We start from the raw sequence: 144179 nt of genomic DNA, 5'->3' as shown, positions 1-144179 counted from the left end.
ATGTATAAATGCCTGGATAACATGGCTAACTGATTTAACTTAGACAAAACAGGACCTAGGGTATTCCACTCACCAGGTTTTTATTTAAGATATTAAAGAGAAGGCAGACAGTCATTTTGTTATCGTGAGAACTGAGTCTATTGTTTCGTCATTCACACAGCTGTCAGTTCCCTTGATTTTTGCGCTTTTCACTAGATACTTAAGGGTGCACTATCTCAGCTCCTCTTGGCTTCCTACCAAGCTTAAGTCAAATGAACTGTGCTGAGCTTTTATATAATGTTTTAGGAGAGCATAAAAACGAGGCAAAGTATGCAGATCTTATCTTACTATGATGTCTCCCTGTCATATGTTTCTTGTATCCCTGATGAAGACTTATTCGAAACACTGAGCCAATGTCAACATAAAGGGACAAACCTTCCAGGACATATGCTGTCTGAGATAAGGTTTCTTTTTTAAATGCATACAAAAAAAATTCTTTGAAAAGTTTGCTGATCACAAAAGTTTGATTTTGAAAAGGCGGACATTACAGTGTCTGATGATTATAACATTTGGTGTACATGAGATTCATCACACCTGACTTAGGTGTACACAACACTATATGATGGTCACTTTATAATCTTTATAGCGGTTTTTGCGGCTTCAAATAGAGGGGCATTTCTATTCTATATTGATTGGTCCCTCCATCTTAAGAATCTTCTCAGTGAAGTATTGTAGATAATAGTGTGCCAGGGAATGCCAGATTGAAGGTCCCTCAATGTTTGGTATTAGAAGGTGAGAGAAGGGAGGGGTAGAGTAGGGATGTTTACATGAAATAAAGTGTTCAGATTGGAAGTTCAAGGTTTGTGGGAGTATTAGGGATTGTACAAGGGGTGGTGCTTAGTAGGGGTGTGCATTCGTATTGAGCATAAATGTAAAACGCTACTTTTTTTTTTTTTAACTTAAAAAAGTGATAAGACATAAACGATCGGATTTCCAACTTATTCAACATAGCTATGTTGAATAAGTTGGAAATTGCGATTGTTGATCCAAAATAAAAATTTAAACCCCTCACCTTCCTTAATCCCCCCCCAAAGACTTACCACAACTCCCTGGTGATCCAGCGAGGAGTGAGGACGCCATTTCTGAAAGCCTTTCCGAGGAGCACGTGACGTCGGCGTCACGTGATTCCCCGCGGGTTCGCGCCGGAACGCTCTTTCGGCCCAAAAGGAACTTTTGGCCAGCTTGGGGGGGGGGGGGTCAGGAGGCCCCCCCAAGCTGGCCAAAAGTTCCTTTTGGGCCAAACGAGGGTGCCGGAGGGAACTCGCGGGGAATCACGTGACGCCACGTCACGCCGATGTCACGTGATTCCCCACGGGGTCGCTTCCGGGATCCTCGTTCGGCCCAAAAGGAACTTTTGGCCAGCTTGGGGGTGTCAGGAGGCCCCCCCAAGCTGGCCAAAAGTTCCTTTTGGGCCGAACGAGGATCCCGGAAGCGACCCCGCGGGGAATCACGTGACTTCGGCGCCACGTCGCAGTGACGCGGCGTCACGTGATTCCCCGCGAGTTCCCTCCGGCACCCTCGTTCGGCCCAAAAGGAACTTTTGGCCAGCTTGGGGGTGTCAGGAGGCCCCCCCAAGCTGGCCAAAAGTTCCTTTTGGGCCGAACGAGCATTCCGGCGCGAACCCGCGGGGAATCACGTGACGCCGCGTCACTCCGACGTGACGCCGACGTCACGTGCTCCTTGCAAAGTTGGTCAGAAATGGCGTCCTGACCCCGCTGGACCACCAGGGAGTTGTGGTAAGTCTTGGGGGGGGGGGGGTTAAGGAGGGTGAGGGGTTTAAATTTTTATTTGCACATATGGACATATACTCAACTCATTGAATTCTGTTTATGTCCATATTGACCGCAAATGGGACCCCCTTTGGACATATGGACATATGAACTTAAACTTTTGCTCTGCACATCCCTAGTGCTTAGTAAGAGAAAAGGTGATGTAACCATTTGTCTGTTTTTTCTCTCCTTGGATAGTTGCAGCAGAGCCTTTGCTTATAGTAAATGGTGAGCCCTGTGGTTTTTAATATAGTTGGAGGTATGTAACAGTGTGCAAAAAACAATTGTTTTTATCTGAAACTTGGTAATTTGAGCACTGCAGTGGCAAGAGCATATCGGGGAATCAGAACATATTGGTGCGCCATACTGAGGCAGTGGCAACAGTGGCAGTTCAGGGCAGATACGACAAGCTGAGTGCAGCAGTGGCAGTGACAATGCATCGTGTTGTAGTGTCTTCCTTTACCTCAGCAGATCAGTTAGAAGTACCAGTTCAGGAGACAGGACCTATTGGTGGGGTCAGCCCTCTGGTATCTAATGGAAATGGGGGAGTACATGGGTTGTGGCTCCAGTGTCACTGCAGGCTGGGGTGCAGACTCCCAGGATTATTAGTGGCATGTCAGTACAGGATGTTGAGCACATTCCCATGCGCTGAAGAAAGGAGGCGTGGTGTTTGCATGTAGTCTGGTTATAGATGCGAGTGGGTGAGTACACACTAAACAGTAGGGATGTGTGAAGCCCGAACCAATAGGTTCGGGCTTCATTTTCAGCCCACCACAGGAAATTTCATATTTCCCGCAGTTCAGGCCTTTAAAATTCGAGGAGACCCGAATTTCATTTTAGTGCGCACTAACATTTTTTTGTTAGCACGCACCAATCCCGTTAGTGCGCCCTAAACACGAAAACAATTTTTTCCCGAAAATCAGGAAAAATTCCTTTGGGTTTCGGGCTCCCTGAACCAGGACGAATGTACATCCCTACTAGCCAGTGGCTGCAAGCAGGGGAGGGAATGTGGGAGTTTGAATCAGAGCTGTCATCGGCTCAAGAAGGTCCGCATTAAGGAATACGGGATGTGCAGTGCAGACTGGGATATCCCAAACATGAGCAAAGTTGGAGAGCAGTAGGTATAGCCAGGCAGAAGTTGTGATTGGCAATCTGTTGGAAGCATGCAGCATTCGGAAGCCCACTGTGGAAGAAGGAAGGCATTCTCTCCCTGCTGTGGTTCAACGCTTGTCACAGGATAGTGAGTATAAAGAGCAAATGGCTATGGCGAATGATAGCAGAAGGTATGTCAGGATGAAGGGAATTTAGAGGGGAAAATAGTGGCTAGATCAGGGAGTTTAATATGTTAGGGGGTAAAGGCGCTCAGGCAGAGAAGAGGATTGAGAGACAAAGTAAGATGCAGGGTGCAGAAAGGGCCTCCGGTTATGGCCGTAGCAGAATATTATTTGGACAAAGGGGGATGAGTGGGCAGGGTGAATATTCTATCCAATAGGGTTTTTTAGAGACATGCAGAAGTAAATAGTGCGGGAGGGGGGGATACATGATGATGGGGGTTTATCTGTAGGCAATTTAGTTGGAAGTGAGGTTGAATATACAGAGGGTAGTTAGATGGGTAAGCAGTGAGTGGTGCATCTATTTTCCAGAATGAGCTAAGGCCAGAGGTATGACTGTGAGTGCTGTCTCCCATGGCACACAAGAATTGCAGCCAAAACATGTGGATGGAAGTTTGATGGATGCAGGGCAAGCCGGGACATTTACTGATAGAAGTCTAGGTATGAGTGCTAGTAGTGTGGATGTGGAAAGTGCAGGTGAGAGGAGTCAGAAGAGAAGGGGTAAGAAGAAGGGAAAGTAAAGAAAAATAGAATGAGGGATAGCTCTGACTCATCTTCTAGTTCTGATTTCAGTAATTATTCTTCTTCAAGAGGTGATAGATCTGTGGCATGCAACCAGCGGAGTCGGAGTCAAGGAGTTCAGAAAGGGGGCCTCCAGCGTTGGTCACATTAACTGAATTGTTGGAGTCCGTGCCACGATTAATACAGAAAAAGATTAGGAAGCCCAGGTTCATAGATATCTTTAAATTATTGGAAAGACATAAAGAAAAAGGGGAGACAAAGAAGATGAAAAAGAAGGAGGAAGATTTAGCAAAGAGATGAGAATACCAAGAAATATTAATTGAGTTAGGGCTTTCTTAAGTTTAGCTAATGTTTAGGGTAAGGCATATGATCAGGCATAATATGGATCTATGTTGGCTTATATTTATTTGTATTTATTTATTTATATTCTTTTTTTATACCGAAATATAGCTTAGTGCCTTCACCCCGGTTTACAGCGAAACAACAACATCATACAGAGAACGAGTTATACAACTTCATACAGAGAACGATTTATACAGCTTCGTACAGAGAACTAGTACGAGTTTTAAGTTAAGGATAATTATAGATAATAAATATAAAGAATCGGCGAAAAGCAGATTAGAACAAGTTATCAGTAGGCAACATATAACTTAAGTAAGTAGTAAAGTTTTGTTACAGAAATCAAGAAGTGGGATAACTCAGGATTTGTCATATCAGTCTGTGAATGATTGTCTAAATATATATATGGATATAACTTTGGAAGCTTATCAAAAATTTGACTCGCCTTGTTGAATTATGAAGACAAATTTAGAGACAAAAAGGAAGAGAATAAGCCTTTGTATTAGGGCATGCAAGATGTTAATTTGTGGTTGTTACATGTGACGCAGAGAAAGTTGCAGTTAGGTCAAATGGTGGGAAAGGTGCAAGGTACATTAAGGCCCTTCTCAGGACTGGGCTGGGACAGTAGCTGTTGGTCCAGCTCAACAGGATGCCGGGAGTTACGAAGTGTGCTGGATATTTAACAAATCCATCCGTCCTTTTCCAACTGCAAATTTCATCTCACCTGGGCAAACTGTTCTGCTCATCACCTAGCCTTTAAATGTGCAAAGCTGGGACAGGGCAATGGTGATCAGCCAAGTAAGTAATACACATAATTTTCAGCAAGCTCCCACAGTGATTAAGGTAGAAGCAATCAAGTCATGGTTACAAGAAACAGGAGAGAGGATTTCAGTTTGGTTTAATTATTCTATTTTTTATGAGCATTATCAATAATCAGGTGGCTAATTCATTATCGGCCCACTTGATGCTAGAGGTTGTTAAGAAAAATCTGGAAGGAGAGATAGCGCTGGGGTGAATCAGGGGGTCCTTTTCAGTCTAGGCCTTTCCCTACTATGTTTGTTTCTCAGTTGGCAATGATTCCTAAGAAAGAACCAGGAAAGTTTTGTTTGATATATAATTTATCATACCTGGCTGGAGGTTCAGTTAATGATTTTCTTCCAAGGAATCTTTGCATGGTATAGTATGCATCATTTGATACAGCAATTGAATTGGTAAGGCAGTGTGGACTGCTATCTTGGATAGCAAAAGTGGATATTGAATCAGCATTCTGTTTGTTGCTGGTACACCTGTCTTGCTTTCCTTTACTAAATGTTTGTTTTCAAGGATTGTATTATTTTGATGTGCTTACCAATGGGGTGTTCAATTTCTTGTTCTTATTTCAAAGCTTTTAGTTAATTTATATACTGGATAACTGCACAAGCATCTGGTTTTCAGAACATTGTTCATTATTTAGACGATTTTTTATTTGTAGGTCCTGATGGTACAGATATGTGCAAGAGATTGCTTTGGTGTTTCAAAATGCTGGCAGAGGAATTTGGTATTCCTTTGGCTCATAAGCTGGAAGGCCAGTGAGAATATTGACCTTTTAGGTATCATAGAAAAATAGAAATATGACAGCAGAAAAAGACTGCATGGCCCTTCAAATCTGCCTGTCCATCCAATTAATTTAGCATTATAAATCCCATCACTTTCTTAAAGATCACCTGGTATTATTCCATGCTTTCTTGAATTCAAATACTATTTTTGTCTCTAACACCTCTACTGGGAGGTTGTTCTATGTATCCACCACTCTCTCTGTGAAGAAATATTTTCTGAGTCTACCCCCTTTCAACATCTTATGACCCCCCTTGTTCTAGAGCCTCCTTTCTGTTGAAAGAGGTTCAGCAAGTATCGAGATTGATACAGTTCAGTTGATCTCTCATTTTCCAGCAGTTGTGTGAGTTATTGCAGAATTCTTACAGATTAAAGAAGGTGACAGTAAAGAATATGCAGTTGCTAGTAAGTAGTTTAAACTTTCTTGTAAGGTTATCCCTATGGGGAGGACCTTTTTAAGGAAATAATCTGCATCCATGGCAGGTGTACAGAAGTAGCATGATTTTATCAGAATTATAATGGCACTGAGAGAAGATTTGTTGGTGTGGAGAATATTTTTACAGGAATTCAATGGTGTGACAGTGTGTCAGGCTGAGGCAGTGTCTAATGATTTGGAACTGTATTCTGAGAGTGCAGATGGTTCCGGATTTGAAGTGTACTGTTCTAGGATGTGGTCTGCTGCATCTTGCCACAAAAAATGGAGGCATTCAGGGATTACATGGAATTTCACCTTTCTAGAATGATTCCCCATTGTGGTGGTTGTGGTGGTGTGGCCTCAACTGGTTAGGGATAGGATTCTGGTGTGATAACTGAGCTGTAGTGGATATCATCAATCAGGATTTGGTTAAGTGTTCTATAATGTTGTCTTTGATGAGGGAACTGGTATTATGTTTAAAAAGTAATGTTACTATTTGATTGAAGCATGTTCTGGTTATAACAACCAAATTGATGACTCTCTCATTTTAAGTGGTTTGCCTTCAGGAAGTGAGCCCCTGGAGCGGAATTGGAAGGTATAGTAATTCTGGATTATCTGTGGAGCTTTGGGCTCCAACAGTGTTGGAATTACTTTGCAGATCAGTAGCTACAGCAACATAGGGGGCTTACTGCAGTACAAGTCAGAAAATAACTGCATTTCTGCAACAGTTCAGCTGGCTGTTGGGCCCATAGTTGAGGACTGGATGATAAAATATGTGTTGTTTGCAATGAATTAGTGTTATTCAAAGGGGTGGTAACAAATCACATTGTGGGATTTAAATTTCTTGTCAACACTTGTGGTTGGGGTAACCCTGGATCAAGTTTTGCTCCACAGAAGATATTACAAGATTGGGCAAAATCCGGGGAGAAGACTAGAGGTTAGTGAAAGCCTATTACACAAGTTTTGCTCTACAGAAGATATTACAAGGTTGGGCAAAATCCGGGGAGAAGACTAGAGGTTAGTGAAAGTCTATTACACAAGTTTTGCTCTACAGAAGATATTACAAGGTTGGGCAAAATCTGGGGAGAAGACTAGAGGTTAGTGAAAGCCTATTACACATTTTGGGGCGGATTTTAAGAGCCCTGCTCGCCTAAATCCGCCCAAATCCGGGCGGATTTAGGCGAGCAGGGCCCTGCATGCTGGTGAGCCTATTTTACATAGGCTCACCGGCGCGCACAGACCCCGGGACTCGCGTAAGTCCCGGGGTTCTCCGAGGGGGGCGTGTCGGGGGGCGGGCCCGGTCGTCGCGGCATTTAGGGGGAGTGCCGGGAGCGTTTCGGGGGTGGGCACGGGGGCGTGGTTACGGCCCAGGGCGGCCCGGGGGCGTGGCCGCGCCCTCCGGACCCGCCCCCAGGTCGCGTCCCGGCGCGCTAGCGGCCCGCTGGCACGCGGGGGTTTAAGCCTCCCTCCGGGAGGCGTAAATCCCCCGACAAAGGTAAGGGGGGGCTTAGACAGGGCCGGGTGGGTGGGTTAGGTAGGGGAAGGGAGGGGAAGGTGAGGGGAGGGCAAAAGGAAGTTCCCTCCGAGGCCGCTCCGATTTCGGAGCTGCCTCGGAGGGAACAGGGGTAGGCTGCGCGGCTCGGCGCAGCTCGGCTATACAGAATTCATAGCCTTGCGCGCGCCGATCCAGGATTTTAGCGGATACACGCGGCTCCGCGCGTATCTACTAAAATCCAGCGTACTTTTGCTTGCGCCTGAAGCGCCAGCAAAAGTACGCCTATTCGCGTTTTTTGAAAATCTACCCCGATATATTGGAAAATGTATGGCATGTATTAAGAACAGTTTGTAGTAATGATTATGAGTTGCGTTTTCATTGCATTTCTTTGGAGCCTTTTAGATTAGTGAATTGGTAACCTCTTCTAAATGGGACGTAAAGGGACTGTGTTTGTTGTTCGAACCATAGTAGTGTTTGATAATCAAATGAGATTATGGGTACAAGGATAAAAGACTGATCAGGGAGAGGAGTTAATCTTATATAAAATTGTAGGGCTGATAATGAGTCCTAGTTGGAATGTCTGTGAATATTTGAGAGCGCCACCATTGCACAGAGGTAATTTTTTGCAACACTGTGATGGTACACTATTATCGCTCTACCAATTTATGGATATTCTTTTTTTCTTAAATTGAAATTAAAATTATACATCCAAGTAATCACTTGTTGAAAATAACAAAAAGAGCTATGATAAAACAAACAAAAATATTATAATCCATTTACATATCAGCATAAGAACATAAGATATGCCATACTGGGTCAGACTAATGGGCCATCAAGCTCAATATCCTGTCTCCAACAGTGGCCAATCCAAGTCACAAGTACCTGACAAGTACCCAAACATTAAATAGATCCCATGCTACTAATTCCGGCAATAAGCAGTGTCTGTTCCCTATTGATTAAGAACAGTTTATGGACTTCTCCAGGAACTTATCCAAACCTTTTATAAACTCGGCTACACTTTTGTCTTAACCACCTCCTTTGACAATGAATTCCAGAGTTTGATTTGCAGTGTGAAAAATCATTTTCTCTGATTTATTTTAAATGTGTTACTTGCTAACTTCATGGTGTGCGCCCTAGTTCTAGTATTATCTACAAGAGTAAATATCCATTTCACATTTACCCATTCAAGTCCTTTCATGATTTTGTAGATCTCTATTATATCCCCCCTCAGCTGTCTCTTCTCCAAGCTGAACAGCCCTAACCTCTTTAGCCTTTCTTCATAGGGGAGCCATTCCATCCCCTTTATCATTTTGGTCGCCCTTCTCTGTACTTTCTCCAGTACAACTATATCTTTTTTAAATGCGGTGACCAGAACTGCACACAGTATTCAAGGTACAGTCTAACCATTGAGCAAATCAAAGGCATTATAACATCCTCCGTTTTATTTGCCATTCCCTTCCTAATAATTCCTAAGATTCTGTTTGCTTTTTTGACTGCCACAGCACAGTGAGCCAACTATTTAAATGTAAGATCAACTATGATGCCCAGATCTTTTTCCTGGGTGGTAACTCCTAAAAAGGAACCTAACATCTGTAGCTACAGCATGGGTTATTTTTCTGTATATGTATCACCTTGCACTTGTCCACATTATATTTTATCTGCTATATGGATGCCCAGTCTTCCAATCTCAGAAGGTCCTCCTGCAATTTATCACAATCCATTTATGATTTAACTATTCTTAATAATTTTGTGTCATCTGCAAATCTGATCACCTCACCCATCATACCTCTTTCCAGATCATTTATAAATATATTAAAAAGCACTGGTCCAAGTACAAATCTCTGAGGCACTCCATTGTTTACCTTTTTCCACTGTGAAAACAGACCATTTAATCCTACTCTCTGTTTCCTGACTTTTAACCAGTTTGCAATCCATAAAAGGATATCTCCTCTTACCCATGACTTTTTACTTTTCCTAGACCCTCTCATGAGGGACTTTGTCAAATGCCTTCTGAAAATTCAAATACACCACATCTAACGGTTCACCTTTATCCTTTATCTCCAATGCCCTTTCAATCCACAAAAAGGGAAGAATCCAATCACAATATCAAGAAAAACTATCTTAAGAAGTTAGGAGCGAAAGCTGCATGTTTTGGAAGTCATTCCTTTCGCATAGGGGTGGCTACTTGTGCTGCATGGCCTGGATTAATGGTTCCAGCAATTATATGTATTGGGAGACAGCGTTCTGGAATGTTTATGTCTTATATTCACTAATTTAAAAAAACAAAACAAAACAAAAAAAAATAACAGTATTTGCTGTGTTGGTTAATTTTCTATTTCTTTTGCAGATATAAGGCAAACATCCTATGTGCTTTGGGCAAGGTGGAGAGTGGTTCATGAACCACTCAGCATCTACTTGGATCTTGTATCATGAGGAGTGTCACTTCACTGGCTAAGAAATTGAGGGATACACTAGTTCCAATTATTGACAGTATTAAGACACCATACAGCCCGAAGACAGTGTCCAGATATTATGTTGGTACATTTGGATGGGAATGACCTGAGCCAATGTTTGTTTCTTAAAATGTCTTAATCGTCTATGCAGTAGGCCCTAGGCGATAGGGATGTGAATCGTTTTTTGACGATTTAAAATATCGTCCGATATATTTTAAATCGTCAAAAAATCGTTAGGGCCATGATACAATACCAATTCCCCCGATTTATCGTTAAAAAATCGTAAATCGGGGGAAGGGGGAGGGCAGGAAAACCGGCACACTAAAACCCCCTAAAACCCACCCCCGACCCTTTAAATTAAATCCCCCACCCTCCCGAACCCCCCCCCCCAATGCTTTAAATTACCTGGGGATCCGGCGGTGGTCCAGAACGGCGGCGGTCCGGAACAGCCCCCTCAATAGAATTGTGTTGTCTTCAGCCGGCGCCATTTTTCAAAATGGCCGCCGCAAAATGGCGGCGGCCATAGACAAAAACGATTCGACAGAGGAGGTTGTTCCGGACCCCCGCTGGACTTTTGGCAAGTCTTGTGGGGGTCAGGAGGCCCCCCCAAGCTGGCCAAAAGTTTCCCGGGAGTCCAGCGGGGTTCCGGGAGCGATTTCTTGCCGCGAATCGTTTTCGTATGGAAAATGGCGCCGGCAGGAGATCGAGTGCAGGAGGTTGTTCAGCGGCGGTCCGGAACCCCCCGCTGAATGACCTCCTGCAGTCGATCTCCTGCCGGCGCCATTTTCCGTACGAAAACGATTCGCGGCAAGAAATCGCTCCCGGAACCCCGCTGGACTCCCAGGAAACTTTTGGCCAGCTTGGGGGGGCCTCCTGACCCCCACAAGACTTGCCAAAAGTCCAGCGGGGGTCCGGCACGACCTCCTCCGTCGAATCGTTTTTGTCTATGGCCGCCGCCATTTTGCGGCGGCCATTTTGAAAAATGGCGCCGGCTGAAGACAACACGATTCTATTGAGGGGACCGTTCCGGACCACCGCCGTTCTGGACCACCGCCGGATCCCCAGGTAATTTAAAGCATTTGGGGGGGGGGGGTTCGGGGGGGGGGGGGATTTAATTTAAAGGGTCGGGGTGGGTTTTAGGGGGGTTTAGTGTGCCGGCTCACGATTTTAACGATTTTTCACGATAGTTTACACACCCAAACGGCAACAATACGATTCCCTCCCCCTCCCAGCCGAAATCGATCGTTAAGACGATCGAGGACACGATTCACATCTCTACTAGGCGATATACAAAATCAAACATACATAACTCAGTAAAGCAAATTCATCATTAAAATATCATAAGATGAAAACAAAACAAAAATACAATATGATGCATTGAACTTATCAATCAGACATCACTGACTATTATAGAAACACTTATTTACAGCTTGGACTTATAAGCAATTAATTCAAACAATTAAAAAGGATTTTAGTATTACTTTAGAATCCATTTTAGACTTAGTGATTTGGTGGTCTGATGTAATTCCATGGTACTGTGACAGGGATCAAAAAATGTGGTCTAGGGGGCTAATTAAAGTGAATAGGCAAATTGGAAAATGAGTGGATTGATACTGACTGTGCAGATTTATACAGGGGGGATGGTATACATTTGTCTGATGTTGAGATTGGTGATATTCAAGAAACTTTGGAGCAGGTAATTTCCTTTTTTGGATATAGGTCAAAGCTTTAGTGAGTGGGCACACGGTAAATGTGTCTGTGGTAAGTATCCATTAGGGATGTGAATCGTTTTCCATATCGTCTTAACGATAGAAATCGTGTGGCAGGGCAAGAAAATCGTCTTAGGCACGATTTTTTAGTTAAAAAATCGTTAAAAATCGTTTTTTCCGATTAGTGTGCACTAACTCGAGTTAGTGCGCACTAACTGAAAATGATACAATTTGACACTTTTCAGGTCAGTTAAGGTCAGTTTAGGAATGAATATGTATTCCTATTGGCTGCCCTCTTATTTATTCATGTTACCAAGCTTCCTACTGACAGTATATGGGGGATGGGAAATGGAAACAGTTGGTAGCTTGACAAAACAAGTAATGTGATCAGTCAATGTGACTAGAACTTGTGCCCTAACCCTGATACCAGGGGTATTGTGATCTTCCTGCACACAGTGCCCTATCCCTATTAATACCAGGAGTGTTGTGATCTTCCTGCACACAGTGCCCTATCCCTAATACCAGGGGTGTTGTGATCTTCCTGCACACAGTGCCCTATTCCTGATACTGGGGGTGTTGTGATCTTCCTGCACACAGTGCCCTATTCCTGATACCGGGGGTGTTGTGATCTTCTTGCACACATCCCGGTATCAGGGATAGGGCACTGCATGCAGGAAGATCACAACACTCCTGGTATTAATAGGGATAGGGCACTGCATGCAGGAAGATCACAACACTCCTGATATTAATAGGGATAGGGCACTGCATGCAGGAAGATCACAACACCCCTGGTATCAGGGATAGGGCACTGTGTGCAGGAAGATCACAATACCCCGGAGGAGTGAGGGTCAGGCAGCTCCCCCCTGTCTGTGAAGCCAGCCTCTCACTAGTAATGCAGGGAGGGAGCTGTCTCAGACTTCACCATCCTCCCCCCCCCCCCTCACCCACACACCATTCACTAGCTGGGACATGGGGGAAGTCAGGAGTGAGGGTCAGGCAGCTCCCCCCTGTCTGTGAAGCCAGCCTCTCACTAGTAATGCAGGGAGGGAGCTGTCTCAGACTTCACCATCCTCCCCCCCCCCCTCACCCACACACCATTCACTAGCTGGGACATGGGGGAAGTCAGGAGTGAGGGTCAGGCAGCTCCCCCCTGTCTGTGAAGCCAGCCTCTCACTAGTAATGCAGGGAGGGAGCTGTCTCAGACTTCACCATCCTCCCCCCCCCCCCTCACCCACACACCCATTCACTAGCTGGGACATGGGGGAAGTCAGGAGTGAGGGTCAGGCAGCTCCCCCCTGTCTGTGAAGCCAGCCTCTCACTAGTAATGCAGGGAGGGAGCTGTCTCAGACTTCACCATCCTCCCCCCCCCCCTCACCCACACACCATTCACTAGCTGGGACATGGGGGAAGTCAGGAGTGAGGGTCAGGCAGCTCCCCCCTGTCTGTGAAGCCAGCCTCTCACTAGTAATGCAGGGAGGGAGCTGTCTCAGACTTCACCATCCTCCCCCCCCCCCTCACCCACACACCATTCACTAGCTGGGACATGGGGGAAGTCAGGAGTGAGGGTCAGGCAGCTCCCCCCTGTCTGTGAAGCCAGCCTCTCACTAGTAATGCAGGGAGGGAGCTGTCTCAGACTTCACCATCCTCCCCCCCCCTCACCCACACACCATTCACTAGCTGGGACATGGGGGAAGTCAGGAGTGAGGGTCAGGCAGCTCCCCCCTGTCTGTGAAGCCAGCCTCTCACTAGTAATGCAGGGAGGGAGCTGTCTCAGACTTCACCATCCTCCCCCCCTCCTCACCCACACACCATTCACTAGCTGGGACATGGGGGAAGTCAGGAGTGAGGGTCAGGCAGCTCCCCCCTGTCTGTGAAGCCAGCCTCTCACTAGTAATGCAGGGAGGGAGCTGTCTCAGACTTCACCATCCTCCCCCCCCCCCTCACCCACACACCATTCACTAGCTGGGACATGGGGGAAGTCAGGAGTGAGGGTCAGGCAGCTCCCCCCTGTCTGTGAAGCCAGCCTCTCACTAGTAATGCAGGGAGGGAGCTGTCTCAGACTGGTATCAGGGTTAGGGCACTGTGTGCAGGAAGATCACAACACTCCTGGTATTAATAGGGATAGGGCACTGTAAGAGATGACTGTAGTAGATTGAATAAAGATCTGATGTTTCTGCTCTCCTCACACCAAACAAAAACAACACACAAGCAGAGAAGCCCTTCTTACAAAGCTGAGCTAGTGAGTTAAGTAGGAGGAAAAGTAAACATACTTGTGCCAGTGTGGCTACTTAAAAAATACACTTACCAACAATCAATTACATATATTTGAACTGTGTACAGTTCCAGCCAGGACCACCTTTCTAAAATGCACAGTGATTGGCAAATTCAACATGCACTAGCATTTCAGGTGCCTGCTAACAAAAATAATAAACAAACAAGTTCTAGTCACGTGAGTGCTGATCATTACATTACTTTTTTTGTCAAGCTTCCAACTGTTTCCATTTCACATCCCCCCAACCATTACCTCAGTATTAGCCTTGGTAACATCAATAGATAAGAGCACAGCCAGCCAATAGGAATACATACATACATATTCATTCCTAAGTGACCTTTACTGACCTGGGAAGTGTGAACACTTTGTTTCATTTTCTGTTGGTGTTCGTTAGTTTCCAGTTCCATTTCCCATCCCCCCAACCATCACCTCATTGGTAACCTTGGTAACATCAATAGATAAGAGGGCAGCCAGCCAATAGGAACACATATTCATTCCTAACTGACCTTCAGTGACCTGGAAAGTGTTTATTTGTATCATTTTCAGTTAGTGCGCACTAAATCGAGTTAGTGCGCACTAACGGGGAGTTAGTGCGCACTAACTCGAGTTAGTGCGCTCTAACACGATTTAACGATTTTTAACGATAAATCGTTAGAATTTCTATTGTATCGTGTTCTATAACGATTTAAGACGATATAAACATTATCGGACGATAATTTTAATCGTTGAAAAACGATTCACATCCCTAGTATCCATACCATAAAATGCATCCAGGCAGTGCTTTGTTGCTCGTCAATTTGCAATCTGCCCAGCTGGTGGGCATCAGGGCAAGAATAGCAAAGTACCACAGGTGAGCTAATGTGGATTATTGCTGTGGGCTTCCCAGCTAGTGGTATGGAGGGGGCTCATAGCCCTCTAGTGGCACAGAGGAGTTTTAATTAGCTAGTTGGCTGTAAGAGCTGCTTAGCTAGCAATATGGCAAGTAGCTGATAGGGTGTTATTGGCTGGTGTGGAAAAGGATTTTCGCTTAGGTAAATTGTTGTATGCTTAATAAAATTGTGGCCTATAATTATTCCAAATGATGGTGTATGTGTCTTTTGTGGGAATTCGGTGTGAGGGACCTGAAGTATGGATATTCCTCTGGTTACAACTATTATATTCAGTTTTAGGAATCATTTATTTGTAAATCAAGCAATATTGTAATGGAAGTCCACCACACCAGGTTGCTAATTAACTCCAAAAAAAACCCAGTCATTTTAAAAGATATATACTACAGGCATATATAGCAATCAGTGTATTATAAGACATCTCTCTGTGCAAGATAGTTACCTTTATAGTTAGTTAAAAGAAAATCAGCAAAATAATTGGGAAGAAATGATACTTAAATAAGACTTAAAAAACATTCAAACATTCAAGTATTTGTGACTACTAAAGTCTCTTCCTCAAGCAATTTTAAACAAAATACCATAGAGCAGGAAAAGTCTATGTGATTAACAAATTAAATAAGTGTTTTTCATTAAATTTCCCCACCTGCGTTTTTCATCGATGCATCTGGTGTTCTCTCTTGAAAACAAATGGAAATGCATATTGAGGAGAGAGATTATTTAAACAGAATTAAAGAGAATGTCCATTTTTAGTCACTGTGTGGCTCGGCTAGTTAGACAGATAAACTTATCTGGCTAACTAGCAGAGTCTATTTAGCATCCATTCATACTACTGAATATACCTGGCTATCTTAAAGTTAGCCAGATAAGTTTATCCAGCTAACTATAGGACAGATCAGAGGCATAGCCAGAGTTAGCCGGATAATTTAGCCTCCCGCCTGCCCCCAATGTATCCAGTTAAATTCTAGCCCCGATAACTAGTCACTGAATATGCTGTTTTTGTCATTATTGTGTGTAAATCTTAGAGGAAAAAAGGGGCAGTTTGGGGCATTCCAGGATGGAATGTAGAATTATACAATCAAGTTGCTTTTTTGTAAGCAATGTACGTGCATACATTACCAAACTTGTCCAAACCCTTTTACACTTGCTAATTGACTTGCACTATTGAAATCAGATTTATCTTGTGTTTGCTGTTTTAGGGTGGGAGGCCTGGGTAAACTGGTGGGAGTTTAGGGTGATGTGCTGGAGGGTCTAGCTGAACTGGTGATAGTCTGGGTGAACTAGTAGAGCTCTCAGTGAACTGATGATTCCATAAGAATAAAAGAAATTGCCATGCCGGGTCAGACCAAGGGTCCATTAAGCCCAGCATCCTGTTTCCAACAGAGGCCAAACCAGGCCACAAGAAACTGGCAATTACTCAAACACTAAGAAGATCCCATGCTACTGATGCAATTAATAGCAGTGGCTATTCCCTAAGTAAACTTGATTAATAGCCGTTAATGGACTTCTCCTCCAAGAACTTATCCAAACCTTTTTTGAATCCAGCTACACTAACTGCACTAACCACATTCACTGGCAACAAATTCCAGAGCTCTATTGTTCGTTGAGTGAAAAAGAATTTTCTCCGATTAGTCTTAAATGTGCTACTTGCTAACTTCATGGAATGCCCCTAGTCCTTCTATTATTCGAAAGTATATAACCGAGTCACATCTATTCGTTCAAGACCTCTTATGATCTTAAAGACCTCTATCATATTCTAAGTACATGCACAATAAGTATTTTCAGAAGTAGAGCACATGCATACTTTATAAAATGCCTTCTTCCTCAATTAATTCTGGATTATTACACGCAAATTGTTACTATTATTACAGGTGTGAAATATATATGTGTATATTTTTTTTTAATGGTTAGAGAAAGAATGTGTCTTTCTGTTGTGGGCCGCCGGTGGGACTGAAGAGAGTTGCTGCAGGTCGCCGCAGGAACCTAGGCCAGCGAGGTTGAAGATGGGTTCTGCTCAGCTGAAGTCTGCCGGAAGGCCCCACTGCAGTTTTATGTATTTTTTCAGCTTCTCGAAGATCTCCTTATGTTTTGATTCACGTGGCGATGGCAGAGGTTAGTCAGCTACATGGGCCTGCTCTCACTTCTCTCTTTTCCTCCGTGGCAACGGGATGTTCTCCCACTGCTTCCCTCACATCTGCCTCACCTGGTTTGGAGTTTCCTCTGCTGGAGGCAGGAATGCACAAATCTCCTGGTGCTTCCTCACCAGGGACTGCGCACTTCCCGCTGCTCCCAGGCACGACTGCCTTCATGTTTGGTCTTCTACAAAAAACTAACAGTACCCCTCTGCTAGTATCTGGGCCTTCCCAGCCTGCCCTTACTGTTAGGAATCACAACCTGCTGGAGCAGCAACAGGGCGCCAATCTAGTCCCTATTCTTTTGGGATCCTGCCTGAAAACCCTCCTGACCACCAGGAGTGTATTTAGGCAGGGTAAGTAAGTAAAAGATTGTTTTTTTTAACTTATTTAGAGGCAGAGTGAGTTTGAATCATTGAGTATGTATGAGCCAATGTGAATGTTGAGAATGTGTGAGCCTGTGTGTCACTGAGCATATGTGAGTTCATGTGAGTGAGCACATGTAAGTGTGTGTGTGAGTCAGCAAGCATGTGTACAAGCGCATGTGAGTCAGTGAGCATGTGTGAGTCAGTGAGCAGGTTTGAGCATGAGAGCGCATTTATGAGGGTGCATATGACAGAGTATGTATGAGAATGAGCGTGTGTTAGAAAGTGTGTATATATAAGAGAGAAGAGAGTTTGTGTGCATCCATATGCCTGCCTGATCCATGACAATCTCAGGGTGATAGGAATCAAAATATCCCAGGTATAAAGAGTGTTGGATTTTTAATCCTTAGTAGTTTAAATTATTATATATTATTAAATGTCTTCTGTTTTTAAATATTTTATTGGTTCCCAATTATTGGATATTCTATTTGTCAGCTGTTTTGAAATATAATTTATTCTTTAGTATGGTTTTACTATTATGGTTGAAGTTTTATATTTTTTTATTTTATTGTTTGATATTTTATGATGAAAGATGGTGATTCCATTTTTCCATTGTTGCTTATTACGGTTTCCAGTTAAGTTTTTGTCAGCATATTTCTGTTTATACCTTATGGTCTTTTCATTCTGTGTTTGAGGGTCTGTTTGTGTTCTGCACGTGTAACCGAAGTGAAGTATTCTGCTAGTATGTAGTTTCTGTTTAGGGATCTATAACAGCCTGACTTGCTTTCTTTTCTCAATAGGAGGTGTATTGGTGTGTTAGAGTCTGTTGCCTTTTTACAGGTAGTGTTGTAACTCTTTGCATGTTGGCAGTTAGAGATGTTTTGATGTGGAGGTTTACTGTATTGTAATTATAATTCTGTTTATCCAAGGCTTTCTGAGGTCCAGGTCCACACCCATCAAATGTTACAATAGGCCTACTGCCATAAGAACATAAGTGTCATGCTGGCTCAGAACAAAGGTCCATCAAGCCCAGCATCTTGTCTCCAACAGTAGTGGTCCCTAAAAGTAGATTCAATTTCTGGCTGATACCTCCCTGTGACAAGTGGTGGGTCTCCCTGAGTCACCTGGTTAATAATCATGGACTTTTCTTCCATGAAAACCAAACATAAAACAAACATTAAAAAAAACAAAAAACATAAAAAAACAAAAAAAATAAAAAAACAAACATAAAACAAACCAACATAACCAACAACAACCAAAACATTAAACTGAACACTAAGATAACCTCATCATGGTCAAATTTTGATACCGCCTCCACTCTCGAAATTCAATCTATTATAAATAAAATGAACCCTGCCAGCCATCCAATAGACAACATCCCTATAACAACCCTCAAAACAATTGAACCCACCATATCTAAAACTATCACCAAAATCGTCAATTTATCCCTGACTGAAGGTAATTACCCCAAATGCCTCAAATCTGCAGTTATCAAACCTTTTCTAAAAAAGATCCTGAAATCCTCGCTAACTATTGCCCCATCTCAAACCTATCGTTCATAGCCAAAACCATTGAAAAATTCATACATACCCAACTTGACGACTATCTTGAAACAAACAATATCCTACCTCCAACTCAATATGGATTCGGAAAAAAACCTAAACACAGACTCTCTCCTCTCACTAGATGACATAATACTAAGAGGCTTCGACAAAGGTGAAAAATACCTACTCATCCTCCTTGACCTCTCAGCTGCTTTCAGCACAGTAAACCACAATATACTGTTAGAATAACTGACTCAAATCGTCTTAATTGACACCACCCTGCCATGGTTCTCTTCCTATTTATCTGACAGAATGACCTATCCAAAAAGATCAACCTCAACACTGGAGTTCCCCAGGGATCAGCGTTATCTGCCACCCTATTTAACATATACCCTCTCCCCATCTGCCAATTACTAAAACATAATGGAATCACCCATTTCCTCTACACCGACGACATTCAACTTCTAATTCCCATCCAAAATTTGATTGAAGACACCTATAAGAAAATCTCAAGTCTACTTATCTCAATTAAGCATCTCCTAAATTCTCTGAAGCTCATAATCAACATAGACAAAACTAAAATAATACTCATGGACAAAAAACCCAATCCAACTTTGCCACCCCTGCCTTTACTTGACAAACAAATGAACTCTATACTCCCCACCACCCACACCAGGAACCTTGGAATTATCATCGATAAAGAACTTTCATTTAAGAACCACATATCAAATAAAACTAAAGAAGGATATCACAGACTTCTAACCCTAAGACGCTTAAAACCGTTTCTTAACCCTTATGATTTCAGAACGGTCTTACAACTACTCATTTTTTCCACCTTCGACTACTGCAACTCCTTACTAATTGGAATACCTTATTCAAACCTCAAACCGCTCCAGATTCTGCAGAACTCAGCAGCCAGAGTTCTGACAGGAACAAAAAGAAATGAACACATAACGCCCATATTGATCTCACTTCATTGGCTCCCAAATTAAAGCATGCATCGAACACAAATCAATGACCATCATTCATAAAATTCTAAACAATGATCTTCAAGGAATAAATGGCTTAAACATTACCCCCCAGAATCCTCAAAGAAACCTACGTTCAAACAACTCAGGATGCTTAAACATCCCCCTATCAGAGATGCGCATCTAACAACAACAAGAGACAGAGCCTTTTCCATTGCCTCCCCTAAATTTAGGAACTCCCTACCTAAAGATCTGAGAACCCAACCCAACCTCAAAACGTTCAAAAAAGACCTAAAAACATTGCTGTTTCACAAATTCTACACTGACCTTCATACTTCTGAACATCCTAACTCCCAATCGAACTTTCATCCAAAAACCTCAAAATAACTTCTCTCCAACCAGAACAAACAATCCCTCCTCCTCCCACATAATGATACTTTCTGGACTTGAAATGTTTAACCTCTGTTTAATATGCACATTGTTATACTTTTTCCACAATTGTTAAGAGAGTTACAATTTAAATTTTGTAAACCGTTATGATGGCTTTACCGAATGACGGTATAAAAAACTCAATAAATAAATAAATGAACTTGTACAAACCCGTTTTAAATTCAGTTATGGTAGCTGTCTTGATCCCATCCTCGGTCAGTAAATTCCATAACTTGATTGAGCACTGAATGAAAAAAGAGATAGTTGAGGCAGGATATGATTGAGGACTACAATTCTCCAGTCTTGCAAAGTCCTTCTGTAGTTCCTTACAATCTGCCTGTGTTTTAATTATCCTAAATATTTGTGTGTAATCTAGAAATATGTTCACTTTACTCATTGCTCCCCTTTCTAGATCATTAATGAAGAAGTTGAACAGAACTGATCCCAGGACAGATTTTTGGGGCACTCCATGATTCACCATTTCTCCACTGGGAAAACTGACCATTTAGTCCTACTCTGATTCCTGTTTTTCTAACCAGTTACCAATCCATATCAAGACATCTCTTATCCCATGGCTTTTTAGTTTATTGAGGAGAAATGTGGGTTCTATGTCTTTTTTTTTTTTTTTTTTTTGGCAAGGTTTTCTGGTTGGCACTACAGCAGCACATGTAAATATAAAATACATGTTGTGATATTTTTACCTCTGAAGACTGATCTTTGAATGTCCTTCTTTACATAAAATTATTTATAAATGCATAAATATTAATTGTGTTTAGGGAGGGTGCTGCTGGAGAGGGTATAAGGCTATAAAGTTCATCGATGGTACCTAATACACTTACACCAGCCCTGGCTGCACTGGCTCCAAGTGGGAAAGCAGGATTCTATTGGAGCTGTGTGTTTTGCGCTGAAGGTGGACCCTTGGCCTGGTGCAGGATAGGTACGGCCCTCTAGTCGGACCCAGAGAGCACCTGCCACCAGGAGGCAGAGCACACAAGGAGACAGAGGCTAGCTGGAGCTTCACCAATAACAGTCCAGGGTTTCTGCAGGTTGAGCCCTTGGGTACCCAGATCACCTGGACTTAGGTGGGCCTCCGGTGGTCTCCCGAAGAGGTATCGGAGAGGTGTGCCCACCACGAGCAAGGGTGCACAGCTGATGCAGAGCGGAGGAGCTAGACCTGAACTGGAAGCTCCGGAGACCTCGGAAAGGCAACAGTTTAGAGAGGTCCTTTGAATGAGACAGGCAGCGCCTGCAGGTCTAGCCACGTGGAAGCCGCGGTTGTTATCCAAGTACATTGGCCTGAAGGTCACCGGGGGCCAGAAGAGTGTGTCCGAGTGAAGCGCAAGGGTCAGAGTCAGAGTATCAGTCCAAGAGAGGTCAAACAAAGCGAGGGTCAATACCATTATCAATCCATGCATAGTCAAGGCAAGCGAGGGTCGGTTCCAGGTGGTAGACAGTAGAATGGTCAGGCAGGCAGAGGTCAGTTCCAGGTGGCAGACAGTAGAATGGGCAGGCAGGCAGAGGTCAGTACCAAGAAGTCAGTCTGGATAGATACTACCTGGGAAGGACACAAGAATAAGGAGATGCTGGAACAGGAGACGCTGGAACAGGAGACACTTGGAACAGAAGCAAACTAGTACACTAATGGTGTCAACCCGATTACCAAGGCAAAGAGCTGTAGTCTGCACCCTGCTTATATACAGGGCTCAGGTGACGTCATCGGGGTGCGCCGTGAAAGTGTTTCCCGCACTTGGCCCTTTAAATGTCTGGGAGTTCCACCCGCGCGCGAGCACTAGGGGGCAGGGCCAACACCGTGGAGGACGCTGAGCCCCAGCGCAAGGAGCGCTGCGAGAGGGAAGCCCCCAATGGGCCTGGAGACTCCCAGGGGTGCTGCGGACGAGCAGCACTGGCGGAGGCCGCAAGTGAGGAGCTGGTAGGCAGGCACACCAGGTGAGCAGGCCTGGCCGCGGCACCAACATTGTTGGGAAGCGCATCAGTACCCCTCCTTCTAGGCTTCCCCCTTACCGGCCTGGGCTTCTCAGGATGACTCTGATGGAAGGCAGTAAGGAGATCTTTGTCATAGATGTGGTGGGAGGGCTCCCAGGAGTTCTTTTCTGGACCGAAGCCCTACCACAACAAAAGATATTCCCAATGGCCTCTATGACACCGAACATCTAAGACTTCTTTCACCTGTAGGGTGTTCTCGGGCTCAGAAGTGTGTTGAATAGGCAGAGGGGGCCTTCCGAAAGGCCAGGACAGAACCAATGGCTTTAGCAATGACACGTAGAACATGTTGTGGATTCTTATGGAGGCAGAGAGTTGTAGTTGATAGGTGACAGCACCGATGCATCGCAGAACTGGAAAAGGCCTTATGAATCTGGGGGCTAGTCATTGGGACGGTAGACGCAAACAAATATGTTTGGTGCTCAGCCAAACCTTCTGGCTGGGTCGGAACAGTGGTGCTGCCCTGCGATGAGTGTCGGTAAAGCGTTTGACCCGCTCAGTGGCCTGGTTTAATCTCTCCATTACCTGATCCCAGAGTGGATGTATAGTTTGCGCCGTAGATTGAGCTGCTGGTGAAGGTATCGTGAGTGGAACCGGTAGAGGTAGGCGTGGTTGGCAGCCAAAGACCAAAGCAAAAGATGAAACATCCATGGCAGAGACAACATGAGTATTGTGGGAAAGTTCCACCCAAGGCAGGAGGTCAGCCCAGTTATCCTGTTGGTCATTGGCATATGATCGTATAAATGACTTTAAGGAGCAGTTTGTCCTTTTGGCTTGGCCATTAGCTTGTGGGTGATAGGCAGGGGTTAAGTTTAATGTAATATTAAACTTCTTGCAAAGGGATTTCCAATATTTGGCAGCAAATTGAGGACCCCTGTCAGAGACGATTTCCTGGGGGAGTCCATGCAGACGAAATACATTGGACATAAAGAGTTTGGCTAGTTCTGGAGCTGAGGGGAGACCAGGCAGTGGGACAAAGTGGGCCATTTTAGAAAAACGGTCAATGATCACCCAGATGACAGTGTTTCCTTTTGAGGGAAGCAGGTCCACTATAAAATCAGTAGCGAGACTTGACCAAGGTTCAGTGGGTGCAGGCAGAGGTTGGAGGAGGCCCCATAGGCAGCCAGTCGGAAGTTTTTGTTGTACACAAATTGGACAGGAGTCCACATAGTTGCGGGAGTCCTTTATCATACTAGGCCACCAATAGTGCCTTTGAAGCATCTCGAGAGTCTGGGCTCAGCCAGGGTGACTAGCTAGTTTAGAGTCATGAGCCCAACGGAGCACACGGTCATGGAGATGGTGGGGAACCACCATCTTCCTGGCTGGTACCATGGTGGTGACTGCAATGGATATGCAGGCCGGGTCAGTGATGTGTCTAGGAGTCTCAGGTGTATCCTCTGGCTCAATGGAGTGAGAAAGAGCATCAGCCCTAAGGTTCTTTGCTGCAATAGCGGAGCTCGAAGTTGAAGCTTTCAAAAAAAGGGCCCAGCGGGCTTTTCTGGGATTGAGCAGTTGGGTCTCCTTTTGATGCTATAGATTCTTGTCGTCAGTAAATATTGTGAACTTGTGCTGTGCCCCTTCTAACCAGGGACACCATTCCTGGAGGGCTAGCTTCATGGCTAGGAGTTCACGGTCCCCTATAGTGTAATTTTGTTCCATGGGGGAGAATTTGTGTGAGTAGAAAGAGCATGGGACTAAAGTTCCTTTAATGGAGTATTGACTCAGGACTGCTCCAGCTCTGATGGTGGATGTGTCAACTTCAACAATGAAGGGACATTTAGGGTCCGGATAACATAAACATGGACCAGAGTAGAAGGCTTCCTTCAAGGCGTGGAATGCAGACTGAGCTTTGGGACTCCACACTCGGAGGTCACATCCCTTCCTAATCATGGCGGTAAGTGGAGCAGCTAGGGAGGAGTAGTTAGCAATAAAGTTCCGATAGTAGTTTGTAAATCCAAGGAAACATTGCAGGGCACGTAGGCCCACTGGTTGTGGCCAATCTCGAATACCCTGAAGTTTATGAGGATCCATGGTGAAGCCACGGTTGGAAATGATGTAGCCTAAAAATGGAAGACTGGGTTGTTAAAAAATACACTTCTCTAATTTCACAAAGAGATGATGGTCTCTGTGGCATTGAAGGACTGTTTGGATGCGGGAACAATGGGAATTTAGGTCCTTGGAGAATATTAGTATATCATTCAGATATACCACAACAAAGGAGTATAAAAGGTCCCGAAAGATCTCATTCATTAAGCGTTGAAACACTGCAGGGGCATTGCAAAGCCCGAAGGTCATTACTACGTACTCATAGTGGCCGTCTCTTGTGTTGAAGGCAGTCTTCCATATGTCTTCTGGTTGGATTCATACAAGGTTGTACGCCCCTCGGAGATCCAATTTCGTGAAGATTTGTGCACCCTGCAAATGGTCAAATAATTTGTTAATGAGCAGCAGTACATAGCAATCCTTCCTAGTCACTGCGTTCAAGCCTCTGTAGTCTATGCAGAGTCTCAAGCTGCCATCCTTCTTTTTTACGAAGAGCAATCCGGCTCCTGCTGGGGAATTATAGGGTCGGATGAAACCTTTCTCTAAGTTTTCCTTAATATATGTAGACATGGCTTTTGTTTCTGGAAGTGATAGGGGATAAGTTCTGCCTTTGGGAGGCATGGTTCCAGGTAGTAAGTCTATGGGACAATTAAATTCTCGAAGTGGTGGCAAGATATCTGCATTAGTCTTGGAGAAGACATCCTTGAAGTCAGAGTATTGAGCAGGCAACCCAGGAAGGGTTGTAGTGTTGAGTACGGTCTTGGATGGAGACACTTGCCGTAGATATCGGTTCTGACACTGAGAGCCCCACTGGGTTAGCTGTAGAGACTGCCAGTCAAAGTGGGGCACGTATAGCTGGAGCCAGGGAAGTCCAAGTATTACAGGGTGTGTAGACCGTCTCAGAATCAGAAGAGAGATTTCCTCATCATGGAGGGTTCCAACGGTGATGCGAATGGATGTGGTACGATGAGTAATACGACCAGGGAGATGATCTCCTTGGATCAAAGTGATACGGAGAGGTACTGCTAGAGGTTGTGTCCGTATCTGGAGAATTTTAACGATATCTTCCATGATAAAGTTTCCACTCTCCCCAGTGTCTATGAGGGCGGTAGCGGCAAAGGAACATGTCTCCCCTAGGAGGGAGATAGGGAGCAATAGTTGAGGGCCAGAAACAGTGGCACCCAAGCTCAGGACCCCCACCAGACTCAAGCTTTGAAGTTTTCCAGTTCTGATCGTAGACTGGCACCCCAATTTTTGCGAGGAGACAGAGCTTGGCTTAGTACTCATAATATCTATTTAAAGGTTCCATCCATGTGTCTGGCTCCCCAATACATTGGTCCTTTCACTGTGCTCATTTAGGACCAGTGACATATCAACTTCTATTAAAGATTCACAATTCCTTCCATGTTTCTCTTCTTAAACCACTCATACTCTCTCAGCCCACTTGAGGAATTCCTGACTCACCACAGTTTGCGACGGAGAGTGACACTATCTATCAAGTGCATGACATCCTGGATGTTCGACGACGTGAACGAAGATAGGAGTATCTTTTGTCCTTGGAAGGATATGGCCCAGAAGATAATTCTTGGGAACCAGCTTAAAACATTTTACACAAGAATCTAATTAAACAATTCCATGCGGATCATCCAGGAAAACCCAAACCTTCAGGAGGAGGCCCTAGAGTGAGGGATACTGTTGCGCTTCCACTTTTCTGTACAGCCCAGAACAGTATGTGTGTGCATGAGGGAGCCACTGACTCAAAGCAGCACAGTGTTGCGCTTCCCGGCCACATGGTGCCGCGGCTGGGCCTGCTCACTTGGCATGCCCATCTACCAGCTCCTCACTTGTGGCCTCTGCCAGTGCTGCTCATCCGCGGCATCCCCGGGCATCGCCTGGCCCATCGAGGCCTTCCCTCTGCAAGCGTTCCTTGCGCCGGGGTTTGGCGTCCTCCACAGTGTCGGCCCCACCCCCTAGCATGCCGCATGGAACTCCGGGAAATATAAAGGGCCAAGCACGGGAAACCCATCCACGGCATACCGCAATGACATTACCTGAGCCCTGTATATAAGCAGGGTGCAGACTACAGCTCTTTGCCTTGGCAATCGTGTTGACACCATTGGTGTACTAGTTTGCCTCTGTTCCAGTGTCCCCTGTTCCAGCGTCACCTGTTCCAGCGTATCCAGTCCCAGCATCTCCTTGTTCTTGTTTCCTTCCTAGGTAGTACCTATCCGGACTGATTTCTTGGTACTGACCTCTGCCTGCCTGACCATTCTGCCGCCTGGAACTGACCTCTGCCTGCCTGACCATTCTACTGTCTGCCGCCTGGAACCAACCCTTGCTTGCCTCGACTACGCACAGACTGATACTGCTATTGACCCTCACTTTGTTTGACCTCTCTTGGACTGATACTCTGGCTCTGACCCTTGCGCTTCACTCGGACACTCTCTTCTAGTCCCCGGTGACCTTCATACTTGGATAACAACTGCGGTTTCCATGTGGCTAGACCTGCAGGTGCTGCCTGTCTCATTCGGAGGACCTCTCTGAACTGTTGCCTTTCCGAGGTCTCCGGAGCTTCCGGTTCATGTCTAGCTCCTCCGCTCTGCATCAGCTGTGCACCCTTGCTCGTGGTGGGCACACATCTACGATACCTCTCCGGGAGACCACCAGAGGCCCACCTAAGTCCAGGCGGTCTGGGTAACCAAGAGCTCAACCTGCGGATACCCCAGACTGTTATTGGTGAAGCTCCAGCTAGCCTCTGTCTCCTTGTGTGCTCTGCCTCCTGGTGGCAGGCTCTCTCTGGGTCCGACCAGAGGGCCATACCAATCCTGCACCAGACCAAGGGTCCACCTTCAGCGCAACATGTTGCCAAGGCCATGGACTCATGCCTTGCAGGCCATTCCTGGCCTGGCTAATCGTGTCCGAGAACAACGGATCTAAGAAGTGCTGACTTCTTCCATGGTGAAGATGCGTACAGAATTGGAAGAATCTGTCATGGCCAACTCAGGGGGTCTTGCCCAAAGTCTATCCTCTTGTGCACCACTGGACCTCCCAGCTCCACCCCATTTCAATGGGGATCCATGCCTGTGTCGAGGCTTTATAAACCAATGCTATATGCAGTTTTCTTTACAACCCTTGCTGTTTCCTGATGAAGCTACTAAGATCACCTTTATCCTATCTCGCCTTGAGGGGAAGGCCCTGGCATGGGCTACCTCATTGAGAGAGTGTTCTGACACCATCCTTCGCCAGCTCCCTCAGTTCATCTCTGTCTTCTGACGGACCTTCAAGGATCCAGGCCAACAAGCGGTCGCTGGCCATCATCTACTCCACCTCCATCAAGGCACGCACCTACTGGCTGAGTACACAGTAGAGTTCCGAACATTAGCCACTGAGTTATGTTGGCAGGAAGATTGCTTAAGGGCACTCTACCTTGAGGGACTATCCCCAGCTCTTAAGGACGAGCTGGCCACCTGCGAGATTCCCATCTCTGGAAGAATTGATTTCTCTAATGGGTAGAATTGACCACCGTCTGCGAAGCGTCATCAGGAGGTGAGGTCCCTCCAAACTCCCACTCCATGACCACCAAGTGCAGCTAGTCCTTCACTGAAGACTTTATAAGTTCCTCAATTGCCCAAGGAACCCATGCAAGTCAATCGTGGCCGATTGACCCCTGAGGAAAGTCTTCGATCAGAAAATCTTTTGGCTGTTAAACCTGCTTGTTTAATCATCTGTTGGGTATGATTACACAATTGTTTCAATTTCTCAGCTGTCATTTGAGCCGCTGGGGATGGAACGGATAAAGGCAATGGCAAAGGTGAAAGTGGTTGTTTGCCATAAACAATTTGGAATGGTGAGGCTCCTGTGGCTGTGCAGGAATGTGAATTATGGGAAAATTCAGCCCAAGGTAGATTAACCCAATTATCCTGTTGAACACTGACATAGGTTCTGAGACATTGTTTTAGGGATCGATAAGTGCGTTCAGCCTGCCCATTAGTTTGAGGATGATATGCGGTTATGAAATCTAGAGATATCAAATTTTTTACAGAGATTTCACCAAAATTTTGCAGTGAACTGAGTACCATGATCAGAAGTAATGTGTCTAGGAAGTCCATGTAAACGAAAAATATGTTGCCCAAAAGGTTGAGCCAATTGAGGGGCTGAAGGAAGTCTAGGTAATGCAGTGAAATGGGCCATCTTAGAAAAGCAATCAATTACCACCCAAATGACAGTCTTATCTTGTGAGATAGGAAGGTCCATAATGAAATTGGTAGATATATGTGTCCAAGGTTCCTCTGGAACAAGTAATTTTTGTAATTCCCCCAAAAGGCGACCTACCAAAGTTTTCTGTTGGGCACAGACTGGGCATGAATCCACATATGAGTGAACATCTTTACACATATTTGGCCACCAATAAAATTGCTGAATTAAAGCCAGTGTCCATGCATGTCCTGGATGTCCCATAATGTGGGAATAGTGAGACCAGGATAATACCTGGTTTCGAAGTCTCTTGGAAACAATTGTTTTCCCCGGAGATACGGTTTCGGTGATGGAAAGAAGAATTTGAGCTGGATCAATGATATGTTGTATAGATTCATCAGGTTCCTCTGAACAGAAAGAATGGGAGAGAGCATCCGCATGAAAAGTTTTGAATGCGGGTCTATAACAGAGATTGAAGTCAAAACGCGTAAAGAAAAGATCCCAACATTGAACCTGTTGAAAATGTTCAAGATTTTTTTGTCCGTATAAACTGTAATATGATATTGGGCTCCTTCAAGCCATTGACACCATTCTTCGAATGCTAATTTAATTGCTAAAAGTCCTTTGTCACCAATGGTATAATTCCGCTCGGCTGAGGAAAACTTCTTGGAGAAAAAAGAGAATGAGAGCTCATGTTGACTGAGCACTGCTCCAACTCCATCGGATGATGCATCCACCTCCACCACAAAAGGGAGTCTCGGAATCGGGTGTCGAAGATACGATTCCTGGAGAAAAGCCTCCTTAAGAGTTCTAAAGGCTACTTTGGCTTCAATGGGCCATTGTTTGATGTTAGCTCCTTTGCGTGTTAATGCAGTAAGTGGTGCAGCCAATTTAAAATAATTCTGAATGAAGTTGCGGTAATAATTTGCGAAACCAAGGAATCTTTGGAGAGCCCGTAAGCCGTTGGGTTGAGGCCAATCTTGGATACTCTTAAGTTTTGCTGGATCCATACTGAAGCCTTGACTAGAAACTATATAACCTAGGAAAGGAAAGGCCTCTTTTTCGAAAATGCATTTTTCTAATTTCGCATATAAACAATTCTCCCTCAGTCATTGCAAAACTTTAGTGACATCCTGTTGATGAGAATGCAGATCCTTGGAAAATATCAAAATATTGTCTAAATATTCTACCACACAAACATAGAGAAGATCTCGAAAATTTTAATTCATTACATTTTGAAAAACAGCTGGAGCATTGCAAAGTCCGAATGGTATAACCAGATACTCATAATGGCCATCCCTGGAGTTGAATGCTGTTTTCCATTCATCCCCTTCACGTATCTGAACCAAGGAGATCTAGTTTAGTGAATATTTTAGCTCCTTGTAAGCGATCAAACAACTCCGCTATGTGCGGTAATGTATAGCGATCTTTTAAGGTGATTGCATTTAGGCCCTGATAGTCAATACATGGTCGAAGAGTACCATCTGTTTTTGCTCACAAAGAAGAAACCTGCTCTTGCTGGAGAGGAAGACTGTCAAATAAAACCCTTTTGTAGATTTTCCTTGATATATTCTGACATAGCACGAGTTTCTGGAAGAGACAATGGGTAGACACGACTTTGAGGGGGTGTAGAACCTGGCACCAGATTAATAGCACAATCATACTTTCGATGAGGGGGCAATAAGTCCACAGCCTTTTTAGAGAAGACATCTGCAAACTGGATATAATGTGAAGGTAAGCTGTCAGGAGATAAGATGGTGGAAGAACAAGGTAGAACAATAGAGTTCTTCAAACAAGTCTTTTGACAAGATGAACCCAATGAGTTAATTGAAGTCAAATTGTGGGTTATATATCTGTAGCCAGGGAATTCTGAGTACCACTGGATGAATAGCCTTCCAAATGACATAAAAAGCTAGATGTTCCTGATGTTGTGAATTTGTGCAAAACTTTACTGGAGTGGTGGTGTGTGTAATCTTCCCTGGAAGAGGATCTCCATGAATAGAAGAAAGAATCAGGGGTACTGGACAAGAATGAGTAGGAATAGCCAATAGCTCCACATGATCTTGCATTAAAAAATTTCCTCTGGCACCTGAATCTACTAAGGCTAAGGTGGAGAAATTTCAACCTCTAACGGAAAGAGTTACTGGCAAAGTTAATGGGGGAACAGGTGAAGCTAGACATAAGACCAATCCCCTGGTGAATCCTAGGGCCAGGAGTTTCCCAGTCGGACAAAGCAATGAGCAATTATATGACTGGATTCTTCACAGTACAAGCAGAGTCCAGCCCGTTGACATCACTGACATTCCTCAGGAGTTAAATGACCATGACCCAACTGCATAGGTTTATCCATCTGTTTGTCTGAAGAAGAAGGTGGATGTGAGGTTGGAGACAAATTTCAGATATGATTAACTGGTCCATGCCTCCTCAATCCTTGAAGTTCATGGGATCTCTCTTGAAGACGTCGGTCAATTCTGCCTGTTAAATCAATCAGAGCTTCCAGAGATGTCTGAAGTTCACGATGGGCCAACTCATCTTTGATCCTGGGAGCTAACCCATCTAAAAAGATAGTCCGAAGGCAGTCTTCTCCCCAGTGGAGTTCGGTAGCCAGAGTATGAAATTCAACCGTATAATCTGCCAGAGAACACCCACCTTCTCATATACATAGTAGTTCGTATCCAGAAGCCGCCAAAGGACCTGGTTCTTCAAAGACTGTTCGAAAAAGATCCAAAAAATCAAGGAAGATATTGGAGAATGGAATCCGAGCGTTCCCCTGGAGGAAAAGCCCAGGCTAGTGCTTTACCCTCAAGTAAGGATAAAATGAAGGTAGTCTTCATAAGATTGTCTGGAAACAAAGAATTCTGAGGCAAAAATGCATGTTGCACTGGCTAAGAAATCCTCAAAATCGCAACAGATCTCTGGCATAGCGAGGAGGAGCAGGTAGCGAAATAGCAGAACGGAAGGATGGTAGTGATGTTGGAAGTCTCAACATAGAAGGAATTGGAGGTATGTTTCCAGGCACCATGGAATCAAAACGAGCACTGAGCTGATTCATAGAAGCCGCTAATGACTCCAAAGCTCTTTGCTGTTCCAAAATCTTCTGAGCTAGGTCTGGAATAGCCTCCGCCGGATCCATGGCCTTGGCAAACTGTTCTGGTCTGTACAGAAGTGGACCCTTGGACTGAAAAAAGCTGATCCAGTTCATGAGATGGAATCCTTCCTTCAGGAGGCAAGACTGGACAAAACTGAAACCCCGCTAAACTTCACCAATACCAACCCATGTTCCCCTTAGGTTGAGCCCTCGGTTGCCGGGGTCAGCTAGACTTACATGGGGTATCAGATTGAGATCTGGGCACAGCACAAGAACAATGGTGAAATTCTTGGTAGTCAGTGAAGATCAAAGGATGTCAGCTGAATAATCAAAGTATTTATTATTAAAAAATCACTGGTATCTTAACATCTTGAATTAGAAAACACAGGAAAATATCAGATAACAAAAGAAAACCAAAGAAATCTCAGGAAAACCAAAACCTCTGGTGTCACAGGAGACTAAGAAACAAAAGAACCTGGCACTTTAAAAAAAACATTGCCAAGGCACTAGTGCAGTGCAGTGACTATCCTTATATAGTCCCTGCACTGTGATGTCATTCAATAGGCCTTGAGGGAAAAAACCACTGGCACTTTACATTTAAATGTAAACTAGCCATGCAATGGAGAACCAATGTCAAGGGAAACCCGAGCCCGAGGATTACAACCGAGCCTGAGCACTCGCGCCTCCCCGGTCGCGTGCCCAGCAGATCCCCAATAACGACCCAATCCCGGAAGCAAAGCCCCCCACCTCCGGCCTGAGGACTGGTACGTCCATCAAAGCTGCGCTGCGAACAAACCGCCAGTGAGTCTTGCGCGTGCTGGCACAAAAGCACCAAAACCAGGCCCAAACCAACCACCGCCGGTAAGCAAAAAAGTAGAAGCGCTACACACTCTTTGTGTCAGAGAGTGTATATGAGTGTAAGTCTTTCTGACAAAGACACACTCATTCTATCTTGCTCAAACACAGACACACCCACATACTGAGAGCAACAGAATGTGTATTTGTATTTGTTTCAGAGAGAGAGTGTGTGTGAGTGTATTCCTGACCCTGGCTGGCAGTATGGTTGTCTCATTATTTGGCAACTGATTCAGGAACTGATTGGTTTGCAAGTGACTAATACCAGACCAGGAATCTCAGACTTGTGGGGAGCCAAATCAATTGCCTTCATGGAAGGGGGACTGCAGCTTGGTTTGTTCTCTCCTGGTCTAGGGTACATTCTAAGAACACAAGAAATTGCCATGCTGGGTCAGACCAAGGGTCCATCAAGCCCAGCATCCTGTTTCCAACAGAGGCCAAACCAGGCCACAAGAAACTGGCAAGTACCGAAACATTAAGAAGATCCCATGCTACTGATGCAATTAATAGCAGTTGCTATTCCCTAAATCAACTTGATTATTTATTTATTTATTTAGAATTTTTATATACCGACATTCTCGATACAAATATCAAATCAGATTGGTTTCCATTAAACAAAACAGTCGCGGTTGAGGCGTTACATTGAACAGGATGTCTGAACATTAGAACGTAGATTATTAGATAGTCATAAATAATTTGTCGAACAGCGTTAAAAAACGTAACAAACTAAATAAAATAAAATTGAATGATACATGTAACAGCGAACAATGTTAATGGGCGTAACATAAGCTAATGAACTAATGCATCTACTAGATTAATACTAGATTACTAGATTACTAGATTAATTACTAGATTACTGATTAATAACAGTTAATGGACTTCTCCTCTAAGAACTTATCCAAACCTTTTTTGAACCCAGCTACACTAACTGCACTAACCACCTCCGGCAACAAATTCCAGAGCTTAATTGTGCATTGAGTGAAAAATAATTTTCTCTGATTAGTCTTAAATGTGCTACTTGCTAACTTCATGGAGTGCACCCTAGTCCTTCCACTACTTCGTTATTTAGGAAAAATGTGAAATCTATGACCTAGATTCATCAAAATGCTATAAATATAGTGAAAATAGCACCGTGACAAAAAGGGGATATGGTTAGGATAATTTCATGTTGATTAATCCACTATGGGGGGGGGGGGGGGGAGGGAGACAGAGAAAGCGAGAGCAAGGGAATGAGAGCGAGAGAGCGAGAGACCAAAACCAATATGTACGTTTACTATTTACACCACTGTAAGAGGGGGCACTTTTAACTTGGTGTGAGGTTTGGGGGGGTGGGGTAGGTTTTGGGGGTAATTTTACATACACAGAGGTAATAACAGCAAAATTGACATTGGTGAAGATTTTCTGTCATTTGTAGTGATGAAAGATAAAAGAGGAGTTGATGAGTACCACTGCAAATGAAAGGTAAAAGTGGAGTTGATTTGTACAATGTATTCTCTACCTAGCTTGATATCAATAAATTCTGTATTACAGACAGTAGTGGAGATTTCTTATAGCCATATAGAGCCTGGAAAGTACTGGAATATTTCATATCGTCATATCTTTCATTGATCCAATAAAACATTTAGTACCTGACTTTTAGAGACCACAGAAGGCCCTTCAAATCACATTGGGGCGGATTTTCAGAGCCCTGCTCGCGTAAATCCGCCCAAAACCGGGCGGATTTACGCGAGCAGGGCCCTGCGCGCCGGGAAGCCTATTTTACATAGGCCTCCCGGCGCGCGCAGAGCCCCGGGACTCGTGTAAGTCCCGGGGTTCTCGGAGGGGGGCGTGTCGGGGGCGGGCCCGGTCGTCGCGGCGTTCCGGGGGCGTGTCGGCAGCGTTTTGGGGGCGGGTACGGGGGCGTGGCTACGGCCCGGGGGTGTGACCGCGCCCTCCGTACCCGCCCCCAGGTCGCGGCCCGGCGCGCAGGAGGCCCGCTGGCGCGCGGGGATTTACGCCTCCCTCCGGGAGGCGTAAATCCCCCGACAAAGGTAGGATGGGGGTTTAGACAGGGCCGGGCGGGTGGGTTAGGTAGGGGAAGGGAGGGGAAGGTGAGGGGAGGGCAAAGGAAAGTTCCCTTCTAGGCCGCTCCGATTTCGGAGCGGCCTAGGAGGGAATGGGGGTAGGCTGCGCGGCTCGGCGCGCGCAGGCTATACGAAATCGATAGCCTTGCGCGCGCCGATCCAGGATTTTAGCCGATACGCGCGACTACGCGCGTATCTACTAAAATCCAGCGTACTTTTGTTTGCGCCTGGAGCGCAAACAAAAGTAGGATGTTCGCGCTCGTCTGAAAATCTACCCCATTATGTATAATTCATGTAGAAATACAAAAGACCAAAATCAAAAAGAGAATTTGTATGTATTTTGGATGAATACAGTCAACAAAAAAAGTGTTGTTGGTCTTATGTGGTTGTAAACCCTTAAAAAATCAAGGATTGGACATCTTTATTCTCTAGCTAATGCAGTAAAGCTAGAGTTGCCAACTGGCTTCAGATTTTTAGGACAGGTTGATCCAGTCCTGGTTTTACTCCCTTGCATGCAGAGACTTGTAGTCTTGCTTTTTCATAGGAAATGCACAAGGGAAAAGAGAACAAGTCCCTGCATGCAGGGGATTAAAACCAGGCCTGGATCAACTTCTCCTGAAAATCTGAAGCCAGTTGGCAACCCTAAGTAAAGCAGAGCTTTCCAAACCTGTCCTGTGGATCCCACAGCCAGTTGGGCTTTCAGGATATGGGTGAGTAATTTGCATACACTGGACATTCAGTGTATACATTTATCTCATGCATGCTCTTCATGGATATCCTGTAAACCAGTTGGCTGTAGGGGCTCCAAGAAAGGTTTGGGAAGCCCTGTAGTAAAGAATCATTTACACAATAGATAGTCATGATCTGAGCAGTCTTGTGCACATGCTATTCATCACCCCTACCCATCCACCCACCCAAGGACAAAATGACAGTTTTTATAGCATACTCTATAGTTCCCAGTTTTCTCTCCAAGTATGTGGGTGAAATAGGTAAGGGTACCCACTGCATTGAAGATTCAGTGCAATTAACTAGTACCCATTTGATAACCAGAATCAAATCATTCACCTCTAACGAGCCTCTTCATTCTTTCCCACTCATCCCATTTAAAAGCTACCTTGAAAGTGATCTCAACTTGAATATTGCCAGTAGAATGCCAAAGTAGTTAGTTGCAGCTGATAAACAATAAAGAAGGACAATTATAATTCCATATTTTTTTATTTTTTGCTTTTTTCTAAGATAAATCATTTTCATTTGATGAGCTTGAAAGAAGTCCTGCAACACTATTTTTGGGAACATAAATGTGTAACTGCAAACTTTAGGAACTAAATAGCGTAAATGTCTGAAAAATTACTAAAGACAGAAACATTTACAAATCAATAAACTGCTGTTTACGATGAAAGAAAGCTGTTTAAAAATAGTATTTGCTCGAATTTTAATGAGAACAAGCAGATATTTAAAATATTGTGCAGACTTGGCCTTTGAAGGTAATTTACAGGATTTTCCAAAATGACAACTTCTTTTTCTACAGCAGCTTGAACAGCAAGTCAGAACACTCTTCAGACTGCAAATATAGCAATTATACCGAGTTATGCTTTGACACTCTTACCACAGGCAAGTGGCCAAAGTGCATCAGCAGTCAAAATATCTAAGCAAGTTAACAAGCTCCTTTTACTCTCCACAGAGGAAGAGAAGAAAGGGAATCCAACCCCTGAGAAATGTTAAAATAAAGGCGAAAAAGGGCCGCTGGTGTTTGTTAAAGAAAATGATGTCACTGTCTTGGGCTGATCAAGGTGTAACGTCTGAGTTCCTGACAGATCTCCATGTCTGGATTTGACAGGGAGGCTTTTTACAGTTCAGAAGCTCTGCTGTCTGTTCCCGACTAATGACTAACTTCAGTACAGGGGCTTTGGTATTCAGCCTACACCTTGCCTGTGTGAACAGGACAAAGTGGCTTGGTGCACTGCTCTCTGTGTGTGCTCTTTCCCTTAACCCCATTTTTATGAGCACCATTTTGCAGAACACCCCTCGCCTACCCTACAAAAGCCATCAACACTCATTAAGTAAATTCCAATAGAACTATTAAGAAATCATTTCGCTTCAGCCGGAGATATCAGATTTAATTAGGTGTTCAGTGTTGATGGGGTGCAAAAACAAAAGCCATCTCCTTTCTGAAAAGGTTCAGGTCTCCCATAGGCTCTATTCTTCCCCTATGGCAATGCCAATAATTGAACATTTTTTAAGAAACGGGAATGAAAAGAGTTGAGTCTATGCTGCAGACAAAAGCTTTCAACTAAGACTTGTTTGCCTTTCTCACCAGGTGATTTTTTTTTTTTTTTTTTAAATCATACCAGATTTAAAGTAATGGCTAAAAACGACAAAGATCACAGTGACACAGAATATAAAATAGCTTTAACAAGCATAATTTTTGCCGATGATTAATCAAAATGTATTTAGTCAGTCTTTTACAATGATAATCAACAGACATGCTTAAAACATTACCCATTCTGCAATGAAAACAATTTTGCTCTGCTTGACACCTAAATAGCGTGGTTTTAAATAGGAATAGACTCTGATGCCAGAAACAAAATGCTTGTATTGTTGGAAAATACAGTGACTGAACTGACTAAATTTTAGCCTGTTTTTTAAGAATCCATAAGGACAGTAAATGTGGAAAATGTACTGTTTGCATGCCTAAGTTTTGAAACTGGGGTCAATCTTTGACCATGAGATTGTGGGTGCTGCACTGATAATCAGGGGCTTATAATAAGCTCTGGACACATATGTGATTCCCACCAACATGGACCTTTAAAAGAGCAATAAACCTCTGTATATTATTTGGGCAGTCTAAGAAAGGGGTCCATAACAAAATCAAAATGTCTTTCCCCCAAAAAAATATATTATTGAGGCTTCATTTAGCTAAATGATGCTCAGTGATCTCTTAGAATAATAGAATGTGAGTCAGGAGTTGTTTTATTGAGCAGCTCCAGTGAGACCACTTAGAGGTTTTCTTAAATTCATAAGTACTCCAAGTTAAAGTGAAGGCAGAGTTATTTCCATTTGCCACATTTGCAGAAGATTTAAGCTAACAATGAACCAAAAAGAAAGAACAGCCAAGTGCAGAACCATCAGGTGAAAGGTGAACCCCAAAACATAGCACCATACAAGCACTTCATATCTGGCCTTTGGTAATAGAAATGATTCACCATTTATCTTTCTGGCATGATGTGCTGAGTAAAAAGGTACAAAAGCCTATTAGTTGACTTTCAAAATTTTGAAATAGTGCATATTTTGACCAGTGATTACATTTCTTGCCACTTCAGGAAAGGGGAAAAAAATCCACAGAAAATATGTGCAGGTAAATTCTACAAAGAGAGCTGTGTCGCTTCCATTTCTAAGTGGTGCATTTAGAAACTGAGGAAAAAGTTCCAAAGAGCTTTGTACTAGGGATGTGAATCGTTTTAGGACGATTAAAATTATCGTCCGATAATTTTAATATCGTCTTAAACCGTTATGGAACACAATACAATAGAGATTCTAACGATTTATCGTTATAAATCGTTAGAATCGTGAGCCGGCACACTAAAACCCCCTAAAACCCACCCCCGACCCTTTAAATTAAATCCCCCACCCTCCCGAACCCCCCCCCAAATGACTTAAATAACCTGCGGGTCCAGCGGCGGTCCGGAACGGCAGCGGTCCGGAACGGGCTCCTGCTACTGAATCTTGTTGTCTTCGGCCGGCGCCATTTTCCAAAATGGCGCCGAAAAATGGCGGCGGCCATAGACGAACACGATTGGACGGCAGGAGGTCCTTCCGGACCCCTGCTGGACTTTTGCCAAGTCTTGTGGGGGTCAGGAGGCCCCCCCCAAGCTGGCCAAAAGTTCCTGGAGGTCCAGCGGGGGTCAGGGAGCGATTTCCCGCCGCAAATCGTTTTCGTACGGAAAATGGCGCCGGCAGGAGATCGACTGCAGGAGGTCGTTCAGCGAGGGTTCCGGCGCCTCGCTGAACGACCTCCTGCAGTCGATCTCCTGCCGGCGCCATTTTCCGTACGAAAATGATTCGCGGCGGGAAATCGCTCCCTGACCCCCGCTGGACCTCCAGGAACTTTTGGCCAGCTTGGGGGGGGCCTCCTGACCCCCACAAGACTTGCCAAAAGTCCAGCGGGGGTCCGGAAGGACCTCCTGCCGTCCAATCGTGTTCGTCTATGGCCGCCGCCATTTTTCGGCGCCATTTTGGAAAATGGCGCCGGCCGAAGACAACAAGATTCAGTAGCAGGAGCCCGTTCCGGACCGCTGCCGATCCGGACCGCCGCTGGACCCGCAGGTTATTTAAGTCATTTGGGGGGGGTTCGGGAGGGTGGGGGATTTAATTTAAAGGGTCGGGGGTGGGTTTTAGGGGGTTTTAATGTGCCGGTTTTGCGATTTTACGTTTTTTCGATTTTTTACGATTTTTCACGATTTTTCACGATATTTTACCCCCCCAAATGGCAACAATACGATTCCCTCCCCCTCCCAGCCGAAATCGATCGTTAAGACGATCGAGGACACGATTCACATCTCTACTTTGTACATTCATTTTTCAATGCATGATGTTTTCTGTTGAATTTTTTCTCTTCCCGGAATGATAGGAAATCAGTTCTTTTACATAAATTATATTGTTTTAAAATTATGCGAGTAAACCGTCTTGAATTTCCAAAAGAATTTTGTCATAGACACAAAATGGGATAAACTCTTTTGATCTTCTTGAAAAACTGTACCTAAGGAAATCAATTTTGAGATGCCTACTGACATTTTGAACTTTAGAAATGGTTTATTTCCTTATTTTCTCCCATACATAAATTCACTGAGCTCAGCTTTCTAAGGGCTACACGTTTTTTTAGCTGTGAACCTACTTTTTCTACTCAAGAAAACTGTTGCTAGAGTTTCAAAAATCATCCCCCGATATATTATGCTGCCTTTACCTCTGTCAACAAGATACCAAAGGCTATTTTTCCATATGCAGTGCATTCTTCACTTTCCTTTCTTAGGACTGTTCCTGGTTGTTGGTGCAGAGGCTTGAAAAATCCAGTGGGTCATATTTAATAAACTGTGCCACGTATTAATGTTCATTGTTTAACTACAGTCCCCCATTAATCCCACAAGGGCCTATTTACAAACAATTAACCTGATTCATTCAATTGTACTTCCATATTGCCACAAAATAACACATGCATAATAACATGCATTGTTAGTGAATAGGCTCCATTAGAAATAATGGGAAGCACAGTAAATAATAGTTTGTTGGGCTAAGATACAGAAACTATCTGCCTTAATATGCATTAGCATACATTAGCATATTTTAGTAAATATTAGGGATGTGAATCGTTTTTTGACGATTTAAAATATTGTCCGATATATATTTAATTCGTCAAAAAATCGTTAGGGCCACGATACAATACCAATTCCCCCGATTTATCGTTAAAAAATCGTAAATCGGGGGAAGGGGGAGGGCAGGAAAACCGGCACACTAAAACCCCCTAAACCCACCCCGACCCTTTAAATTAAATCCCCCACCCTCCCGAACCCCCCCCCCCCCCCACCAATGCTTTAAATTACCTGGGGATCCGGCGGTGGTCCAGAACGGCGGCGGTCCGGAACAGCCCCCTCAATAGAATCGTGTTGTCTTCAGCCGGCGCCATTTTTCAAAATGGCCGCCGCAAAATGGCGGCGGCCATAGACAAAAATGATTCGACGGAGGAGGTCGTTCCGGACCCCCGCTGGACTTTTGGCAAGTCTTGTGGGGGTCAGGAGGCCCCCCCAAGCTGGCCAAAAGTTTCCTGGGAGTCCAGCGGGGTTCCGGGAGCGATTTCTTGCCGCGAATCGTTTTCGTACGGAAAATGGCGCCGGCAGGAGATTGAGTGCAGGAGGTCGTTCAGCGGCGGTCCGGAACCCCCGCTGAACGACCTCCTGCAGTCGATCTCCTGCCGGCGCCATTTTCCGTACGAAAACGATTCGCGGCAAGAAATCGCTCCCGGAACCCCGCTGGACTCCCAGGAAAATTTTGGCCAGCTTGGGGGGGCCTCCTGACCCCCACAAGACTTGCCAAAAGTCCAGCGGGGGTCCGGAACGAACTCCTCCGTCGAATCATTTTTGTCTATGGCCGCCGCCATTTTGCAGCGTCCATTTTGAAAAATGGCGCCGGCTGAAGACAACACGATTCTATTGAGGGGGCCGTTCCGGACCACCGCTGTTCTGGACCACCGCCGGATCCCCAGGTAATTTAAAGCATTTGGGGAGGGTTCAGGAGGGTGGGGGATTTAATTTAAAGGGTCGGGGTGGGTTTTAGGGGGGTTTAGTGTGCCGGCTCACGATTTTAACGATTTTTCACGATAGTTTAAACACCCAAACGGCAACAATACGATTCCCTCCCCCTTCCAGCCGAAATCGATCGTTAAGACGATCGAGGACACGATTCACATCTCTAGTAAATATACCCTTTAGTTTTAAAACGACTTTGGCTAAGATTAATCGAATTGCTATAAATATGGCGGAAATAGCACCGACAATTAAAAAAAATGGGCATGGTTAGGATAATTTCCTATCTACTGCACCGCACAGGCAAATTTTGTGAAACACGATATGCTACAGCATCGCATGTTGCATCAGCACATTAGGCAACATTTTACACAAAACGCATTGATTTATGCATGGTGTGTAATTTTTCTGGTTTATATGTACCGGCTTCCTACAGCTGCCTCTTTGAGGCTGTGTCAGGTGTTTGGAGAGAGGAGAGGATAGTAGGTAAATGCTCTAATGGTTTAGTGGGTGTAGCTTTTTTCTGATTACCTGAGTGAGTTGTCTTGTTTTCTGTTGTCCTCTCTTTTCCTTTCCCTTGGTGTTTTGTCTTTGTTGGAGTGAAAGTTTGTCCTGTTTGTCTATCTGTCTTTGAATTTGGAGAAGGCATGGTGTTGAGATGGAGGATTGGTGAGGCATGATGTTGAGGTGATGGAGGAATGGCGAGGCATGGTGGTGTTGAGAAGTGGAGAGGATAGTGCATGAGAGGAATGGAGATAGAGGAGAGGACAGCCACCAGGAGTCAAGCCTCAGGGGCCAGCAGTGCAGCAGCATTTTTCCATGCCACCTTACTGATAGATGCACAGACTCAGTTCAGCAAAGAAGAGGAGAAGGAGGACAGCAGCACCAGCCTCCTGAGCACAAGCAGATGCTGAAATCCCTTGTCTAAGCAAGCCCATTCAATGTCAGCTTAAATACATCAGCCTTCATGGAGGAATACAGCTTGTTGGAGAAGGTACAGAGAAGGGCAACCAAAATGATAAAGGGGATGGAACAGCTCCCCTATGAAGAAAGGCTGAAGAGGTTAGGGCTGTACAGCTTGGAGAAGAGACGACTGAGGGGGATATGATAGAGGTCTTTAAGATCATGAGAGGTCTTGAATGAGTAGATGTGAATCGGTTATTTACACTTTCAAATAATAGAAGGACTAGGGGGCATTCCATGAAGTTAGCAAGTAACACATTTGAGACTAATTGGAGAAAAAATGTTTTCACTCAAAGTACAATAAAGCTCTGGAATTTGTTGCCAGAGGATGTGGTTAGTGCAGTTAGTGTAGCTGGGTTCAAAAAAGGTTTGGATAACTTCTTGGAGGAGAAGTCCATTAACTGCTATTAATCAATTTTACTTAGGGAATAGCCACTGCTATTAATTGCATCAGTAGCGTGGGATCTTCTTAGTGTTTGGGTAATTGCCAGGTTCTTGTGGCCTGGTTTGGCCTCTGTTGGAAACAGGATGCTGGGCTTGATGGACCCTTGGTCTGACCCAGCATGGCAATTTCTTATGTTCTTCTTATGTTCTTATGGGAGCCAGTTGAGCTATCACAATCTCTCTTGAGCATAGTACATCACCAGCATGAGACTGCAGGCCCTCAGCAGGAGCAGTCCATTAGCCCGCTCTTGCCACGTTTACCGCCACCAATACCAGCACCAACAGAGACCTTAATGCATGAGCAGTTGAACCAGCTGGAAAGGAAGCATGGGGTGTAACTCCACTACATATTTGTGCACCCCTTCGTGCAAACCTTTGTGTATATGTAAAAAATTATTTTTATGTTTCCTTTGTTAACTAAGCTGTTTCATTGTATTCGACTAAGGAATTTTTTCCTGCTTTTTCTGTTTCACTGTAAACCGGCATGATTTGCATTTAATGCAAGAATGTCGGTATATAAAAGTTAAAAATAAATAAATAAATAAATACATATGGGCAGAGCTAGTATGCCTGAAGAGGGCGGTCAACAATAAAACCCAGGCCCTGCATGATCAGACAGAAACACACTCACAAGCTCTAACAATAGTGGCAATATCATTCAACAACATGACCAATGTATTCACTCAGATCTTACAATGCATATCCAAGCCTTCACTTGTGCCTTTCTCAACATCCCAGGACTTCATGCCCCTCAGCAGTCCCTGGCCAAGAGACTACCCTCAAATACATGTTGATCCTAAGAGGTAAGCCACGCCATAGCTAAGGGTCATGAAGCAGCAGAACTGCTGGCATTTTATGCCAACTGAAAAGACTTGTCCAAAGAAGCCTGGCCAGGCCTCTGTACAGAGTTCCTGTGCCAGCAAGATGGAAGAAGCCTGCTGTGCCCATCCTGATGATAGAGTTCTTGTGCCAACTATATGAAAGACGCTTGCTGTGCCCATCCTAATGACATAGTTCCTGTGCCAATTAGATGGAAGAAACCTGCTTGGCCCATCCCAAAAACAGAGCTTCTGTGCTGGCTGGATGGAAGAAGCCTGATGGCCCAATCCTGATTATAGTGTTCCTGTGCCGGCTTGCTGAAGGGAATGGCCTACTGTCTGCCAGTGTTGTCCTGCTGTCTACTTCTAAATCCTTCATTGATGCTCTGCCTGTACTCCAGCCTCCTTGATGCAGTCTCCAATCATGGCCAAGCTGCTGCCTCTTCTCATTGTGTCTCCTGCTTCTGATACTGTTATCTATCTCATCTCATGTCATCCTGCTGCTGCTTCCATGCTGGTATTTCATCTCATGTCATCCTTCTCCTATCTCCATGCTGGTGTCTCATCTCATCTCATCTCATGTCATGTCATCCTGCTCCTGCTTCCATGCTGCTGTGGTGTCTCCTGGGGCTCCTGCCTCCATGCTGCTGTGTCTTCTCTAGTCTTCAACCTCTATGCTGCACTCTTTGCTCTTGGCCCTGATACCGCCTTGTTGAACTCTACTGTCTTGGCCCTTAGGCTGTTGCCTTGAGTGCACATTTTCAACATGGACTGTCTGGAGTCTTCCTCTTGAACTCTGCTGCCTTCACCTTTAGGCTGTCCCCATATGTACACTCTTTCAACATGGACTGTCTGGGGCCTTCCTCTTGAATTCTGCTTCTTTGGCCCTTAGGCTGTCCCTTTGATTGCACCATTTCAACATGGACTGTCTAGGGCCTTCCTCTTGAATTCTGCTGCCTTGGCCCTTAAGCTGTCCCCTTCAGAGCTCTTTTTCTACATGGACTTCCTGGGGCTTTCTTGTTAAAATCACATAGTTGTGCTGCTATCAGCTCTAACATTAGAACTGTACTGTAGCTATTGGGATGCCACGTCTGATTTCTATGTTCTTTGCTGTAATCATGATTGTGCAAAAGGATAATATGGTAAGACTGTATATGTAATGTTGTCATTTGGAACAATATATGTACAGGTCTACCCTCAATGTGCTGTTCATTTTAATTACAATGACATGTGCAATTTGATATCTTCTCCTTGCAGAATTGGATTCACATGCTTTCAATCTGCTGGCGAACTTTGTTGTATAATAAAGTAGTCATAGGTTGGAAAAAACACTTTCCAGTTGTCTGTTTTCATTGTGTGCTTTTTGTCTTAAGGGTTGATTAGATCAAAGATTTGGGATCTACATGACCTTACATGCTAGATTGCCATTGGTCATTACAACTAGGTATTTTTCTGGCAGGCAAGTCAATATGGCCTAGGGCCTACAACCAAAAGCTCATTATATGCTACCAAGGAAGAAAGCAAAAGCTAAACAGGAAGCTCCTTAATGTGGAGCTTCACAATTGGCTCCAGTTGCCTTCTCCAGAGAACATACCCTTAGCTTATTCTTGGGTACGTGGGCATGTATGTGAAATGGGCACTAGCTAGCTAGTGTTTATCTCCATACGCATTCTGGTGGAATAGGTATAGAAATGCTTGGCTAGAGGTGCACAATTCTGGTCGCCACATCTCAAAAAAGATATAGTTGCGATGGAGAAGGTACAGAGAAGGGCAACCAAAATGATAAAGGGAATGGAATAGCTTCCCTATGAGGAAAGGCTGAAGAGGTTAGGGCTGTTCAGCTTGGAGAAGAGACAACTGAGGGGGGATATGATAGAGGTCTTTAAGATCATGAGAGGTCTTGAACGAGTAGATGTGACTCGGTTATTTACACTTTCGAATAATAGAAGGACTAGGGGGCACTCCATGAAGTTAGCAAGTAGCACATTTAAGACTAATCGTAGAAAATTATTTTTCACTCAACGCACAATAAAGCTCTGGAATTTGTTGCCAGAGGATGTGGTTAGTGCAGTTAGTGTAGCTGGGTTCAAAAAAGGTTTGGATAAGTTCTTGGAGGAGAAGTCCATTAATGGCTATTAATCAATTTTACTTAGGGAATAGCCACTGCTATTAATTGCATCAGTAGCATGGGATCTTCTTAGTGTTTGGGTAATTGCCAGGTTCTTGTGGCTTGGTTTTGGCCTCTGTTAGAAACAGGATTCTGGGCTTGGTGGAACCTTGGTCTGACCCAGCATGGCAATTTCTTATGTTCTTATGTTCTTCATTCTTTAGGGTACCAATAGATTGTATAGCATTGTGAAGGTCATACTGCAGCTATAACAATCAATTGACCTCTTCCATTATGAAGATATATCACCTCTGACCAAACAATGGACCTTCTCTCTGGCTCTGGCACTGAATGCTATCATGACATAATTCTTTATTCAGAGGGCTACTTGAAAATTACATAAAGCCCTAAGTGTTTCATCTCTAGGGAGCATAAATGTTCAGCTGCAGGGTCCAGAGCTAGAGAGTACATAGTGTAGATGTAAAGCTTAAGTGGTGTTAAGGGGAAGTTACACTAATCACCCCACTAGACTTAACAATGGGCCCTTACTTGTGTCCTCATTCCACTTGAAAGGCAATGGGGATAAAACCCTTTTTAGGTTTCACACTAAATAAAATATTTTCTACTTGCAGGCTGCTCTAACACCATGTCTGCAGCTGTGTGACAACTGAGGAGGCATCAGGGAGTTGTGTAGGTTAGAGAATCCCACCAGCCCAAAAGTAGACAGCTATGGTCTGCTGTTGCTTGGGACCTGGCAGACCTCCACAGACTGGCTGCCATCCTTGTACTGCCTGGCATATGGATCTGGATAATACCTGTTTGCTAAGGATGATCATTAGTGAACAGGTATTATACAGGTCCACATGCCAGGCCAGTACAAGGGTGGCAGCAGGTCTATGGAGTTCTACTTGGTCCCAAGCAACAGCAGGCCTCAAACTTCTGCTCTTGGGCTCTGGGGGTTCTATAACTTCACAACTCCTTCACTCATCCTCAGTTCTCACACAGCTGCTGACATGGTGTTAGAGCAGGACATTTAGGCCCACTCCAGGTACTAGGTGGAAGAGCCTCAGGGTCTGGGGGGGAAGGTATATACTACAGGCAGATATCTACTCATCCAGAAATGTGACACATGATATCTGAGGTCTGACGCTGGAAAGTTTCACAAAACCCCCACCCCCGACATAAGGAATAAACTATGTGAGCCCTAAGTCGATAGTTATTTCACTAAGTATCAGGCCATTTTCTCTTCATCTGATAAAATTATATTTCTGAGGCACCACTGGTGTCCAAAGGCAGTGTGTGCTATGGGCTATGCATAGGTGTGGTAATGGAATGAACAATGGGGCCAACATTACCCCTAGACATAGATCTAGACAGAGGTTAACACATCACATCACTCACCCAAACGCACATACTGAGACAAATCTGTTGGCCAATAGTTGGGTAAAGACTACCTTCTGCACTTTGTGCACCTACACATGTGCCCTGTTCCTAATCAACCATCTCTGATGTCTGAGGCAGCCTGGTCCATAACTGCTAATGAGGGAGTCAGAGTCCTAGCTATGCACAGAAGAATATCTACACCTGCTAGCATTACACATATCTGTGAGAAGCATATATAATAAGCACTTTGTCAGAGGTACTGACATGGGCCCTGAAGCCCAAGACTAAATACTTGTCTTGCAAGAGACCAATACAGAATGCACATAAGCTGTCATGCCAACCACATGAGACTTTTGGGAACAGTCGGCCTATACATTCAGCATAGCAGCATTTTTCAGAATGAGGTAGGATGTAGGCTCCTGAGCTCATCAACTGGCAACAACTTCTGTAACCTTTATGCTATACAAGAGCTAATGACTGAGAATCTCTCAGCACATCTGCTTTGCTGACCACAAACTGTAAAAATGACAAACACCACATGAAAAACTGCCTATAGGACAGCAACTCTTTCATCTTGGCCACAAGTAATGGCAGCATTGTGGACCAGCAAGGGCCTCCAACCATAAACAACAGAAAGGTAGTGACTCACCTTGGAAACTGACCATTATGCAAGCTATTCAGCCCAGGAATTCTCAGCATATGTGCTTTAAGGATGGCCACAGATAGCATAAGGAGTATAAGTGCTACTAGCTATCGGAATAAAGAAACTACTCTGCATATTTTCTAGGTACATGCATACAGCAGCATCACATGACTAGCCCTGAGCTGCACCAGCCAAGGGCCTTGCAACACTGTGACATCTCCATATTTGACAAAGGCTACTCTGACATGTCAGGAAAGGCAAATAGATACTAACACACCTTTGTGTTGGGTTCAATGAGGTGAACCTTTTCTTAGGAGATATGTGGGTGCTATTAGAGTCATTAGAAAGTAGACTCTGATCTTGACATTTTACTGGTGACTTTCAAACACAAGTGAAGCCATGATACCATCTAATTCCCAATCCTGCCTCCACACAGTCTGACCAGCATACTTGCCTACCTTCCCGAGCTAACATAACCAACATGACATCCCAACAGCCAAGGCCCTCACCATATGTACATGATAACTATTTATTTTATTTATTTATTTATTTATTTATCTATCTATTTATTTATTTATTTATTTATTTATTTAGAAGTTTTTATATACTACTTATACAAAGGAGTTTGATCACAGCGGTTTATAAAGAGCAGACTCATAATAAAAACATTAAAATCACACATGGAATAAGAAATAAGAACAAGTGAAAAGACAAAAATCATAGCAGATATTGTTAGTGGCCGCAGCAGACCGGGACCGGGCCCGGGTGTCATGGCCGCCGGCCGCAGTCAGCCGCGACGTAGGCAGCATCAGGGGCAGCTAGCTTGATTCACCCGGGTCGCCGGGGTCCCATTGCAGTGCTCTACGGGGACATGCTGTTCTTCCTGCTCCTTCCTTGACTGCCGCCGACTCCGAGCCGGGAGCGAGGCTCCGCGGTCATCTGACTCCTCCCCCTGAGCCTCTTAGGGCCGCGCGCGCGGCTGAAGGATATTCTTAAAGGGGCCATGACAGGAAGTGTCATGGCTCCCTCTAAAGCTCCTCCTCCTGTTTCCTGTACTTAAGGCAAGAGCTGAGCAGCCAGCCCTTGCCTTGGTATTAAGGTTCCTGCCTTGAGTGTGTTCCTGGCTCCTGGTTCCTGTTTCTTCGTCCCGTCTCCTCTCCTGCTCCGTGGACTGATTCTTGGCTGCTGACTTGGACTGGTGTTCGTGGTTTCTCCTGGATTAACCCTGGTTTGGTTCTGGATTCTTCTTTGGCTTGACCCCGGTACGGATTTGGACCCTTCTCCTGTCTCGACCCTGGTACGGCTTCGGACCCTTCTCCTGCTTTAACCCTGGACTGGATTCGGACCCCGCTGGTATTTTGAACTTTGGACCAGACTTGGACTTCTCTTTGATTCCATCCTCAAGACTGTCACGACCTGCTGGAGGCGCCAGCCGTCTGGAACCCACGACCTGCAGGAGGCGCCTGCATCCAGACCTCTTACAGTCCTCAGAGGAATCGCCTAAGTCCCAGCGGCCGGACCCCTACGGGCTTCTCCTGGGGGGGTCGCGAGCTTCCAGGGTGAAGTCTTCTAGCAAGAGTCCTCGGTTCGCAAGGCCTCGCCCTTCGACGGTAGCTATTACCGCGAAACAAGGGTCCACATTCATAACAGATATCATAAGGACAGTAAGAGTATCATGCTTCAAAGATACACTAATTGGAGCCCAGTCCACTATTAACTGCTTGTAAGCAATGGAACATAAATAAGTTTTTTAGGTTTTCCTTAAATTCCTTGAAATGTGTTAATAGTTTAAGGGAAACTGGGATGGAATTCCAGAGAATGGGGCTAGCAACCTCAAAGCACATTTACTAGTAAGGTCAAGCCTAGCCATTTTGACTGAAGGGACCTCGAGGAGACTTTTATTCAGGGAGCGTAAATGTCTTTTGGGTTGATACAAAAGTAGAGAAGACATTTTGCCTAGGTAAGTGTAGCAGGGTGAATCTGTGTATGGGTGCATGCAACCCCCAAAGAGGTATGCTAGCTTCCAATTACCTGTGAGCATTGTGAGAATGCCACAATCTTTGACAGGTGCTTTACTAAAGCCTGTAACTGAAGGCTTGCTAGGTGTTACACACTGACCAGACAGAAAACCAGTGAGTAAAAGAAAGATGATAGAGAGGAGAGCAGCTGGAAAGACTCTACTGGGCTCCCTTCCATGGAAGGGGAATGGGTAGAGTATCATTGAATGAGGCTTTGTCAAAGCTGGCTGCCTGATGTCCTTGGCTTCTGCGGGTTCACATGGGGGAATCCTAGAGTAGATCAGGAAGTATCTCTATTGGTATCCCATGTTGGAGAGCAAGAATATGGAATACACAGCAGAGCAACATTATGTCTGCTACTCTGAGTGGGGCATATATTAAAGCTCCCCCCCCCCCCCCCCGTTATATCCAAACAATGAAATCTGCTTTGGAGAACTCTGAAGGTGCATTCTATGACACAGTGGGTAGAAAATAAGGCTTCGTTGTAACTCATATTGGCAGGCGTGTTGGGAATAGCAACAGGGATGAGAAGCCAGGTCCTGCAACCATATCCCGAATCCCCAGCGGCAAAGACAGAATAGGTGGATCATTCATACCACCATGACTTTGAGATATGGCTGGCAACACATAGCATGCTATAAGACAGTAAAAGCTTAGCATGAGCCTTTAAAGCCTATTTCCCTACTCTAAGTCTATGCCACCTTTTTCTGTGACACTATATGAACACTATAGCACTAGCTCAGTCTGTGTCAGATCTTCCAGACTAGGAAACTGTATCTAGGGTTTTCACCAAATATGTGGACTTTATCCGTATGATATCCAGCCACAATGAATTTAAGAAGATGCTAAAAACCTATTTGTTTAATGATGCCTATAAATACAATAACTGATACCAATTTCCTCTGCTATTTAACCTAATACTTTGATTTGATAATATGTTAATATTAATAAGCTTGTTTTGTTTTTATTATGTATGTAGGTTTGTAAACCGCCTAGACGGACATATAATTGCCCAAGTGTGTGGTATTTAAAAAACGTTTAAATAAAATAAATAAATAAAATAAATATGTGGCTGTCCCTCACAGCCAAACTAAGGCTACTCATTTGTAGCAGTCATAAAACCCTGAAGCAGTACATAAGAAAAGCCACACCTGTCCATTCAGAAAAACATGTACCTCATGGTATGAATATGCAAGTCCGTGGCTGCTCGTAGTATGTCCTCCAGGTTGCAGTTTCTGATTTATCTATGTAATGAGCAAGACAAACTATGCCTGCAGATCCTGGCTGACCCATCACTAACAAAGCACAACTGATCTGAAAGTGCCAGTAGTGTGGCCACTAAAAGGTTGTGATTAACCAGTGAGATTTCAACTGCTCCAAATGGGAAGATTGGAAAAGGCAAATGTTTAAAGTGAACCTGTAGAAAATGTGTAGTGGCTACTTACACACAAAGCTTTATGGCAAGTGCATTGTTCGGCCTCACAACATTAGCAGGCCTTTCAGTCATGGGCAGAGAAAGCTAGGCCCTGGTGCAATAGTATGTAGACCGAACTGTACAAGCCGCTTGTCATGTCTGCAGTGCTGTTACATCCCCCACAGCTCTCACAGCTCCCCAATGCCTGTTCCGTTTGCTGCAAACACATAGTCAGAGAGGGAATTGAGAAAGAAGCATCTCTCTTACCTACAAGCCAACCATCACCTCAAAATTTGTATACAGGCCTGATTGCCTAAGTATAAAGGAATAGTGCACAGATCCCGGGCACCTGGCTACAACGTTGAGCATCACAGACCGCTTGCACATCGATGGAGTAGAAGAGCTTTCTGTTGCGGAAAATCTCCTCCCTGTTACGGGTGGATGTTGGCTACATGAGTACAGTCGATAGCTCTCAGAACATTGGGAAATTTTGCAATGGCATAAAAACCTCTCTTCAATTCTATCAAGTTCTGCCTGCCCTGTTGAAATGCTATACAGCGATTAATGCGCTCAGATACAGCTTTAATGAGCTGGCCCAGACAGCAGGAAAAAGTGGTTTTGGCCATTCCCCCAATGACTCCTACTGTCGTCTGGAAGGAGGATGCTATGAAATGCAGGTTGGCCAATAGTTTGGTGAGTCCCAGTATAGAGTGGGACCTTTCTGTGACCGGATCCAGAGCCTCTTGGATTTCTTCATATAATTCCAGGATAGCCTGAGAGCTGAGGCAATACCTGTTAACCACATAATCTTCTGGCATGCCCAGCAATGAGGCTCGGGGAGGAAAGATGTGCTCCCTGTATCTCTTCTGCCATGCCCACCTGCATGCCAAGTGCTGCCATGGGCCCTGACCCTCTCCCTGTGGGGCCAGTGGCTCAGGTTCTGGTGCAGGGACTTCCTTAGGAGGGGGTTGGAACTTCCCTTGCTTATTGTTGTTGTTGTTGTTGTTGTTGTTGGCTTCGAGCACTCTGAAGCAATCAGTAACCCTCAACAAGTAAATTTGTCACAAACATAATAGGTTTAGGAAGACAGGCTAGGTAAGATAAGGTGTTTTTATTGGCCCAGGAGTGATAGGTGTTTCTGATAGAAAGCTTCATTTTATTGTGCGTGATAATAGCCGCAATCCATGATAATGACCGCAATTGCATGATAAAACGTTTTTCCCCTCTAACACAAAAAAAGATGTAACTATTTCTGACGTTAAATCCCGCATTATTGTGCATTAATCAATCACGGAATGTGGTAGAAAACCCTAATTTGCATTTTTTCCTCCCACTTGCATGTTCAAATTAAAATTTGCATGCTAGTTTCTGTTGCGATATTTATCGCAGGTGCAACGTGCATTAGACCCCATTTAACAGTCATTATTCACCTTTATATAACCGTTTACTGCAGACCATAGTCGCTACTAAAGTTCCTTGTAAAAAGGTGAACACAACACACACATACTATTCAATACATGAATAAGGTTATTTGTTATTTGTTAAATTTGTTAAATATTATTGTTACTTTCAATGTTCCTTGTAATAATGTTCAATGGTTGATTGTTATTGTTCAATGTTCAATGTTCTATGTAAAAAAACCCAGGTCTAACCTCCCAGACCAGGGCAACCTTTTCGTTACTTGTAAACCGGATTGATTTGTATTGCATACAGGAATTCTGGTATATAAAAGAATTAAAATAAATAAATAAATAAATTTAACATACATTAGGGCCATAACGCATTTTGATAAATGACCCTGTTTATTTGCATTCCATAAGACTGGATACAATTCATTTAGCTACTTCATTCATTTCATTAATGGATTTCTCTTGTTGAGTATGGAAGATAAATGAAGAGAGTGTTGTAACATTGTAACGTGGCTCAGGAACTTTGCTGAAGTTAGTTTAGAAATGGAGATCCTCCAGGAACTACACCAATCTTGCTGAATACAGAAATGAAAAGGAAACCCTTTAGAAAAAGGGCAGTGTAGGGGCTCTAAATCCAGGCACATAGCATGTGCAGCATTTTACCAGCTTTCATGTTGCTTTTGGAATATGATCCATTTGTTTCTAGGAAACAGAAGTCCGTAATTCTCTTTTACAAATGTTTGCTGACTTGCATTACAGGCAGGCACAGCGTCCTGCTACTGGGTCCACTGCACCCCATCAGTGTGTCCACTTTATACAGGTGGCTGGTAGACTATGGTAAGCTTTGATTTTGCCATCAAAGTGTTTAAGAATGGTCCTTACTACCGAGCAGTGCACTCTGCTCGCTATCAGTATCTAGTCCCACCAGCTTTGCAGTCTAGCAGTATGAAATAAATAGCAATGAACACATTCATTAGAATAATTTAAAAAACCCAAAAACTTCCAAGAGGTGTTATTCTGTTCCAACAGTTCTAGTTCTGTCAAGCAGATTCTCCATGACACCTTTCTAATTATTCTTTGTCCCAAAAGACCACTGTCCTGATTATTATCCATAGTTGGAGCTCGATGTTTGTCAAAGTTGTCAGCATTTTTGGCATTTTCTTACATTTTGCACAATTTTCCATATTTTATATATTTACTATGATTCTTGAACTGTTAATGGTTTTTCCATAATTCCTGTTCTTTCTTGTACTTTTTCTAATGTTTTTACTGCTGGCAGTAATCAGCAATTCATCTGTTGATTTCTTACCATCATTTTGCTTTCTCTATAGCATAAGAATTCAAGGATTTTTAAATATACTGTGCTTTTTAAATGCATCTATATTGAGGGGGAAAGAAGGAGAACCAACTGCTAGCTGGGACCCCGAGACGAGTGCTTTACAAGCGGTGAGAGTGAGAAAAAACTTTAACTCCTCGTGGAGGGAGAAGGGAGGTGTGGCCTGAGAGTATGCCCCCTTGGTGACGTCATCCACAGGAACCCCGGGACAACATAAAGAACGAGCCCTGTGGCGTGCTAGTCGGGGAAAGGAGGAGAACCGACTGCTAGCTGGGACCCTGAGACGAGTGCTTTACAAGCGGTGAGAGTGAGAAAAAACTTTAACTCCTCGTCGAGGGAGAAGGGAGGTGTGGCCTGAGAGCATGCCCCCTTGGTGATGTCATCCACAGGAGCCCCGGGACACCATAAAGAATGAGCCCTGTGGTGTGCTAGTTGGGGAAAGGAGGAGAACCGACTGCTAGCCTGGACCCCGAGACGAGTGCTTTACAAGCGGTGAGAGTGAGAAAAAACTTTAACTCCTCGTCAAGGGAGAAGGGAAGTGTGGCCTAAGAGCACGCCCCCTTGGTGACATCACCCACAGGAACCCCGGGACAACATAAAGAACGAGCCCTGCAGCGTGCTAGTCGGGGAAAGGAGGAGAACCGATTGCTAGCTGGGACCCCGAGATGAGTGCTTTACAAGCAGTGAGAGTGAGAAAAAACTTTAACTCCTCTTTGAGGGAGAAGGGAGGTGTGGCCTGAGAGCACGCCCCCTTGGTGATGTCATCCACAGGAGCCCTGGGACACCATAAAGAACAGGCCCTGCGGTGTGCTAGTTGGGGAAAGGAGGAGAACTGACAGCTAGCTGGGACCCCGAGATGAGTGCTTTACAAGCAGTGAGAGTGAGAAAAAACTTTAACTCCTTGTCGAGGGAGAAGGGAGGTGTGGCCTGAGAGCACAACCCCTTGGTGACATCATCCACAGGAGCCCCGGGACACCATAAAGAACGGGCCCTGCAGCGCACAGCCACCGGCGCGCAGCCAAAGCCGTGCGCCAAAGGGGCGTGCCCCTGGTAAATTTTTTTCTCCTTTTTTTACTTTTTTATTGTTTTCTTTGCAGTATATTATGGGAAGAAAATGCAAATCTAAGCCCTGGACCTCCTCACCTACAACTCCTGCGTCAAGGAAATTTGGACCCATGGGCAACCATATAATACATATGGGTGAGTCCACGGTTAGGGACGATTTAGAAGAAAACTCCCAGTTGGGGGTTTCCCTAAGTCCCAGGTCCACCCCTTGCAACCTTCCAAGGAAGGAATTAGTGTGATAAATGCAACTGAAAACCCCGTGTTAGTGACCGAAGATCGTTTAGGAAATGGGTGCCCTGCAGCAGGGAATAGGCTGTTGATTAATGAAACAGAAGGGGAAAGAATAACTGTTAGTAATAATTTAGTCCCATGTCCAATGATATTACCAGACATAACTGTTGAGGGTGCTGAATGTAATGTTGAACCAGAAAGTGTTATCCTTCTAGATGTATGAAGGTTATCTGCAGGAATTGATTAAAAAAAACTATCTAAGTCTGTTTCACAAGTGCATGATTTATCTCTCCAAGTAAGATCAAAATTTGAAGACCTAGAAAGTAGGGCTATAAAGGTAGAACAAGCGGTTGCAGTATTAAGTCTACAAGTTAACGTTATGTATGCCACCAGTACCACATTTATTAAAGATAATTTGATGCTGCATAATCAGATTGAATCATTACAGAACAAATTAAGGTTGTTCAATTTAAGATTATTGAATTTCCCAAAAACTAGATTATTGTCAGCTATCGAACTATTTAATAAATATGTAGTAGAGATATTGTCCTTTGAGATTGATAAAATTCCTGTGTTGTCTAGACTGTATTATTTGCCTACTAGAAGAGTGCTCCAAGTTCAAGAGGGGGGTTTGGATACTTTGAATAGTCCTGGAGTCTCCACTTTCTTGGAGGATTCCATGGACAATATTCACACTAGAGCCACATTGTTGGTTTCTTTTTCTTTAAGGAAGGATAAGGATATATTCTTCTCAAAGTATTTTCAAGTTAAGGATTTTATATTTTGGGGGCAAAAAATTCAAATTTTTCCAGACGTTTTGCACGCTACACAAGCATGTAGGAAACAATTTCTTAATTTAAAAAAACAGGCTCTCAATCTGGGAGCTAGTTATTTCTTAAAATTTCCCTGCAAATTGCATATAACATTTCAGAATAATAAGTTTATTTTTACCGACCCCACTCACTTGGAACGATTCTTAAAGGTCAAGTCTACAAAATGATGTGTATTAGTTAAGGAGTTAGGGTTGTAATAAATAGTTAGTGACATGCAGCAGTCAAGATCTCCACCCGTACCCCTAGATGTGGACTAGGATATGAAATATATTATGTAAAGTATAATTTGAATTGTTAAAATATTACTTGAAATACCTTGATTATTACATTTGTAAATAAATGTTATAATTTAATAAAAATATAAATTACAAAAAAAAAATGCATCTATATTGAAATCCTTTTAAAGCTGTTGGAAAATATATCCCATTTTTTCATTAAGATGTACCAGAATATTTAAGGATATCACCATACTTTTCTTCACTTTTTATATATCATCAAGCTACACATTTTTTTTCCCCAAACAAAGCTAGTTATAGCCTGAATTCAAAGTCAGACTATATAATATGCTGGACAATTATTGGATTATGTCTAACACTAATATATGACTACTGTACTTTGGCTAATGCTACCAGTAAAATTATTTTCTATTACAATATGCCTCAATATTATATTATTTCATTACAACTATAAATTTAATCTGAATTATCACTAACTAGTATATATTATTTGTCCCCATACAGGTTTCATTAAATCTAATATTTATTTGGTCTGCCAAAATCCAGTCTAATCCTGTCTGAAATCTGATTCCTATTCATGTTTTCAAGTTTGGACAAGGGTTCTTTCAAAGGGGGATATCTACTTGACACCTAATTGCTTTAACATTGCTGCCAAAAAGTTCTAGGACACAATGAAGAGTTGCTTAGATCATGATAATTCTTTTTGGCTGTCCTGCCATCCTGGTGAGCCAGGCAAATCTGAGCTGCCTTGCATTTAAGTAGTCAGTGGTTGTGATAATGTGTTTAAAAACTGAAGCAGAGGTCTGCTGGGCAAATCAGAGGCTGCCCATAAAATGTGTATTTCAAAGGAAGACAGATTGAAGCTAGCTAAACTTGGGCCTGAAAATCAGAATAAATAGGCAAGCAACTAAGATAGGTTGACCAAACTATTTTACCTATTCTTGAATATGTAACATTCAGTTCCAAAAAGTGTATAGATAAAAGGTAAATTCAGCTACACATTTAGAGAGATCAATCCTCAGTCTTCTTGCTTAGAATCTTTAGTAACGTCATGATTTATCAAAGGTTTTTCCTAAAGGCACATCTGAAGAAGGGCCTGATATGGTCTTGAAAGCTCATATACAAGATCATCTTTATAACTGAATTAATGAAAAGTGACCGGAATTGCTCGGGGTGTCTGGTTTATAACAGCCTGTGTGACTGTGTGGACCTGTGTCTGTGGGTTAGTCTGCCTATGTGTGTCTGCTTATATGTATCTCTGCATATATGTGTTTGTATGTCCTTGCCTCTGTATGTGTCTCTATATGTGTCTCTGCCTATATCTGTATATATTTCTGCCTGTCTTTCTTTTCCTGGGGGTGTCTGTGTATGTGTGTCTCTGTGTATGTATATCTCTCTGCCTTCATGTGTCTAGGCATTTGTCTGTGTGTGTCACTACCTAAATATGTGTGTCTCTGTGTGTATATGTCTGAGTGTATGTATGACTCTGCCTTTGGGTGTCTGCATGTATGTGTGTGCTTGTGAGACACGGCTTTGCAGACAAAGCATATTGACTTTGCACAGTACCCTTCCACTGTTCAGAGTGCCACCTGTTGGCCACAGACATAAATGACAGTGGGGTAGATTTTAAAAGAAGCGTGTGTGGCCTACATGTGTGCGTGCTATCTGGCGCACGCACATGCATGCCCGATTTTATAACTTGCGCACGCAGGCGCTCGCAAGTTATAAAATCAGGGGTCGGCGCACGCCTGGGGGTGCACAATTGTGCACCTTGTGTGTGCCGAGCCGCGCTGCCTTTCTCCGTTCCCTCCCCCCTAACTTTCCCATCCCTTCCCCTAACCTTTACCCCCTAGCCCTACTCTAACCCCCCCAAAATTATTATCTTACCTTTTGCGCCTGCCTCCGGGTAGGTGCAAGTTGCGTGCGCTGGCAGCTTGCCGGCACGCTATCTTCCAACACGGCGGCAATGGCCACCGTGTTGGAAGCCTCTGGCCCCACCCCCACACTGCCCCTTTTGTAAAGCCCCAGGACTTACACGCGTCCCGGGGCTTTATGCGCGTCGCCGGGCCTTTTTAAAATAGGCCTGGCACGCGTAACCCTTTTAAAATCCGGCCCAGTGTGATTGTCATGAACCTTTTATATCACGTATCAAAATCTGCAATGAATGATCCAATGAAAAGCATCACACCTTGCAAAGAATCCAATTTTATCTAGAACTAATATGGCTACTAGAAATATACATTTTCATAAGCACAAAATAGATTTAAAAAATACATATATTGGAAAGTGTACTAAAGTGTGCTGATTGTTAATGCACATGTTAACAGTCAGTGTTAATGAGATAGAAATGATGTAGTGTTGTAATATATACTCGCACATACAGAGAGTATCGCAAAAACTTAACTCCACTTCCCAGATATGTAGTGGCTTTTTGTGCTAGTGTATCTTTGAAGCAGTTTGCACATGTAATTTTTGACTGCACTAAAATGTAATGAACTATTTTACCTAGTCTTGCATCTCACTAGCGTAAATTTTGCATTAAAACTATCATGTTTATGCATGGTAACAACACTGTTAATGTTCATAAACTAGCTTGTGTGTTAACAGAACTGTTAACGTATGTTAATGCTTGCAATAGCATTTAACATGCTTTTAGTACACTGGCCCCACTGTTATATCCTTAATAAGAGTTATTTTCCTGAGACAAATTTTTTAGACATTGAGGCATTAAAAATTCATGTAGGACCTCTTTACTATCAGTGAGTTCAAAAGTCAATGACAGTAAACTATACATAGGCAATACAATATTTATTTGAATCTATGCTATTCAATAATTATGTACAGCAAAACTCTTCTTAACTTTGTAAAGTTTTGACTAGGTCTATGCGAGTCCACTTTTCATGTTTATGCTAAGGAAACACCCCTAAATTAATTTTCTCACAAATTAGTTTAACATGCTTTCCATGTAAGTATCAAACAAATTCACTCAAATGCACTTAAAAGGAAGTAAATGCATTTCAAATCATGGAATGGATTTGAATGGAATGGGCAACAATGGAATGAAATTCCAACTTACAAGCCAATGTGCTAGAGTATGACATTTGCATGCTCTTTCATTTTGAGAGTGCTCTATTTTGAAATTGGGAACTATATGAAAATATACATTTATTTAATCACCATTCCAGGCTCATGGCCTTGTACAAATAAAAACATATAATAAAAATAAGCCCAGGTCAAAATAGCATATGTAGTTTACCCACAGACTTTATTGCAAAAGGCTTACAACTCCGTGTACTCTAGTTACATTTGTTTATGATATGGGGTTTGTGAAGTGCTTTCCACGTTCAAAGCTCATGAGCTACTTTGCATAATTTTGCATTGCGGTTCCCAATTAGCAATCAATTTGTGTGAAAACTCACAAAAGCAAGTTTTGTGCACTATTTACTGTTTGTGAAAAAATTAGAACTACGCATGTTAAAGGAGCAATCAGCGCATGTTATTCCATATAATGCATGCTAACAGCAGTTTTAGCATGCAAACTCAGTTTTGCAAGTGTCAGCCCAGCTTAGTAAATTGGTCTTTGAAATTGTCACAGTAGCTGAGAAAATTCTACCAGATTCCCAGTTTTGAGTTGCAAAACAGAATTTCTAAAATAAAGGTAAAACCCCAGCCTATCCATAACGCTCCTATCCATTTCCAGTGGTATTCTATGCAACCTGTTATGGCTCCAGCGAAGTCAATGGCAAACCATGACACTGCATTTTTAACCTTTTTCAGTTGAATTCACAGTTAATTTGGAGTGAAAAAAACAGCAAGAATAGGATACAGATGTTTAAGGGCAAGCATATAGTTAAGGTCAAAACAAGCATAAGGCACAGCTTCTGTTTCTAAGAAAAAAATATAGGAATAGCAGTAGGTTTTCAGCTCTGTATGCTTTTTTATTGTTCTGCTTGTGATATCTGTAGACTACACAATGCAATACTGTCTGCTCTAGTGCAATACCTCTCAGCACTAGTAATTTAAGACTTTCTTTGCCGTAATACACTAAACCATCATAACCTGTCTCTTCCCATTTAGTTTAACCTACAACCACCACATACTGATTTGGCTGTGTGTGGCTTTCTCTATTGCCATTTATTACTCTGCTCGACTCCTGAAATTCTGTTTGCAATTTAAGGCCACAAATTAGAAGCGTAAGTCATCTGTTTCCTATAATCCCCCTGTCAGGACTGGAATCACATTTGGAGCTTAGCACCAAGTCTGGTCATAGGCCTGTACAGCTTCTCTGATTGGGTGACAAATCTAAAAGCTGAAAGCACAGTGCACTAAAACCCAGATCGTTTGACACCCATAAACCACTGCATTTCATCTTTTCCATTTATTAGACAAATTATGTCAGAAGATTTACTATGCATCAAAATTATATTAAACAGTCATATTTTTTTTCCTATATCATTTGAACTATCTGATTTAAAATAAAATAATTCATTATACGATGGATATATACCAATTTATACAGTTTGTGCTAGTCTTATAACCCCTTTGCACTGAGAGTGTAACCTCTGCAGTACTCCTACCACCAGTTTTTTGGGATTAGCATTTTTATCCTGAGTATGCATGTCAGCATGAAACCAAGTTTTGCCAGCATGTCATGATTACTTAGTAACCTGTGAAAAAAACTGCTGTAAATTTCAGCTCATTTCAGTACAGTTCCCAGTTGACAAGTATCAACATCACCAACCATCCTGTGACAGGGTCCAATCAGTAAGCGGGTAGAGATAACTTTGTTATTGAACCATTTAACTTTTGTTAGATGACTCAGATCCTTGGCTTTTAACATAGGCTAAATTAGTGTAGTATGTGGAGTACTGAGATCCTCTTCACCGGCGGCAATTAATTGGCATCTGTGCTGGCCATCCAAAAGGTCAAAAAAGGTCAAAAACTGACTAGGCACAGAAAGTGCACATCCTAAGCAGATTTCAGGCCCATTGGTACTACGTGTATTGGCGAGCTTCTGCAACTGACCCTACTGTACTTTGCATTCGGGCCAGCAATTGTATTTTTACTGTCTCTACTATAAATTTCAGAATAACATTGTTTCTCAGAAATTCATCTGTTAATCTATTCAGTGTTTCCTGCGCAGCTTTCCTGCTTACTCTGGTCTTGCATTCACATTCTGCCAGTGGAATGATGCACGTATGGAATAGCCTTCTCAACTTTCTCTTCAGCAAGACGTACCTTTCAGTCATTGATTTTGAAGATGTTGAAGGCATTCCTGGTTAGCGTAGTCCTTTTTCACTTCTGGCTTACAGAGGCTGCACTACACTGAATTTGCAGTCTTCCCTCTATACACAAAGCTTTTAACCTGTACTATTTCTTCTTCCCCCCTAGTCACAAAGCCTCTTTCTATCAATTTCTTTACATCTTGAGTTCTTTATCTTCCCTCTCAGTTTCAACCACTAAGTCTTTGGGATGTTGACCTGCAGGGCTTAAATTCTTCAAAACTGACTGAACAGCAGGGTCACTTATGCAAGCTGTGTTTGATGGCCTTCATTACCTGTCCTGCAGGCTCTCTTTATTCAATACATGGCATGAATTTCAGAATTCACTCCATTCTTGCTACATACATAGTAATGTTAACTTAATAATCACATGAAGCATATTTCAGTTTCGCCCCAAATTTTAATTAGCCAACCCAAAACATTCATAAATCTCTGTTTGTTTACATCAAAATTAATATACATTCCAAATATGTCACTAAATTCAAGCTTAGAACCTAAGTATTAAATGATTTCAATTGAAAACTTATACTTTCCTACTTAATGTGATCGTATAAATTCAAACTGTGACATAAAGGAGCCCATGAACTAAAGCATAGCTTGCACACTAAAGGCCTGATTTGCTAAAACTTTTCTCCCATTCTCAGGCAAATTTTAAAAAGCCCTCCACGCACCAAAAGTGGGACATACGAGCACAAGTTGGGCCGGCGTGTGCCAAGCAGATTTTAAAAGCCACCCAAGCACATACATATCTCCCGTTGCACGCATAAGGAAAAAGTTTGCAAAAGGGTTTGGTTTTGGCAGGTCATGGGCATGTCAAGGAAGGCCAAGAAATGTGCACATAAATATGTGCGCAGGCACGCACCGTGGTCTCCTGCCGCGGAACTATACTACTGCTATGGATGGCGTGTAAGTAATAAAACAAAAAATTGTAGATTAGTCAGTGGGGTTTTAAGAGTTGGGGTTTACAGGGGGAAAAGGAGTCTATTAAATGGGGGGGGGGGGGGTTTGCAGGTCCCATCCCTAAACTGGGCAAACTGGGAACAAACTGTGAAAATGACAAATAGCATCGCTGCGTGCCTTTTATAAAATTCCTCCACTTACGCAGTAGAAGTGGCATTTGTGTGCACATGCGTGCATCCATTTAAAATTGTGCACACATGTATGCCCATCCAGGCTACTTTATAATGTGCATGCATATACACGCATATGTTATAAAATGGATGCATCTCTGAATGCGAGCTAGCAAATGCGCACACCTGTTTAAAAGTTACCGTCTCTGTGTCTATGGGAATAAAGTATTGCACTCGGGGGTAGATCCTTGACCTGGGGCAAGGATGAAATGACTCCTGAAAGGGAACAGGAGGTAACTGGCCCCAGGGGGGCAGATCACTGAAGGAGACAGAGATTAGGTAGAGCTTCACCGCTAGAAGCCCGAGGTACCGCCAGGAGGAGCCCGTAGGGATCCGGGCCACTTGGACTTAGATGGGCCTCGCAGGGTCTCCTGGGAGAGTGGTCGTCCAGCATGCCCACAGACACAGAAGGAGCGTGTCTGGGTTCAAGCTGAAGCAGGGAGAACCAGAACAGAGTTGGTGATGACAAGGTGAGGAACAGAGCCAGAATCTGGAGGCGAGGTCAGGCAGGCGAAAGGTCAATGTCCATAGGTCAATCTGAAGCGTGGTCACCGAACCAAGGGTCAGATACCGGAGGTCAGACATAGTCAGAGACAAGCGGAGGTCTAGAGGCAGGCGGCAGACAGGCAAGTAGGTCTGGAACAGGCTGAGGTCCTTGAGGCAGGTGGTAGACAGGCGAACAGGTCTGGAACAGGCTTAGATCTTTGAGGCAGGCAGCAGACAGACGAGCAGGTCTGGAACAAGTTGGGGTCTTGTGGCAGGTGGCAGACAGACGAGCAGGTCTGGAACAGGCTGGGGTCTTTGCGGCAGATAGACGAACACAGGAACAGGCAGGACTCAGGAACGAGGATGCAGGAACAAGTCAAGAACGGAACTGGAACAGAAGGATCCTGGAACGAGACTAGGAACAAGCAGGAACAAGCGCAGAGAAAATCTAGCATACAAGCCAACCCGATTGCCAAGGCAAGGAAGTGAAGTCAGGAACTTCCTTATATTGTAGATCAATCAGGGCGCGCCGCAGAACTCAGGCCCGCCTTCAATTTTACCCTGAACTATACATCGGCCTACCATCTTCAGGCAAATGGGCAGGCCGAGAGGACCAATCAGACCTTGAAGACATTTTTACATTCCTATGTTAATGATTTGCAAGATAATTGGTTGGAGCTCCTAGCCTGGGCCGAGCTGTCGCACAACCTACCAGTATTAGGGCAGGCCGCGCACGCTTGCGTATGGGCATGGCTAACATGGAGGAAGACGCTGAACCTCGGCATGAGGCCTGGTGCACAGTGGAAGGCCCAGAAACGGCTGCCGTGGGACGCCAGGGCCTAGATGGGCTAGCAACTACCGCGAAGGAGGTTGTCCCAGGACCCACTGAGGAACTATGCAGGTGAGTGGTCCCGTGCACGGAACGTCCACGGGCGGGGCGCGTAACAGTACCCCTGCCTTCAAGGCCTCCCCCTACGCGGTTGTGGTTTCTCAGGGTGCATTCTATGGAAGGTTTTCAGAAGGTCCTTATCGAGAATATTTTGAGATGGTTCCCACAAATTCTCCTCGGCCCCATAGCCCTCACAGGCTATGAGATATTCCTACTTGCCTCGGCATCACTGGACGTCAAGGCCATCTCTTACCTGGAAAGATGTGTCTGGTTCTGCAGAGACACGCGGAGCAGGAGGTTCTTTACAAGAGAGCCAGGAGAGAACCATAGGCTTCAACAGTGACACATGGAATGTATTGTGGATACCCAATGAACGAGGTAGCAGGAATTGGTAGGAAACAGCTCCTACTCTTCTGATTATCAGAAACGGTCCTATGTATTTGGGAGCCAGACGGTGAGAGGGTAGCCTTAGGCGGATGTGTCGAGCACTCAACCATACTTTCTGGCCTGCACGAAAGAGTACAGCAGGTCGTCTATGAAGATCAGAGGCGCGCTTAGTGCGTTCTGCAGCTTGTGCCTTTCGCTCCTTTACTCAGGTCCACACATGGCAAATGGTTTGAACTATGGATTGAGCTGCTGGAGATGGAACCGTCACAGGTACAGGAAGAGGCAGTCGGGGCTGCCTTCCAAAGACTACTGGAAACGGAGATGTGTCGGTGGCTGCTGTGACATAAGTGTTGTGCGACAGCTCGGCCCAGGCTAGGAGCTCCAACCAATTATCTTGCAAATCATTAACATAGGAATGTAAAAATGTCTTCAAGGTCTGATTGGTCCTCTCGGCCTGCCCATTTGCCTGAAGATGGTAGGCCGATGTATAGTTCAGGGTAAAATTGAACTTTCGGCACAAGGAACGCCAATACTTGGTGGCAAACTATGGTCCCCGGTTGGACACAATCTCCTTGGGGTGTCTGTGAAGCCAGAAGATATTTTTCAGAAAACGTTTAGCAAGTCCCGAGGCTGAAGGAAGACCCGGTACAGGAATATAGTGTCCCATTTTTGAGAAGTGTTCGATAACGACCCATATCACCTTGTTGTTCTGGGAAACAGACAGATCTGTAATAAAATTTGTAGAACTGCTGGGCCACGGTTCAGTAGGTGCTGGGAGAGGCTGAAGCAAGCTCCAAGGCTTCCCCGTAGGTAGTTTTTGTTGAGCACAAGTAGGACATGAGTCCACATAGTTTCGGGAATCTTGTATCATAGTAGGCCACCAATAATGTCTTCTCAGCATCTCCAAGGTCCGGGCGCGACCGGGGTGCCCTGCCATTTTGGAATCGTGCGTCCACCTTAACACACACTCATGTAACCGGCGGGGAATGACGGTCTTCCCAACTGGAACTGTGGTAGTAGCCACCAGGGTAATTCAAGCAGGGTCAATAATGAAACTGGGGACCTCTGGAACATCCTCCTGCTCAAAGGATCTGGAGAGCGCATCAGCACGCAAGTTTTTTGAACCTGGACAGAAGCAAAGATTGAAGTTAAACCTCTTGAAAAACAAAGCCCACTGGGCCTGATGGGGGTTCAGAAGTTGAGCTTCTTTGAGATGTTCGAGGTTCTTGTAGATGGTAAACTTGTGTTGCGCCCCTTCCAACCAGGGGTGCCACACCTGAAGCACCAATTTGATTGCAAGGAGTTCGCAGTCGCCCACGGTGTAATGTTGCTCCGTGGGGGAAAACTTATGAGAGTAAAACGAGCAGGGTACTAGCTTGCCTGTGGGAGAATGTTGATTCAGGACGGCTCTGGCGCCGACCACGAAAGCATCAACTTCTACAATAAATGGACATCTGGGATCGGGGTGGAAGAGACAGGGACCGGAGCTGAAGGCCTCTTTAATTCTCTGGAAGGCAGCAATAGCTCTTGGCATCCAAACTCGGGTGTTGGCTCCCTCCCTAGTCATAGCAGTGAGTGGGGCAACTATCGAAGAGTAGTTCACAATGAAGCTCTGGTAATAATTAGTGAATCCTAAGAATTTGTGATAGAGGTCTATTGGCTGAGGCCAGTCGCGGATTCCCTGAAGCTTCTCTGGGTCCATCACGAATCCCCAATCAGAGATGATGTATCCCAGGAAGGGTAAGCGGTTCCGCTCAAATAAACATTTTTCTAGCTTTGTGTACAGGTGATTTTCCCTCAGACATTGGAGAATAATGTGAACGTGTTCACAGTGTGACTCTATATCTTTAGAAAAAATCAGGATGTCGTTGAGGTAGACAACTACAAAATTGTACAGGAGATCTCAGAAGATTTCATTCTTGAGGCACTGAAAAATGGCTAGGGCATTGCATAGCCCAAAAGGCATTACCATGTATTCGTAGTGGCCGTCTTTGGTATTAAATGCCTTCTTCCAGATATCATCGTGTTGAATGCATACCAAATTGTACGCACCTCTCAGATCCAGTTTGGAGAAGATTCATGCCCCTTCCAGACGGTCGAACAACTCACTGATCAGGGGTAACGGGTAATGATCCTTACAGGTTATTGTGTTGAGACCCCTGTAATCAATACTGGGATGGAGTCCACCATCCTATTTCTTCACAAAGAAGTACCCCGCTCCTGTGGGGGAATCAGAAGGATGAATGAACCCTTTTTCAAGATTCTCCTTAATATATTCCGACATGGCCTGTGTTTCAGGCTGAGACAACGGGTAGGTTCTGCCTTTGGGAGGCATGGTGCCCAGCAGGAGTACAATAGGACAGTTGAACTTGCGTAATGGGGGTAAGGTATCCGCTTTCTGCTTAAAGAACACATCACTGAAGTCAGAGTACTGCGGAGGTAAACCTGGAAGTGTAACCGATTTCAAAACAGGTATCACGGGGCTACTAGATGCAGACAAGTCTTCAGGCATTTTGGGTCCCTCTGTACCAACTGCAGGGACTGCCAATTGAACTGAGGTTCGTGGACCTGGTGCCAGGGAAGCCCCAGGATCACCGGATTGGTAGAGTGTTTTAGAACATAGAAAGATGTTTCCTCCTGATGCAAAGTACATACAGTGAGATGGATCGCCACTGTCTGGTGAGTAATGAGACCTGGCAGATGTTCCCCCTGAATAGAGCCAATTTGAAGACTTACCACAAGGGGTTGAAGAGGAATTTTCAGGAGTTTGATGAGGTCATCCGTTATGAAGCTACCACTCGCTCCGGTATCGATGAGAGAAGTGGTCACGAAAGTGTGTGCCATAACGCCCAAGGTTACAGGAAGCAAGAGTTGAGGGCCAGAAACAGTCGCGCCCAAGCTCAGGACTCCCGCTGAGCTCAGGCATTGCAGTTTCCTGGATGGACAGGGCAACACTGCAGACGATATCCAGAAGTGCCAGAGTAAAGCCCCTCCTTCCTCCGACGGAGATTCTCGGTCAGGGATAATCGCCCACGATTCACCTCCATGGGTTCCACGGTGGAAGAAGATGGTAACACCGGATTCTTCACTGGAGAGTGAGATGAACTTGTGGGGTATGCAGCAGAAGGACATGGAGCCTTTACTTCTAGGCGTCTTTGCCGGAGGCGATGATGAATCCTACCTGCAAGAGAGATTGGGTCTTCTAGAGACATGGGAGTCTCATGGACCGCAAGCTCATCATTTAGAGCACTAGAGAGTCCATCTAGGAAGATGGCTTGCAGACAATCTTCTTGCCACACAAGTTCTGTGGCCAAAGTCCTAAACTCCACTGTATATTCGGAGAGAGTTCTTGACCCTTGACGGAGGTGGAGTAGACTGTGACTGGTGACAGCTATGCGACCTGGGTCTCTGAAGGTCTGCTTAAACAGAGCAATGAAGTCAGATAACTTGGAAAGGATGGGGTCAGAACGTTCCCATAAGGGAGACCCATGCCAGAGCCTTCCCTTCCAACCGGGACAGAATGAAGGTGACTTTGGTAATCTCCTTCAAAAACAATGAGGGTTGCAGTGCGAACTGCATAAAGCACTGAGTAAGGAAGCCACAACAGGAGCATGGATCTCCATTGTACCTGGGGGGTGCAGGAAGTGCCAAAGTTGCTTTGGGAAGCACAGTGGCTGAGATGCCCACCGGATTGGCCATCGCTGTATGTTATAATTGAGAACGCAGTTCTTCTACTGAAGAGGCCAGCATCTCTAAGGCTTGGTGATGTTGTTTCACTGTGGCAGCCAGCCCTGGTAGGGCCCTGGAGGCAGGAGACTCCACAAAGTCCATGGTCTTGGCAACCTGTTGCACTCGGGGGTGGAGCCTTGTCCTGGGGCAAGGATGGAATGGCTCCTGAAAGGGAACAGGAGGTAACTAGCCCCAGGGTGCAGAGCACTGAAGGAGACAGAGGCTAGGTAGAGTTTCACCACTGGAAGCCCGAGGTCCCCCCAAGAGGAGCCCATAGGGACCTGGGCCGCTTGGACTTGGGTGGGCCTCACAGGGTCTCCTGTGAGAGTGGAAGTCTGGCGTGCCCACAGACACAGAAGGAGCACGGTCAGGTTCGAGCTGGAGCAGGGATAACCAGAATAGAGTTGGTGATGAAAAGGTGAGGAACAGAGACAGAATCTGGAGGCGAGGTCAGGCAGGCGAAAGGTCAATGTCCATAGGTCAGTCCGAGGATTGGTCACCGAAGCAAGGGTCAGATACCGGAGGTCAGACGTAGTCAGAGACAAGCAGAGGTCTAGAGATAGGCGTCAGAGAGGCGAGAAGTTCTGGAACAGGCTGAGGTCTTTGAGGCAGGCAGAAGACAGATGAGCAGGTCTGGAACAGGCTGGGGTCTTGAGGCAGGCAGCAGACAGATGAGCAGATTTGGAACAGGCTGGGGTCTTGAGGCAGGCGGCAGACAGACGAGCAGGTCTGGAACAGGCTGGGGTCTTACATAGAAACATAGAAACATAGAAATGACGGCAAAAGAAGACCAAACGGCCCATCAAGTCTGCCCAGAAAGCTACGCACTTTATCCATTTTTTTTCCCTTTTTCTCTCTCCCACCTGTTACTATTGGCTTCCAGTACCCTCCAGCCCTAATTCCCCTCCACCCAATTTAGAGAGCAGCTCTGTATCTGCATCCAAGTGACATCCAGCTCAATTAGGGGTAGCAACCGCTGTAACAAGCAGGCCACCCCCTTGCCCCATACTCTTACCCACCCTTGTTTTTATTTTTTTGTTTTGTTTTATTTATTTTATTTTTTTTTAAATAGCAGCCCTCCATCCTTCCGCTCCGTGAAGGTGGAACACCAACTACTGGCCACTGGCATCCCACTCCGTGAATGCCTCTGTGGCTACTGCCGCTCCGTGCAGTGTGTGAATGCCGCTGTGGCTACTGCCGCTCCGTGCAGTGTTTGAATGCCTCCACTTTATTCATGCCCTCTAGACTTGATGGATCCACAGTGTTTATCCCACGCCCCTATGAAGTCGTTCACAGTTTTAGACTTCACCACTTCCTCCGGAAGGGCATTCCAGGCATCCACCACCCTTTCCGTGAAGAAATACTTCCTGACATTGGTTCTTAGTCTTCCTCCCTGGAGCCTCAGCTCGTGACCTCTGGTTCTGCTGATTTTTTTCTGACGGAAAAGGTTTGTCATTGTCTTTGGATCATTAAAGTTTTTCAAGTATCTAAAAGTCTGAATCATATCACCCCTGCTCCTCCTTTCCTCCAGGGAGTACATATTTAGATTCTTCAATCTCTCCTCGTATGTCATCCTATGAAGACCCTCCACCTTCCTGGTCGCCCTTCTCTGTACCGCTTCCATCTTGTCCTTGTCTCTTTGTAGATACGGTCTCCAGAACTGAACACAGTACTCCAGGTGTGGCCTCACCAAGGACCTGTACAAGGGAATAATCACTTCCCTTTTCTTACTCGATATTCCTCTCTCTATGCATCCCAGCATTCTTCTGGCTTTTGCTATCGCCTTGTCGCATTGTTTCGCAGACTTCATATCATTACACACTATCACACCAAGGTCTCTCTCCTGCTCCGTGCACATCAGCCTTTCCCCCCCCCCCCCCCCCCATTGAATACAGTTCATTCGGATTTCCACTCCCCATATGCATGACTTTGCACTTCTTGGCATTGAATCTCAGCTGCCATATCTTCGACCACTCTTCCAGTTTCCTTAAATCCCGTCTCATTCTCTCCACTCCTTCCGGCGTGTCCACTCTGTTGCAGATCTTAGTGTCATCCGCAAAAAGACAAACCTTACCTTCTATCCCGTCTGCAATGTCGCTTACAAAGATATTGAACAGGACCGGTCCCAACACCGATCCTTGTGGTACACCACTTAAAACCTCTCTCTCTTCAGAGAAAGTTCCATTTACCATCACGCATTGTTTTCGGTCCGTCAACCAGTTTTCAATCCAGGTCACCACCTCAGCACTCACTCCTAAGCTTCTCGTTTTATTCACCAGTCTCCTGTGCGGAACCGTATCAAAAGCTTTGCTGAAATCCAAGTAGATGACATCGAGCGCTCTTCCTTGATCCAATTCCTTGGTTACCCAGTCAAAAACGTCAATCAGATTTGTCTGACAGGATCTTCCCCTGGTGAATCCATGCTGCCTCTGGTCCATCAATTCTCCGGACTGTAGATAGTTCACTATTCTCTCTTTCAACAGTGACTCCATTACTTTTCCCACCACTGAAGTGAGGCTAACCGGCCTGTAGTTACCAGCCTCCTCTCTGTTCCCACTCTTGTGGAGCGGGACCACCACCGCTCTTCTCCAATCACTCGGCACCACTCCCGTTTCTAGGGATCTATTGAACAGGTCGCACAGCAGTCCCGCCAGCACATCTCTGAGCTCCCTCAGTATCCTTAGATGAATCCCATCAGGCCCCATGGCTTTGTCCACTTTCAGATTCTTTAGCTCTTCCCATACATTATCTACTGTAAATGGATTTTCATCTGTTCCACTTCCCTCCAGTTTCTTGTTGTGTAGAGATGGTCCTTCTCCAGGGTATTCTTTAGTGAACACAGAGCTGAAGTATTCGTTTAATATTTCTGCCATTTCTTCGTCTCTCTCCACACATTGATCATTTCCACCTTTCAATTTCACTATACCACTTTGGACTTTTCTCTTTTCGCTGATGTATCTGAAAAATGTTTTGTCACCATATTTTATCTCCTTGGCAATCCTCTCTTCCGCTTGACTTTTTGCCAACTTGATTAATTTCTTCGTCTCCCTCAGTTGAATCAAATATTCTTCTTTGTGCTCCTCCCTTTGGGATCTTTTATATTTCTTGTATGCTGTTCTTTTAGCTTTAATTTTGTCAGCCACCTCCTTTGAGTACCAGATAGGTTTCATTTTTCTTTTGCTTTTCTTTACATTTCTAACATATAGAGCAGTTGCCTTGGCGATTGCTCCTTTTAGATTGGTCCACTGCTGATCCACATCTCTCTCATTTTCCCATCCATTTAGTTCTTCCTCTAGGTACTTCCCCATTTCCTCAAAGTCTGTGTTTTTGAACTGTAAAACTCTGGTCTTTGTGCTTCTTTTCCATATTCTTTTAGTGATATTAAACCATACCGTTTGATGATCACTGGTGCTGAGGTGGGCGCCCACCTTGACATCAGAGACGTTATCTCCATTATTGAGCACTAAGTCGAGTATAGTTCCTTCTCTTGTGGGTTCCAATACCATTTGTTTGAACAAAGATACTTGCATGGCATCCACTATTGCTCTACTGTTTTTAGATTCTGCAGATGGGATTTTCCAGTCTACATCTGGCATATTAAAGTCACCAACGATCACCACTTCCCCCTTCTTACCTATCTTATGGATGTCTTCAACCAGATCTCTGTCCAGCTCTTCCTTTTGATTTGGAGGCCTGTAAACCACTCCAATATAAATGGATGCTCCATCATCTTTTTTTAGGTCGACCCATAGTGCTTCTTCCTTGCCCCAACTTCCTTGCAGCTCAGATGCTCCCACACCTCCCCCTTTTCTATCCACTCTGTCCTTCCTTAACAAGTTATAGCCTGGTATTGAGGCAGGTGGCAGACAGATATATAGATATAGATATATAGATATATAGCCTGGTCTTTGAGGCAGGTGGCAGACAGACAGACATGTCAGGAACTAGCTGGGGTCGTAGACAGGCGGCAGACAGTCAGGCAGGTCAGGAACAGGCTGGGGTATTTGAGGCAGATAGACGAACACAGGATCAGGCAGGTCTCAGGAACGAGGATGCAGGAACAAGTCAGGAATGGAACTGGAACAGAAAGATCCTGGAATGAGACAAGGAACAAGCAGGAACAAGCGCAGAGACAATCTAGCATACAAGCCGACGCGATTGCCAAGGCAAGGAAGTGAAGTCAGGAACTTCCTTATATTGTAGATCAATCAGGGTGCACCGCGGAACCCAGGCCCACCCTTGGCCCTACAAGTATCGGGGCAGGCCGCGCGCACACGCATATGGGCATGGTTAGCATGGAGGAAGACACCGAACCTCGGCGTGAGGCCTGGCGCGCAGTGGAAGGCCCGGTGATCGCCGTCGCGGGATGCCGGGGCCTAGCTGGGCTAGCAACTACTGCGAGGGAGGTTGTCCCGGGACCCGCTGAGGAACTATGCATGTGAGCGGTCCCGTGCAAGGTACGGCCATGGGTGGGGCGCGTAACACAAAGCTTAGTAAATAAGGCCCTAAGGTTCTTAAGAATATACAAAAAATAGCATATTTTGCACAGGAAGGATAATTTTCAAATGGACTTCTATGACTACAACAATGTTATACAGACAGCAATGGCTTTTTACAAAATTGTATTCATAATATTCATTGGTGACTTTGAAAACTGGTGCAACTATATCCATATTTGCTATCTATTTATGCAAACTGTCACAAAATTACCCATTAAAATCATTCCACGCATGCTAAATCAGAGTCAGAGGACCTTGATGAATAAATGATAAAATTACTGCATAACCGCATGTAAACGAAAGAAAGTCATATGAAAATTAGTTATTAGCAGGCACATGTAAAATAGCATGGTGGGTTCTTCACCATGTGCTATTTAAAACATTCTCACTATGGCCTAATTTTTAACACTTCCTTCAGACTATGTGTTGATGTTTTAGCATGCATATTATTTAGTGGGATTAGCAGCCGCCATAACCTGTGGGTTTCAAGGGTCAGGACATTTGGTTGTTGGAGCAGGAGAAACTGTAAGAGCGGATGATAAGAATACAAGAGAGAGAGAAGGCACAGGAGGAAAGAGCATGAGAGAGAGAGAGAGAAGGAGAGAGAGACAGAGGGAGAACTGGAAGTCGAGGGGACAGAAACTTGGAAAAAGAGGGAGTAGGAGGGGACAAGGAAAAGGAGGCCATAGTCCAGGAGGAGGTCAGGCCCAGCAGAAGACAGCAAGGAGGCAGCAACAGCCATTCATCTTCAGACCCAGAAACATCCCACTGGGCCTGCCAGAGGAAGAGGCGATCTCAGGTACTACTACTGCTACCTGTACTTGACATTTCTGTAGTGCTATTAGATACATGCAGTGCTGTACAAATGCATAGATGAGAAAGTCCCTGCTCCATAAAACTTACAATCTATTCAAACAAAACAATTAAGAGACTAAGGGAGTTCAATTTATCGTGAAAAATGATTGAAATGAACAAGGATCGGATTAGGAGAGCCAGAAGTCAAGATTTAAAAGCAGCCTCAAAATGGTGGGGGTTTAGACTGGATTTGAATAGAGCATGATGTACACACTCAGAAAGTCTATTCTAGGCATTCAGAGCGGCAAGATGGAAAGCACAGAGTCTGGAGATGGCAATGGAAGGAAAGGGCATAGATAAGAGGGATTCAGTAGAAATCATGAGGAGGGGTATAGGGAGAGAAAAGGGAGAAGAATTAATGAGGACTTGCAGAATGAATACACTTACCAGTGAGTAAGAGAAACCTGAACTACATGAACAAATGGAGAGAGAGCCAATGTAATGACTTGGGAACGGGGGTTATATGGGTATAGTGATATTGGTCAAAGAAAAGTCACACAGCTGAACTTGAATAGATAATAGTTATAGACCTTTCTTTTCAGATTTTATCTATTTATTGTTTTTGCCCAGGAATTCATCAGTATTTATTACTAGAGATGTGCATTCATTTATCATGAATTAGGCAATTTTTTCAAAATTGCCTAATTTGTCGTGGGTCGGGGGCCCCGAACCCCGAAACAGATTTTCCCCGATCTTCAGGGAAAATTTGTTTTTCGGGTTTGTTTCGGGGGGAGGGGCACATTTTATTTTTTTAAATAAAAAACCACCCCAAGCATTAAAATTTACTATAATATACCCCATACACACACACACCATCCCGATCCCTCCCCAAGACTTACTAACATCCCTGGTGGTCAAGCAGGGTCCCGCAAGCGATTTCTCCCTCCGTGCTGTCGGGCCTGCCTCGCATCAAAATGCCACCAATAGCCTTTGACCTATTATGTCACAGGGGCTACCGGTGCCATTGGTCAGCCCCTGTCACATGGTAGGAGCAATGGATGGCCGGCGCCAAATGGCGCTGGCCATCCATTGCTCCTACCATGGCTCCTACCTACCTAAATGGCTTAGCCGCATATATACAAGGCTTAATTCATTAATCCAGCTAGAATTTAGCCAGATAAGTTGGGGGCGTTCCTGAAGTGGGAGGTAGGTGTTCCAGGCAGGAGCAGAACTCTAATTTTGCAGGTGAATATCACAGTTAAATTAGTTGGATATGTGTGTCCATCTAACTTAACTGGTCATACAGAGGCTAAATATTTACCCTGACATGTTTTAGCAGTGTTTTGGACATATGCAGAGAAAGAGAGGAGTCAAAGATCACTCCAGGTTTATGGGGAGAGAGGTTCAAGAGAATGACAGTGTTATCCACAGAAATAGAGGTAAGAGGGAGTTAGATTTGGGCTCCTAGGCCATTACAGCCCTATAAAAGGAGACTAATTCCAACATTGATCATCAGACAGCCAGGAATTATGCTATACCTGAGCTAAACAAACTCTTGAGCTCATTACTTTTATACATTTTGGAAAAAAGAGGTGCAGCCAAAAGGAAGAGATAAGTGGGCATGTTCAGTTTCGTGTGTCTGTGCTGTTTTGTATTATGACTATGCTTTAAATCTTAGCATGTATCCTAAGAACATAAGAACATGCCATACTGGGTCAGACCAAGGGTCCATCAAGCCCAGCATCCTGTTTCCAACAGTGGCCAATCCAGGCCATAAGAACCTGGAAGTACCCCAAAACTAAGTCTATTCATAAGAACATAAGAAAATGCCATACTGGGTCAGACCAAGGGTCCATCAAGCCCAGCATCCTGTTTCCAACAGTGGCCAATCCAGGCCATAAGAACCTGGCAAGTACCCAAAAACTAAGTCTATTCCATGTAACCATTGCTAATGGCAGTGGCTATTTAAGTGAACTTAATAGCAGGTAATGAACTTCTCCTCCAAGAACTTATCCAATCCTTTTTTAAACATAGCTATACTAACTGCACGAACCACATTCTCTGGCAACAAATTCCAGAGTTTAATTGTGCGTTGAGTAAAAAAGAACTTTCTCCGATTAGTTTTAAATGTGCCCCATGCTAACTTCATGGAGTGTCCCCTAGTCTTTCTACTATCCGAAAGAGTAAATAACCGATTCACATCTACCCGTTCTAGACCTCTCATGATTTTAAACACCTCTATCATATCCCCTCTCAGTCGTCTCTTCTCCAAGCTGAAAAGTCCTAACCTCTTTAGTCTTTCCTCATAGGGGAGTTGTGCCATACCCCTTATCATTTTGGTAGCCCTTCTCTGTACCTTCTCCATCGCAATTATATCTTTTTTGAGATGCGGCGACCAGAATTGTACACAGTATTCAAGGTGCGGTCTCACCATGGAGCGATACAGAGGCATTATGACATTTTCCGTTTTATTCATCATTCCTTTTCTAATAATTCCCAACATTCTGTTTGCTTTTTTGACTGCTGCAGCACACTGAACCGACGATTTCAATGTGTTATCCACTATGACACCTAGATCTCTTTCTTGGGTTGTAGCACCTAATATGGAGCCCAACATCGTGTAATTATAGCATGGATTATTTTTCCCTATATGCATCACGTTGCACTTATCCACATTAAATTTCATCTGCCATTTGGATGCCCAATTTTCCAGTCTCACAAGGACTTCCTGCAATTTATCACAATCTGCTTGTGATTTAACTACTCTGAACAATTTTGTGTCATCTGCAAATTTGATTATCTCACTCGTCTTATTTCTTTCCAGATCATTTATAAATATATTGAACAGTAAGGGTCCCAATACAGATCCCTGAGGCACTCCACTGTCCACTCCCTTCCACTGAGAAAATTGCCCATTTAATCCTACTCTCTGTTTCCTGTCTTTTAGCCAGTTTGCAATCCATGAAAGGACATCGCCACCTATCCCATGACTTTTACTTTTCCTAGAAGCCTCTCATGAGGAACTTTGTCAAACGCCTTCTGAAAATCCAAGTATACTATATCTACCGGTTCACCTTTATCCACATGTTTATTAACTCCTTCAAAAAAGTGAAGCAGATTGTGAGGCAAGACTTGCCCTGGGTAAAGCCATGCTGACTTTGTTCCATTAAACCATGTCTTTCTATATGTTCTGTGATTTTGATGTTTAGAACACTTTCCACTATTTTTCCTGGCACTGAAGTCAGGCTAACCGGTCTGTAGTTTCCCGGATCGCCCCTGGAGCCCTTTTTAAATATTGGGGTTACATTTGCTATCCTCCAGTCTTCAGGTACAATGGATGATTTTAATGATAAGTTACAAATTTTTACTAATAGGTCTGAAATTTCATTTTTTAGTTCCTTCAGAACTCTGGGGTATATACCATCCGGTCCAGGTGATTTACTACTCTTCAGTTTGTCAATCAGGCCTACCACATCTTCTAGGTTCACCGTGATTTGATTCAGTCCATCTGAATCATTACCCATGAAAACCTTCTCCATTACGGGTACCTCCCCAACATCCTCTTCAGTAAACACCGAAGCAAAGAAATCATTTAATCTTTCCATGATGGCCTTATATTCTCTAAGTGCCCCTTTAACCCCTCGATCATCTAACGGTCCAACTGACTCCCTCACAGGCTTTCTGCTTCGGATATATTTTTAAAAGTTTTTACTGTGAGTTTTTGCCTCTACAGCCAACTTCTTTTCAAATTCTCTCTTAGCCTGGCTTATCAATGTCTTACATTTAACTTGCCAATGTTTATGCTTTATCCTATTTTCTTCTGTTGGATCCTTCTTCCAATTTTTGAATGAAGATCTTTTGGCTAAAATAGCTTCTTTCACCTCCCCTTTTAACCATGCCGGTAATCGTTTTGCCTTCTTTCCACCTTTCTTAATGTGTGGAATACATCTGGACTGTGCTTCTAGAATGGTATTTTTAACAATGACCATGCCTCTTGGACATTTTTTACTTTTGTAGCTGCTCCTTTCAGTTTTTTTCTAACAATTTTTCTCATTTTATCAAAGTTTCCCTTTTGAAAGTTTAGCACGAGAGCCTTGGATTTGCACACTGTTCCTTTTCCAGTCATTAAATCAAATTTGATCATATTATGATCACTATTGCCAAGCGGCCCCACCACCGTTACCTCTCTCACCAAGTACTGTGCTCCACTGAGAATTAGATCTAAAATTGCTCCCTCTCTCGTTGGTTCCTGAACCATTTGCTCCATAAAGCTATCATTTATTCCATCCAGGAACGTTATCTCTCTAGCGTGACCCGATGATACATTTACCCAGTCTATATTGGGGTAATTGAAGTCTCCCATTATTACTGCACTACCAATTTGGTTAGCTTCCCTAATTTCTCTTAGCATTTCACTGTCCATCTCACCATCTTGACCAGGTGGACGGTAGTATACCCCTATCACTGTAGTCTTCCCTGATACACAAGGGATTTCTACCCATAAAGATTCAATTTTGTATTTAGTCTCATGCAGGATGTTTATCCTGTTGGACTCTATGCCATCCCGGACATAAAGCGCCACACCTCCTCCCGACTGCTCCTCTCTGTCATTGCGATATAATTTGTATAAATTGTATAGCACTGTCCCATTGGTTATCCTCTTTCCACCATGTCTCTGAGATGCCAATTAAGTCTATGTCATCATTTACTGCTATACATTCTAATTCTCCCATCTTACTTCTTAGACTTCTGGCATTAGCATACAAACATTTCAAAGTTTGTTTTTTGTTTGTATTTTTATTCTGCTTTTTAATTGATAGGGATAAGTTAGAATTTTTTAGCTCAGGTGAGTTTCTAGTTACAGGCACTTGGACTACTTTTCTAATTATTGGAACCTCACTGTCGTGATGCCCTAATTCTAATGCATCATTAGTATCCTTTAAAGATACATCTCTCCGAACCATGCGCTGCTGAGCGACTGTCGGCTTTCCCCTTTGTTCTAGTTTAAAAGCTGCTCTATCTCCCTTTTAAAGGTTAGCGCCAGCAGTCTGGTTCCACCCTGGTTAAGGTGGAGCCCATCCCTTCGGAAGAGACTCCCCCTTCCCCAAAAGGTTCCCCAGTTCCTAACAAAACTGAATCCCTCTTCCTTGCACCATCGTCTCATCCACGCATTGAGACTCCGGAGCTCTGCCTGCCACTGGTGACCTGCGCGTGGAACAGGGAGCATTTCAGAGAATGCTGCCCTGGAGGTTCTGGATTTAATCTTTCTACCTAAGAGCCTAAATTTGGCTTCCAGAACCTCCCTCCCACATTTTCCTATGTTGTTGGTGCCCACGTGTACCACGACAGCCGGCTCCTCCCCAGCACTGTCTAAAATCCTATCTAGGTGACGCGTGAGGTCCGCCACCTTCGCACCAGGTAGGCATGTTACCAGGCGATCCTCACGCCCACCCTCCACCCAGCTATCTACATTCCTAATAATTCCATGTTACTGTTGCTAGTAATAGCAGTGGCTATTTTCTAAGTCAACTTAATTAATAGCAGGTAATGGACTTCTCCTCCAAGAACTTATCCAATCCTTTTTTAAACACAGCTATACTAACTGCACTAACCACATTCTCTGGCAACAAATTCCAGAGTTTAATTGTGCGTTGAGTAAAAAAGAACTTTCTCCGATTAGTTTTAAATGTGCCCCAAGCTAACTTCATGGAGTGCCCCCTAGTCCTTCTATTATCTGAAAGAGTAAATAACCGATTTACATCTACCAGTTCTAGACCTCTCATGATTTTAAACATCTCTATCATATCCCCCCTCAGCCGTCTCTTCTCCAAGCTGAAAAGCCCTAACCTCTTTAGTCTTTCCTCATAGGGGAGCTGTTCCATTCCCCTTATCATTTTGGTCGCCTTTCTCTGTACCTTCTCCATCGCAATTATATCTTTTTTGAGATGCGGCGACCAGAATTGTACACAGTATTCAAGGTGCGGTCTCACCATGGAGCGATACAGAGGCATTATGACATTTTCCGTTTTATTTACCATTCCCTTTCTAATAATTCACAACATTCTGTTTGCAGTATGCATATGCCATTGGGTTACATTTTGTGAGCTAAAAGATTTGGTGTTTTCCCTAATGTTTAAGTATGCATGCTAAAATTATTAATGTGCATAGGTGGACAACAAATTGTCATGAGTTTTAGTGTATATGCCCCTTTATAACCGAATTCTCATAATGTAACAAACATAAAAGGTTGAATCAAATATGATTCTTTTAAATCTCTTTTAAAGTTAGTGTCCACTTTGAATGCAAGTAGCCAAGTAGCCAAAATTACTTTATCTAGCAAATCTACTCTGGACACCTGATTGAACAGTAGTTTCATTGCTTTAACCGAAATGTTTTCTTGCAGGTGCAACTGGATCCAAACAGGTACCTGTTTTACTGAAAAAAATACATTTTTTTTACATGATTTAGACTAATGCCCTTTAATAAAACTGTATAAATAGAACCAAAACATATCTGAATGTGAGCACTAACTATAGCGAATAATACGCAATGGTAGCTTGTGATATATTTAATGTTTGTGTACTTGCAAGGTGCTTGTGACTTGGATTGGCCACTGTTGGAGACAGGATGCTGGGCTTGATGGACCCTTGGTCTGACCCGGTATGGCATATCTTATGTTCTTAAGTTCATGGCATTCATCTTAAATGATTTATCATCATTTGTAAGCTAGTGAAAATGTGTGCAAAAATGGATAGACAAAGTCTGAGTTCCTATCACCGAGCCTAGGATGGAGTAGTGCTCTGATAATGCTCGCAGTTCGGGGGGAGAACAGTGGTTTGCTTTTTTTTTTTTTGTGCTGGTCTTAACACTCCCTCTGCACTCCCAGCATGTGTGACCAAGCTTGGATGAATATCTGTTTTTGATCCAGGGTTAAGAGGGAACACACATGCCTGTAAGGATCTGGGAATCAGAAACAATTATGCAATCTAAATGTAGGGCTACTTGTGAATAAGCACTATGCTCCGTGTGAAAAAAAGGAGGGACGAGGGAGAAGGAAAAGAGACTAGACATTTAACATATAGTCAGAGGTATTAGACAACAGAAAGAAAGCTCTAGGGGAAGAAAGTGGTGAATGGGAAATGCAATAAAATGAATGTGGCAACCTGTCTTTGTTTTATGAGACAACTTTTTCATAGAAAACAGCAAATGAGATGACTTCACTGCCTCTCTTGGCTGTCATTTTTCCCACTAGTAGCATTTTCCCCCAGGACTGGTATAAACTCCTGCTCATGACTAGCAGTAGGATCTTTACTCTATTGCAAAAAATGCCCCCAAACCATGTTTCTTTTTGTATTGGGGATTGACAACACTTTCTCCTTCAAAGTTCCTTTTTCTTAAGGCCAAAATAAACTTCACCGTGAGTGACAGTGAAACTGCTGAAGATGCTGCGGTGACTTGGAAAAAGAAGAAGGGCATGGGGACATCATCAGAATGGACAATTCTATTAAACAGCTGCTCTTTGCTTCAATGCAATTATCCAGTTGGTGCCTAGATCAGATGGCACGGTTTTCTAGTTATCTGATTCAAGCAACAATGCAGTTTCTGAAGCTATCCAATAAACTCTTTTATCTAAGCAAGTCCGCTTGGTACACCTGACGTAATGGCAGCTTCATTTCTTTTATTTAAAAACAAATCCGTTTCCAATGGGTGAGCAGGCACCATTAGCTGAAGGACATCAGTAAATATACATGAAAGCATTTTAATAGTGTTTTACTGTTACAGTTTTACCAGCAACATCAACATAAAACATTTTTCCATGTCAAGCAGTACTTAGATATTTTTTTTTTTATAATTCTCTTTCTATTCAGAGCAGCAAAAAAAAAAAAAAAAGACCCTCAAAGTCTTCTGACAATTTATTTTTAAATAAACAGAATGTTAGGGCTATAATACAGTCAAATTGACATACAAGAAAATGGACAGCTTTACAGGCTATGCTTCTGATTGAAATGTTATGAATTCTCTTGGCAATTGTCCTAGACATCCAGGTAGAACCGTTGAGCTCACCGAGTGTGTTAACTTAAACAATCTGGCTTTGCACAAATGCACCTCAGGTCCAGCCAAGTGTGAAGGCTTATCAGTGTGCCAGACCAAGGGAAAGCCCGATTCAACAGAGGAGAGTACCACAAGGACAAGACTCATACATATAAACAAGGCTTTGAGATACAGTCATGTTTGCAGTTTGGATGAATAAACTTAAAAACAGGCATATCCGGCCACAAAGTACACACTCAAGCTGTAGCAAGGCAAAGAAAACAAAAAAATGTGCATGAAGGACAAGGAAAAGTTTGAAAATCATAAATTCATGAGACTTTGTTCAGAAGGAAATGATTTGCTTGTTTCCCCGAGACTTCCGTTTTGTAAATGTCAACCAAGGGAAAGCAGAGCAGATAATGCAGACTGCTGTATGATAAAAGGATGAAATAAACATGAGAAAACATATTCATTAAATTTGGTGTTTTAACAGAGGATAGCAATAAACAGTGCTGAAAAAAGGCTCATAACAGGCACTGCAATATAATATTTAGAAAAGTTTTCTCCCTGAGTATTAACATGAGCATAGAAGTTTAGGCTCTCCTTTAAGCTCCTGCTGTGTCCATGAGAGAGCCAAGTAATCCATGAGTTATTCTCTGGTGGAGATTTTGAAAGGGCAAAACAACATCCAGGAGCATAATCGGAGCATGCCCGAAGTTTATATGGAAAATAGTTTTACCTTTAGCTGATCTATTGGTCTATATCACAGCATCCTAGGTCAGATGTGTATTTTCGGATGGCCACTAATCAGCTACTTTTTATTCTTGTTTTGAATTAAGAAGGCGAACAGTTAAAGATCCTGTTCTTTTGATCAAAGCAGCTATGGTATCTATCATAAACAACAATCTAGAGAATTATCATGCAATTTATACTACAGATACCTTTCTCAAGGAATATTTTATGTTTGGTTGATATTGTTTGTCAAGAAAAAGTACAGAATTATATACTACTTAAACTATTTAAATGCCTTTTACACCAAATGTAATGCTAACTAATAACTACAGCAAGTTAAAATATGTAGAAAAGTACCCTAAGTAATGTCCTGTCCCCTGAGATATCCCTTGGTAGTAGTTAGTAATGCAATCAGATATGCGGGGTTATTTCAACTGCCTGCCAAAACATCACTCATGCCTATTAAAGTATCCTGAAAAATACCATTACATCAATTCCAGCAATGGCATAATTATTCTTCTTTCTGGAATGTCTTCTAATGTGAGTCACTTCACTGGAGTGGGATTTCATCGGAAAATGGTGATATGAATGTTTTAAGTAAGAGAACTAGGAGTGGAGAGCTACTGCAGAAAGCAACTTTTCAAATCATATTTCATCAAACATTCAATGATTTTAAACAAATTTAAAGCAGCATCACAAATGTAGAAGGGCACTTCATTGGAAGCATGGAACTCTCAACATTCTATGGAAAAAATATCTGTGTTAACTGAAGATGTCTATTATTTCATATAAAACTACTATGGTAATTCCAAGAAAAACCTAATGTGAAAACTACATTATTATTCTAAAGGTTATAACAATACAATTTTGAATAAACTTGCAAGCCTATCCTGCACACTAAACTTTGCTGAGTATCCAGATGTGTGATTTTTAATATAGATGACTGGGAGTGTTGTGTTATTGCAAGATATCAACTATACCAAGAGGCATGTAGGCATGAAGTGAAGTCAAGAGCAGAAATATCAGCACTGGGTGTGGTGAAACTGACAACTGCAGCATACTTCTGAGAAATCTATTGCAATATGAAAATGAGCAAAGTTCATTCTAATGGCTTTTATTCTGCATCAAAACAGTCTCACTTTTCCTTTAACTTTATATGCAGCAAAGCTGTATTTTGATGCCATCAAATAGTGATAAGGTTTCATTACCTCTGGTGAGATTTAATGACCTCTTGGGGGCTAATTCATTCAATTTGAGAGTAGAAAGGAGGCAGTGGCAAACAGTTATTTGGGAAGGCTGGCCGAATAAAAAAGCAGTATTCACCAAGTGAACAGAGGTTGTGCAGGAGGCAAAATAGCTGCTCTTTAGGTGATGGTGAGAAATTGATGGGGCCACATGGATTTCGAATTAAAAGACTGTATTACATGGCTCACTATACTATGCATGAACTTTCCTATGCTTTTTCAGACACACAATTTTGGTGGTAACATTGGTCTTCTGTAGAAAAAGGCAGAGAAAAGTTATAACACTGAGGAGAGACCCAAGATGGTGCTGGAGTAGCAAGGCATCTATCTTCTGCTCCACATTTGAAAGATTTTTCACTTTGTTTTTCTTGTCATTGGGTGAGAAAAAAGAGGAAAGGGAAGATGAGAGAGCATGCTACTGACTCTTTACCTTCCTCTCAGACCTTGATTTCTCAATTTGTGGGGCTGGTGAGATAGATTGACTCGGTGGCTTCTCTCATTGTCTGCAGAGAGGAGGGAATGTCTCCAGTGCGTGAGGCAGAAGTCTCCTTTAGCCTCTAGGATTATGTCTTTCTACCAGCTCCAGGGTCTATGGAAGCAATATCAGCTGAGGAAAAATCAGGGAGCTGCCTCAGAACTTCACTGCAAAGTTCCATGATGGAGCTGGATAGTGAAGTGAGAGGTGGAGGGTGGAAGCATTGGAAGTGATGTTGGTCCTGCATTGGACCCAGTCAGGGGCTCAGGAACTATGGCTACAGAAGTCACTCAAGTGGAAGAAAATCAAGGATCTGGAATACCAACAACAGAAACAGGGTGTGCAGCTAAACCATGGATCTCATTTCTGGAGAGACAGCACTATCATCCTGAAGGTCTTCTGCAAGCTTCAATGTCTTTGGAGAAAACTGTGAGTACTAAGATCACCAGAACAGAGGATGCCCTTGAGGCTGTTAACATACAAGTTGGTAGGTTGGAAGGATGGTTGAATAGGCCAGAAGGATGGTGTCTCTGGAGATACATAATGCTGAGCTTCAAAGGCTCAATTCTAAATTAGTAGAGGATACTTCATAAAATGGAGTTAATGGAGAATAGTCTGTGACATTTGGATGTGAGAGTTTTCAACTTCCTTAAGTATCTGCCATTAGTCCAAGGGAGATGTTCAAGAAATTTCTGACAAAGAATTTGAAGATTTCTGGGGAAGCTTTGCCCTTTTGAATAAAGGGGGCAAAGTAGGTTGGGGGGATAGGTTGGAAGTAGATTGGGGAGTAAGTTGGAAGTAGGTTGGAGGGTAGCTTGCATTAATAGACCAATTACAATTCGCAGTTGTTAATTTGGATCTTACTGCATTCTTGGAGGGACCTGGTGAGGAAGGCCCCTCCGAGAAGTTTAGTGTGCCATATTTTTTGTTTCATTTGGCTTTAAGACAGATAAAGATTGTGTGATGAGAATTTTCTTTCATTTCAATAATTATATGTGTATGGGTCAGACAGTATGGCTTTTTTTTCCTGATGTTTACAAGCAAATGTAGAACAGATTGTTGTGCTGGAGGTGGTTCTTTGGCCTGGTACAGGATTGGTACGGCCCTCCAGTCGGACCTGGAGAGTGCCTGCCACCAGGAGGTGGAGCACAGGAGGAGACAGAGGCTAGCTGGAGCTTCACCAATAGCAAGCTGGGGTTCCCTCAGGTTGAGCCCTTGGTTACCCAGGCCACCTGGTCTTAGGTGGGCCTCACAGGGTCTACTAGAGAGGAAGTGCAGAGGAGTGCCCACCACGAACAAGGGTGCGCTGTCAAGGTCCAAACCAGAATGTCCAGAGGTCACAGGAGGCCAGAACAGAGAGTCCAAATGAATAGCGAGAATCAAGGCCAGAGTAACAGTTCAGAATGGTCAGTCGAAGCAGGGGTCAGTACCTGTGGTCAATCCAGAAGTTGTCAGGTCAGTCAGAGGTTGGTTCCAGGCAGTGATCAGGAGTAGTCAGTGTTCAGGCAGAGGTTGGTTCCAGGCAGCGATCAGGAGTAGTCAGTGTTCAGGCAGAGGTTGGTTCCAGGCAGCGATCAGGAGTAGTCAGTGAACAGGCAGAGGTCATGTCCAGGCAGCAATCATGAATAGTCAGGAGCAAGCAATGGTAAGTACTGTGAGATCAGTCCAAAGGGTACTACCAAGGATGGAGAGATGAAGGAACAGAAGACACTGGAACAGGAGACACAGGAGATGCTGGAACAGGAGACACTGGAACAAGAGACACTGTAAGGCAAACTGGACACATCGGAGTATACGACCTGATTGCCAAGGTGAGGAAGTGGTGTCAGACCACTTCCTTTAATACAGCCATCAATCAGGGGCGCCGCGGAGGTGGGATTCCCCCCTGGCCTTTTAAGAGGCCGGGCAGTCCGCGAGCGCGTGTCTAGGGGCAGGGCCGATGCCACGGAGGACGCCAAGCCCTGCCGTGAGGCCTAGACTGGAGCCTGAGCGTGGGGGAGCCGGAGACGCCGTGAACTGGCTGTGGCGTGAGAGAGCCCAGAGCTCATGGATGGTCGGGAAAGGTGAGCAGGCCCGGACACGGAGCAAATGCAGCCGGAAAGTGCAACACAGATGTAAACTATTTTTGCAGATGGCAGCAAGAAGTAATCACCTTGGTTAGCTACCTTCTAAATGTTTAAGCTGTCAAATATTTGTTATGTAGTTTTTGACCCTAGACAATTCAGGCAATTTCTTGATAAAAAGATTTCTGAGCAATAGATTTTTATTTGCATTTATTTGGTCATTAGTATATTATTGCAATGATTGCTAGTACATGTATGCCTTTACACCAGCAATATTCATTTTCTTTTTTCTCTTTGAGAATGTAATATCAACTTTTTCCCTCTTTTCTGTTGTTCTCCTCTTTTTATAAGATTTTTTTAAAAATTATTTATTTATATAAATTTCAAAATACAGAATCTCTGGACAACAGTTTAGAGCAAATATATGCTCAAAAGAACAGAATGGTAGGAGTGAAACAAATACAATATGGGAAAAATACTGCCCAGTTCAATTAAACATAAATAATAACTCTACGGAGCATGTGGACTCAAGAGGACCTTATTATGAAGAAAAAGATCTAATTGAGAAAGATCAAAGAAAACAATTAAAATTCTGGTATCTAAAACAGCATTTACAAAGAAACTTAAACAAAACTGTACCACCCATTTCCAGTAGTTTTACTTTCTTTTCAAGAAAAATCTTCCTTCTTTGTTGGGTATCTTTATCTACATCAGAAAAAATAGCCACAGAGGAAACTATGAAAGATCTCTCCATGAGACAGAAGAACAATCTCAGGGTCAGGTCCTTATCAGACTCCTGAAAATAAGTAACTAACAAGGTATATCTCTCCAAGTTTTCAGAGATTAAACCTTTTTAAAACCTAATGAGATCTGTTGTGCTTGGAGGTGGACCCTTGTCCTGGAGCAGTAGAGAATGGCTTCCTGGTAGGGACCAGGAAGCACCTGCCCCCAGGGGGTGGAGCACAGGAGGAGACAGAGGTAAGGATGAGCTTCACCACTGGAAGCCCGAGGTCGTCCTGGTTGGAGACCGTAGGGACCCAGACCGCTTGGACTTATGTGGACCTCGCAGGGTCTCCCGGAGAGGTAGTAGAGAGGCGTGCCCTCGATCAACAAGGGAGCCAGTCGAACTTCACGCTGTTTGCCTGGAGAGGCAAGGAAGGCCCAAACAGCATAGGTAATGACAAGGCAAGGGACAGAGCCAGAATCAGAAGATGTGGTCAATGGCAGCCGAGGTCAGAATCCGAGGATCAGTCCGAGGAGTAGTCAACGAAGCAGAGGTCAGGATCCGGAGGTCAGACAAGGTCACAAGGCAGGCAGAGGTCAGGATGCAGGCAGCAGACAGGAAGGTCAAGGAACAGGCTGAGGTCAGAACCAGAGAGACAGTCCAAGGGTACTACCTGGGAGGACGGACAGAGAGACGCAGGAACAGAAGGACGCTGGAACAAGACTGGAACAAGGTTGGAACAAGACTGGAACAAGACTGGAACAGGGCTGGAACAAGACTGGAACAAGACTGTGAACGCTGAGGCAAACTAGTACACTTACAGTGCCAACCTGATTGCCAAGGCAAGGAAGTACAGGCAGGGACTTCTTTATATCGTTCCATCAATCAGGGCGCACCACAGAGCTAGGACCTGCCCCTGGCCCTACAAGAGTCCGGGCGGTCCATGCGCTCGCATGTAGGGGCATGGCCAATGCCACTGGAGACGCCGAACTCTGGTGTGAGGCCTGGTGCACAGTGGAAGACCCGGGGACCGCCACCGCGGGATGCCGAGGCCTAGAGAAGCTCTCGGCTGCCACTGGGGAGGCCAACCCATGACCTGCAGAGGAGCTAGCGAGTTGAGCAGGCCCATGCGTGGGCCGGGTGCAGACAGGGCATGCAACTGTACCCTCCCCCTTCTAGGCCTCCCTCTATGCGGCCATGGCTTGTAATGATGGGTTCTATGGAAGGCTTTAAGGAGTTCTTTGTCGAGAGCGTTATCGGACAGTTCCCATGAATTCTCCTCAGCCCCATAACTCTCGCAGGCTAGGAGGTATTCCCATGTACCTCAACACCGATGGACATTGAGGACCTCTCTTACCTGAAGAGATGAGTCTGGTTCAGTGGAGATCCGTGGAGGTGAAGGATCTCTCCGAGAGGCCCAGGAAAGGATCAAAGGCTTCAACAGTGAGACATGGAATGTTTTATAGATGCCCATGGCACGTGGTAGCTGTAGCTGATACGACACTGCTCCCAATCTTCGAAGCACCGGAAATGTACCAATGTACTTGGGAGCCAGGCAATGAGAAGGAAGTCTCAACCTTATGTGTTGGGTGCTTAACTACACCTTCTGACCAGGACGAAAGAGTGGAGCGGGACATCTGTGGGCATCAGAACATAAGAACATGCCATACTGGGTCAGACCAAGGATCCATCAAGCCCAGCATCCTGTTTCCAACAGTGGCTAATCCAGGCCATAAGAACCTGGCAAGTACCCAAAACCTTTTCCATGTTACTGTTGCTAGTAATAGCAGTGGCTATTTTCTAAATCAACTTAATTAATAGCAGGTAATGGACTTTTCCTCCAAAAACTTATCCAATCCTTTTTTAAACACTAACTGTACAAACCACAACCTCTGGCAACAAATTCCAGAGTTTAATTGTGCGTTGAGTGAAAAAGAACTTTCTCCGATTAGTTTTAAATGTGCCACATGCTAACTTCATGGAGTGCCCCCAAGTCTTTCTATAATCTGAAAGAGTAAATAGCCGATCAACATCTATCTGTTCTAGACCTCTCATGATTTTAAACACCTCTATCATATCCCCCCTGAGCCGTCTCTTTTCCAAGCTGAAAAGTCCTAACCTCTATAGTCTTTCCTCATAGGGAAGCTGTTCCATTCCCCTTATCATTTTGGTAGCCCTAATGTTGGTACCTAATCAAACCAAATCACACCTCCTTAACACCTTTCTGAGGTGAGTGCTGAACTTTTCAACCTTTTTACTTAGGTATACACTGCTCCTAGCTTATTTCTAGCTTCTGGCTAAATTTTTTTTTTTTTTTTTTTAAATATACAAACACTCTAACTTCTGCTGCATTACAGACTATTAGAAAATAAACACACTAACTACTGCTTACTAGCTGCCTTACTAACTGACTATTTAAAAATACAGTCTAGCTTGGAGCATTCAGCGGCCTGGTTAAGATGTTCTTTGACTTGATTCCACACCTGTCGAATGGTGTGGGCCATGAACTATGCCACAGGGGAAGGAACAGACAGAAGAACTGGAAGTGGCTGCCGAGGTTGTCATCCGAATAGCACGGAGAACGGAGATACATCGGTGGCGGCAGCAACGTGGGTATTATGCAACAACTCAGCCCAGGGTAGCAAATCAGACCAGGAATGTTTTCAAGGTCCGATTGGTCCTTTCAGCTTGACCATTGGCCTGTGGATGATATGCCGACATAAAATTCAAGGTAATATTACATTTCTTGCATTAAGAGCGCCAGTATCTGGCGTCAAACTGTGGTTCTCGGTCAGATATTATCTCTTTTGGGAGTCCATGGAGACGAAAAATGTGTTTCAGGAACAACTTGGCTAGTTCTGGGTCTGATGGAAGGCCCGGCAAGGGAATAAAGTGACCCATTTTCAAAAAACGGTCGATGATGACCCAAATTACGGTATTCTTCTGAGACGGAGGCAGGTCTGTGATGACGTCCGTTGAGATACTGGAACATGGCTCAGTAGGTGCTGGAAGCGGCTGGAGTAGGCCCCAAGGCCTTCTGGTAGGTGGCTTCTGTTGGGAAGAGACGGGACAAGAATCCACATAGTTACGAGAGTCTTGTACCATGTTGGGCCACCAATAATATCTCCGCAGCATCTCTAGGGTCCTGGTACGAACCGGGGTGTCCTGCCAACTTGGAATCATGGGCCCATTTCAGAACTTGTTCACGTAATCTATATGGAATAACGGTTTTCCCCCTGGAACTGTGGTGGTCATGGCAAAGTATACGCAGGCAGGATCTATGATGTGTCTGGGAACATCAGGAACATTCTCTGGTTGAAAGGATCTCGATAGTGCACCAGCACAGAGGTTCTTGAGACCTGGGTGATAGCGTAGGAGAAAATTGAATCATTTAAAGAAGAGCACCCATTGGGCTTGTCTAGGATTCAAGAGTTGAGCTTCTTTCAGGTGCTCAAGATTCTTATGGTCCGTGAAAATGGTAAATTTATGTTGCGCCCCTTCCAACCAGGGGAGCTACTCTTGGAGCGCCAACTTGATGGCGAGAAGTTCTCGATTACCCACGGTGTGGTGGTGCTCTGTGGGAGAGAACTTGTGGGAGTAGAATGAACAAGTTATTAATTTACCCTTTTGGAGAAAACTGACTTAAGACGGCTCCCGCTCCAATTGCAGAGGCGTCAACTTCGACAATGAATGGACGTCTGGATGCTGAAGACAAGGACTGGAACAGAAGATCTCTTTTAACGTCTGAAAGGCGGCTTGTGCTTTTGGTCTCCACACAAGAGTGTTAGCCCCTTTTTTGGTCATGGCGGAGAGCAGAGCAGGTAAGGTAGACTAGTTTGCAATGAAGCTCTGATATTAATTTGTGAAACCAAGGAAACTTTGTAAGGCCCTTAGGCCTACTGGTTGGGGCCAATCTCGGATCCTTTGGACTTTCTCTGGATCCATGGAGAAACCTTGATCAGATATGATGTTGTTGCATCCGTCGCTGCTTGACGCCCTCACTCCGTCTTCTTTACCTCTGTGGCCACTCCCTCCAGGTCTGATGGACGGCTGGCTACCACAACATAAGAACATAAGAACATAAAAACATAAGAACATAAGAACATAAGAAAATGCCATACTGGGTCAGACCAAGGGTCCATCAAGCCCAGCATCCTGTTTCCAACAGTGGCCAATCCAGGCCATAAAAACCTGGCAAGTACCCCAAAACTAAGTCTATTCTATGTTACCATAGAATGGCAATGGCTATTCTCTTAATAGCAGGTAATGGACTTCTCCTCCAAGAACTTATACAATCCTTTTTTAAACACCGCTATACTAACTGCACTAACCACATCCTCTGGCAACAACTTCCAGAGTTTAATTGTGCGTTGAGTAAAAAAGAACTTTCTCCGATTAGTTTTAAATGTGCCCCATGCTAACTTCATGGAGTGCCCCCTAGTCTTTCTACTATCCGAAAGAGTAAATAACCGATTCACATCTACCCATTCTAGACCTCTCATAATTTTAAACATCTCTAACATATCCCCCCTCAGCCGTCTCTTCTCCAAGCTGAAAAGTCCTAACCTCTTTAGTCTTTCCTCATAGGGGAGTTGTTCCATTCCCCTTATCATTTTGGTAGCCCTTCTCTGTACCTTCTCCGTCGCAATTATATCTTTTTTGAGATGCGGTGACCAGAATTGTACACAGTTTTCAAGGTGCGGTCTCACCATGGAGCGATACAGAGGAATTATGACATTTTCCATTTTATTCACCATTCCCTTTCTAATAATTCCCAACATTCTGTTTGCATTTTTGACTGCCGCAGTACACTGAACCGACAATTTCAATGTGTTATCCACTATGACACCTAGATCTCTTTCTTGGGTTGTAGCACCCAATATGGAACCCAACATTGTGTAATTATAGCATGGGTTATTTTTCCCTATATGCATCACGTTGCACTTATCCACATTAAATTGCATCTGCCATTTGGATGCCCAATTTTCCAGTCTCACAAGATCTTCCTGCAATTTATCACAATCTGCTTGTGAGTTAACTACTCAGAACAATTTTGTGCCATCTGCAATTTTGATTATCTCACTCGTCGTATTTCTTTCCAGATCATTTATAAATATATTGAAAAGTAAGGGTCCCAATACAGATCCCTGAGGCACTCCACTGTCCACTCTCTTCCACTGAGAAAATTGTCCATTTAATCATACTCTTTGTTTCCTGTCTTTTAGCCAGTTTGCAATCCACGAAAGGACATCGCCACCTATCCCATGACTTTTTACTTTTCCTAGACCCTCTCATGAGGAACTTTGTCAAACACCTTCTGAAAATCCAAGTATACCACATCTACCGGTTCACCTTTATCCACGTGTTTATTAACTCCTTCTAAAAAGTGAAACAGATTTGTGAGGCAAGACTTGCCCTGATTAAAGCCATGCTGACTTTGTTCCATTAAACCATGTCTCCATGCCGTCTCCTTCCAGCGTCTCCTTCCGACGTCCCCGGACCGGCTCGACGCTGCAACTCCGCCATCTTTTCCTGATGCCTAGGGTGCGTGCGCGTGTCCCGACTCTTGTACCAGCAAGGGGCGCAAAAATCAGGGGTGTCCCCCTGAGATGATGTCATCTGCTTCCAATATTTAAAGGTCTTTGAAAACGCTAACAATTCGAGTTAGCAAGGATATGAATAAGGATACGAGTAAGGATACGCAAGGGATTCGTTCCAAGCTACTCTGCCTCCTTGGACTTACCAGAGGTACCCGCTCCTCGGGGGCCTCGCTCTTTTCTTTATTTCAGATTAAAGATAGGAACCGGTACTCACTCCTCGAGGGCCCATGTTCCTGGACACTCTGAAGATTCTCTACTGCCTGGAAGTTATCATTGCTACAAACAAATGTGAGTTACTATCACTCTCTCAGAGCTTTCCCTGGAACCAGGTACTCGCTCCTCGAGGGCCTAATCCTTTCCAGCTCCTGAGCTTACTTGAGACCTTACGTGAATTTTGTCATCTAATTCTGATCATGAACTCTGCCTGCCCTGCCTACTCACTTTCTACAGTTTCTCAACAGCTCAGCCATCCTGGGATCATTGTTCCAGTACCTGAGGGACTATAGCCCTGCCGGGCATATCAGCTCACTACTGCCACCTCTGGAGGTTTCTAATAATCTGTTTAATAAAATAACTAATGTGTGTCTGTCTCCATACTCCAGCCTAGCCAGTGGTCCCTCTTGGGGTATCCTCCTGAGAGCGTGGTCATCTGCCATCGGCCCAGGGATCCACCCACAACTATTTCAGATTCATTACATATTGCTACTCCTTAGCAAGACGATATCTGAGACACTACAAGATTGCTGACTCCTCCCTCTCCAGCAGCCTGCTACACAGAGCCTTCTCCACAGATTGCTCCTCCAATATGATTGCTCCTCCCATCAAGCATCTTCTCCATTACAGATTGCTAACTAGAACAGCAGATATACAACAGATTGCTATCTCCCTAGCACATCGCTAACAGATCTTCAACAGATTGCTAACTCCCTAGCAAATCTGTAACTGATTCCTAACAGATCTACCATAGGAAGGGTAAGCGATTTTGCTCAAAGAGGCATTTTTCTAACTTTTCATATATAAATATTTTCTCTTAGACATTGGAGGACAATCCGAACATGATCTCGATGGGATTCGAAAAGGATGGAAATTCGATGGGATGGAAAAGATCAAGATATCGTCAAGATATATGACTACGAATGAGTACAAGAGGTCTCGGAGGATTTCGTTCATAAGATTACTGTAAACCGGTACGATAAGACCTGGTCTTGAGCATCGGTATATTAAAATAATTTAAATAAATAAATAAATAAATAAATAAATAAATAAGGCATTGAAAGACCACTGGGGCAATGCATAGCTGAAAGGGCATCACTGTATATTCATAATGACCATCCATCATATTAATTAATTTATTTATTTATTTATTTAATAACTTTTATATACCGACGTTCGTAGCAATATCACATCGGTTTACAGACATCAAGGGTAAATAATCAGATAAACCAAATGAGAATAATAAAGTTACATTAAACAGGGCATAAGCAAACTTGGGCGGTATGAGAAGAGCTAGAAAAGTGTTACAGAACATGAGAGTGAGGTTTTTTCAACAAAATATCAACATAGAGGCTCAGTAGGTGCTGGAAGCGGCTGGAGTAGGCCCAAAGGCCTTCCAGTAGGTGGCTTCTGTTAGGTGTAGATGGGGCATGAATCCACATAGTTACAAGAGTCTTGCACCATGTTGGGCCACCAGTAATATCTCTGCAGCATCTCTAGGGTACCGGTATGATCCGGGTGTCCTGCCAACTTGGAATCATGAGCCCATTTCAGAACTCGTCACGTAATCTACGTGGAGCGATGGTTTTCCCAACTGGAACTGTGGTGGTCATGGCAAGGTATATGCAGGAAGGAACTATGATATGTCTGGGAACAATCTCTGATCCCTTGGACTTTCTCTGGATCCATGGAGAAACCTCGATCGGATATGATGTACCCTAGGAAAGATAAGCAATTTTGCTCGATGAGGCATTTTTCTAAGTTGGCATATAGATGATTTTCTCTTAGACATTGGAGGACAATCTCGATTGGATTCGAGGTCCTTAGAAACGATCAAGGTGTCGTCAAGATATATGACTACAAATGAGCACAAGAGGTCTCGGAGGATTTTGTTCATAACGTATTGAAAGACCGATGGGGCATCACTGTATATTCATAGTGACCATCCCTCATATTGAATGTGGTTTTCCAGATATCTTCTGGTTGGATGCGTACCAGATTGCACGCACCCCTCAGATCCAACTTGGTGAAGATACGTGCCCCTTGAAGGCGGTCAAACAGCTCACTGATAAGGGGCAGAGGGTAACGGTCTTTGCGGGTTATGGCGTTGAGCCCTCTGTAATCTATACAAGGGAGTAGACCACCGTCCATCTTCTTAACGAAGAAAAAGCCAACTCCAGCAGGAGAATCCAAGGGACGAATGAACCCTTTTTCTAGGTTCTCTTTGATATACTCAGACATGGCTAGGGTTTCTGGGTGAGACAATGGGTAAGTTCTGCACTTGGGAGGTGTCATGCCTGGCAGAAACTCTATAGAGCAATTGAATTTGTGTAATGGAGGCAAGGTATCTGCCTTCCGCTTTGAGAAGACATCTTCAAAATCAACATACTGAGTAGGCAAACCAGATAGAGTGGTAGACTTCATGACAGAGACTGCTGGGGATACTTGATGTAGGCATATCTTCTGGCATTTGGAACCCCACTGCACCAACTGCAGGGAATGCCAATCAAACTGGGGTTTGTGGATCTGGAGCCAAGGCAGCCCCAGGATGACTGGATGCGTGGAACGTTTTAGCACATAAAAGGACACCTCCTTCTCATGAAGAGTGCCCACGGTAAGACTGACAGCCATTGTTCGATGGGTTATGAGCCCCGGAAGATGTTCTCCTTGAATGGAGGTGATGTGGAGGCTCACATCTAATGGCTGAAGAGGAATGTTCAGAAGCTTGACAATGTCATCCATGATGAAGCTGCCACATGCTCCTGTATTGACCAGAGCAGTGGTGGCGAAGGAGTGGGCCTGGATGCCCAGAGAGACTGGAAGCAGGAGTTGGGAGCCGGTAACGGTAGCACCTAGGCTCGGAACCCCCGCTGGGCTCAGGCGTTGCAGTTTTCCAGACGGGCCAGACAAAACTGCTGAAAGTGTCCGGAAGTGCCACTGTACAGGCAAAGACCCTCCTTCCTCTGATGGAAACATTCAGTCGGAGTCAATCGCCCACGGTTCACCTCCATAGGTTCCACCACGGGAGAAGGTGGTGTGCTGGAATCTTGGCTGGTGGTTCCCGATGCCCCCTCTTGGCTGGAGGTTCCCAACACCCCCTCTCTGCCTTCGTCACCTCTTTGGCACCTCCCTCTTCATCTGCAGGAAGATTGGCTGCTGCGGCGTCGTCCTGCTGTGGACTTCCGGCATCCTTGGACCGGCTCCATGCTTCTAACCGCCATGTTTACTGGAGGCCTAGGGGCGTGCACGTGGTGCGGCCCCGACTGAAGTACCAGTGATAGCGTGAACCTCGGGAGCGTCCCCCGAGGATGACATCACCCGCAACGGATATTTACGGTCTTAGAATTTGCTAACACTTTGAGTTAGCAAGGAATGACAACGGATATGGATTTGTTCTATCTACGCTACTCTGCCTCCTTGGACTAACCAGGGGTGCCCGCTCCTCGAGGGCCTCAATCTCTCTCTTACTTTGTAGATTGCGGTCTGGAACTGGTACTTGCTCCTCGAGGGCCCTTGTTCCCGGACTTCTTCAAATTCACTTCTGCCTGGAAGTCAGCACTGCCTACTACATTTGTGAATTACCATCGCTCTGAGTTTTCCCTGGAACCAGGTACTCCCTCCTTGAGGGTCTATACATTCCAGTTCCTGGGCTTCTATGAGACATTGTGTGAGTCTTAACATCAGGTTCGATACATGAACTCTGCTTACCCTGCCTACTCACTATATTTCAGTTTCTCTACAGCTTAGCCTGCAGGGATCGCTGTTCAAGCTTCTGAGGGACTACAGCCCAGCCGGGCATTCCAGCTCACTACTGCCACCTCTGGTGGTTCAGTATACTGTCTAATAAAAGAACTAGTGTGTGTCTGTCTCCATACTCGGAGCCTGACCAGTGGTCCCTCTTGGGGTCTTCCCCGAGGGTGTGGTCATCTGCCACTGGTCCAAGGATCCACCCACAACTCTCCTAAATACTACAGATTGCTAACTCCCAAGCAGACTGTTAACTCCGAACTGAACAGATTTCTAACTCCTATCTGATTGCTGCTCCCATCAGATAGCGGTTTCATTACAGCAAGGGACAGAGCCAGAATCAGAAGACGTGGTCAATGGCAGCCGAGGTCAGAATCCGAGGATCAGTCCGAGGAGTAGTCAACAAGGCAGAGGTCAGGTTCTGGATGGTCAGACGAGGTCACAGGGCAGGCAGAGATCAGGATGCAGGCAGCAGACAGGAAGGTCAAGGAACAGGCCGAGGTCAGTACCAGAGAGACAGTCCGAGGGTACTACCTGGGAGGACGGACAGACAGACACAGGAACAGAAGGAGACTGGAATAAGACTGGAACAAGACTGGAACAAGACTGTGAACGCTGAGGCAAACTAGTACACTTACAGTGCCAACCGTATTGCCAAGGCAAGGAAGTACAGGCAGGGACTTCTTTATATCGTTCCATCAATCAGGGCATGCCACGGAGCTAGGACCCACCCCTGGCCCTACAAGAGACTGGGCGGTCCGCGCGCACGGGTGTAGGAGCGTGGCCAATGCCACTGGAGATGCCGAACTCCGGTGTGAGGCCTGGTGAGCAGGGGAAGGCCCGGCGACTGCTGCCACAGGACGCCGTGGCCTAGAGGAGCTCGCGGCTACCGCTGGGGAGGCCAACCCTTGACCTGCAGAGGAGCTAGCGAGGTGAGCAGGCCCGTGTGCGGGCCGAGCGCAGACGGGGTGCGCAACAAGAGCCACATTATGGAGAGTTTGAAGAGCTTCAATTGCAGAAGAGACCCTAGAAGAATTAGGTAAATAATAATAAGCCTTAACTATTGAAAGTATAATATCTGTAGATATTTTAAGCACATCAAGATAGGACTTCTTTAGTTGTTCTAATGGAGACAACATAAGATATAAAGGGAAATTAAGAAATCTCAAATTACATTTGCTTATAGAATTCCCAAAAATCTTCAATTTTCAATGTAAAAGGAAATATCCTTGACAAGATTAGTCTGTCATTCTTGTAACTTAGAACATTTCTCTGTCACAACTTTAATGGCCTTTTCTTGTTCTCTCAGCAATTCAGTGTGCTCCTCTGCCTTCTGAGTAAGACTCCCAACCACACCCAAAATAGAGTCATTTTTGAGGGAAAGATCTCTCTGACTACAACAGCAGGTTTCTGAAGTGCTGCTTAGCTGCTACATCCATAGGAGTAGATGTAAACCCTTTAGTAGATGCCAGATGATCCCATCTTGTCCAGAGATCTCAGGAGGCACAACGGTGCCATTGTTCCCAAGCACAGCCTCCAAAAAAGCAGAAGAAATAACCTGCAGAGATAGTGGAATATAGGGGCTTAAGGAGAAAAGGTCTCCAAGGAAAGAGAAGCCAAAGTTCCAACCTCAAAAACATCCTGAGTTTTCTAAGCAGGGAAAAAGGTTTTCAGAGTAGGTTGAGAAATGGAAACAGGCATAGATGATACATAAAGATACACAGTATCTTTACATTTCTTCCCCATCTAGCTATAGATAAGAAACAGCCACTGGAGCAGTCCTTTAAAACTACTGGGATACCTTGTGATGGTGCAGTAATAGAACATCAGGTGCAGTGGTGTGGTCACGGCCAGCTGATAGTTTTCTCGGCTCTCCCCCAAAGTGGACTGACGGAGCTGGAGCAGCCCTTTTAAGCTGCCAGGATGCTTCCTGATGATGTGGTAATAGGGCATCAGGCACAGCAATGTGATCATAGCCAGCTTATGGTGTTCTTGACTCTCCACCTTATAAGGGGTTTTATAGAGAATAAGCAGTGATTTAGATTATTATTGTATTATATAAAGCTCATATTTTGTATTATTTCTTTGGTTATAGTCTAATAATGCTGTACCCTATTTTCTGTTGCAAGTTTTTCTTGTAATATATTTGTACACTATAAAAATAAAGGTTTTTAAAAAAAGAGAGACAAGATAATTGCATATGCATGGGTCATGACCTCAGCACAAACAAAAGAGCTAGAAGTCAAAAAATGTTTGCCCAAATTTCTATCACAACGCTTCCAAAATGCATTCAGTCTGGCTCAATAGGAATTAATCAGACAGACCCAATGTTATGGTTCTGCTTCAATGATGCCTCCCCTACACCAGGGGACCTTGAAGCTCCTCCCTCCTACCTGCATCACACCCAGACTCCAACCCTACATAACCCTACCTTGTCAGTCCCAAGATGCTTCCTGGTTCTTTGGTTACAGACAGTGTCTGGAACAGGATCAAGGCAGTGAGCAATGGGAACTACAAGAGGATCCATTGCTCAGTTGGAAACTAAGAAAGGTGGCAGTTTTGTCTCTTGGGAACTAACAGAGAGTTGTCAGAAAATAGTGGAGCATTTTAATTGGAGCTTGAAGGGCTTTTAACAGCTCTGTGAAAAGCAGGGAGTAGGCGGGGCACCTGTGAACCAGCTTATTTATAATGTATTTTCCAAGTGGAATTCCACCTATCTGATGATGAAGAAATTAGTGGAGCAACAGGCACCTGTTCACAAGTTGTCAGTGGATGCTGAGATTAGTGTGGATCTCCCCTTGGGCATCAGGATTGGTTACACATGACACAGATGGTATAAGTCTTGAAGTCCATCAAGGATTCCATAAAGAATCTGAGCTCAACAACAGACACCCTGGGCAAGGTCAACCCTATAATCAATATCCTGGAGTAGAAATAACAAGGTTTCTGGCAGGAACAGAGATTAATACCAGAAGTGTTAGTGCTCTTGGATGCCATGTAGTTACAACTGTAAAATTGTCTCAACTCCTCACCCAGCTGGATCCTATTTGCTGGTTGTTATGTTGAACTGTGGACCCTTGAGCTGGCTAGAAGATGAAGAGGATTCACTGAGGGAAGGCCCACAGTGAGGCTTGTAGCCAGGAGGCAGAACAGAGAAACCAGAAGAAGTCCAGAGGTCGTGGCAGGCAGCAGTGGTGCAGTACGAGGACACGGACCCGTAGTCTGGGCAGGCGGCAGGCAAGGAAAACTGGAGACAAGCCAGAAGTCAAGACGGGCAGTGAAACAGGAAGTCCAGAGAACTTACCAAGGTCAGGAGCCAGAGATACAAGCTGAGGGAAAGGCAGGAACTGGGCCCAGGTGAGGATGAAGCAGGAATCAGGAACAAGATGGACGGAGCAAGAATCAGAAACAAGCTGGACAGAGCAGGAATCAGGAACAGCAACTCACTCTCAGAGAAGAAGACCTGTTGCAAGGCAAAGAGTGGGGCTCACAGCTGGGTTTAAATGTCTGACGGCGTCTGACGTTACTCCCCAGGGAGGAGCCATGTTTCCTGCGCTGGTCCCTTTAAATTCTCGGCCCCTGCATGCGCGTGCGCCTAAAGGGCAGAGCTAGTGGCAGAGAGTCGGCGGCATCTCCCTCGTGAAGGGAGCAACTCACTCTCAGACGTGAGTTGCTCCCTCCAAGGGAGCACTGCTGGAAGGCCCCGACAAGGCCCGGCTGGGCACAGAGGATGCCGCGAACGGCTTTAGCAGCCCCGAGGTAGGGAGAGGGACTGGCCACTGAGCAGCGCGGACCAGAGCCGCAACAGTACCCCCCTCCTACGCCCCCTCCCTGGGGGTCTGGGTTTATCAGGATGATCCAGGTGAAATCTATGGAGAAGAGTTTTGTCCAAAATGTTGGAAGCGGGTTCCCAGGTGTTCTCCTCAGGTCCACACCCTTCCCACGAGAGAAGATACTCCCATCTCCTATGATGGAAGCGTATATCTAAGACATCTCGCACTTGGTAAATGGTCTCTTCTTCTGCCAGGGTTTTGGAGGGTTCAGGTGGTTTGTTGTGGAAGACCTACAAAACCAAAGGTTTGAGTAAAGACACATGGAATACATTGTGAATCCTCAGGGTGGATGGGAGGCATAAGCGATAAGAAACTGTGCCCACTCGCTCTGTGACAACAAATGGTCCAATGTACTTAGGAGCTAGGAGCATGGACGGACTCTGCAGATGAATGTGTTTGGTGCTTAACTAGACTTTGTCTCCAGGAGAGAATACAGGAGCAGGATGTCGATGCTTATCTGCGTATCTCTTTGCGGAAGCGGCTGTCTACTGCAACTTGGTCTGTGTGGATTCCCAAAGATCTCGCAGCTGTTGGGCCGTAAGTTGAGCCGCCGGAGATGGTACTGTCAGAGGCAGGGGCAGAGGAGGCTTGAGTTGTTTCCCATAAACTAGTTGGAAAGGAGAAAGTCCGGTAGCTGAATGACAATGGTGGTTATACGAGAATTCTGCCCAGGGTAATAAGGCCACCCCGTCATCTTTTTTATCTCTTACAAAAGCTCGGAGAAAAGCTTTTAAAGATCGATTAGTGCATTCCGCTTGAATATTGCCCTGCAGATGGAAGGAAGAAGTAAAGTCCAACTGGACCCCGAACTTCTTTCATAGTGCTTTCCAATACTTTGCAGTAAATTGTGAGCCTCAGTCGGAGGCGATATGCAGTGGAACTCCATGTATACGAAATATATGTTGGGTGAAGAGTTGTGCTAGTTCTGGTGCAGTTGGCAGCTTGGGTAGAGGTACAAAATGAGCCATCTTAGAAAATCTGTCAACCGTAACCCATACTATAGTTTTCCCATCAGACAGCGGTAGGTCTACCATAAAGTCAGTAGAAAGATGAGTCCATGGCTCGGTGGGAATGGGTAATGGCTGTAGAAGACCCCATGGGTGACCAGGCAGGGGTTTCTGTCTAGCACAGGTGGGACAGGAACTAACATACAGCTGAACATCTCTTTTGACTTGAGGCCACCAGTAATACCTGGTTAACACCTCCAAGGTTTGTGCCTTACCAGGATGTTCTGTAGTCAGGGAATCATGAGCCCATGATAGAAACTTCTTTCGTAGGCGGATGGGAACCACGGTTTTACCAATAGGGATCACGTCCATAGTGGCAATGAGAACCTTGGCTGGATCTAGAATGTATTGAGGTGGATTTGGCGTGTCATCCTTCTCCATAGTACGGGATAAAGCGTCTACCCGAATATTCTTAGAAGCGGGTCTGTAGCATAGTGAAAAGTTGAACCGGCTGAAGAATAAGGACCATCGGGCTTGTCTCAGATGGAGGCGTTGGGCTCAACACAGGAGTTCCAGATTCTTGTGATTTGTATAAACGATGATAGTATGTTGGGCCCCCTCAAGCCACTGACACCATTCTTCAAAAGCCAGTTTAATGGCCAGCAGTTCTTTATCTCTTATGCCGTAATTCTTTTTGGCCAGTGAGAATTTTCAAGAAAAGTATGAGCACAGTAGTAATTTTCCTTTACTTGATATTTGACTGAGAACAGCCCCCACAGCTAAATCTGATGCATCAACCTCCACAATGAACTGGCGCTGTGAGTCTGGATGGTATAGGCAAGTGTCCAGAAGAAAAGCCTCTTTAAGATTCTGGAAGGCAAGTTGCACTGCTAGGGGCCAAACCTTGGCATTTGCTCCTTTCTTGGTGAGAGCCGTGAGTGGAGCCACCCTTTGGAAGTAGTGTGGTAAGAATTGCCGGTAAAAGTTGGCAAAGCCAAGAAAGCGTTGGAGAGCCTTGATGCCAACTGGTTGAGGCCAATCTTTAATTGCCGCCACCTTGTCAGGGTCCATGTGGAAGCCTGTGGAAGACACTATATATCCAAGAAACGGCAGGGATTCCTGCTCAAACTGGCATTTCTCCAATTTTGCAAAAAGACAATTGTCCTGAAGTTTCTGTAAGACTTTTCGGACATGTTGGCGGTGTATAACAAGGTCCTTAGAATATCTCAGTACATCATCCAGATATATGATGACAGACGTATGTCGCATATCTCGTAGTACTTCATTCATTAGGTTTTGGAAAACTGCAGGGGCATTACATAAGCCGAATGGCATGACCATGTTCTCATGATGTCCATCTCCAGTATTGAATGTGGTTTTCCATTCATCTCCTGGTCGTATTCTCACGAGGTTGTATGGCTCCTTATAGTCGGTCTAAGAGTTCTGGAATAAGTGGCAATGGATATCTGTCGCATTGAGTGATGGCGTTGAGACCCCAGTAATCAATACAGGGTCTGAGTGAACCATCTTTCATTGCCACAAAAAAGAAACTGGCTCCATCCGGTGAAGTGGAGGGTCGAATAAAGCCACAGTACAGATTTTCTTGAATGTAACTAGACATGGCTCGGGTTTCAGGAAGAGATAAGGGGTATACACACCCCTTGGGAGGTGTGGTGCCCGGTAGCAAATTTATGATACAATCAAAGGGTCGATGTTCTGGAATGAATTCAGTCTTTTCTTTAAAGAATGCATCCATATATTCCACATATGGATCAGATAAGGATAGAAGTGTAGTTAGAAGCGGAATGCAGGGTCGGAGAACTGTGGCCAAGCATGACGAAAAACAGTACGAGCTCCAGGCTGCTATTTGTAGGGTATCCCAGTGTATGGCCAGTGAGTGCTTTTGTAGCCATGGTAAGCCCAAGACGATAGGATGAATGGCCTTTTCTAGTACCAAGAATGAAATCTCTTCAGCATGCAGGATTCCAGTGCAAAGATTCAAGGGAACTGTTCTGGTAGAAATAAATCCCGGAAGCAGAGTTCCATGGTTAGATGAAATCCGAAGTGGAGGAGTGCGAGGCTGTACAGCAATTTGTAATTGTTGAACAAGGTCAGCGAGTATGAACTTTCCTCCTTCTCCAGAGTTGATAAATGCCAAAGTAGAGAATGACTCCCCCTGGGTATTCAAGTGTAACTGGAACTGTACATGGGGAGTGGGATTGATGCAGCCTAGGGTCAGCTCCCCAAGGACTCCTAGGCTCTGGCATTTTCCGGCCGTTCACCGCATTGGGCCAGCAGGTGACCCTTTCCACCGCAGTACAAGCCGAGACCTAGGAAGCGGCAATGCTTCCTCTCCTCGGGTGTCAGTGGACTTCATCCGAGCTGCATGGGTTTTTCACCATGAGTAGGAGCAGCTTCAGTAGAAGGAAGCAGCAGATGCAAGAAGGAAGGAGCTAAGGAAACTGGTCTTTTAGTCGGCTTGACCTCTCTAGTGCGTTGCTGTATCTGATGATCAATCCGTCCCGTGAGATCTATCAAGGCATCAAGATTCTCAGGAATATCTTGAGTGGCGAGCTCGTCCTTAATTCGAGGAAACAGACCCTCTAAGAAGATGCTCCGCAAGCTTTCTTCGCGCCATCCTAGCTCTGTTGCAAGTGTGCTGAACTCAACAGCATAGTCCACAAGAGGACGCCCCCTTGACGAAGGTGCAATAGTTCAGTGGCAGCAGTGGACTGCTGAGCTGGCTCATCGAACACTGTCTTGAACGTATGGATAAACAGTTGCAGGTCTGTTCACAAGGAGTCACTCCATTCCCAAAGCGGCGAAGCCCAAGCCAGGGCTCATCCATCCAAAAGGGACAATGTATAAATCGTCTTGTCTTGATCTGAAGGGAACTGTGTGGGTTGCAGGGCGAACCTCATGAAACAGTGGTTCAAAAAACTGCTTCGGATCCCCCGCATATCTTGGTGGTGCTGGAAGATGAAGCGACGCTGATGGCCCGGGACTTGGGACTGCCACAGGAGGCATCAGTGCTGGCAGTGGCGTGGCATCCAGATGGTTAGCCAGCCTCTTCACAGTAGCAGCCAGCATGTTGAGGCAGTGTTGCTGCTGTTGGATTCACTGGACCATGCCAGGGATGGCCTGAACATTCAGATTGTCCACCGGGTCCATGGCCTTGCAAACTGTTGAATTGTGGACCCTTGAGCCGGCTAGAAGATGAAGAGGATTCACTAAGGCAAGGCCCACAGTGAGGCTAGTAGCCGAGAGGCGGAACAGAGAAACCAGAAGAAGTCCAGAGGTCGTGGCAGGCGGCAGCGGTGCAGTACGAGGACATGGACCAGTAGTCTGGGGAGGCGGCAGGCAAGGAAAACAGGAGACAAGCAAGAGGTCAAGATGAGCAGCGAAACAGGAAGTCCAGAGAATGTACCAAGGTCAGGAGCAAGAGAGACAAACCAAGGGAAAGGCAGGAAATGGAACCAGGTGAGGATGGAGCAGGAATCAGGAACAAGATGGACGGAGCAAGAATCAGGAACAAGCTGGACAGAGCAGGAATCAGGAACAGCAACTCATTCTCAGACGAGAAGACCCGTTGCAAGGCCAAGAGTGGGGCTCACAGCTGGGTTTAAATATCTGAAGGCATCTGACATCACTCCCCGGGGCGGAGCCATGTTTCCCTCGCTGGTCCCTTTAAATTCTCGGCCCCTGCGCATGCACGCGCCTAAGGGGCAGAGCCAATGGCAGAGAGTCGGCGGCATCTCCTTCGTGGAAGGAGCGCCATGGGAAGGCCCTGACAAGGCCCGGCTGGGCACAGAGGACGCCACGAATGGCTTTAGCAGCCCTGAGGTAGGGAGAGGGACCGGCCGCTGAGCAGGGTGGACAAGAGCCGCAACATGTTATGTGTGACCCATGAGTGAATGAATCAAACAATCTGACTTATTGTAAGAAGAAGCTGGTCACTATATTGAAAGAATAAGAGCACAGAGGTAAAGGAGTAGTGGCAGTACAGCAGAAACAAAAGCTGGCTGATTATGCAGTATTTCAGATTCAGCAGCACCCCGGAAGTTATCACTTCCTCCTACATCCATCCCATGGCTACCACACAACCGGTTCTCCTTCCATAGGCCACAGTTTCAAAGACCAGTTATATGCTGCTCCCCAGCAAAGGAGACCCCTGCGAAATTGAGGTTATGCAATACCTTGTTAAGCCCATTGAGGTCATGGACACAGACGTGTTGGCATACTGAGCTCACAAGGGCACACTCTGGTTGGATCTCACCAAGTTTGCCCAGGATTTCCTTTCCTATCCACCAACAAACCTACCTAGTTAATGGGTAATCTGAATGACAGGGGACATCATGAGTCCACATCATTCATGTATGGCACAAGAATTGGTAGAAAGGTTTGCCTTCCTTAAAATAAATAATCAAAAGCCTAAAAAGATCACTGAAAAAAAAAGCATTTTAATCAAAAGGGTAAACCTCAAAGAGACCGCCAATAACAGTTGGACCCAAGCTAAAAAATGCTATTACAGCTAAAAAAATAAATGCATGATTTCAGTTCATTACAACAGAGGACAGAATCTCTCCCACCCCATCAAAGAATATTTCTGTCAAATTGCAGTTAAGCAAAACCTTGAAGAGCCCATTAAAGTCACTGACACAGAGCCATTGCCATACCACACTGTTATGAATGGTATCCCGTGGTAGGAGGAGTTAGAAATCTGATAGACTCCGTAGGTGGAGTTAGCAAACTGTTATGAATTGACTCCTGAAGAGGGAGGAGTTAACAATCTTGTAGTGAAAGCTCTGTGTAGAGCTGGGAGTAGCAATCTATATGAATCTGTTGCTGAAGGCTCCTGATAAGGAAGGAGTAGCAATCTGTTACTAGCGGAGTGCTTGGAGAGGGCACCCAGCTGTAGAAGAATGTAGATAGGTGGATCCTTGGTCCGACGGCAGATGACAGCACCCCCAGGAGGATATCCTGAGAGGGAAAACTGGCTAGGCTTGGGTATGGAGACAGACACAGATATTGGACAGGTTAGTAGAACCACCAGAGGTGGCAGTAGTGAGCTGATATGCCCGGCAGGGTTGAAGTCCCTCAGGAACTGGAACAGCGATCCTAGGGTTGCTGAGCTGTAGAGAAACTATAGATAGTGAGTAGACAGGGTATGCTGTGTTCATAGCCAGAACTAGATGACAAAAACTCACATAAGTTCTTCAAGAAGCTCAGTAGCTGGAAAGGGTTAGGCCCTTGAGGAGCGAGTACCTGGTTCCAGGGAAAGCTCTGAGAGAGCGGTGGTAACTCACAAATGTCTGTATCTGCGATAGCTTCCAGGCAGTAGAGAATCTTCAGAGTGTTCAGGAACATGGGCCCTCGAGGAGCGAGTACCGGTTCCTATCAGCAATCTGAAATAAAGAAAAGAGAGCGAGGCCCCCGAGGAGCAGGTACCCCTGGTAAGTCCGAGGAGGCAGAGTAGCTTAGACAGCCGAAGCGAGTCCGTGTCCTTGTTAATTTGATATGTTAGCATTTACTGAGACCTTTTATATTGGAAGCGGATGACGTCAATACAGGGGGACGCCCCTGAGGTTCGCGTCCTTGCTGGTACATCAATCGGAGCGCGCGCGCGCGCATGCACGCCCTACGTCATCAGGAAACATGGCGGATCCGCAGCGTCGTGCCAGTCCGGGGACACCGGAGGGAGAAGTCAGGAAGATGCCGCGGCTGCTAACCGTCCATCAGGCTGGGAGGGAGTCGCCACAGAGGTAAAGAGGGCGGAGTGAGGGCGTCGAGCAGCGACGGTCGCAGCACACACACATAAGGCCATGGTCTGTTCTTGACTGTTAAGACATTGAACTTTGTGAATAAGTATTTTTATAAAATATTTACACAAAAGGGATTATTTTTTTTACCTGTGATGGTATTTTATGCTTTGGGTCCAACATTTTGAGAGCATTTGTTGGTGGTGGACTGTCTCAGGTTTCCCTTTTGATTAAAAAAAAAAATTCCAGTAACCATTTTTGGCTTTTGATTATTTATTTTTCTCCTGGTAGAAATCATCAATTATTTTTTAAACTTCCTTTGTTGGATATCCTTGAATTTCCATGTGAGTGGCAGAAGGACTGAGTGTGCATCATCATTAAACCAATGCCCACACTTTGTGCCGGCTGTGATGTAGCCAGTTGCCAATCTTGCTTCACTGCTCAGTCTGTTCCTCATGCCCTGCCTCTTTCCTGGTTATACTGGGATGTACCGTCCCCAAAAATAAACATTAAAAAAGAAAAATCTTCTCCTCCCCTGCTTGTGGGTTTTACACTAAAAGCCAAAAGAGATGAGACTAAGGACCTAAGTACAGATTTTTAAATACCTGAAAGCTATTAATGGTGCACATGAAACAAACCTTTTCCAATGGAAAGGAAGCTATGAAATGGTCATGATGTGAAATTCCAAGGACGTAGATTCAGGAACAATGTCAGGAAGTAATTCTTCATAGAAAGGACGACGGATGCATGAATGGAATCCTGGAAAAGGTGATTAAGACAAGGATGGTAATGGAATTTTAAAGGGCATGGGACAAACACAGAGAGTGAGTCCCTAGAAGCTAGAGAATGGAAATGAAGAAATGGAGAAACCTATGGTAATTTTTGGTGTAATGTTTCTGCATGGAGTAACCTGCATGAAGCAGCAGTTAAAACCCTAAACAATTTGCTGGGCAGACTGGATGCATGAATTGCTATAATTTTATAGGTTACTAGGTTATTAGGTTACTATGATACTATGGATGCCTTAGAATCTTGGAGTCTTGCTGCTCCTACTGTTGCTGCTATCCACCCCCCAACCTAATCCTCATGCCCTGCCTCCTTTTTGGAGTAGTACCTTGTTGTATTGTTGGACCACTGTTGCTTCCTAGCCTGCTCCTCCTAAACTTCCTCTCTCTTGGTCCAGTGTCTTGCTGTGTTGATGCCACTCCTCTTGCTGCCTCACTCTGAACTCTATGCCTTGGGGTGTTGACATCTTGACATCTTACCCTTCACTCAGTGACTTGAGGTATTGATGCTATTGTGCTTGCTTCCATATCTCTCAAACTATCCCTTTGAATATTGATGCCACACATCTTGCTGCCTTACAGATTATTCTATGTTTTGGGATGTTCATATCACAGTGTTTGTGTTGCTTTCCCATCTCTCAGTACTTTGAGATGTTGTTGATGACCTTTACCCCCTCTCTTGATGCTTTAGGGTCTTCATACCACTCTTTTTGGTATCCTTTTCCACTTTTGCCTCTGATGGTGGTGGCTTGGGGTGTTTATGCCACTACTGTTGTTATATTTTCCGCCTCTCCTGGTGCCTTTGGTTGTTTATGTGCCACTTTGCCTCTCGTTTGGTGTCCTTGGATCTTCATGCCACTGTTGTTCGTGCCCTTTGTCCCTTTCTCTGTGCTTTGGAGTGTTCCTGTTTTGGTTGGTGTTGCTTTGCCCATTTCACAGTGCCTTAAGCTGTTCATAACACTCTTCATGCTGCTTTGCCTCTCTCTTTGTACTTTGCAGACTCCCCATCAGTAATTGTGATGATTTTCCTCTCTCATGGTGCTTTGAGATATTCTTTAAACTTGATTCTGCTTTTCCTCTATCATGATATTTTGGAGCATTCTTGCCACTATTTGTGATGCTTTGCCCTTTTCACGGTGCCTTGTGGTGTTCATGCCACTGTTCTTGCCACTCTATCTCACCCTTGCTATATTGGAATGCTTTTCCCTCTGCTGCTGACCAGGGGGCATTCCATGAAATTAGCAAGTAGCACATTTAAGACTAATCGGAGAAAATTCTTTTTCACTCAACGCACAATAAAGCTCTGGAATTTGTTGCCAGAGGACGTGGTTAGTGCAGTTAGTGTAGCTGTTTTCAAAAAAGGTTTGGATAAGTTCTTGCAGGAGAAGTCCATTAACTGCTATTAATCAAGTTTACTTAGGGAATAGCCACTGCTATTAATTGCATCAGTAGCTTGGGATCTTCTTAGTGTTTGGGTAATTGCCAGGTTCTTGTGACCTGGTTTAGCTTCTGTTGGAAACAGGATGCTGGGCTTGATGGACCCTTGGTCTGACCCAGCATGGCAATTTCTTATGTTCTTGCCTGCAAGTTTCATGTCACAATTTAGTGCAGTATATAGGGTAACACATGAGTCTAGAGCAGGCTGAATTCAGGAGCAGAGCTGGTAAATGTCAACGTCTTCTGCCTAACTTGCCACCTCCCCCTTGGGTGAGCCCACAGGTTCTAGCGGCATGTAGGTCTTGAGTAGAGGTGAACATAGGAACAAGGGTAGAGACACAAACTAAGGCAGCAAGCCTGCAAATAGACAGGGAATAGAAAGGTGCCAAATGCAAGACAGGACAAGGGAGGGCACAACAAAACAGAACAGACAACCAGATGGTCACAGTACTGGGGCTAGTCCAAAAAACAAATAGGAAACTAAAACTAAAACAAACAGACTATACTAACACAGACTGGAAAAGGCCACTATACTGAGGCCTACACAACAAACAGAAGGTCAGTGCAAAAGTAGGAAGGCCAAGTACAAAACGACAACAAGGCTATGGCTCAGACAAAAAAATGGGCCACAACAAGAAAGGACTCCAGGCTAAGGCAGGGAGCAGTAAGTGAAGAAGGCTCTTATATGAGTGGCAGTACTGAGTCTTTCAGTCACTGAGGCATAAGCCAGTGCAGCACAGATTGTGGCTCACTGAAGGATCCTGCAGGCAGGAGGGCTACACTACAGCCAGGGTCCTCACATTTCATTAAACTTGGATAGAAAACTTCAATGTTGTACTCCAAAATGGGATACATTCCTTTCCCATTAACTTTAATGGAAATTAATGAAATGAAATAATGCATGAGTTTGGGAATTAAAATGAACAAAATTGCTTAAAAAAATAAATGGCAACCAAAATAAAATAATGAATCAAACAGAAACATTTTCAGTGCATACCTCTACTGCATATTGCAATCTGATTTATTTTATTTATTTATTTATGTAGTTTTGTATACCGACATTCATTTAGAAAAACATCACATTGGTTTCCATTTAACATAACTTAGCAACAGAGCTTTACAATTGTCAAAAATTAAAGAACAAAGAGATTGATAAACACAGCTAGAAGAAAACTGTTCTATTACTCTTATTACTCTTATGTTCTTATGTTCTTATGTTCTTACTCAGGCTTCTAAAAAATATGAATTGGCCCCTAAATGACACTTTCAAATGTGCTTATCCATCTCTGACTTTTCTTCATCTGCTTCAATGTACCAAGAAGCTACTAATATGCACAAATAAGGAATGCGGTCTATGTGCAGAAAGCACGCTAATTTTCGAGGCTACCCTAAGGAAACCTCCAAAAATAGAATTAAGCATTAGCAACCAATTTACTAAAATAATTCTTTGCAGAAAGCAACTATATTAAAAGGGTCACACTAAGAACATAAGAACATAAGATATACCATAATGAGCCAATCCAAGGGCCTATCAAGCCCAGTATCCTGTCTCCAACAGTAGCCAATCAGTCACAAATCCTGGCAGGTACCCAACATTAAATAGATCTCATGCTACTAATGCTGGCAACAAGCAGTAGCTATTCCCTATTGCTTAATAGCAGTTTATGGACTTCTCCTCCAGTAAAATCTAAACCTTTTCTAAACCCAGCGACCCTAGCTGCCTTAACCATATCCTCTGGCAATGAATCCCAGAGCTTGATTGTGCATTGAGTGAAAAATAATTTTCTCTGATTTGTTTTAAATGTGCTACTTGCTAACTTCATGGAGTGCCCCCAGTCCTTATATTATCCGAAAGAGTAAATAACTATTTCACATTTACCCAATAAAATCCTTTCATGAATTTGTAGACCTCTATCATTTCCTCCCTCAGCCATCTCTTCTCCGAGCTGAACAGCCTTAACCTTAGCCTTTCCTCATAGCAGAGCCATTCCATCCCTTTATCATTTTGGTCACTCTTCTGTCTACTAAAGGGATAAAGGTTCTTCTACCATGCTAACCAACCCAAAGTTAAAGGGCCCAGGAAGATGCAACCCCTCCCTTAATTTCATTTTCCCTTGGCCCATGAACAAGCAAATCACCACCCCTCTCTCAATTCTTCCTTCAGTTCTGGATCCCTTGACTCATACTGACCCAATAGGTCATGAATATGTATATTGCAGTTCAAAGTTTTCACTGCCATTAGGTGGTAGCAGATTGGTGCCAGAAGTTGAGTTGGTAAGAGGTAAGAAACCCTTTTCCTACTAGCTCAACATTAGTGGGGTAAGGGAATACTAGAAGAGGTATAGGATGTTTTAGGAGGGATCAGAACTGAGTGAGGTATTGCCTAAGGGGAGTGAAACTGCTTTCTTTTCATGAATAGGTCAGGTCTGACAGCATAGAATCAGAAAGGGGATCCATATTGTAAACTATTAGCATGCAGATCTGCACTCTAACATTTTCCACAGCTCTAGAGCAGGAATTATTTCCTGTGCTAGCACTGCATGTTAAATTAAGAAATATAGAAACATGATGTCAGAAAAAGACCATATGACCTATTTAGTATGCTCATCCACAACAATGGAGCTCCTTAGTAAATAGCATGGAAATGACTAAGTAGATCATTACCATGATATTTTAATGTTTGTATATGCAGACATGTTAAAATTTTCCACACTCACATATGCACTAAATAGTGGATATATTTCCACATTTTAGGGACTCATTTTCCAAGGAGTTACTTTGTTATTATGTAAACCGATATGATGTGTATTTTAATGTCGGTCTAAAAAAGCCGTTAAATAAATAAATAAACATAGCAAAACGTTACAAATGTAGATTCCAAACAATAGGTAAAGCAGCATAGAAACCCACACTAAGTTTGCTATTTATTTAGATGTTTATATACCATCTATTCCAAGTGAGACTCACTCGAGAACAACGGCTTACAGATTAAACATTCATAGATATACTATGTGTTAAAAAGGTAGACATACAAGAATGAAAACCGGTCAACAGTCATAATTATAGGATGTATTACATTGGCAGACACACAGAATTGGGCTATATGGGGTTCGGAGGGAACATTTTTGCTCAGTTCATGTTTTGGTTAACTGAGTCATGGGGAACTGGTGGTTTATATAAAGCTGTAGGCATTTTTGAATAGCTATGTTTTCAAGTAACTTTTAAATTTCTTTTTGTCTGACAATGTTTGTAGATTGCAATGAATCTACCAAACAGAAGGCACAGTGCCTAGTGTCCAGGCCATGCCAATTCCTAGGCTTCATTGAACTGGGAAAGCTTGGGAGAAAAGGTTTTGAGCAGCTTCCAAAAACAAAGCACCATAATTATCAAGAACCAGGTAAATCATATAGAAAATCAGATCTCACTTATAATTAGATATTTATGAATCTATCAAAAGTAGGTTTGTTGGAAAAGCTAACGATTTCTCTTAAAATTAAAAAAATCTGAAATTTTGTTTTTAATTAGCTATAGGGCCTGATTCATCAAGGCATTTTCCCATAGACACAGAATGGAAGAAATGCCTAGGCTTAGTGAATCAAGCCCTTAGTTGGAACAGATTTTGAAGCTCTACTATGTTTGACAGTCATGTCATATTTTCTATTGAATCATTGGATATTTGGATTTCATCTGATTTTTGGATCTGCTTCAGACTGTTTGAGAGTCCACTAGGAGAATGTATTCCCATCAGATTTGGAGAAAATTAAATTTTTCTTTGAGAATTTCAACCAGGTCCAGTTAAAATCAGACCATTTTTCCTATATTGTTGCTCAGAATAATTTAAGAACTAAGGACCAGATTCAGTAAGTCTTTTCTCTCATACACGGGCAGATTTTCAAAGCCCTGCTCGCATAAATCCGGGCGGATTTACGCGAGCAGGGCCTTGCGCGCCGGAGCGCCTATTTACCATAGGCCGCCGGCACGCACAGAACCCCGGGACGCGCGTAGGTCCCGGGGTTTTCGGAAGGGGCGTGTCGGGGGCGGGGCCGAACGACGCAGCGTTTTGGGGGCGGGATGTGGTGTTTCGGGGGCGGGCCCGGGGGTGTGGTTTCGGGCCGGGGCATTCCGGGGGCATGGCCGCGCCCTCCGGAACCGCCCCCGGGTCGAGTCTCGGCGCGCCAGCAGCCCGCTGGCGTGCGTGGATTTACGTCTCCCTCCGGGAGGCGTAAATCCGTGGATAAAGGTAGGGGGGGTTTAGATAGGGCCGGGGGGGGGGGGTGGGTTAGGTAGGGGAAGGGAGGGGAAGGTGAGGGGAGGGCGAAAGAAAGTTCCCTCCGAGGCCGCTCCGATTTCAGAGCGGCCTCGGAGGGAACGGTGACAGGCTGCGCGGCTCGGCGCGCACCGATCCAGGATTTTAGAAGATACACGCGACTACGCACGTATCTTATAAAATCCAGCGTACTTTTGTTTGCACCTGATGCGCAAACAAAAGTACGCAAACGCGCTTTTTTTAAAAATCTACCCCTTTGTGTCTATGGGAAAAACCCTTAAAGGTGAATTTAAAAGCTCGGCGCAAGCCAAAGTGGGGAGATACATGCCTCTCTAGGGCCGGCGCGCACCACATGGATTTTAAAAAGTACACACAATATCTCCCAGTACATGCAAAAATCCAAAAGCTAAAGAACGGGAGAGGCATGGGCATGCTCTGGGTGGAGCATGGGTGGGACATAGGCATTCCAAGATGTAATCTTGAAATGTGTACCTAAATACTTACGTGCACAAGCATATGCCAAGGTCCCCTATCTCGTAACTTTACTAGCATGGACAACGTGTAAGTATAAAAATTAAAAAAAATAGGCGAGTGAGTGGGGATTTAAGGGTCGTGTGAAAAGGGCAAAAAGGAAGCTAATTAACGGGAGGCGGGGGGGGGGGGTAGGAAGTCCAATCTGTTAACTTGTTGAACTGGGAATGAACTGGGAAAAAGTGCTATTGCGTTGGCACACATTGTTTTTAAAATCCCCTTCACTTACGCAATAGAGCCGGCATTTGCATGCATATGCACGCATCCATACAAAGTTGTGCACACAATTTTCTAACATGAGTGCATATATGTGCCTATGTTATAAAATAGCCACATACATTGGTACGAGTTGGCATATGTGCATACATGTACGCTGTGTGGCTGTTTAAAAGTTACTGTCCCCATGAATCAGCTATTAAATTAGATAGGGGAAGGACATCATGGAGATTTCTTCTGTCCCCTTTTTGAATAACAGTACTAAAATATTGCTGTCTGAGCTTGAAGAAAAGCAGCAAAGGTCAGTAAGACTTAAACCATCTGACAAGAATTCTGGACTTATAATGGTGCACCTCTCAGTGGACTTAAGCAAAACCCAGTGTCCCCTCTCCATTTTAAATTGGGAAAACTAGAAATGGATCCAAAAAGTCTGCTATCTATACATCAGTCAGGGTTTACTATAATGACAGATAGATTTTAAAAGCACTGCTCATGCAAAAACGGTCCCGTACACGCATATGTAAACCGGTGTGATATCTCGATTGAGATCGAATGTCGGTATATAAAAATAATAAATAAATAAATAAATATGTGGGCCATGAGCAATCAATGCGAATTTAAGAAGCCAGGATGTACGAGCATCAAGAATAAGATGGAAGAAAAGGGGTGGGAAAAATTTTGCAAGGCTGACTGTGTCAACGCGTGCCATGTTACCTGCTTAATTTTGCTACTAGTTGTGATAAGGTGCAAGTCTGGAGATTTTGGGAGAGGGAGAGAGAGAGAGAATGCCTTTGTTGGAGAGACAATATATATATCTCCCATTGTAAGAGGGGCACTTTCAATTCAGGGTGGGTTTTTTGAGGAGCAGTGTTACATTGGTCCATCTAGGGTGCAAGAGTCTGTAGATCCTTGTAACATTGCCCCCCAAAACCCACAATGAGTTGAAAGTGCCCCTCTTACAGTGGGAGATACATAGAGTGTCAGATTCTCTCTCTTTCTCTCTCACTACTCTCACTTTCACTTGTGAGTACATGCATAAAGGTTCCACATATGTGTTTTAAGGATATTTTAAATATTATGAGTGTACTTACATACACAATATAAAACTGAGCATATTTTTGCTCATGTTTGCAATTCGTGCGTTTATGAACGCACACATGCTCCTTTTAAAATTTGTAAGAATTCAGAAAATTTGGAAATAAGTAGAGATGTGAATCGTGTCCTCGATCGTCTTAATGATCGATTTCGGCTGGGAGGGGGAGGGAATCGTATTGTTGCCGTTTGGGGGGGTAAAATATCGTGAAAAATCGTAAAATCGTGAGCCGGCACATTAAAACCCCCTAAAACCCACCCCCGACCCTTTAAATTAAATCTCCCACCCTCCCGAACCCCCCCAAATTACTTAAATAACCTGGGTGTCCAGCGGCGGTCCGGAACGGCAGCGGTCCGGAACGGGCTCCTGCTATTGAATCTTGTTGTCTTCAGCCGGCGCCATTTTCCAAAATGGCGCCGAAAAATGGCGGCGGCCATAGACCAACACGATTCCATGGCAGGAGGTCCTTCCGGACCCCCGCTGGACTTTTGGCAAGTCTTGTGGGGGTCAGGAGGCCCCCCCCCAAGCTGGCCAAAAGTTCCTGGAGGTCCAGCGGGGGTCAGGGAGTGATTTCCCGCCGCGAATCATTTTCCGTACGGAAAATGGCGCCAGCAGGAGATCGACTGCAGGAGGTCGTTCAGCGAGGGTTCCGGCGCCTCGCTGAACGACCTTCTGAAGTCGATCTCCTGCCGGCGCCATTTTCCGTATGGAAAACGATTCGCGGCGGGAAATCGCTCCCTGACCCCCGCTGGACCTCCAGGAACTTTTGGCCAGCTTGGGGGGGCCTCCTGACCCCCACAAGACTTGCCAAAAGTCCAGCAGGGGTCCGGAAGGACCTCCTGCCGTGGAATCGTGTTGGTCTATGGCCGCCGCCATTTTCGGCGCCATTTTGGAAAATGGCGCCGGCTGAAGACAACAAGATTCAATAGCAGGAGCCCGTTCCGGACCGCTGCCGTTCCGGACCGCCGCTGGACACCCAGGTTATTTAAGTCATTTGGGGGGGGTTCGGGAGGGTGGGGGATTTAATTTAAAGGGTCGGGGGTGGGTTTTAGGGGGTTTTAGTGTGCCAGCTCACGATTCTAACGATTTATAACGATAAATCGTTAGAATCTCTATTGTATTGTGTTCCATAACGGTTTAAGACGATATTAAAATTATCGGACGATAATTTTAATCGTCGAAAAACGATTCACATCCCTAGAAATAAGTGGCAAATTCTCCAACCGTGTTTTTAAACCTCTCCCATAAATAAATACTTAGATTATGAACTGGATTTTTTATTACAATTGCATTTGATGATTTCTCAACCCTTCTCCAGTCGCTCCTTTGTGAGAAACTGGGAGTCATATTGGGAGCTAGGGGTTTGATCTGGGGTCTGGCTAAAGCTGGTAGGGTTTTTATGATTTCATGGGGTTTTTGTAGGGACTGGTAGGGATTATTTGTATTGTTTTAGTCAGGTGATGTAGCCTGGCATACCATAGTGAGAGAACGGATGGTATAGTGCTTCTTTGTGTATTGTTATTTGATTTAGTATGTTGTATATTTTTATGATGTAAACCGCTTTGTCACTATTGTAGTTTGCAATGTAAGCCGCTTCCATTTCCTTTTGGAAATAAGCATCATATAAGCATTAATGCAATGTAAAATATTATCAAAATATTTACTGTTTTATTGCTGATATTTTGTTTAAGTCTGATGATAAAGAATTCTCTGAATTCTATTACTTTTGTGATATCCATTCATTTAACTAAAGTAGCATCAGCTACTGAGCCAAATTCAAAATCTTCCTCTTCAGATAGTTTATTCCAGTATTCTAAGAAACATTTTCAGTGAGACATATGCTAGGACTCAATAATGTGAATTTTGAAAAATGTGTCTAAATCAAATACAGACATCCTTAAATCTGAGAAGCACTACTAATATTACAATAGGTCTGAAAAAAAAAACATGGATTGTTTTCAACACAATCCTGGCACAAGCTGAAAATCTGCAATTAATTGGAAATATTTCAGTTTGCATAGTACAAAAAAAGCTCACGCAATCTAAAATATATGAGAAGGTATAGAGCTATTTCATACAGCTCTAGTGGAAGAGATGAAAATAGTTTAAACATGACAAATGTTTCTAATTGAATAGCAGCAAATGCACATTTGAAAGATTATGAAGTTTTGCAGTGCAGTGCTCCTTTTATCTTAAAATGCAAACAATGCTGATAGTTTCCTTTTTCCTCCACTCAGTGACTATTTACTGCTCCTTCTTGATGTGGACTTTCAAAATACAAAGAGGGTTTGGCAGGTTTTCAAAGGCTGGCTTCAAAGTGAGCTCTTAACTTCTTTTCTGAAAACATGACGGATTCCTTATTACAGCACAACTGTTAATATGCTGCTTTCATTATTTGTATATGAAGTACTGTCACATAAATTTACATTTACTCCTTCATTTTTGACTCTCTCAATTAACCTTAGATTTAAAATTGAATTTAAGCAAAGGAACTGTTCCTAAAAGTCAAAACAACACACAGTCCCAGGCGGAGCCTTCCAGTTCAAGGTCCTAAAAGCCTGATCTTCAAACCAGAAACTCACATTGCACTTTCCAAGTTTGCAGCTGGCAGGGTTTCCAGCCGCAGTGGTCAAAGGCAAAATAAGTAAATAAACATCTCTGTAAATGCTACACAAAGTAGTTGTAAACTATGTCACAAACACCGAAGGGGAAAAAAAATAAGATTTTCCTTAAGCAATAAACAATTTTGTATACTTTGTACACGAAAGCGTATTGGAAATTTTAAAATGAGATACATAGTGGAGCAAGGCTTCCCAGAGCTGTCCTGGTGACTCTACAGCCAGTTGAGTTTTTTTTAATATCTGCTATGAATATGAATGAGATGTATATGAATATACTGGGTCTCCAATGCATGCAGCTTTATTTTATGCATGCTTATTGCAGATATCCTGAAAACCCGACTGACTGTGGGGTCACCAGGACAGGAGTAGAAAGCCCTGTAAGAGAGATTAAATAATAACGAATGTATAGAAAAGTGCCCTTAATATTCCCTTCCACTCAAGATCTGCTTACCTTTCAACCGATTGTAATATACCATTTAGCAAAGACAGAATTACTGTTAAATGAGTCAATCCATGAGAAAAATGCATTAGTAGAAAAAGAAAGCATGACTTTTTAAGTAGAGATTTAATCTCAGGGGTCAGTAGCAGTAGTGGTTTGAGTTTTTTGGCACAACAGTGAGTAAACCATACTGTGCCAGACATATGGGTAAAAATAGTTAAACCACAGGTATCTCACGAGTCAGCACCCCTGTTCTACTACACTGAAAGTCTGCTCCAAATGAATTAGGCCTGCTTCTGCACACAAAGTAGAAATATGATGTATATAAGCAATAAATTATTTCATGGTTTTATTTTTAGCAGAAGATCTCAAAATATTCAAGGGTGATCAGGGCTGATGCAAGGTTATTAGACGCCCTATGCAAACTTTCAATCTTGTGCTATCCTCTTACATACCTGCCTATCAGAGGCAACTCTGGCACAGCATTCCCCTCTCTCTCTCCACTCAGCATCCACCTCTCACCCTCCTTTCATCCTCTGCCAAGTCCTGTATCCCTCTTCCTTTTTCCCCTGTCTACAATGCCTAGAATCCCTTCTCTCTATCCTGTGTGAGATCAGCCATAGCTAAGAGGTATGTCATCATTGTCTGCTCTTGGGCAGTGAGGAATCTCTATCCTCCACATCTCCAGAGTGGTCATACAGTAGCCTCTATGAGTGTTTCATAGAGGCCACTTTCTGGGATCATATGGTCTTCTAGCAGGCTGCAAACAGATGAAATCATTTTTAAAAGGTCATTCCTAAAAAAAAGCTTTTTTTATTGAATGCCTTTAAAGTGGAATAAAGTCACAAGTAAGGGGCCCTAAGCAATCCCTTGTGGGGTGATAAGTGTCACATCACCTATCACCACACAAGATTTACATTTGCACTATATACTTTCTGGGTTTAGCACCTGTAGCTGGACATTTCTGTTCCTTAGAGATGAACAGGACCTAGTGCTTTATGTACTTTTCAAGAATGCTTCTGACTAAAGATTTATGTGATGACAGCATTTGATGCTAGACCCAGAGAGAAGGCCCATTATTTGGTCAGAGCTAATAGATCTTCACTATGGAAGAGGCCAATGGTTTGTTCTAGCTATACTTTGACATTTGCAAAGCTATAGAACCTATTGGTCACCAACAGAGTGAAGACATTGCGATATCACCTCTAGCCAAGCTCTTCTATACCTCTTCCACTTTATAGCACATGGAGGTGAACACCAGTTAGATAGTGCCCATCTTACTTACATGCCCATGTACCCAAGAGTTAGCTAAGAGTATGTTCTTTGGAGAAGGCAACACAAGCCACTTGTGAAGCTCCACAATAAGGAGTTTCCTGTTTTTCTCTTGCTAACTTCCTTGGGAGCATATAATGAATGTTCCATCTAGGGCCTAGGCTATATGGTCTTACATGTGAGAAATATGCCTAGTTGGAATGGCCAATGGCACTCTAGCATGCAAGGTCATGTGGGTTCCAAACCTTTTACCTAGTGAACCCTTAAGAAAAAAAACACAGAATGAAAAGACACAACCAGAAAGTAAAGTTCAAAGCAAGTAACCACTTTATGAAACAACAACTCTAGTCATCAGATTCAAACCAAGTGAGCATCTTTGGTAATCACATTCTACAAGGTCAAGATATCAAATAGCACATGACATTGTAACTGAAATGACCAGCACATTTAGTAGAGAAATGTACATACATTCTTATAAATGCCAACAAATGGGAAGAATAATTTAATTGAAGAATTTATTAGAAGGAAAGAAGAAATGTATAGAAAAATCTAACAGAAAAGTTGATGTTAGTGGATCTAAGGATTACATCGCCATGGGATAAACAAGAAGATAAAAGTGATAAAAGCTTTGGGGCAATTGAATAATGAATGTATTTTAATTGTTTGTATTTTTAATATGTGAAATTTAATGTGTAATATGTCCTTGTTAGGAGTATGACTGGTGAAAGGATGATGTGTAGGAATTATATAGACTGTGTATACTGCTATATTTGAAATAAATTTTATGATCTGTTTTTGATATTTGTTAAAATAAAATTTGATAAAATATATATACACAGGTTTTGTGTTGATATATTATCTACTATAAATGGCAACATGACATATGGAGGCAGGAGCCCCAGGAGATGAGACAGCAGCATGGAGGCAGAAGCAGCAGAATGAGATGAAACACAACCATGGATGACTTCTGGTCTAGTCTGGGCTTCCATCTTGGAAGCCCAGACTAGATGTAGTCCATGCATTAGAAAAAGTGGAATGACTACTGGTATGGTTAAAAGGTGAGGTGAGAAAGGATATAATATCTAAAAGAACATCTTTCAAGAAATGGAAAAGGGATGCGAATGAAGAAAATAGGAAACAGCATAAACATTGACAAGTCAGATGCAAAGCATTGATAAGGAAGGCAAAGAAAGAATGTGAAAAGAAGCTCACCATAGAAGCAAAAACTTTTAATAAAACCTTTGTCAGGTACATTTGAGGTAAAATGCCTGTGAGGAAGTCAGTTGGTCCATTAGGTGATCAAGGTGTAAAAAGGGCACTTAGGGATGACAAAGCCATAGCAGAGAGACTAAATTAATTCTTTGCTTCAGTATTCACTGAGGAAGATGTAAGAAATATACCCATTAGTAGAGATGAATATGTGCTGCAAAAACACTGGTGAAAGGTCGGTTAATAAGCAATAAATCAATAAGTTGATGTAAAGTCAGCTGATTAAATTGAATTACAGACTCAGTCTACATTTAATCCAGATGAACAATGAAATTCAAATACAACTTAGTCCCCCCCAACACAAGACTGTTTCACCAAGACTGCATAGGAAGGGATGGCTTACATCAAGAACACTTTTCTACATTGAAAAGCACTTTGACAAGTATTCTAAGAAAAATAAAAATAAATAAAACATTAGAAATACAGACCAAAAAGATGACAACAGCAGAGGAGTAATATCATGGTACATACCAAGTTTAAAAAATATATAATTTGAATCCATGTAAAAAATCAGTCAAACTGAAAAGAAATATAACAAATTTTAGGATGAAAAAATTGTGAAATTAAAACAATACTGAGAATGGAATAGTTCACATAGAGTTATGATAGGTGGCTTAACAGTGAAATTGTAAGAGAAGGTGAAGAGTTATCAAATAGGAACTGGAAGAAGAGTACATGAATATGGTGTTCTGAAGGGTGCCAGAAATACAAGCCAAGGTGATGGCAACTGCACGGATTCAAATTATATTGCAAGTCTTATGTTCTTTTGTTCTTATGCCTCATGGGCCTTTTCCTCTGCGGGGCTTTTGGGTTCGGGGTGGCATCAGTTTGGAGGGCCTACCCCTGGACCATCCCAGTAGTCATAGACTGCTGCATGGAGTGGACTCCTGGGAAGATGGGGGTGACATGGGTGGAGGCTTTTGTTATTTGTCAAGGAATTGTGTTAGTGCATTTGTCAGATTATTAATGGAGGTAGAGAAAGTGATTAGGCCCTGCAACAGCTCTGCCCATATGTGGTGGAGGTGGAGCCAATAACTCCTTTCGATGCAGTCGACCATGTCCAGTACTGTCTGCTCCAGTGCTGCATTCTGCTGTGATGTGGCATGCTGGAAGCAGGTGGGGACAGACCAGTTTCCTCTTGTAGCAGGGATGTACCCTCCATGAAACTGGCAATGTTAAGGCTTGTGTCGAGGGGTAGGGATGATTCCAGGTGTGCCAGTATCTGGTGCTGTTCTGGCAGATGCTGCAGCTGCTCCTTCTCCTCCTGGAAGGCTGCAGATAGGGCTGTACTGCTGCTCACTGGGGCTTCACAACTGGGACCAGCGGGTTCTTGAGCAAGAGCTGTGGAAACAAAGAAGACATAAGTATGAATGCTAAGAAGTACACATCTACTATTTGGCATAAGATGCACACTTTGCATCAATCAATGTGAGATTCTTCTTATACTAAAATATGTGGACATCTGTAGCAGACTTGACATTTACAGATGAGGTGAACTTACCAGCCACAGCTCACGTGGTGTCCAGGGCCCCATCCGTCCCCTTGAAAATGACAAGTCCCAACCATTGAATCAGGTGCTCTTCCATGGTGGTCAGGACTATGGGGAAAGAGTCTCCTCCTCCAGTCTGGCACAGATACTTATTGCAGCTCACCATCTTGGTTTTCAGGTGGGCCTTGATGTTGCAGTAGCTGTGGGCCACTTCTCTCCAGTTCTCTTTATTCCACTGCACCAGGATATAGCCTGGGCAATGGTAAGCCATATCTGGCCCTTGATTGCCCTGGATGTTCCCAAACAACATGCGATAGTTCTTGAATACCCCAGTGATGAGTATCTGCTGTCCTCGATGCCGAAATTCTACACTCAAAGATGAGCTTGCCCTGCTGTCTGGCTGCCAGATGCTTAGGTTGCCACTTTCACTACCAAAGAGATTGTTGCGTCCGTCGGTTCCCGACGCCCTCCTCCTGCGCTCCTTACCTCGTTGGCGCCTCCCTCTTCACACTTGGGAGGACTAGCTGCTGCGAACCGCCATAGCTCCTGCAGATCTAAGGGCATGCTCGCGGCACGGCCCCGACAGAAGTACCGGTGATGGCACAAACTTCGGGGGCATCCCCCGAAGATGACGTCACCCGCAACTAAGATAAGAGGACTCGGCATTTGCTAACACGGCGAGTTAGCAAAGGTTTACCTACGGATGGTTTTCGACCTAAGCTACTCTGCACCTGGACTTTCCAGAGGTACCTGCTCATCGGGGGCCTCGCTCTCTTTCTTATTTTGCAGGTTACTTACAGAACCGGTACTCGCTCCTCGAGGGCCTTGTTCCTGGACTGCCTGCTGATACTTCTGCCATGTTACTTGCGACATCTGGGAGTCTTCACCATCACCCCCTCAGAGCCTTCCCTGGAACCAGGTACTTGCTCCTCGAGGGCCTATACCTTCCAGCACCTGGGCTTCCTGAGATCATTGCGTCAGTGTTACCATCGGGTTCGGTACTTGTTCTCTGCTTGCCTGCCTACTCACTATATCTTCAGTGTCTCTACAGCTCCGCTTCCAGGGATTGCTGTTCCAGTATCTGAGGGAGACAGCCCTGTCGGGCACCTCAGCTCACTACTGCCACCTCTGGTGGTTCAACTTCCAGTCTAATAAAGAACTATCTGTGTTTGTCTCATACTCCAGCCTAGCCGGTGGTCCCTCTCAGGATCTCCTCCTGGGGCGCTGTCATCTGCCATCGACCCAGTGATTCACCTATTCTACTAAGTGGTTATTTCTTACACTACGAGCGCTATCATACAGACTGCCACTCTGTGGGAGCCAACCCACTACAGACCATTAGCTCCGCCTACGGAGTATTATAAACTGCTAGCTCCTCCCTTTGGAGGAGCAGCATTGAACAGAGATGTCACTTTTCCTGGTCTTGTTCCCACTCCCCGCTCCCCTCCCTTCCTCCCCCTGCTAACTCCCCCTCTGCTCTTTCTGTCTAGCCCTACCCTGCCATACTTCTAATGCCACACTCATCTCTCCTTCCCTTTCCTGCCTCCTCCTATCTCTTCCCTCCTTCCAATCTCTACTCCCAATGTCTCTATCATACTCCTACTCCTACTCCCATTCTTACCCTTCTCCCTCCTCCCCTCCTCCCCCTACTCATGCCTCCCCTCTTCTCTTTCCCCATACCTTCCATGACCCATCCTCTCCACCACATCACACTCCTCCACTACCACTCTTCACCACCTCTCCTCACCACTATTCCTCACCAACACCATTCCTCGCAACCACCACTTCTCCTCACTATCACTTGTCCTCTGCCACATTTGACAAACACACAAAATCTTCCACACACACGGGCGGATTTTAAATACCCTGCTCGCGTAAATCCGCCTGGATTTACGTGAGCAGGGACCTCGCTCGCCGGCGCACCTATTTTGCATAGGCCGCCGGCGTGGGCAGAGCCCCGGGATGCATGTAAGTCCCAGGGCTTTTTTAAGGGGGCGTGTCGGGGCGTGTCGGGGGCATGTCGGGGGCGTCGCCAAATGACGCGGCATTTGGGGGCGGGCCTGGGGACGTGGTTTCAGACCGGGGCATTCCGGGGGCAGGACTGCGTCCTCTGGAACAGCCCCCGGGTCGGGTCTTGGTGTGCCAGCAGCCCGCTGGCGCGCGCAGATTTACAACTGCCTCCAGCAGGCGTAAATCCATGGATAAAGGTAGGGGGGGGTTTAGATATGGCCGGGGGGGTGGGTTAGGTAGGGGAAGGGAGGGGAAGGTGAGGGGAGGACGAAAGAAAGTTCCCTCCGAGGCCGCTCCGATTTCGGAGCGGCCTCGGAGGGAACGGAGGCAGGCTGCGCGGCTCGGCGCATGCAGGCTGCCCAAAATCGGCAGCCTTGCGCGCGCCGATCCCGGATTTTATAAGATACGCGCGGCTATGCACGCATCTTATAAAATCCAGCGTACTTTTGTTTGCGCCTGGTGCGCGAACAAAAGTAAGTGATCACTCTATTTTTTAAAATCTACCCCACAGATAAAGACAATAGACAAAGGTAAAGGTAAGCAGATGATAACTCTCTCAGAAATCGCTAAACTCCAAATCCAAGTCCACTAAACTCCAAGAATTCACTTCTTCTCCTCTCTCTCCCACACTTGACACACCCTCAAAGCTATAGCTGCAGGAAGCTGGTATATATAAACAAAGATAATAACATGCCAGACTTAAAATAATGCCCGAAGTGTAAAACTACACACAACATACTAATGCATTCCACAACGCAATACTGTATCTCACGACACAATAAATTATCACAAATTGTGCAACTTACCTAAGTGATGTAGGTATATCAGAAATTTGTCTAACCAAGCCCATTTTTTATCACAGATGCTAACGTGCCATATTTCTGCTTTATTTATAACATTTTGATGATTCCTGGCCATAGGAATGAGCATGAGTAAAACATTTGTTTCGATTTTCGGTTTGTTTTCTTGAGGATTTTTCCTCACAAATTTTGTTTGGTTTAATGTTTAATTAGTTTCTTTCATTTAAAAAATATATAAATTAAACATTAAAAATAAGAAACAAAACACATTTTGAAATTGGCTCCCAATATCTCCTGTCTGCACCTCTGATCCTTTTCACCCAGCAAAATGCCGAAGCCAGGAACTCCTCCGGCCCCATTTACTCAGTCCGGTGGGGATCCTCTAGCGAGGCCTAAGCCCAGGCCAAAGCTGTAGTAGTTTGCCATGACCTTGCCCTAAGACCTAGCATTGCTGTACTGCAAAATGGTGCCCTCTGTTGGGAAGGATACACCAGAGTTAATTAACTCTGGTGCAATCCCATCAGATGGTGGCATTAGATGAAAGAAGAAAGAAGACAGAAAACCTATGAAGAGGACATCCAAGGCCTGATGCCACTGGGCCTGACCCTAGGTTAAGGCCACAGTGTTGGGTATCGGCCTCCAGGCCAGGCCCCAGTGTCAAGCCTAGACCTAGGCCTTGGCCTAAGCCAAGCCCCAGGCATCAGAACCCGACCTCCAGGTGCTTTGGATACCCAACGGATCAGGTAAGAAATTTTTCAGGGGGTTCTGGCCCTTTATTAGGATCTCAGCTGAAGCCCTGACATCATCTTGGGCCTAGGCTGAGACCCCAGCATTGTCCTCAGACCTAGGCCATGGCCCCTGCTTTGGGCCTCAACCTATGCCTCAACCTATGCCATAGGCGATGCCCAGGCTTTGGACTTAGGCCTAGGCCTGACCGGAAATTTTAAACAAATTAAACAAATAAGATTTGTTCAATTTGGGGGTCTCTTAATTCATTTTGTGACCCCGAGTGAAACAAATTGCTCCTTATTCATTGTGTTTTAAAAATTTGCTTAAAGCAAATGCACATTCCTCTCTTCACACGGTATTCAGGCCTTTCTCTTCCTACTTAATTGAAGCTCAGCTGAGCCATGCTAAATGAGAGCACCTAACATTTTAAGCAGTTCTAATGAATTCTTATGACAAGAATTATATATATCATACACATCTGTATTTGAGATGGATAATAGTACTCCTTCAGGAAAAAATGGCTACCAGTAGTAACATATAAATATTTTACAATTAATGGATGCACACAGTGGGGTAGATTTTAATAGAAGCGCGTGGGCGTACATGTGCACGCGCTACCCGACGCGCACACATATACGCCTGATTTTATAACTTGCGCGGGCCCCCCAAGACCGCCCTGCCTTGCCCCCTCTCCTCCTCTTTTCGCAAGCCCCGGGACTTACATGCGTCCCGGGCCTTTACGCATGTGGCCGGGCCTTTTGAAAATAGGCCCAGTGCACATAACCGTTTGAAAATCTAGCCCAGTGGGGCGGATTTTAAGAGCCCTGCTCGCCGGTGCGCCTATGTTCAATAGGCCTACCGGTGCGCGCAGACCCCGGGACTCGCGTAAGTCTCGGGGTTTGGCGAGGGGGGCGTGTCGGGGGCGTGTCGGGGGCGGGCCCGGTCGGCGCGGCGTTTTGGGGGCGTGTCGGCAGCATTTTGGGGGCGGGCCCGGGGGCGTGGTTACGGTCCGGGGCGGTCCGGGGGCATGGCCGCGCCCTCCGTACCCGCCCCCAGGTCGCGTCCCGGTGCGCTAGCGGCCCGCTGGCGCGTGGGGATTTACGTCTCCCTCCGGGAGGCGTAAATCCCCCGACAAAGGTAAGGAGGGGGTTTAGACAGGGCCGGGCGGGTGGGTTAGGTAGAGGAAGGGAGGGGAAGGTGAGGGGAGGGCATTAGAGGATTCCCTCCGAGGCCGCTCCGATTTCGGAGCGGCCTCGGAGGGAACGGGGGTAGGCTGCGCGGCTCGGCGCACGCCGGCTATACAGAATCGATAGCCTTGCGCACGCCGATCCAGGATTTTAGCGGATACGCGCGGCTACGCGCGTATCTACTAAAATCCCGCGTACTTTTGCTTGCGCCTGATGCGCCAGCAAAAGTACGCCTATTCGCGCGGTCTGAAAATCTACCCCAGTATGTATTTCTGGGTTTATGGGGGGAAAAAAGACTAGGAAATTGGACTTAACTCACACTAGTGAGCCAAGCTAAAAGAAAAAAGGGATTGGCATTGGAGAATTTGGAAATATGAATTATAACCTCTATTTTCCTGTGTCAGTTGCTTAACTTGGAAATTTTGTTTGTTTCCTCTTTTGCATCTTGTATTTTGTTTGAATATTGTGTGCTATAATCTGAGGGAAGACAGTTTTTATAGGCTTTTAAGTGGGCATGATGAGGTTAGGGAAAGACAATAGCAACATGCAGTCAAAGTGCAAATGTACTATTTTGACCTCTCCACTGCCAGTATGAATAGCAGATGTAAAGTACATGGATGCTTGTAACACACATAGGGCTTGATTCGTTAAAGCTTTTCTCCCATTCTCTGTCTATGGGAAAACACCTTGATGAATTAGGCCCATAATTTGCAGTTGATAATTTTTTAAAACTTTTAATTTATAATTTGAAAATAATTAATGTCAAGCAAAACCTTGAAATGAAATTAAGCAGTCTTTCACAATATAAATATTCAAAAAATACAAAAACATCAAATAAATTAAACATCAAATACTGCAATCCTAGTCCTTGATACGAGGGCCATGCAAATTCAGGATAAGCCCAAAGAGAAAAAAACAGCACAATGATGGTCAAGCCCAAGACTACAAAACAAATATGGGCATAGATTCAGGTTCTATTCCAGCTGATTCAGATAATTAATATATATTCTTTGATCCGTTCCAGCTCACTGCATTTCTTGATGCTAGGAAAGATCAGAAATATACCTTCTAATTTTCAGAAAAAAACAACATGGGTAGTTTCTCTTTAAAAAATGTGGATGAAGAATTTTTTGTTTTTATTTATAATCCACCTTTTGTGATACTTCCAAGCAGATTAAATTCAGGTACTGTAGGTATTTCCCTATCTCCAGAGGGCTTATCATCTATGGTGTAACTTCTCAAAGGAGTTTTGTGAAAACAAATAGCATTATGCATGCACATAATATGCTATTTTATAATCATCAGAAGTCTGCACATATTTTTCATTTTGAACATACATTTCATGAGAGAAGAAAAGTGGCAGCTGGGGCATTCCACAGGGGAGGATTCAGTACACACAGTCAATGCTATTTTGTAAGAGATATATGTAAGAGATAAATAAAGTAGAAATATGGCACGCTAGCATCTGTGATAAAAAATGGGCTTGGTTAGACAAATTTCTGTGATAATTTGTGTCATGAGATACAGTATTGCGTTGCGGAATGCATTAGTACGTTGTGCATAGTTTTACGCGTCATGCATCATTTTAAGTCTGCATGTTATTACATTATGTAAGAGGTATACATTATTTATTTTTTTATTTATTTATCGAGTTTTATATACCGTCATTCGGTTTCGCCATCACAACATTACCAAACTTGTACTCTTTTACAAGTGTTAATTTACTTGTGTAAGTGAAATCATACTTGTCTGCAATATTTGGGTGGGAGGTCTAGGTGACTGATTGGGGTTCAGGCTTTAGTACTAGAGGGTCTAGGTGACTTGGGAATGGATTGGTTGAATTGCCAGAGGAATCAGCAAACAGGCATGGCCATCTGGTTGAGGTCCTCAGAATTTTTGTTATGTATCAAGTGCAGGGTAATAATGGTAATGATAGTGGACTGTATTTATAGCAGATGGAACAACAATTTATTTTTACTTGGAATACTGTGTCCCTTAAGGGGTTGAATAAGGATGTTGAATGGGAGGCATACTATTGAAAACTGTTTGGGAATTAGTTTATTGGATATGTTGAGGTAACGTGGTATTGATGGTGGTTGAATGAGAATGTAGTAGTACCACATTTAGAGTGGTTTTTATGGCTTTTTGGTTGGTGATTTTGTCTAAAACATGGATTGAAAAAATTACTCGATTGGAGGGTTGAAAATGTGAGGAGGCATGGTTGCATTTGATTTGCCATTCAGAGTATTTAAAAATGGCCACATTTGGAAGTTTTTAGATGGACAGCAACATCCATCTGTCGCGTCTTTTTCAGAAGGTATCCTGTTCTATGGGTATCATAGTACTATAAGGTAAGGTATTCCATGTGTTTGGAATAATTGCTGAATATCACTGCATAGTGGTGTGGTTTGGAAACTTTGTATTTGTTTTTGTAGGTTTGCTTTAAACATTGGCTATTGGAGCAGTTAGACAATGTGAATTGAATGTACAATGGAGGAATTAAACACTTTAGTTGTCAGAATAATTTAATAAGTATGATTTGGTATTTGTTTGGTTAAAACTTGGGAATATGTTTTTTTTTTTAATTTACAGAGATCGATGTTTATTTGTATTGATTTTCTAGAGACGCGAGTTTGGATATGCATAGAGAAGCCCAGTTTGGAAATTCAAAAAGATTGATGCTGCATATTTGTAGTAGCACCTTTATGTGAATGCAAACAAATTAATTTTCTTCAAGGTTAACGTATAAATGGTATCAGAAGTTGAGTTAACTTTAATGCATTGTATAATTATCTATTTGATTTATATCAATTTACTATATCTTTATTTGAACGTTTGTAGTGTGGACCTTTGAGTCTACTTAGTGAAGGAGATTGTTACCTCAGAGAATGCCCATATGGGTGAAGACAACGTGAAAAGTATCCCCTGAAGAAGCCCTTATGGGTGAAATGAGGGACCTTGTTGGGGATATTGGTTCGGGGAAATTGGTTCGTCTTATGTAACTATTTTTAATATGCCAATTGTAAGGAGCATTAATTGTGAGGTTGCATTTTTGCAAGTATTTTAAAATATAATGTGTGTTGGTATGGATGTGTATGTATGTGAAGTGTGATTGTGATTTTTGAAGTTGCACAAGAGATAGGTGGTGTTGGCTTGTTGATGAGGTAACAATGTATATTTGATGTATGCGCTGTACTTTATTATCATATCAATGGTTTTTTTTTTTGGGTTTTTTTTTATCCTTTATTTATCATTTTCAAAAAAATACAAACTATTTCAACAATGTTTGCATAAGAAATACATGATCTGAATGCGGTTACAGAAAGGAAATTATATATTTTATCATATCAATGTTTTGTAATAATATTTGTTGCAATTCTGTCATCCCAGGCAGCTTCTCACCTTCTTTTCCTCTCTTATGCCTGCCCATGTGGCTGAAGCCGTGCTTGCTTACCTTCTGCGGCCCAGAGGCCACCGATGCACTGCACACACGACAGGAGCCGCATACCGTTCTTCAAGCAGCTCGGAGGCCACCGACATGTTTCACCAGTGGCAGGAGCCGCATCTCTGCTTCTTAAGCAGCCCAAAGGCTGCCAACATGTGTCATTAGCGGCAGGAGCCACGTCTCTGCTTCTTAAGTGAGCCGGAGACCGCCAATGCACTTCCGTTGCGTCAGGAGTCACGCTCCCACCTTCCCTGCGGCCCAGAGGCCATCCTTGTTTTCATCTTGTGGCTGGAGCCACTTACAGCTTCCCCATGTGGCCCGGAGGCCACCAACCTACCTCTGTTCCCTCGAGGGGAGAAGGCCCATCATCCCTGGGCTTGCTTGATGCCCGGAGCCATCCTTCCTTCACTCTCAGTGGCAGAAAGTCACCTGTGTCACCAGGACCTGATCTGGGGTCTGTTTCTCCTCTTCAGCGTCTTCCTGTGCAGCAGGGCCATTGTCCAGGGTCCTGCACTGCTTCCTGCTTCCTCCTAGGGGGCGAGGCTAGCTCTCTCTTCAGCATTTAAAGGAACAGCGAGGGAGTAGTGACTTCTGATGTCATCATTGGATCCGACTCTTCTGCATTATAAAAAGGTCTTGTCTTCATTCCTTCCTTGCCTTCGCATGGAGCCAGTACTTCTTAGGACTTCTCGTCATCTGCTTCTCAAGCCACTTCATTTTATGTAGGATCCTGTGTCTTCGTGATGTCCTCACGCTACGTCTTCGTCTTCATCTTTCAAGGTCTCCAGATGTCTTGTCTTGATGTCTTCTTTATCCGGTTGATCTTCGTCCTGGCAGCGCAAGTCTCCAAAAGGTTCCAGCTTCCTATTTTATTTTATATTAAATTTTTTTAAAAACCGCAATATGGTCAGGGTCTGGTCATCTAGGCGGTTTACAATAAAAACATACATAATTAAAAACAAACATTTTTCAATCATACATATAAAATGCAGTAAAATTAATTAATTAGTATCCTAACATAATGAAATTCTAACATTTAAGATCTTCATAACATAGGTGATTTTAACATGTACTAACGGATTATTGTTATAAAGTATTTTCAGTCATATTGGGATGTGACAACATATCATAAAAAAAACAGATATTGATAGTGTTGTGCTCGGGGGTGGACCCTTGTCCTGGGACAGTAATGGTAGGTCTCCTGAAAGGGAGCAGTAGGTAACTGCCCCCAGGGGGTGGAGCACTGGAGGAGACAGAGGCTGTGAAGAGCTTTACCACTGGAAGCCCGAGGTCCCCCCCGGGAGGAGCCCATAGGGACCCGGGCAGCTTGGACTTAGGTGAACCTCGCAAGGTCTCCTGGAGAATGAAAGTACGGTGTGCCCAAGGACACAGGGGGAGCACGATCGGGTTTGAAGGTGAAGGCTGGTTGGAATAAGGAGAACCAGAACAGAGTTGGTGATGAAAAGGCGACGAACAGAGCCAGAATCTGGAGATGAGGTCAGGCAGGCAAAGGTCAAGATCCAGAGGTCAGTCTGAGGAATGGTCAGCAAAGCAGGGGCCAGGTACCGGAAGTCAGATGAGGTCAAAGGCAGGCTGAGGTCTTTGAGGCAGGTGGCAAGTAGGCAGGCAGGTCAGGAACAAGCTGAGGTCAGTACCAGTAAGACAGTCCAAGGGTACTACCTGGGTAGACAGACAAACGAACACAGGAACAAGCAGGATGCAGGAACTAGGGTGCAGGAACAAGTCAGGAACAGAACTGGAACAGAAGGATCCTGGAACGAGACTAGGAACAAGCAGAAACAGGAACAGGAACAGAGGCAATCTTAGAATAAACCAACCTGATTGCCAAGGCAAGGAAGCAAGGACAGGAACTTCCTTATATCAAGGGATCAATCAGGGCGCGCCGCGGAGCTAAAACCCGCCCTTAGCCCTACATGAGTCCGGGTGGTCCGCGCACGTGTAGGGGCGTGGCTAACATGGCTGAAGACGCTGAGCCTCGGCGTGAGGTCTGGTGTGCAGTGGAAGGCCCATCGACCACTGCAGTGGGATGCCGGGGCCTGGCAGGACTGGCAACTACCACAAGGGAGGTCGTCCCGGGGACCCGCTGTGGAACCATGAAGGTGAGCAGGCCCGTGCATGGGACGGCTGCGGGCGGGGCACGTAACAGTTAGATGATATATAAAGCAGATTGGTTGTATATAACATTTTAGTCAGTTAGCTGGGGTTGTGAGCACACTTAAAGAGATATGTTTTTAAGTGTTTTTTAAATTCTCCTGTATTTTATATTAATCTGATATTTTCTGGAATAGAATTCCAGAGACAAGGACCTGGAACTGAAAAAGCCCCTTCATCGTAGAGGCATCCCCTCGAATCCTAAACCTTGCCTGGATCCTTGGAGTCTGCACCCTGCCTCCACTTCATGAATGAACGCTAATATCCGATCCGTTACAGTGTGGCCCTGCCTGACCTTTATAAGCTGTGCAGGGTGCATTTTGGAACAGGCTTTGTCGGAGTCTTCACTTCATCTCCTTTCCTCCCTGTGTGGAGAACCACCAGCATGGTCCGTGACCTGTCTTCATTGCCTGAGTATATGGGCGCGTGATGTGCAGTACCAACTCAGTTCTGCCAACTTGTGTGGGGAACCACCAGCCTATCCAAGCTGTGTAGGGCGCACCGACTGCGTGGTCCGAGACCAGTCTGGTTAGGTTGTGTAGGGCACGTGATGTCCAGTACCAACTCAGTTATCTTCAAGCAGCTCATGGCCTTCCAGAGTTTCTTCATATATGTGTCTAGAGTTCCTCTTCGCTCCATGTATCCAGATTTTATCTCTTCATGTTCCGAAGTCTCGTCTTACTTCACGTATCCAGAGTGATGTTCCACTTCACGTATCCTGAGTCTTGACTCATTTCAAGTCTTCGTCTTTGATGTCCTCATCCTGTGACCACTGTCCGCCCTGTCGCAGTTGCTGCTCCATGCAGCAGGTCCAAAAGGGCTTGGAGTAGTCAGAGGACCACTCATGAGACCAGCATTGCATTGTTTGGGTCTCTCTCTGCCGCGTATAGGTGTGGCTGTGGTCGAGGCCATCATCCTTCCATCTTCAGCCCATGCTGGGTCAACTCTCACCTGCCTCGGTGCTTGCTGGAGCTCCTCTGCAGCTGTATCGGGGCCCAGGGACACATGAAAACCCACGAGATGGGATCACTACTCGCATCTCCCACAACAAATATAAATTGAAAAGAAGGTATTAAAATTAAGGACTTTGTATTAATTCCTTGTAATAATTTTTTGTAATAAATATCCTGTTACCTGTTCGGTTAATTGTTTATGATCTTTGTTATTGTGGGATAGTATTGATATTTATATAGAGGGGTTATAACACTCCCTGTTTTTGTACCTTGTTAGGGTGCATGATCTCAGACATGTTCAGGGATTTTGGGGTAGTTTATGGTCGCGAGGAGAGAGAGAAAAAATAGAGAGCGAGAGCTATGATGTAATGGGGATAAAATCATCACCACCTAGGGCAGCTGGACACACTTGCACCAGTTCTGTATCTAGCTAACTAGATAGCTTGATATCTTGTGGGCAGATAATGAATGGATTTGAGCGTGGCTACTTATCCAGTTATCTTAATCAGATAAGTGCTAATATGAGTGTATGTGTGTGCAAATGCCATTTCAAGCACATACGTGGGGGGAATAATAAATTGAAATATCTCAGCAAAAAAAGGAAAACTCAACAGCTCAGACTTGTTAAAGAAACAGTTGTAAATTCTATTGACTTTTTACCCCATAAATTTCATAATCACATGTATTTTCAAAGATTTTCAAAAAGATTCAGTAATGTGAATTCTGGTTTTCTACTGAACAGAAACAATAAAGGAGCAGGTACAGTACAGAAGAAGTCAAGAGGAGACAGTAAATAAGTAAATCACTGAATCCAAGAGGTTGAGCACTAACTAATCTTTAATAAACTAAAGTTAAACCTTGATAGACTTAAGGTATTAGGTGCCCTCAATTTTGTTTCAGTTAGCTGTGTATTCAAATTAGAACACAGATAATCTCTCCAAGCACAGAAGTAGTTAGTTTCTGCTTTAATGATGCAAAAACATTGCTAACTAAAGCATGTTTTGGTTCAATTATGGAAAATTTGTTATTTACAACCATATTTAAGAACATAAGAATTGCCGTACTGGGGAAACCTGGAGGGGAATCCAAGATGGCTGCACACTAATCCATGGCACTCTGGACTCTCCTCATCCCCTCTCATAATTTCCTCTTATCACAATACCTTCAATCTTTGCAGTGGAGAAGAGGAAGGGAAGGGCCAGAGCATTCCCTGAAGTATTGGAAGGTTCGCCGGTTTCGGGCCCGATGGACCAGCATGTAGTCCAGAGCCAGGGGCCTCGATTACGCTCCATGGAGCAGTCCTTGGGAGGTCAATCGAGTGGTGTGACATCGATGTCCACCCCGGACCCTGAGTCTTCATTTTCGCTGGAGCCGTGTCGGGCTCCTTCTCAGCCTGCCCCCCTCCTCCCCCGCAGGAGAAGCTGACGCGATCAGCATGCTCCCGTCGCACTCCGATGACCAGGACCAGCTGGCAGTGGTGGCATTGGGTGGAGCCAGCATAGAGAAGCAAGCAGCAGGAGCAGTTTGTCAGACAAGTGAAGGAAGGGAATACTTGCAAAACATTTCCTCGTCACCATCAATAGCTGGGCAAAGTATAGTGTTTCCATCGGAGGTAATAACACTTTCCTTAACAAAGCCTCCTAGCATTACTTTAGACATAATTTGGGAAGCTATTGCTAATTTATCGAATCAAGTTTCTCAGTTTGTCTCTCAACAACACAAATTGGTTACGACACTCAATTCTTCTCAGTCCCAATTTTCGCAAATTAAAGTTCAAGTAAAAGCTTTGGAGACCAAGGGGAGAATTATGCAAAAATCAATAGATACTATTTCAACTGGCCATATGTTTCTACAAAATAATATGGAAAACTTGGCAAATACTATCCAACGATGTAATCTTAGGAATTTGAATTTTCCAAAAAAAAAAAGTTTACAACATCAGTAGAGATGTTACACAAATATTTTCTGGAAGTATTATCTATAAAAGAAAATCTGCTTCCACCTATTTCAAAAGCTTATTATTTGCCAGACAAAGTATCTTTGCAGTTGGATAAAATACCTGCAGATACAGTAACATCAAATATCTCTCATTTGTCCTCTTTTTTGGAGAGTTCAATGGAAGAGGAAAATATATCTTCAACCTTAATTGTCACATTTGCCTTGGACTCAGACAGGGACTTTGTACTAAAAATGTTTTTTCAGAAGAGAGATACATTGGGGTAGATTTTAAAAGGTTGCACGCAGGCGTACATGTGCGCGTGCTATCTGGCGCGTGCAAGGGGGTGCACAATTGTGCACCTTGCGTGTGCTGAGCCACACAGCCTTTCCTCGTTCTCTTCCCCCTAACCTGACCTTCCCACCCCTTCCTCCAACCTTTCCCCCCAGCCCTATTCTAACCCCCCAAATTTGTGTTATATCTTTTGCGCCTGCCGGCCGATTGCTGGCACACTGACCCCACCCCACCCCGGACCACTCCTTTTTGCAAGCCCCGGAACTTACGGGCGTCCCGGGGCTTTACGCTCACCGCCGAGCCGTTTGAAAATAGGCCCAGCGCACGTAACCTTTTGAAAATCTGGCCCATTGTTTTTAGGATTTAAAATACGTATATTTCCTGATGTTGCTAATGTAACACAATTGAAAAGAAAACCTTTCCTGTTAATGTGTCCTGCAGTAATTAGTTTGGGGGCTTCGTTTTGGCTATATTTCCCTTGTAAATGTTTTATTAAATATGCAGGATTCAAATATGGTTTTTTTTTTACCCCTCCCAGCTAAATTCCTTTTTGAATGATAGAGTAAGACAAGATTCCTCTCCTACACGGATTAGCTCCTAATAATGTGTTCAGACCTTAGGAATTTCAGAGCTCAACATTAGTGTGGCGAGACCTTTTTTCTTTTCATTGTTTCTGAATTTAAGTTAAAAGACTGATTAATTTTTTATTATGTTTTTTTATTATTCTTTTTTTAAATATGAAAGTGTCTCCTGTCTATAAATTAAAGAATGAACTAGAGATGGGTGGGAGATGGATGGGAGATGAGTGGGAAACGGATTTCAGAACCTTGCTTCAGGCCTTAATTTCAGCCTGTATGGATTACTTCAATTCTCTCTTCCTTTGGACATCCCAAATATCAACTACATAGGCTGCAGGTGGTACAGCTTGAATAATTAGGAGAACTAAAATTTACAGTCATATTCAGTTAGCGCTCAAAGTTCTTCATTGGTTACCTGTAGGTCAAAGACTAGATTTTAAACTTCTGTACTTGATACATTGGATGTTGCATAATTGTGTCAGACAAGACAAGGACTGTTTATAACAACCAATCAGGTCTTTATGCTTCTTGCATGAAGCTTCACTTAAGATTCCAGACAGTAAAGTGGGGAGAGTATTCCATAATACTGTGTAGGCCCAGTATTATGGAATACTGCCCCTCTTACTTTAAGATCAATTGATGATTATTCATACTTTGGGAAGATATGTAAATCTTGGCTATTTACTCAAGTATTCGATTGATATTGTATTGAACTTATGAGCCTCTTTATCCTGGCTGTATCCGATCGTCCTATCACTATTTCATTAATATTCTTTTGTTCACCATTTTGTAGCCTAGTTGAGAGAATTATAATAATATGAAAACCTCAGGGTAGTTTTTATCCAATAGCTGCAAAGATTTCCAAGTGTAGGGTGTGTCTGCCAAAAGCATTTGCTTAGATTTAACATGGACAACTAGTGTATTTACTTTCAAGAGCAAATTTTGTATTGTGCTGAATTTTGCTGGAATTTGCATACATTTCCCTGCCAAATGTTCACAAATCCTCATGGTAACGATCAGTTTGGCAAAGTTAATACTGAAATATTCATAAAGCCACAGCTGTGAGGCCAGTGGCACATTAGGGAAACCTTTAAATGGCCAAAACTGTAACGTGATGCAAGAGAACCCCCAACTGAGCTACAATTATGGGTTTGATTTTGCAAAATTCCTGAACCATAGTCATTTTCTTTGAACATCAGGGGTATTCAGTTGTTTATTTATTAATCTGTTTTTGAGTTTTTATTGTTTTATTGATGAACTTGCTATTGTAATGTGCTTTGGGCTATCACTGTTGGAAACATGATATTGGGCTTGATGGACTTTTGGTCTGATCAGTATGGCAAATCTTATGTTCTTATATTCAAATGGAAAGGTGTGGCTAAATAAGCCAAATACATAAATAATATTCAACCCATGGCTTTGTTTTGTACTTCTTCGTTGTGGTGACATATACAATTGAGAAAAATTTAGTAGCATTACTTCATCAAAAACAGTGCAAAGGGAATGCTGCATATTTAAGCATTTGTTGAGGAACTGGGGTTTATGCAAAGGTTTATTAGTCCCGGCTTGATTCATACATTGTATCCTTACACAGAATCCTCTCCCAGAATAAGAAGATTAAGGGTTCAGGTCCCTTCATGATAAGCAGCCCTGTGGTGGCTCAGGGAAAATAGCACTGATCTCTGCGTTAGAAAGCAGGTTTGACTCCTGCTTTCATCCAGTAGGAAGGAAATCAAAATGTAAGCACTAGTAGACTTTTTTACTAAGAGCCAAGAGAAACAGATAAGTATGAGGGAAAAAAAAGTGTGAAACTTGCTGGGCAGACTGGATGGGCCGTTTGGTCTTCTTCTGCCGTCATTTCTATGTTTCTATGTTTCTATCTCTTTTATCAACATTCATGACATTTTGGGAGGTGGGGGGATGCATATCTAAGATAGCATAACAAGGAGAGGATTCTGTGTAAGGATACAATGTATGAATCAAGCCGGGACTAATAAACCTTTGCATAAACCCCAGTTCCTCAACAAATGCTTAAATATGCAGCATTCCTTTTGCACTGTTTTTGAACTCTAAATGTGAACATTGTTATCCATATGGCCACCCAAATAACTCTATGCCAAGGGTGGCCAACTCCACTGCTTGAGAGCCACAAACAGGCCAGGTTTTCAGGATATCTACAATGAATATGGAGATAGGTTTGGATGCAATGAAGGCAGTGCATGCAAATCTAATGCATATTCATTGTGGATAACCTGAAAACCAGGTCTGTTTGTGGCTCTCAAGGATCAAAATTGGCCACCCCTGCTCCATGCATTAGATTTTGTGTTTGTTTTGAATTTAATTGAATTAAACCCAACATAAATCCAAACACATTTGTTATTTTCCGATGGAAAACGCCACAAATCATAAATTCCAGTCTAAATTCCAAACAAAATCACAGTTCCTTTCTTACTTACCTAAGAATTCCAAACCATCAAAGGTTCAGGTTCAATCTGCAAAGTAAAGTTCTAATGTTACAGAGATGCCAAGTGATCCAGTCCAAGGAAGAAGATTTTAGGCCAGTCCTTGATTTTTGACAGCTCCCATTCTGATGATTATAGTATCTACAATGCTGATTTCAAATGGTAGAAGCAGGGACTGCAAATAAATCCCAATGCATTAGAATGTAAGTTCATAAACCAGAAATGGCCATAAATCTCTTTCCTTTTGCTTGGTTACTTGACGGCTCTAATGCTAGGCTATATCAGTTGAATTCACTTCCAGTCCTTGACAGCCGCAAATGGTTTGCATTTTCAGGATATCCCTAATGATTATGCATGAGATAGATTTGCATGCACACTGTATACATTGTATGCAAATCTATATCATACATACTCCTTAGCAATATCTTGAAAACCTCGACCATTTGTCACCCTCAAGAACCGGAAGTTTATATTACTGGGCTATGTGACCTGCTGAAACTCTACAATCTGACCAGTAAAACGAAGCTATTCCCTAATCCAAATCTCCTGCATGAAAAGGCAGACAGTACTACAAAACAATCCAAAGAACAGTAATTTCATAAATCTTTCAATATCACATTGAGCCTTATTTCTGGAACATCCGTTATTGCTGCTTAGATATTACTGCCTGCTGCCAAATACTTATCCTCCTTAAAAGCAGATGTTTATGTGATGCGTGCCATAGTTTTTGACAAAAACAAATTCAGTGTGTCATAGGTCCTGGATTTTGGATTTATATTCTGCAAAGGATCAAAACCTGATAAGTATGAGAACAGTAATGTTTACACACAGTTCTATTTCATATCACATTATATCACGTGTACCAAACATTTTCCTAGTCTTAAAATGCAAAACACCCCTTTGTACATCTGGCCAAGAATGATTTTGATGCTAATGAAAAATATAAAGTGCAACTGAGACCAAATATTGCTCAGATCATTTGTTTAGTGGGCACCAGTGCTTTGCAAAATTGGATACTTTTAACACATTAAACTCAAAAGTTCTTTAAAGGAATCCTCCCCTGCAAAAATGTTTTGTGAAAATACATGATTTCTAGAAAATCCACTGATGGAGATTTTTTGTTCTCATCCTATCTTTCAGGGGGTGTGTGTGTGTGTGTGTGTGTGTGTGTGTGTGTGTGTGCGTGCATGCGTGCGTGTGCGTGCGTGCGTGTGTGCATTTCAAGTTTCAAACCATTCTAGTAAAGGCCATACTTTGAGAATCAAATGAAGAAAAATTACTCTCTTTTATACAAGTGGCATTTTTTCAAATTACAGTTATAAAACGCACTGTGTCCCTTGACTGCTGTTTCTCAGACATTTACTGTGAGTACTTCCTCTAAATTCCTACAGGCTCAAGATGTTGATACACAGCCAGTACCTCTAGAAAAGGGGGGAACTAAATATACCTCTGTAATGAAGCTTTACTGTCCCAAGAAACTGTCTCCCACAACCAGAAGGCTAAAACGAGTACTGCACAGCCTACATTCTGAGAGCAGCCCAATAACTTATGTTCTGTCCAAGTAAAATACATTTTGTCATAGCTCAGAAATGTTACCTTTCACAAAAGTATAGCATTTCCAACCAGCAGGGAGCATATGTCAACATTATCTATTATTACACAATGTCAGAACCAGAAGGGGAAGGTGGGTGGTGGATGTTAGGAGGAACAACTGAAGTGATTTCTTTAAAAAAAAAAAAAAGACATTCAAAAAGTACAAAGCGAGAAGTCTCAAATGCTTTGCCCGATTTTCGCAGTGTCAGCAACCTGCTTCCAACACTGATGCAAATCTAATTCTTCCTGTGACCCAACGCCTAGTTCTCTTTTCAATTTTAGCCAACAATGTTGCTAAACTGGAAAGTTTGAAAAATACCCAAAGAAACCTTCTCTACCAAAGAGAAGGAAAAAAAAATAGAAAAACAAAAACATATGACCAGCAGGAAGAAAAGCGACTCCCACTCTGTCAGGAAAGTACTGGTTATGATTAGATAACCTTGAAAATATGAACAGTTTTTGCATTTTATTTTACTTTTAACACAATGGCTACTCCTGCGAATTGTAACAGTAGTTTTGCTTAGAAAGATTTTTTTTTAAGGTAAGAAGAAGTTGGTTAAAGTGCCAGCAATCTTAGAGCACACGTAGGCTATTTATGTTTCTTGACTAGGGTAGCACATTATTTTGATTAACTCAGCTTAAAGCAGCAGTACTAGCAAACACAATTTTAGATTATACCACTGTCACTGAAAACAAATAAAATCACTCAGATCCCTCATTCTTTTCTTCAGAATTGCATTGAACTACTGAGGAGATGCTGGTGCTTTTCAAGCAGAAACCAGAAAAAGAAATCCAGGGTCCAGGGAGGGAACATTCCATCTTCCACTCCATTCTTCTTTCCTCCCAGTGCCCAGGGCAGGTGAGTGAGAATCCTGCAGCCTGCTCTGACTTTTTTATCCTGCTGAGGACCCGGGAGGGAATACCCCAGCCTACACTGACTCGTTTCTCTTTCTCCAGCCTGAAGAATGGATACTTAACCACCCAGGCAAGGGATCCTCCGGACCTGCCCTCACTATCTCTTTGCTCCAGGGTCTCAGGGAGGGCATTCAATAGCTATAGCTGACCCTGTGACACAGGAGCCTGTGTGCACTGCACAGCAGTCATTTCTACAGCGGTCTCCATAAAAGCCACCACAGTGGCCCTTCCTTCTATTTTCTTTTATGGGCTGCATGCCACATTTCTTTAAAAAGACACTTGTTTTTTTCAGCAAAACTATAGTTTTCACCGTTTTCAAAAGACACTTCAACCATGTGGGTATAGCAACAGGAAGTGACCTAACACTGCATCACTACATACATAGGGGCAAATTTTAAAAGTCCTATGCGCGTAAATCCAGCTGGATTTACGCTCGCAGGGGGGTTACGCGCGCCGAGCCTATTCTGCATAGGCCCAACGACGCACGCAAGCCCCGGGACACACGTATGTCCCGGGGCTTGAAAAAAGGGGCGGGGAATGGACGGTCCAGGGTGGGGTAAGGGCGTGGCCAGAGACCTCCCTAGGGCTGCTAGGCCGAGGGATTGCGCAATCTACACCTGCCTGGAGGCAGGCAAAACTTGCTAAATAAAGGTTAGGGGGGATTTTAGGTAGGGCTGGAGGTCGGGTTAGGTAGGGGAAGGGAGGGGAAGGTGGGGGGGTGGTGGAACAGGGAACGCCATTGGAGCTCGCCTAGGGCTTGGTGCACGCGCATGTTATAAAATCGGGTGTAGATTTGTGCGCACCGGGTTGAGCGCACAAATCTACACCCGCGCGTAGATATTAAAATCCGGCCCATAGTACCTGAGTCACTAAGGGCTTTTCCCATAGACACAAAATGGGAGAAAAGCCTTTATGAATCTGGTCCTAAGTTTGCTATTATGATACACCATCTTTTATTCAGAATGGTCAGGACTGAGGGCATTCTGGATAATAAGTTTTTCTAGATAATATGAGTTCTCCTAGAAGGGGGAACATATTATCCCTAGTAGGGACACCATAAAATCCTGGCATTCAGGGGTTCTCCTCCTGCCTTTAGGTTCAGAAACTGTTGAGCAGATGTAAGATGTGTAAAGGACCAGACTCAAAGGTTAAGGGAATGCATTATTCTTGTACACAGGGAAGAAGAAATAAAATAAAGACACTTCCCCTCTGTGACTCAAAAAGAAAACTGCTGTCTGTTTCACCTATGTGAATTCTTAGCCATCTACTTCAACAGTCCTTGTTAGCTCCTGGATCCACAAATTCAAACTCTAGGATTACATGTATTTATTTTCTGCATTTCAAGCACTTTCAAATCAGATTACATTCAGTTACTGTAGGTACTTCCCTATCCCCAGAGAATTTATAATCTAAGTGCCTGATTTACTAAGGTTTTTCTCCTATTTTGTGTCTATGAGAAAAGTGCATAGTAAATGAGATCTGAAGTTTGTAGCTGAGGAAATGGAGAACAAAGTGACTTACCCCAGGTCACAATGAGGGGCACTGGGATTTAAACCATGGTTTCCCTGATTTTCAGCCTGCTGCTCCAACCAATAGGCCATTCCCAGGTTTTGGTGGCTCCAACTTGAAAACAATGTGTTTACTTTTCTGAAGTAATCTGCAGCAAATCACAAAAGTCATAGATTTTCACAGCAGGTATAGCTATGCAGCCAGTTGGGTTACAAGAAACCCTCTCTCCTTAGCGGCAGAGCCAACAAAAACCATTAGCCCACAAAAAATAGTAGCACCTAAAAGATAATCCAGTCTTTATTCACATTTGAACAGTGAGTTCATTAATTTCAGGAGTTTCCATCCAAGCAAGGAAAATTCACTCTGTCCATGTTTCCTCTGGGGCTTAAAAATGAGTAACTAACTAGAAATCTGTTTCTAGGAACAGAATCAGTAGAGATCCATTATGGGTAAATATCAGTAAACCAGATGGAAAACATTAAGCAGGCCCCCATAAAGAAAAAAAGTCATGTCCACTGAACTCCAACTGGAACAACCCAAGAACTAGAACTTCCTAAGAGTGGGAATTTATTCTACTAGGAACTCACAGTTATATACCCACTAGTGGTTACTTCTGACATCACACTCACTTAAAGACACAGATACCCAAGTCTATCGCTCTTTACTTCAGAATCAACAACTCATAGAAAATACAGGTAGAGGTTAAATAATGTACACATCTGATCCTAACTCTGAAAGATCACCATTTTGAGATGAGGGTCACACCCCAATGGCCAACTTGAACGAAAGCTACTCTATAGTGACATTTGAAAGTATTTGGGATATGCAGCCCCAAAGTGTTTGGTTAAGTTTGTTTTTCTTTTTCTTTTTTTTTTGGAGAGGGGTCTTTTTTAGTTCATTTTTTGGTTTGATTAGTTTGAAAAACTGAAAGAAAAAGCACTAAAAAAAACAATGCCCCCCCCCCCAAAAAAAAAAAGCAATTTAAAAATTAGGCCTCCCATAGCTCTCACCCACACTTCCACCGTTGCATTCTTTTACCTGAGTCCCAGATCTGCCCAGCTAGGCCTCCTTGGGCCTCTCTGACCCCCACTCCTAGCACAATTCATGCCCAGCTAGTGGCCCAAGCCTAATCATGGCCTCTCCAGGCCCCTCCACCCCACATTCAAATATGCTGTGTCTGGGAAGCTCCCACTCTGGCCCCTACTTACCCCTTTCCTGGGTCCTTGAAAAATCCTAAATGACAGTACAAAGCACATTCACTCCTGCTCTGGGTCTGAAACTTTAAAAATGATGTGAGCCACCAAGAAAACTTCAGCACCATCCTCCAAGTGGACAACACCATTTTTAAAGTTCTAGATCTAAAACAGCAATGAATGGCTTTGCCTCTACCTATTCAACTTTTTCAAGGACACAAGAAGAGGGTAAGTGGAATCCAGGGTGCTAGTCCCTGGCCCTGGCAAATTTGGTAAAAGAATCTGGGGGCCTGGAGAAACCCTGGGGCTCAGGCTAGCATTGAATTGTGCTGGGAATGGGAGTTGAGGGGCTCAGGGAAGCACAGCCAGACATGCCTGGACCCCAGGTTAAATAAAGGAAAGCGGAAAAGTGATTGAGGGCTATGAGAGGACCAGAACAAATAAATTAATACCAGAATATTTGGGGATATTTTTGTAGGGGACCAATTTGAAACCATTTTATTTGGAATGAACCAAAAATGGGTTGGATTTGTTTCAAATTAATACACATTTCTAGAAGGTACAATCTTCCCTTTCAGCAACAGTAAATAAAGAGTGAAATAAATAAATAAATACCTGCCCGATGGTGCTCTGGGGCTAGAGATGCTCCTGGGAGAATACACCAATGTTTGTTTTTTTTAAAGTTTAGAGATGCCCAGAAACAGCAGCAGATTTCTGCGGTAA

Source organism: Rhinatrema bivittatum, chromosome 6 (assembly GCF_901001135.1).
Source record: "Rhinatrema bivittatum chromosome 6, aRhiBiv1.1, whole genome shotgun sequence".
Lineage (NCBI taxonomy): Eukaryota > Metazoa > Chordata > Amphibia > Gymnophiona > Rhinatrematidae > Rhinatrema > Rhinatrema bivittatum.
Note: the sequence above shows the minus strand (reverse complement) of the source record.